The sequence below is a fragment of the Fundulus heteroclitus genome, chromosome 18 (assembly GCF_011125445.2).
Source record: "Fundulus heteroclitus isolate FHET01 chromosome 18, MU-UCD_Fhet_4.1, whole genome shotgun sequence".
NCBI lineage: Eukaryota > Metazoa > Chordata > Actinopteri > Cyprinodontiformes > Fundulidae > Fundulus > Fundulus heteroclitus.
The window spans coordinates 31,144,136-31,287,327 of NC_046378.1; the positions used below are offsets into that span (position 1 = coordinate 31,144,136).

General features: G+C 40.4%; 6 protein-coding genes across 9 annotated transcripts in view; 5 read left to right on the top strand and 1 right to left on the bottom strand.

Annotated features, from left to right (window-relative positions):
• Positions 1 to 4,680: 4,680 nt before the first annotated feature.
• LOC105917621 (protein furry homolog) lies at positions 4,681 to 66,251 on the top strand. 2 transcript variants are annotated; one of them, XM_012852476.3, is made up of 63 exons: positions 4,878 to 5,046; positions 18,745 to 18,944; positions 23,927 to 23,980; positions 24,758 to 24,897; positions 24,994 to 25,084; positions 25,200 to 25,279; positions 26,120 to 26,200; positions 27,062 to 27,230; positions 27,446 to 27,538; positions 30,080 to 30,178; positions 31,252 to 31,353; positions 31,556 to 31,659; positions 32,059 to 32,167; positions 32,266 to 32,352; positions 32,719 to 32,890; positions 35,372 to 35,504; positions 35,659 to 35,766; positions 36,123 to 36,378; positions 36,527 to 36,709; positions 36,817 to 36,903; positions 38,054 to 38,313; positions 38,402 to 38,591; positions 38,854 to 38,978; positions 40,061 to 40,118; positions 40,220 to 40,311; positions 40,446 to 40,618; positions 41,016 to 41,176; positions 41,315 to 41,425; positions 41,838 to 41,992; positions 42,225 to 42,327; positions 42,548 to 42,719; positions 43,881 to 44,137; positions 44,231 to 44,377; positions 44,470 to 44,638; positions 45,741 to 45,831; positions 45,929 to 46,011; positions 46,398 to 46,548; positions 46,659 to 46,762; positions 48,706 to 48,891; positions 49,552 to 49,750; positions 50,799 to 50,920; positions 51,013 to 51,200; positions 51,517 to 51,611; positions 51,709 to 52,289; positions 52,391 to 52,488; positions 54,104 to 54,274; positions 54,358 to 54,498; positions 56,051 to 56,230; positions 56,903 to 57,067; positions 57,742 to 57,816; positions 57,907 to 58,077; positions 58,265 to 58,273; positions 58,936 to 59,136; positions 60,156 to 60,299; positions 61,110 to 61,273; positions 61,354 to 61,561; positions 62,029 to 62,178; positions 62,269 to 62,367; positions 62,467 to 62,547; positions 63,871 to 63,888; positions 64,048 to 64,158; positions 64,274 to 64,479; positions 64,592 to 64,850. In XM_012852476.3, the coding sequence occupies exons 1-63, from the start codon at positions 4,878 to 4,880 to the stop codon at positions 64,848 to 64,850; spliced, it is 9,141 nt and encodes a 3,046-aa protein (XP_012707930.2). The 2 variants fall into 2 exon arrangements, with proteins under 2 accessions (XP_012707933.2, XP_012707930.2); XM_012852479.3 differs by lacking the exon at positions 58,265 to 58,273 and having other exon boundaries at positions 4,681 to 5,046; positions 64,592 to 66,251.
• A 1,809-nt stretch (positions 66,252 to 68,060) lies between these two features.
• Positions 68,061 to 89,635, top strand: brca2 (BRCA2 DNA repair associated). Its single transcript, XM_036149819.1, has 28 exons — positions 68,061 to 68,193; positions 68,475 to 68,581; positions 70,589 to 70,822; positions 70,922 to 70,985; positions 71,085 to 71,137; positions 71,233 to 71,261; positions 71,375 to 71,489; positions 71,571 to 71,626; positions 72,843 to 72,924; positions 73,042 to 73,632; positions 74,901 to 77,957; positions 80,478 to 82,457; positions 82,720 to 82,818; positions 82,905 to 82,971; positions 83,055 to 83,491; positions 83,579 to 83,760; positions 83,853 to 84,040; positions 84,124 to 84,294; positions 85,153 to 85,525; positions 85,602 to 85,757; positions 85,852 to 85,999; positions 86,072 to 86,184; positions 86,266 to 86,461; positions 86,546 to 86,712; positions 86,792 to 86,930; positions 87,015 to 87,271; positions 87,450 to 87,584; positions 88,976 to 89,635. The coding sequence occupies exons 2-28, from the start codon at positions 68,548 to 68,550 to the stop codon at positions 89,330 to 89,332; spliced, it is 9,480 nt and encodes a 3,159-aa protein (XP_036005712.1). The 5' UTR covers positions 68,061 to 68,193; positions 68,475 to 68,547; the 3' UTR covers positions 89,333 to 89,635.
• Positions 89,636 to 92,209: 2,574 nt separating this feature from the next.
• On the top strand, positions 92,210 to 98,164 carry n4bp2l2 (NEDD4 binding protein 2-like 2). Its single transcript, XM_012852481.3, has 6 exons — positions 92,210 to 92,350; positions 94,120 to 95,141; positions 95,266 to 95,390; positions 95,549 to 95,637; positions 97,459 to 97,535; positions 97,629 to 98,164. Exons 2-6 carry the CDS (start codon positions 94,120 to 94,122, stop codon positions 97,792 to 97,794), a joined length of 1,479 nt encoding a protein of 492 aa, XP_012707935.2. The 5' UTR covers positions 92,210 to 92,350; the 3' UTR covers positions 97,795 to 98,164.
• Positions 98,165 to 108,592: 10,428 nt separating this feature from the next.
• On the top strand, positions 108,593 to 121,395 carry trmt9b (tRNA methyltransferase 9B). The gene is made up of 4 exons (XM_012852483.3): positions 108,593 to 108,863; positions 115,989 to 116,185; positions 116,390 to 116,563; positions 117,540 to 121,395. Exons 2-4 carry the CDS (start codon positions 116,029 to 116,031, stop codon positions 118,499 to 118,501), a joined length of 1,293 nt encoding a protein of 430 aa, XP_012707937.2. The 5' UTR covers positions 108,593 to 108,863; positions 115,989 to 116,028; the 3' UTR covers positions 118,502 to 121,395.
• A 561-nt stretch (positions 121,396 to 121,956) lies between these two features.
• On the bottom strand, positions 121,957 to 127,286 carry hdac12 (histone deacetylase 12). Its single transcript, XM_036149663.1, has 8 exons — positions 126,991 to 127,286; positions 126,760 to 126,903; positions 124,978 to 125,137; positions 124,697 to 124,893; positions 124,458 to 124,608; positions 124,150 to 124,266; positions 122,222 to 122,364; positions 121,957 to 122,125 (listed from the first exon to the last, which is right to left on the bottom strand). The coding sequence occupies exons 1-8, from the start codon at positions 127,087 to 127,089 to the stop codon at positions 122,102 to 122,104; spliced, it is 1,035 nt and encodes a 344-aa protein (XP_036005556.1). The 5' UTR covers positions 127,090 to 127,286; the 3' UTR covers positions 121,957 to 122,101.
• stard13b (StAR-related lipid transfer (START) domain containing 13b) overlaps positions 125,047 to 143,192 on the top strand; it is a 111,358-nt gene continuing 93,212 nt past the window's right edge. The window contains exons 1-3 of one of the 3 annotated variants that reach the window (XM_036149660.1): positions 125,047 to 125,168; positions 139,058 to 139,139; positions 141,395 to 142,376. In XM_036149660.1, coding sequence (XP_036005553.1) covers positions 141,507 to 142,376 — 870 coding nt within the window. In that variant the 5' untranslated portion in view covers positions 125,047 to 125,168; positions 139,058 to 139,139; positions 141,395 to 141,506. Of the gene's footprint in view, positions 125,169 to 138,918; positions 139,140 to 139,891; positions 140,041 to 141,394; positions 142,377 to 143,192 lie in introns of those variants that run through there. The other 2 variants (XM_036149659.1, XM_036149658.1) reach the window with 2 other exon arrangements.

Consider the following 143,192-nt stretch of genomic DNA (forward strand, 5'->3'; position numbering starts at 1 on the left):
TATCCTTCAGGCATGGAGATGCTTCAGATAGATGGATGGATGAACTCTATGGTTTGCCAGTGTTTTCTTCCTTCATTATTATTTATTGAAGCAAATGTTACACCGATTTTGATCCCCCCCCCCCTCCTTTCTTAAGTCTCATGCAAGTTTGTGCTATACAGTTCTTTTTGTCAATAACTGGTGCTAAAAAGTGTGAACACATAATCGATCTGTTTAAAGTTTTAATAATTCCTTAATAATTAATAACCATATTTATTCACTGTGCTAATAATATTGGTTCTTCGGAGGGTTTACTTGTACTCCACCCTTGAGTCAAATGTGGACCTAGAAGGACTGGATTTACTAGCTTTTATTTTTAAGCACAAACTGGCTACTCTGTAGGGAGCTGCAAAGCTATGGCATCAGCTGCCACACCTGCCAAAACTCATTTCACACATTTCTATTAATGTAGCACTATTCGCACTGATGACAAGGATGAAAGACAAAATCAAGTAGGCGCATAAAAATTTAACACGACAAACATAGCTAAAAGATGAAAAAGGCTATGCCAAGATACGTTATCATTAAGAATGACAGTATAGATAGATAGATAGATAGATAGATAGAGATCCTACTAAATAAAAAAATACATGTTTTCTATTCATTTTAATATTTCCCACTCGCAGCTATCCTCTAATGAACAGATAGACCAGGGGTGTCAAACTCATTTTGGTTGAGGGGCCGCATACAGCTTAATCTGATCTCAAGAGGGCCACACGAGTAAACTCATTGCAAGATTAAATAGAACTAATAAATGTGGACTTGTTGTTGATTTTTATATTAAGTTAATTTCACTTTTACACAATATATTATGAATAACCTCAGCGTTTTTAAGAAAAGTATGTGCAATTTCAACAATACTTTTACTCAGTTAAACATTTACTTGTGCATTATGCATAAGAACTGATCACAGTGATTATACAATGTTGAAAAACATTTATTCACATTTTTTGGAACTTAAAAACACTGCCCTGCATGATAAAATACATCAAACGGATAAAAATTAAGAAATGATTTGAATTTTTCTACACCTGAAGCTTAATCTGCCAATTAAAACACAGCGCCCCTCATGGACAATATAGGAACTGCATATTTTCAATTAAACGAAGTACATGTTTTTTTCAATAATTGTTTTATCATTCTCTTCCTTTTATCTTGTCCACTTGTGTAAGTCAAATCTGATGAGCTCTTTGTGGCACCTTATTGCCACATTGCCAGACACTGGAAAAAAAAAAAAAAAAATGAAATTTTTATAATGATAATGCATTTAGCCACAGGGCCGGACTAAATTGTTCGGCGGGCCGGATCCGGCCCGCGGGCCGTATGTTTGACACCCCTGAGATAGACGAATGCTGTTCGAACTTGCTCTCTCTGCCTGTCCTAGCCTTTGTAAACAAGTAAAAAGATCCAGAAATGATTGACAGGCAGACAGAGTTCATTCAACCCAGTTAGGTCCACCTTGTCTCCACCCGGAGGACAGCCTACCCTAACAGTAAATGGTAACTGGCTTGTACTTGTATAGCGCTTTACAAAGTCTGAAGACCCCTAAGCGCTTCACACTACAGTCATTCACCCATTCATACTCTGACGGGGGTGAGCTATGTTAGTAGCCACAGCTGCCCTGGAACACACTGACAGAAGCGATGCTGCCATACATCGGCGCCTCCGGACCCTCTGACCACCGCCAGCTGGCAGTTCGGTCTAAGGACACAACAACTGAGACAGTCGGAGCGGTATCCTACGGCAGTCCTCAAGCCCCACTGTACTGCATGTTTTCGATCACTTTCTGGTTCCACACACCTGCATGAAATGATTGGTTCAAAACCGGGCCTTTGCAGAACATGATGACATGCTGAGGACATAATTCAACCATTGCTTTAAAGTTTGTCAGAGATAGGACACATCCAAAACATGCAGGTCCCTGGCTCTTGAATGGCTAGTACTTGTATAGAGCTTTATCAAGTCTGACGACCTCAAAGCGCTTCACAATTCAGTCAGTGATTCACCCATTCACAGCCTGACAGAGGTGAGCTAGGTTAGTGGCCACAACTGGGGCAGACTGACAGGAGAAGAACCAACAGGTCCTCTGACCAAAGACACAACAAATGAGACCAGTAACCTGTCAGTTACAGGACAAATTCCCTAACTCTTGAGCCACCATCGCTCAACAGGACTGGAAGTCCTGGAGACCGCTGGCCTATACCATTAGCTTTGATCCACCCTAGAACAGTGGGTGAGAGACAGAAGTTCAGGCATGGTCTCAGGTGTGTCATTATTAGACAAAGATGGCACAGCATTGTAGCAGCTGAATGAGGTAACATTTAGAATGCAGCACTCGATTCAGTAGGTGACAAAATGAAGTGCTTTGCTCTGTTTATATATGTTTGCACAATTTTAAATGTATATCACATTTCATTTGACTGCTGTACTTGCATATTACTTAGCTAGCTGAGGCGATGTTGACACAACATGGAGTTCAAAAATGGCCCGCACGCATGGAAATCAGTCAAAGGAAAGTCTTCCGTGAGGAATATAATCAGATTTGTACCATTTCAAGTTCTGAAGATAATCATTGTTCTGGTCGCTGCTTGCTTCAGCTTCAGTATTCATATTAGCATTCATCATAGCTTGCGGGAAGTCATATTCTGTTCAGAAATGTCCTATTCTGGCTGAAACACATGCAGCTGGAATGCTCCGTCTTCACCATCTGAGTCTGTAGACTAGCCTCCACCTTCTTGCAAACACTGTTTTGACTATGCAGTCATTTAAACCTCTGCTTAAGATTGAAAATACTTTTACTTTATACTTTTACTTTATTATGTTCTCTGCCTTGGTCAACACAAAAAAACACTGTGTGTAATACTCTTCAAGGCAGAGAACCACATATTATTATATTATAATATTATTATGTTTGCGTGTAAAAGGTTGATTAATAAAATAGACCAGAGGCTGCTCACAGCAGGAGATGACAGGCAAAAATGGCTGAGGCTGGAGACAGGTCTGTAAGGCAAGCTTGATACCTGACAGACAGGCAGACAGAATAAAAGGGCTTGGCAAGGTTTGTGGTCAAGAATTAGTCCAGGTCGACGTCCAGAGAACAGGAGGCTGCTGAGGTGTCCAACAGGGGCAGCGCGAGACAAGAAGTTCAAGGAAAAATAATGTGGTCAAAAAACTTGATGAGGCAGGCAAGGACTAGACATCTACTCACAAAATTACTTTCAATGATCTGGCAGGAAGAGGGGAGCTCAGTATACGAAGGCAGATGAACAGGTGCAGGTAATAAACTTAATGAGATGCTGCCAGAGAATCACAGGTGAAGCAGATGAAAATAATTAGGAGGTGCTGCAGGAGAGTGAAGACAGCCGACCAGAATCACAACACTTTGGTTGACATCAGTCGTTGCAAACGTGCTATGCAAATTAAATTGATTCTGACTTTAAATAGACACAATGGACAGGTTCATTAAAAAAGGAGAACATTATAAAAAAAAATATATATATATATATATATTTATACCAACTTGTTTCTTTTGCACACCCTCACATTGTACTATTAGAGCTCTACACCAAAATCTAGATCATGGCTCTAGAAGTTGGCTGAACACTGAATTGTCACTAGGGGGCACACTTTGACTGTACTGAAATAAAGTCAAACACAACCGTTCACAGCCACTTTGGACCGTTTTCGTTTTGAGTGTTAAGTGATTTTATTACTGTTTATTCATGAAATATTGAAAAGGCCCCTTTAAAAAAAAAGACAGATTACACCAGTTATGTTTAAATCAGATGGAAAGGCGTTTGTAACGCTCCTTTACTGGCTGCAGTTTGAAATGAACAAACTATGATTCTTTTGGGTAGTTTCTAACAGCTTTGCCTAATTAATTTAAAAGAGATAGTGTTTTAAGGTGACAGCTATTATATATTATTAAATAATCACTAATATTTGTGTTTGTGCATCTTCTATCATCTTGTGACTGATTCCCTCCTGAAACTATGCGTCAGTGGCATGAAGGAAAGCATGTGTGTGCTTTTTCTTTGACCGTACTTCAGTTTCTTCCTAATGCTGAAAACGCCTTCACGTTGCGGACATACACTGGGTGTTTGTCTTGCTGATGTCGCTCGGACTAGGAAAAACTGGTTCATGGTGTAGGTGTGTCCACTTGGTGGTTTAAAAGGAAGAAAAAAACAACAACTCAATGTTGAATGAGCTGTGGTCTTCACAAAGCTTTCTCTGGATTCATGGCTTCACTGCTGCTGAGAAAAGGAACATCACAAGCCTTAACAATGAGAACAAGATAATAAAGTTGTTTCTATTTGTTAGTAAGGCCTTTTTAGGTCAAGACAAGTTTTTTCCAGGAGTAGAACATGCCTGTTTGGATTTTTGATCTGTGGACCTAAGACAAATACAGGATATTTATTCAGGATGGCCTCCTGAGCGTACAGTAGACAGGGATGTTGGAGCCGTCAGAGCAGTTTCTCTTTATCCTTCTCCCACCCTCTTTAGTCATGACTTTGCCACTCTCTGCCTCTTGCCTTTTTTGCTGAAAAGAGGAGGGGCTGTCCAAGTAATCCAATACCTGCTGGGTGCATGAATGTTACTGTTGCTGGACTTCCCTGACAAGTGGAGAGGTTAAAACACATCAAGAGGGCTGAAACTGAGGAGACAGGCGGCATCTTTAACCGGCTGAAATTCAGCTTACATTATTGCAGTTGATTACAGTTGAAGAAGAAAGGGAAGAGGAACATCAGCTCCAAAGACTAGAGGAAAAAGCTGGAGCTGCTTCCAATGAGTCAATTAGAAGATCTAAAGAAGAACCTTTGGGCTTCCTGCCATTCCATATGTCTTTAGAAGGGAGTGCTTTGAGAAACATGGCTGAGCTGGAAACCAGTCTGGGTGAAGTCGTCCTAAGCCACATTGCGAGTTCACCGCTGGATCCATTTCCACCCAAAGATTTCAGAGGAAAGTTTAAGAAGATGCGCCAGAAGAAGAGGCCCACCATTCTTGAAAGTAGGCCACGTTCTAACTATTTAAATCTGTTGAAATAAGATTTAGACGAAAGATTTTTGATCACGAAAACTACAGTGAAGAACTGCCTTACTGGTACTTCCGTCATTATTTGCATCTCTTTGGGGAATTTCTCACCTCCCTGTTGTATTTGTCATCTTCACACAGGAATCTAGTGGCTTGTTAATAATGGACCTAGACACTTAGGCAATACAGTGAATATGTTATATATATTTGACATTACTATCACAAATTAGCTCCTCATCTGATCATACTTCCCCAAATTTACATATCTACATTTTTGTAGATGTAAGTGGCAAAGACCAGCAATAATTTGAATTAGAAAGACCAAGATTTAGGGAGGGAGATAAAGTAGTGGGGGCGCAGGGAGAAAAACGGGAGGGAGTGAAGAGTTTCAACTTGATAACCACATAAATGGCTCAACCGGACAGACATACTTCACATTCCTCAACTCCATCAGGGCTTGATAATACTTTTAATAAGTACTTAATGTGTCTGTGGCTTTTCCAACATGCATTAAACTAGAAAATAGAGTTTAACAGTGTTTTTTTTAGTTGGCAATGCATATCTAATGTACTCATTTGATGTTTTAAGTGCACATTGGATAGTGGAAAAGGTGGCAATTTATGCAACTTCAAATATGGTGAGAATGGGAGTGTTACTGAAGCGGTTCTGCTTCAGAATATTTGACACTGATCCGATCCGCTTTGCCAGCAAAGCGGCTCTGTTTTGTGTTTGGTAGCAGTTATCCTGGCAAGTCTAAATAAATCTGCTTGAGGTTTTTCCTTCCTCATAACTAAGTATTTTTCTATAAACACATGTATTTCTTTTATAAATAATTGCTTTCAAATCTGTGAGGGACGCCTTGCACAGAAGAGTTAATGCTGCTCTTCCGGAGAGAGCAAAATATTTAAGATACTGTCCCTGTTTAGAGTCAGTGTTATGGTTGTGATAAAAACGTAACTTTTTGCCCATCTAATAAAGTGTTTTACTGTTGCATCTGTGCCAGCAACTCTCAATCTTTGTGTTCAAAGGTCTGAACCTGATTTCCGGATCAGGTCAAAGGTATCTAACGACAAGAGATGAGATAATCCGTTTTATTTAATTTGGTTAGATCCTACAGCACAAGTAAGGGCACTTTATGCCTTCAATTGTTGCTTTGACTGAAAAGGGTATAGAGTGCTTTTTTATGCCTTTTTGATTTAAACGTGATTTATCTGAATTTCTTTTTATATCTCTCAGCATTTTTTTTCCACACACACAATAACAGAAACAAACTTAACTTAAACTGTGTTTAGGCACTGTAACATCAAAACAGTGAAAGCAAAGAGCATGTACAGCAACATAGTGGGAAAACTAGCCTTACATGAGCCTATGACATTTGCTCGTGTGGTGTAGTGTGGACTAGGTCCAGGTTGACTTGGTGTTTGGTGCTGGTCTGAATAGGAGTCCAGAATTTGGGAAACTCAGATCTATACAATGCACATCTGATGAATTAACAGCTAGACATAGAAAACAATGTTTATTCCCACAGTTAGCTGCCCAGTGCAAATATTATTTTAGGGACATACCTCAAAGGTCTGACTGTTGTTTTAGAGATTAATGGCGTTAATTATGAGTTAAAAACAGAGATTCTCTTTCATCTAACTAAATAGGTCTGGCACATAAGATTATTTAAAGAAAAAAAAAAACAGTGATAGATGTGACCTCTGTTCAGAGTTAAAATAATTCAACAGACTATTTCCTCCAGTAATGAGATGTTTGGTTTGCCATAGTAAGGAAAGGATTTGTCAATCATTAGCAAGGTCATCTTCAGAATCGAATCAAACCTTTTCCCTAACAAGCACAAACTCATCAAAATAGTGAACTGCAGCGGAATAAGCTGACTCAAGAATATTTTGATTGTGATATACAATAGGCTTCTTGTGTGCATTATGTAAATAGTTTGTGGTTTCTGTAGACTGGGGAAATGTCTGCTGAGACATCAAAGGTACCTACAAGTTAGCATGCTAACTAGTTACGCGGTCCCGTGCTAGTAATGGTTTGAAATGTTAGTGATGAAGCTTGTAAAGCACTTTTAATCAGCTTGTTACTGAAAAGTGCTATATGAATAAACCTGCGTTGCCTTGCCTTACAACGTCTGAAGACTTTACACAATAAGAACATCTTTTGAAGTAAACTGAGGTGTTTAATTGATAGTTACCCTATAACTATGCTAACTTAGGCTGTTTACTTTGTGAAGGCGTTGGCATGCCACAGTCGGCATTAATAATAACTGTACGGGCTGTACGGGCTCGTCCCCACGGCTCTTGAGGGCGTCGGCATTGCGGTGGCTGGGGGATTTCCTCGGGGTCGTCTCTCCTCTTTCCTCAGGGGGGGGTTGCAGATTTCCTGTGAAGGCCCCTCTCGGGCGCACTGCTTTGAGGGCCCCTTTGGGAGTCCGGGGTTATGGGTTCCCTGACCCCTGCCTCTGTGCTCGGGGAAGGTGGGTCTTCGGTTCTCCACAATCACTATCAAGCCATTTCCTTCTGGATAATTTTCACCTAAATTAGTGCACTCTCACAATCTCCCACAGGTGCTGGGTCCCAGGTATTAAATGTTCACTTATATATAGAAAGGCTATAATTTATTTACTTTCTTTTACTTTTTTTTTTAGGCATCACATTACACATGTCAGCTTAAATAATAATACATATGATTTAGCAATGGTATCAAGGTGTTACACGATTGTATCTGTTGCTTTATGTCTGTTGGTTGTGCTCTTCTTTTTGTGTCTCTTTCCAGGTGATGGAGCAGACAGAGGAAGTTTTATCATTCTCTTCCTTTTATCTCTTCTTTCTTTCACCTCTTCTTTCTCTTTTTTTTTCTCTTCTTGTTTTTCTTTTACTCTCCTACTTTCCCATTGTAGTGTCCATATAATTTGAAATTCTCCCTGCAGGAATCACAATAAAGCTATTTACACGCACAAATCAAGCGGAGCATTATGGCGAAAGCTGTTTGCTCCACTTGTGAAAGTAAAATCTGTCGAGCTCTATTTGGCATTAAGATATCAATTTTTATTGCCACATTGCTAGACAGGACACTGGGAAAAAAAAAAAAAAAAAAAAAAAAAATAATAATAACTGTACGGTACAGTAGAATTCAATGGCATTCAGTTAAATTTTTTTTATATAGCGCCAATTCACAACCCATGTCATCACAAGGCATTTTACAAAGTCAAATTAAATCAAATCATACAGACAGATTGGGCAAAAAGTTTCCTATCTAGGGAAATCTAGCAGATTGCATCGAGTCATTGACAAGCAGCATTCACTCCTCCACAAGAGTGGATGACTCCTGAAGAGTGGACGACTGTCTACAGTGGACAGTCGTCTGCATTGTCGATGGCTTTACAGCAATCCCTCATAGTGAACATGCACGTGGTGATGGTGGAGAGGAAAACTCTGCTTTAACAGGAAGAAACCACATGAACCGATGTAGGTGTCATCACTTGAATTTAGTAGTGACTTTCTTTTAGTTTTATTTACAAAGTGTGTTATAATGTCCCCAAAGATTATCCGAGTCATCTAATAATAATAATTCTTTGGATATCAAGTCCCAGCCCAGTCTGTCACGTCTTTAAGTTAATGAAATTAATGCTATTTATGAGACTGAAAACTGGGTAGCATTAAAGTGCAGCTAAAAAACACACTAAAGTACTTGGTATTACATTTCACTCACTCATCAATGGTATTCATAGCATTGCAGTAATGTTTTTATGGGGGAAAAAAACAATTATTTCATCCCAACGTGAGGCTGACCCAGTAAAGAAAGCTGTTATGTGAGTTTGATGCTGCAGATACATCTGGTTCAGTCTTCTATAAACTCCCATCCTGATCCAAGTTTTTTTTTTCTTGGTTTTTCTATTTGGAACAGTTAGCTGAAGAGCTAGTCTAATGCCATAACATGCTTTTATATGACTCATTGATCATTTGGCTTATAGCATATATTAATGAGATTCCTGTTAACTGGGGGAGAAAAAACATGATTATAAACTTTGACATCCATTTTATTTACAGTATTAGTAACACAAACCTGGTTCCATGGTTCAAATGTTTCATTATTTATACCTCTAATACTTTTAATTAGGTAACTAAAATAATTATTTCAAAGACATGTAACCAAAACAACTGGCCAAAACTGTCCTAATTTACATTGCATGACAAAACAAGTCTATAAAAGCAACTTTAAAGTATAACCATTCGAAATTATGGTAAAAATGACTCCACACACTTTCTTCATGGAAACATTTCTACAGATTTACTGGCTATGTACCATTTGCTTTAATGTATTAACAGTGATAATCTTGGCTTCTGCTGGACTCAAAGCTACAACCTCTATCAAGGTACCTGGAGCAGATTTATTTTTTTCTTTCATAGTCTGTGTTAAATTAATTTGTTCCTTAGAATCACAATGTACATAACCGAGTGTTCATGTCTATTTGTCCCATGGAAGGAACTTAAAATAGGAAAAAAAATAAAAAATAAAAAACAGAAATCAGCAGGTCAGGAAATAGGGATCATTCAGTCAAATTGTGATCGGTGCATCTCTTGAAAATAAATTTGAAGAACAATATTTTGCTGTATGGCAGTGTTGTGTTTGTTAAATCATGACAACAGAGTGCTGAAATTTGTGTTTACCAAACAGTACCAGCGCCGGTCTACATCACAGAGCGTTATGTAATCAAGGTCAAATGGCTGTCACTTGATGGACAGACAGAGCTCTGATAGGATTACACTAAGAGCGCTGGTAGGCAGTATAGAAGGGGGATTGAAGGATGTGTTTATCATCCATTTGGGTCAAGACATCTGCTTTCACATCTAAAATTATATTATTGTCGGAAACAACTCGCTCACCTTCAGAAAAATAATAATAATTATAAAGAAGAAGGAGCAGAAAGCTTATTTTCCATTTTATGACTATTCTAGAATAAAGTTAAAGCTTTCTTTGTTTTGGATGCACAAGTTTACTTGTCTTTAAATAATTTTATATGAAATTCAAACGTCTTTGTTTTGTAGTCGATAAAATTAATCTATTTATCTGTCTGTCTGTCCGTCTGTCTGTCTGTCTGTCTGTATCTATATACATATATGCATACGTAATGTTGATCCAATTTAATATCATATCAGACCAGACTGCTCTGAAACGACATTTAGAGTGTGGCCTCTGTACAGATGTCGCTCTCTGCCTAAGACCTCTGATCCGTCCAGCCATTCAGACATCATGTTTGTGTGTAGCTGGAGGTCACATTTCAATTTGCTTCACGATAGAAATTTAAACTCTCAGCCTCAAAAATTTTGCCTACTGAAATGTATGGGGATTACAGTACAATCTCTGAAATTATATATAAACAAACGTTCCCTACGGAGGTATTTTTTTTTTCATTTGCCTGTTACAGAAACATGCGTGGACAGTCTTATGACCATTATGGAGGGATTTTGTGTTGACAATGTTTTCATCCCAGTAAAGTGAAATTGTTGAAAGCAGACGCCTTCATTGTGCCTCCCTCACCCCTTCCCTTGTTCACAGCACTCTGTAGATAGATTTAGCAGCTCTGTGCAATAACGTTAATATAGGCATGAGCATGAATGGATTGCTCTGAGACTTGTGAAATCATCAGTCGCTTACATCAGGACTAAAAGCAAGACCAATTGTTTAATCAGAGATATTCTGGATTGGCGAATATTGGTATTGGTAGATATTTCGATTTAAATGTAGGGATCATATCGGAAAAAGGTTTTGCCTTGCTTGTGTGGTAAGAACTAGTTATTATTCAATATATGAAACATCTATATTTGTGCAAACAAAGCAATTGCGCTTAAATATGGAGTCATAAAGACGGATCCCACAGTTTTCTGAATTCTCAAAACTCTACCTGAATTCTGCAATATCTCATGCTTCCTATATTCCTTCCTTTCTTCAGCCAACGTTGATGACATTTGAGATGGTGCCAGTCATGTTATAATACCCCAAAACATTGCTGCCATCATCATGAGGTCCTGCGCCCAGAGAAAACAGTAGTTATTATTAACTGCGCTCCACTAAGAGGATTGCTTCCTGCACTCTCAGCCTCCGCGCAGTTATTTAAAGGCAGCTTGTGTTGCCGCCCACTGCCTGCCAAAGCTTTAGAGGGACAGAGAGATGTGGAGAGAGTGAGGAGGGGGAGAGTAGCAGGACTTACAGCCAAGGACATGGCCAGATAGGAGGGGAAAGTAAAGCAGCGCTACAGTGTTTTTCTCTGGGTCTCGTCAGCACAGCGCTTTGTGCGTCACGGAGAGGTGACAGCCCCACGCTGGTCCCAGCTCAACCGCCTCTGCTGTTGCGGCTGATTCTGCTGCAGGGAAACCACAGTAAAAGGGGGGTGGGGGGGAGGGCAGGAGGCTGCAACCATGACCAGCCAGCAGGACTCGGGCTTCTTTGAAATCAGCATCAAGTCCCTGTTGAAATCATTGAGTGGAAGTGAGTAGCAGCTTGTCTCATGTTGTGATCAGCAGACGGAGATGACTGACTGAGGCTGCAACTCTGCTGCGAATCTATTGGCTCAGTGTTGTCTGTGAAAGTGACGTGCTTTTGCTTCTTGAAGATTTGCTTAAACTGCGTTGGTTGTGCTGCAAACTTGGAAAATAATTTCCACCATACTTCTAGCAACAGAGTGCATCACTGTCATCACTGTTTTTTTTGTTTTTGGGAGCGACTCTACTTGGAGTTACTCACAATAAGAAAGTTGCTGAAAGTTATTTCCGTTTTTGCCTAGGCTCTATTGCATTTGCTGATGATGACTTTTCGCTTTTCTGCTGATTCTTCATAAACCTTAGCTGTGTTTCAGTTCAGCCCTTTGTCCGAGTCCAAATAGCTCTTATTTAATGCACTGTTGCAGTAATAGGATTACAAGAGGTTCAGCTCGGTTGCATGTTCTGTCCAGAGCAAACAGTTTCGCTGCCCTCCACACACCCCACAAGGCTGGGATGGAATGTCTTCCTGCTTCAGATCGGTGCAATATTCTGCTTAAAGCGAAACATGAGAGGCCAACACCGGCAGCAAAAACAATATACTCTGAGGGCATTTCAACTAATCACTTTCAGCAAAGAATCCGCATTCGACCGCAATCTAGTTTAAATAAATAGAAACAAAATGTTGAATAAGAAATGAAACAACTGCACTTTCTTATTTCAGTTAAATTGTAACAAGATACCATAAAACAAGGTGTCCTTCTCCACATGTGCGCCATTGAACTATCTCCTGATGATGTTGCACAATTCTCACGGTGGGTCACTTTGGGACAGTGAGAAAGACCCAAGCCTAGCAATGCATCAGCATTTTATATTTTCAATAAATAACAGCTTTAAAAAGGTGTTGTATAACAGATTACAAAATGGAACATGAGAAGTGACGAACGTCTGAAAAGATTAAAAATCTAATTAGCAGATTTTTACAGCACGTTGTACTGTTTGTATCCCATACAAAATGATCAGGCTGAATTTGTTTTCTTGCTCTCGGTCACATACTGCTAGGATTCTGACTGTGAGGTTCAGGGTTTCCAAACCCTTTGGACAGTGGTCTTTAATAAGTCAGGGTGTTCAGCTCTGATAAAACAGTGACAGACAGCAGCACAGAGCCGGTATTGTGCAGCTGCCGTGTCAGGTCTGGTGTCCACACTGCCTGAAGGTCAGTCCTCTTTCAGCCAATCAGAGCAGGAGCTGATAGGGATGAGCAACAGCAGCGCTCCAAAAAAAGTAAACACTTTGTTCAGATGTGGCTCATTCTCTGTAGTGAAATATGTGTATTCTGTAAGCTAGTAATTAAAGAGACAGGTATAATTTAGGGTTAGCACCAAAATTGCTTAAAAGCTGTATCTTTCTGTGTGTTTTTCAGGATTATTTAGCAGAACAAGCTTTTTCCCAATAGCTAGATATTTATACAGGAACCCATTCTTTTAAGCAGTGAAGTCAAATGTAGGCTTCAAAACTATTGCTCACTTATGTAATTGGACTGAAATGATCTCTCACAGCAGGCGGCCACTCTCAGCATGATGTCAGGTCACGGAAGCACAACTAATAGTCAATAGTACGAGACCATTAGTTTAATCTGCTTTTCACCGGACTCTCTTCTTTCCTCGTTTTCAAAACTTACACTAATACATGTTCAGGCTTTATTTGTTTTGTAATGTTGTCGTTCCATTAGCTCAAACTGCCTCCTGTCTTTTTGTTGATCCTTTATCGCAGACTGTTACCATAAAAATGCAACATGATTTATCCATAGAGTCAATTCTAACAAGTAGGTTTGCAGATGCATAGTGGGTTTGGATGATGTGAATGATATCTATGGATATTTATCACATGTGGGCCCACCTGGATGTTTGCCGGGTTCTTGTAATTTCCTGGAACGTTTCTTCCCCTGAAAAAAATGATGCAGTGCCTCGCAAAAGTATTCATGCCAGTCATACCTTGTGTTATGTGGCAAACACAAACTTCTATTTATATTTATAGACCAAATGAAGGTAGGGCAGAATAGTAGAATTGAAGGAATGCAATGCATGGCTTGCAAGATTTGTTCAGAAAGAAAATGTGTAAAAGTGTGACATGCGTTCATTTTCAACCCCTTTCTTTTGGTTCTCATGGATAAAATCCACTACAAGAAAATGCTTGATTGGTAGATAAAGTCCACCAGTCTGTGATTGAATCTCAGTATAAATACAGCTGTTCAGTGAACGCTTTAGACGTTTGTTAGAGAACATTAGTGAATAAACAGCGTCATAAAGAACAAGGGACACAACAGACAGATCAGATATAAACCTCTGGAGTTTAAAGCAGGGTTAGGTTTTAGAACAATATCCCAAGCTTTGAACACCTCGTAGCTTTTTTCAATGCGTCATCAAACTGTGCAAAGAATGTGGCAAACCATCCTAGACATGGTCATGCCCTTGAACTAATAGGCCATGCAAAGAGAGAAATGGTCAAAGAAGCATCAAAGGGGGCCAGAGTAATTGGAGGAGCAGCAGAGACTTGAAGCTCAGGTGGGAGAATCCGTCAGCTGGAAAACGACTTGTTGTGCACTCCACAAGTCTGGTCAGTATGGAAGAGCAGCAAGAAAAAAGTCATTGATTAAGGAAAGACATAAGAGGTCCATTGGCAGTTTGCAAAAAGTAATGTTACAAGGTAAAACACACACGTGCTAGTAAGACATCAATCCAACATTATCAAAAATTATGGTTGGCAGCATCATGATGTGGGAATTATTCTCTTCAGCAGGGGCTGTTAAGATGGTCAGAGTTGATGGGAAGATAGATGGCGAGACTGAAAAGAACCTTGTTAGATGCAGCAAAAGACTTGAGACAGGGAGAGAGGTTCACCTTCAAGTAGGACAGAAAACCTTACACATAGAGCCATTGCTACAATGAAATGGAATTTACATCAAGGCATATTCAAGTGTCAGAATGGTCCAGTCAAAGTCCAGACCTGAATCCACACTGGGAATTCTGGCAGAACTTTAACCGAGTTAATGTTGTTCAATGACTCTCTCCAGCCAAGCTGACTGAGGTGGAGCTGTTTTTAAAAAGAAGAAAAAATGTAAATCTCTAAATGTGGAAATGTGGCAGAGGTCCACCCTGAATCACTTGCGGCTGTGATTGCTCTCTGCGTGTTTAAAATAGAAATGCATGCCAAGCTTTTTCAAACACAACCTGTGTCTGTTTCATTTCACTTCACCATTAAAGTTTAGCCCGTAAATATTCTTTGGAGCACATAAATAAAAACAGATTTTGTTTAAACTTATCCTTCCTTTACAGCGTTTTATTACTTTCTGAGATGTGCCTGTGACAAATCCCATCATAAACAAACTCTAAAACTAAATTTGCCAAGGCAGGAGTATGGATTAATTATGAACCGAACTGTGTGTGCTGCTTTATGATGGTCTTTCACCTAAATTTGCAACAACAAAACAAAAAATGTCCATAAACATTTGTGGTTGTATTGCGGATAAAAGTGGAAAAAAAATGTAACAGGTATGAATATATTTGCAATGTATACAGGACTGTACTGCATTAATAAAGAAATACGGTGTGTCTTGCCTACTACGCTCAAAAAATAAAAAAAACAGAGTCTGCAGAGCCTGAACAAAGCCTTCTCAGAGGGTTATATTTTTAGTGGGATATATCATCGAGTTAAAGAAGTCAGGAGTATCTAAAGATCCACCCACATTGTTCCCAGACAGCTGCGAGTCCGGCTTTTATACTTAAAGAGGATGATTCTCACGACTACATTACTTCAGATGTGCGTGTGTGTTTGTGGGTGTGTATATAACTGAGTCCAAGCAAGACACTTGTTAGCTTGTCTGCGTTGTTGTTGTTTTTTTTTTTTTTTTTTAAGGATCACCACCATGCTCAGGGTGTTTCCAGCTTGGCCGATGATGTAATGTACGCTGTGGCCGAGCTCCTTGTTTGCAGAGTCACATGTCCCGTCGGAGGCTGTGTAAAGAGCTCAGAGCAGCAGAGAAGGGCTTGAAATTCACACTGGTAGCCCTCTTTATCCCTCATCTCAAATTAACGCCACCGGCTTGGGAAATATTGGATAAAATTACATGCTGATTTTATTCCAATGAAACATGCTGTGGTCTGTTATGAATCCCGAGTGTTGGGAGTGTCTCCGTTCCTGTTACCTAAAATCATTTCCTTTATGACTAACTAAAAAAAAAAAAAAAAAAAAAAAAAAAACAAGAACATCATCAGCGTAAATTCAGAGGGATCTGTGGTGAATCAGCGCCTGATGAAGAATGGTGTTTACACTGTGCCGTTCTGTGCCCTCTCGCTTTACAATCACAGATGTGGAGGGAATTGGAGGGCTGCTCTGTAAGTATAGTGTTTATGCCTGGATAAATTTAGCCACACAGCAATGCCACCATAGCATGTTGGGCCTGACCTCATCTCTGGGCAGCTAAAAATTCCCGCCTGACCTTCACTCTTGGAAGGCACCGGCTGGTCACAAGGCTCTAGAAAGCCATCTCAGAGGGGAGCTCAGAGAGAGAGAGAGAGAGAGAGAGGGAGCGAGACAGATCTATAGTGGAGACTGCGTGGTCTCCCATTCCAAACACTTCTCCCTCTTTTTTAAACACACCCGCTGTTGCAAGTTGCGCACCATGGAAACTATACCCAGGAGACCACAGCCAGCTGACACACACGACATGGATGTCGGTGGATTCTGCTAGCGTTTGTCACGACTCGGGACAATCCTAGTTACCATGTCCTCCTTCGCCACAATGGACAGCATGGCGGTTTGCTGGAGTAAGGCCAGCGTCATGAGCTTCATCAAAGGTCTGGGTAGGTGCTGGGTTTGTTGTGAATGAGCAAAGCATGTTCTGAGGGCCATAGAAGGTCGTCACACATGCCGGGCATGTCCTGAAAAGACCTGCAGGGAACACTTTGGGGAACCAAAGCAACTTTTCAGCTTCTTGTTTGCAGATTAGTTAGAAATCTAGAACCTGTAGAACGTGCAGCAAATTGGTTTGCTTGCCTCATGTCTTTTGTTGTTGTTGTTTGTTTACAAAACAAGTTACGTACGTAATTTAACCTCTCTTTTCACTTTGGAGCAAACTTTCTATCAGCTGAAAAAGATTTATGTGTTGAAACAACTTTGCACAGAAGGATCTGAAATCATTTGGAACCTATTGATTGGCCAGTTTCTGTTCTGTTGTTATTGCAAAGCATTTACCCGCTGACAGGTTTAACCTGATTACAATTTCTTAAAAACTTCAGTGTCAGAAGATATAAGAGCAGGATTTGATAAACATGTATGTTATTTCTTAATTATGAGTACAGCCGCTGAAAAGCAATGCTAATTGCAAACAACTAAGATATATGTCTAATTTCAAACGATTAAATATGATTGTTGTGTTTTATTATTGTAAATGAGCAATTAGTGCATTACTAACTTAAAGTTATCTTAAATCTGACATTCCCTAGAGCAGGGGTTCTCAGACTTTTCAGCCTGTGACCCCTAAAATAATAGTCCAGAGACTGGCGAACCCATTTTCACGAGTGGGATATTTATTTAGGAAATTATTGGAATAAAGTAATACTTTGATAAGAACTATTACCAACGTATTAAGTGCAGGCTTTCCCCTGCATCAAAATGAGGAACAAGGCACATCTTGTAGAGTTATACTTTGACATCAGGTTCACAAATAAGGAGAATGCTAAATCTTTTTAGCACATCGGCATCAAATCATCACAAGACCCCCAAGAGGTGTCTCACGACCCCCACTTTGGGAACCCCTCCCGTCATGTTGTCTGCCGAAAGTTTGACTCTCCCATTCGCACCCAGTAGCAGCCACTGATATTTCTCAAAAATGTGTGGAAAATAAATAAATAGCCTCTCAAATCTCTTTGTTAAATCTTTGTTGAGTCAGCTTTTCGGAAAGTCTAAATCTACAACACTCAGTAACAATGTCTCACCAAAGTGTCAGCGCAACATGATTGCACTTATCTATTGTTTATTCAATGTTTGGAAAACAGATTTCTCAGGTTCTGACCGGCAGCAGCAGTCACAGACAGCAAAGCCTGAAACCTGTAAATGGGGACATCTCTACTTTTTTCTCTCCATGACATCATAGTAATTTAGCAATTTGCTATCAAAAGTAAGTGTCTCAGATTCTATTGGAAAACATTATAAAATTGTCCAATAGATTCATATAGTATTCAGTGTCAGGTCTTATTCAGTGTTAATATGGGCTTTTGACAGCTTTAGTTTTACATGCTGTGTGACAGCTATACTTCATGGCCTCTTTTGTCCAATTATAGTTATTTCATCCACATGTAAACATGTAATTTGCTGTGTTAAATGTCACAATGTCAGATGCTTGTGCTGATTTCTGTGCTCTGGGCAGCAGAGTGAAACGCTGAGGTAAATTTTTAACTGGTGAGGTTAGTTTATAGCTCAGGTTTTCATTGTCGGAGGTTTGCCTCTGCTTCACAGTTTTTAGGGAGGCTCGGTGAATGAAAGTGAGAAAGACAGAAAATGAAATACCTTCAGAGGAAACACATGCATTTAGTGTGGTTAGGTAACACGTGTTTGACTTAGCTTACATGCCAAGTCCAAACTATTAAGGTATTCAGGAATTTTGTACAACTAAGAAGTAAATGAGTGTTTTGCCTTTTTTCTCCACTTTATCTGAAGAAACTTCTACTGACTCAGACATTGGGAAGCCCTGGCTCATGAGTTTTTTTGACCTGAAACAAGCCACCCCTGTTTAAACATTGCTCAAATCGCAGCACCGTCTGAAGATGGCTACATGTTCAAGGCTCCTGCTTCCTTCTAGGGCCGATGACTTCGCTGGTACAAAATGAAAACACCAGCTGCAGACCGTGGTGTTTTAATTTCCATATGCGCCCTGTACTGCGTAACTGCAGGAAAGGAAAAGCAGACTCAGGGCAAGCCGGTGCCCTTTGGACAGTCGTGCTGTGGAATGCTCAACATGTTGGGAACATTTTGTCCATGTTTGGAAAAATGTTCTGGAGTGCCCTTTTTTCGCTTATCTGCTCTTCTTTAATCGGACTAATCCTGTCCTCTTTATTCATGCTTAAATTAGCAAAGTTCTTCTAAAGTAGCTGGTTTCTCATCTCATATGTGTGTGCTTGTGTTCTTTTCTCAGCCTCACCCGTGGGGAACGGATACAGCAAACCTCCCATCCCTGCAGTCAGCTGTCCTCAGGGAGAGAAAGGCCTGCCAGTCATGATGCCCATCAGCATCGATCCGGAGAGCAGGCCGGGCGAGTACGTCCTCAAGAGCCTGTTTGCCAACTTCACCACCATGTCTGAGCGCAAGATCCGCATTATCATGGCTGAGCCTCTGGTGAGTTTGGGTATGGTTGCTGCTCCTGATTAGCAGAAACTATTTGTCATAGATGTACTTTAATACACCAAGGAGCAGTTTTTTTTTTTTTTTTTTACGATTGAGCATGTGGTTGTAATTCAGGATGAAAATGGTTATGCTGAGGCATAACCAACAATTTCAAATTGTATTCTTCATGTACCCAAGCACAGGCAAAAAAAAGCAGGAACTTGCTCTCCTGTCCAGGTGTTTAGGAGTGAATCCATATATAACTGTTTCCCTAAATTGTTCTTTAATCACATAGATGTTTATTTACATTCTGGCATGTATATAGAAAGCAGGATGAGAGGGCTGGTATAAGTGAGGAGCTCCTTTGAGCTTAACATGTAGCCAAATATCAATAACAGGATGTTCTTTGGCCAGTCAGCTTTCACCTTGACTGGCTGTTATTGCCTCCTCCAACCAGTGGCGGTTTTTGCACCAATGGTGCACTGAGCCAATCTTTCTGCTGTCCCAAACCAATCAAAATACTGGAAATCCTCAAAATTCTGGGGTGGGATCAAATGCAGTGCAGTCCTACACAATAGTATCCCTGTTCTTAGCGGCAAACAAGGGCCATAACTCACCACTGACTGCAGAGCTCTCTCTGTCTGACATCTTTGATGATCGAGTCCTGAATAAGGCCCAGGAATAGTCGGCCAGCCCTGATCATCCCATCTAAGAAGAGTTTGTGCTTCTCCCCTCTGGTCAACGATTCAGGTTCCCGACGGTCAAAAGTAATGGGTATAGATTTTACTTTATACCCACAGCGATTAGAATGAATCGGGACATAACTAATGATAATTTTTCTGTTTTTCATTTTTTACTTACATTCACAGTTACCATTGTTGTAGATTCCTGTCTTCTGTCGCCTTACACTGCAAGACGAATTACTCTAACGTGGGACAATACAAATGGTTTTGGCTTGGCATTTTCATCAAGGAGCAACTGACAGAGCAGCTACATTTTGTAACTGGTGTTTGTGCGCCCCTCTTTCTTATCCCTCCCTGGGCAACTCCTCATGGTCAGCCTCAAAAACTCGCAGGAAACCCCATATCTTTAATCTCAGGAGGTTTGTAGGGTCATGTTGTGTTTCATTCACTTAGAAAAAAAATCTATGTGGAAAACAATAAAATGCCAGTGATTGCGCCCCCCCCCCCCCCCCTCCACCCCTTAGTATCATGCTGAAACATGTGATCAGCACAAAACGACTGTGAATTCAGGCAGGGTGGTTCTGTGCAGTTCAATGAAATTGAAGAAATTAATCAAGTAAAAACAGCCAATTCCCTTCGTGATTTATTTGACATAAATATTATTTATGAGTTTAATGTATCTGTTTGGATAACACCATGGCCTCATACCACGAAGGTCCTGTGTTTAACCCAAGCTAGATTTTCGGTGCAGAATTTGGGTGTTTTTTTCTCCGACATCTGCATTGGTTTTCTCTGTGTTCTTTAGTTTTCCTTCCACAGTTCACATCCTGACCATGTTAGTTAACTGGCGACTCTAAACTACCCTTATAGGTGTGGTGGCATGTGTAAGGGATTTGCACTGATGCTATGAAGTTCCAATATAAATAGAGCGATAGTATAGTATAGTATAGTATAGTATAGTATAGTATAGTATAGTATAGTATAGTATAGTATAGTATACAGTAGGGCAAACAAGAATTTAGTCAGCCACTGATTGTGCAGGTTCTCCTACTTAGAAAGATGAGAGAGATCTGTAGTTTTCATCATAATTACACTGCAACTATGAGAGACAAAATGAGAAAGAATTCCAGGAAATCTCATTGTACGATTCTAAAATAATGTATTTGCAAATAATGGTGGAAAATAAATGTTTGGTCACCAACAAACAGGCAAGATGTGTGGCCCTCACAGACCTATAACTTCTTATTTAAGAGCCTCTTCTGTCCTCCACTGGTTACCTGTATTAACGGCACTTGTTTAAACTCGTTATCAAGAATCCAGAATATTTTATTTGTCAGCACGTGTTACCACAGCAAAATTTCTCTTTGGCCACTCTGGTTCACATTATATAATATAATCCTATAATGAGGCAAAAACTGACAAACAAACAGCCAATGAACAAGTGTGACTTCTTCTTTTTTTTGGCGTTCAGAAGAGTCATAGATAACAGGTAATGTGATAGTAATTTGTAACATATGACAGGCTGGTAACAGTAGGGGTGATTTGATTTAAAAACGTTGGACTACAGTCTCCCATCAGGGGGCGATTGCCCTCACAGCTTTTGGGAAGAAACTGTTTCTAAGCTTATTTGTTCTGGCTTTGAGGCTTCTGAAGTGTTTACCTGATAGGAGAAGGGCACACAGTGCATTGGTGGGTGGGATCAGTGAAGATGCGTCTAGCCCTTCTTTAGACTCGTTCTGCATAAATTGAGTCTAGATCCTGCAGACGGCATCCCACAATTCCCTGCACCGTTCTCACCACCCGTGTTAGGTCCTTCCTCTCCTGGACTGTGCAGCTCCCATACCATACAGTTATGCTGATACATAAAACGCTCTCTATGGTAGCTCTATAGAAGTTCTTTAGCAGTTTAGTGGGAAGTCTAGACCTTTTCAGTTTTCTGAGGAAGAAGAGCTGTTGTTGGGCCTTCTTCACCAGATGGGAGGTGTTAGCTGTCCAAGAGAGGTTGGAGGAGATGTGAATGCCCAGGAACTTAATGCTGTCCACACGCTCCATCACTTCCCCCTGTATGTAGAGAGGAGCGTGTTCAGTCCTCCTGTAATCTATTATTACCTCCTTACTGGTGTTCAGAATTAGGTTGTTCCTGGAGCACCTCTGTGTGAGACTACTGACCTCATCCCTGTATTAGGACTCATCATTGTTGAAGATGAGACCCACTACAGTGGTGTCGTCTGCAAACTTCACCACTGTGTTTGTGAGTTGGACAGCAGAACAGTCCTGGGTGAAAAGAATGAAGAGGGCTGAGCTTAGACAAAACTGATATTCACTCTGTTTTAATAATGGTGACTAATTTCTGAAACAGAGACAGATGAGGAAATAATGGCAATATGGTTGATATGATTGCAGTTTTGGCCATATGTCTTTCTTGCTAATTTTACTGATAAGTTAATTAGAGAAGTAAATTTAGCCCATATTTGTCATCATGTCAGATATTGAATTGATTTGTTTGCTAAAAAGGAGAAAGCTGTGAATAAAATATACTTTACTGCTCAGGTGAAAGTCTGTAGGACCACCAGCAACAATGTCTTTTGCTAAAATAGATGAACTGTTTTTTAGCCTGGAGGGGAGTGCACGTTATTGTTGGCTACATTGGAAATTTGAATAAAAAAAGACAGCAACTGTCTTATATTGCTGGAAAATACGTGTAGTTTAACTTCCATATTCGCAGCTCTGATGACATGTCTGTCAGAGATACTTCCTCCTGGATTTCAAACTAATCTCCCACAATGTTAAACTCATGGCCCTGAATTGTTCACTGGAAAAGCCATTCTCCATTTTAGGGAACATGATTTACAGGAGGCTATAAATCTGTGACCTCTGTCAGCTCTGAAGTGTTAAATATGCTGGGAAAATGTGTAGTTCCTGGTCTCTTTGTGATACTGCATAGAGGAATGTAGGAAGGAGGTTTTCTTTCTTGTTTTTCCTCTGACAAGGGTTCTGAGTAATGAATCTTGGCTCATACTTACTGGCACATGGTAATTTCCTGTTAATATTATTATTAAAATCAATGTTTTATCTAAAAAAGACGAATGCTCAGTGGTGTATAGATGTTATTAAAGCTGAACAAATAAAAAACTCATTTCAACTTGGACAATGTCCAGACTGTCCAAGTCCCCAACAATACGTCGATACGTCTTGATGGTGCAAGACAGTTCGACCTTCTGTCTTTCCAGTAGAGGATGTCTTCTTCAGCGCAAGCATTTGCTGAAAAACATTGGTTCATTGGAGGTTAAGGCTTAGCGGCTTGATCCAGCTGTGTGTGTGTGTGTGTGTGTGTGTGTGTGTCTGTGTGTCTGTGTTTCTGTGAGAGATTGCCATCAGCCCACGCAATGTCACTGTCGCACACATCAGGCTTTTAGGTATTTTGGATTAATCAGAAAGCAAAGTGCTATGAACTGCTGTTTGGCTGATGAGATGTCCGATGGTTGGGTCTGGAAAAGGCGAAAGTGCCAAAAACACAACAATTAAAATAGTTTACATTTGATTGTAGGGAATTTCCATCTTTACAGTTTTTAGTTTCCATTAATCAGTACATCATGGTGCCTTGCAAAAGTATTCCCTTTTAAATGTTTGACATTATTTCCTGTTCCAACCTTTTCATTTCCAATGACTGAAGAACGTGGCGTCCATTTCTTACTTTGGAGAACAAAATTTTGTTGCAATTATAGCTCCTATGTTTTATGGTGTATATCTCTGTAACCCTTGCACATCAAGAACAAATCTTTTATTTCATATTCTTCATTGCAAAGATGCTGGAGCTATGTTACATTGAACTGACAGCATCTGTGGACACATTTGTTTGTCTAGCTACAAATTTAGGTCTGGACTTTGACTAGGCCATTCTAAAACATGCACATGTTTTTAGTTACAGTTATGTGTTCCCTTGGGTTGGTCAGTCACCCAAAATCCAAATAAAACAAATTTATTCAGTTTGTGGATGCAATATAATAAGGTCATTGGGTATGAAAATATATGCAAAGCACTGGATGAACAACAAAATTATGAGTTTTTTTCCGCCTGTTATCTCATGTGATAGAAAAATGTAATAATGAATCATGTCATGAACCAGAAGTCTCTCCTACTGTATGTGACCAGTAATGCTCATTGAAGGAAAAAGACTGAATGGCTCTGCCACTATCACGACTGAATTTGAGTGCTTCGGGAAAAAAAAACTTTACAAATTCCTTTTGTGTTTGCTAATTTGATTATAACACTGATCAGTAAATTAGTTCCTTTTTTGTGTTTTATTTTTAGGAAAAGCCATTAACAAAGTCACTACAGCGGGGAGAGGATCCTCAGTTTGACCAAGTAAGTGAAGGGCTGGTTTTACTAATATATTATTTAATGTTGTTATACTATTTATTTTACGTGTGCACAAAAACATTCAAGAAAAGCTGGTTTGATGCACCTTCGTATGCTCTGAGGCACATATATTTTCATATCTCAAATATAACTTTACTGCAATGAACAGGTTGCTTGTTGAAAGCTCTGCTCACATCCCAAAAGGTCTTTCAGATTGACTCGGGGGGGCATGAGTGTTTACCTTGTGACTTGGCTGCAGTTCGGCACAAGGTGTGTCCTGCAGGTTTGTGGCTTTGCAGAGAAGGCCTTTTCACAGCCACAGAGGTGTGTTTGTGCTGCTGCGCGAGGCCGTCCAGCAGCCTTACAGAGCCTGGATTCTTCTGGACCCTGGTGCTGAATGAAGGGCTCGCTGTGTTCCGCCAGTCCAACCAGACTCCCCTCCCTTCCTGTGTGCCCGGCCCGTTCCTTCCTTTACTGGTGCCTCCCCCAACATTAAGGGAGGCGCACCCCGTGGGCACGGTCCCACGGAGGACCAGCTCACCCAATAATTTCATTTCACTCCTTTCATTTAGTCCCAAAATGCCCTAATTTAGTTTCACTCCATTTAGCTTTTAAATGCTCGACTCAAAATGAGACGCAAAGAAATCTGGGATTTGTGTTGGAGTTTTAGCCTAAATTGCTGTACAAATACACAAAGGAAGCCCTGATCGCTATCTCTCGCTTTGGTATGCTAACTGTCGAACGGTAATGTGTATTTGCACCATTTATGTCTTGTTCCTCTAGTTGATAAGCGCCATGAGCTCACTGGCTGAGTACAGTCTTCCCTCCATCCTGCGCACTTTGTTTGACTGGTACAAAAGGCAGAACGGGCTCGAGGAAGAGTTGCACGAGTACCGGCCAAGAGCCAACACAAAATCCAAAAAGTGAGAGCATTAAAAATTATCAATTTATGCATGAATGAATCCCTCTTTGTGAATTTTTTTTTTTATGATCATAACAAAACATTTATTTCCCAACAGTGATGAGCAGCAGAGAGATTATTTACTTGAAAGAAGAGACATGGCCATTGACTTCATCTTCTCTCTTGTACTTATAGAAGTTTTGAAACAGGTGACTTTTGTTCGACCCTACGCCTCACATCTACTACTTTTGTTGTTTCTGTTTTGTTTTATGTTGAGATCTAAAACCTTCACCCTCATTTTGTTGTTTCCCAATTCTGAAACAGATGCCGCTCTACCCTGCCCTTGATGGTTTGGTCAATGAAGTCATTAACCTAGCCTTTAAGCACTTTAAATACAAAGAGGGGTAAGAGCTAATCCTTCCTGTCTCATTGTTTCAGACCTGCAGTGTCTTACTGACATCTTGAACTTTTTCCACTGTAGAAAATTTTCTCACGCTAAAACCACAAACTTTCTTGTATTTCCTTGGGATTTTGTGTCAATGGAGCAGTAAGAAACACATGAATACTATGCAGTGGAGGTCACTGGACTTATATGTGCAAGGTTTACTGTCCTGTCCGCTAGCTCATTTAGTGAAACACCAGCGTGGTAATGGTAGGGCTGCAAGTTTGTGATTGACTACAGTTGCTCTTCTTTTTTTGCTGCTTCATTCATTCTCAGATAAAACATGTCCACAAGTGGATTTCTAATGAATGTTTAAACCAATTCTAGCATGGAAAGATCTTCCACTTTATACCAAATTTACTCTGGATGTATATGAATCATCCATACTCTCCAGCTCGTCCAAAGTTATCTTAGGTCTCTTGGCTTCTCCCATTAATGATCTCCATTCACGTTCTGGTAGTCAAGGTGTGTGACACTCATTAAACTCTATTCACTAATCAGATAATGTTCCAAGGCAGTTGTAGTACTGGGATTTATCGCCACACTGAAAGTGGTTAATACCCTACACATGCCACGCTTATTAGATTTTTTTTAACAAGTCTGGAAAAATATAACATTTCCTTTCACTGCATGGTTATGTGCTAGTTTTTGATCATGTATTTAAAAAAATCCCAGTAAAGTACATCAAATCTTGTGGCTGTAGCATGAAAAATTGTGAGAAATTTTAAAAGGTTTGAAAACTTTGACAAGATCCTGGATCTAAGTCATTGGTCTTCTTTATCGTGTATGTCTTTCCTGACAGATATCATGGTCCTAACACTGGAAACATGCACACTGTAGCAGACCTTTATGCTGAAGTCATAGGTGTACTGGCCCAGTCCAAGTAAGATTTCTTATTTTTATTTCTTATTTTAAGTCACTGCTTTTGCTGAAATGTCATGCCAACTGATGTTGTGGTGTGAGGGCCTTCTGGAAAATATTTATATTCATGGGTCTGGAAGATACTTTTAAAATGGTCTTCTTAAAGCCAAACCCGGACTGAAAATTAATGTATTTATTTGAACTTTGAGGATCACTGCAGCAGAAAGGACACCCTTATAAAAGAGTCTGCATCTTTAAGGAAATGCTTTTATTTATTTTTTTGTTAGTTTTTTTGTTGTTGTTTTCTCTGTAGTCAAGAGACATGGGATTAAATAATTATTTCATAATGATTATGATTAAAATATCTTCAATCAAACCATGTCTTTGCCTTTTGTAATTATATGTGTATACATACTTACAAAAAAATGTACATTTGTACTTCAAGAAATGACTAAATTTACTGTCATACTTAAAATGTCTTCATTAAGGCCAAAAGTGAAATTCCTTGTTTGTATGCAAAAACGTGCCAATTAATTATGATTATGATTTTAGCATACTGTGACATTTTCACTCTATTTAAATGTAGATTTCTGCCCTTATTCAACTTATTTGCTTTCTCTAACCATCAGTCAACTAGCAGTTAAGAATTATTGCAATTAATTCAGACCTAAAGGAAGAATCCGATCTTTGGTATAATTCAAGCAAATAATCAAGTGCTAGATGAGAAATTCATATAGGGGCACATACTCGTTTATGGATGGAAGGTGTGCTTCCTGAACCTTATTCTTTTGTTTCATTTTTGTCACAACTGTCAGCTTAACATGTATTTTAACTGGCAGTGCAAGCTTTTTATGTGCATGTTCATATGATTATAACTTTTCAGATTTCCTGCCGTAAAGAAGAAGTTCATGACTGAGTTGAAGGAGTTGCGGCAGAAAGAGCAAAGTCCATATGTCGTGCAGAGCACCATTAGCCTCATCATGGGGGTTAAGTTCTTCCGAGTGAAGATGTATCCAGTGGAAGACTTTGAAGCTTCTTTTCAGTTCATGCAGGTACAACAGAATTTACCGTGTGAATACCTCAAATAGTTAAAAGTTAATACACTCTTCTCTTTACTCACTATTTTCCATGTCTTGATATTGACTTAACTCCCCCCCCCCCCAAGAAAAACCTCTATAAGCCTAAAAAGCTTTGAAAATTTTTTGAATAATGCAGATTTCTTTTCCAAAATGTATAAATCTGCAAACTGTTGCTTTCTTGTTGGCAGGACTGCGCCCAGTATTTTTTAGAAGTGAAAGATAAGGACATTAAGCATGCCCTGGCTGGCGTCTTTGTTGAGATCCTGGTGCCTGTTGCTGCAGTAAGTTTCTTCATCATGTAGATAATACAGTTATTACGCAATCATTTTCCACCCACTTATCACGGTAATAACCCAACTTGTCATTTTCCACCAGTAAAATATATTCAAAGAAGAAGGAAGAAATTCAAGTTATCAACTACGCCCTCTTACTGATAAATCAGCTTATGTATCAGTAAATTAGTACATTTTATAGATTTTCTCATTATTTTAACCCAATGTGATGTTCATAAAATTAAATTTCCCCCACAAAAAAACTCATCATACATAAGTTATTTCTAAATTATTGGCTTGATTAAAAAAATCCTGACAACAAACTGACAGAAACAGTGAAAGTATACAGAATAAAAAAAAATATTCCTCTTCCTTTTTGATAACCTTCCTCTATTTACTTGTTACAAGATTGAGTTGTATCCAAATGTTAAGAAAGTAATTATAATACTGTGTAAATACGACTGTGTAAAATCATGCAAAAGAATGGTGCAATGTATCTTGGGTTTCAATGAGTAACCCATGACTTCCTGTTTTCCTGGTGCTTAAATAACTCTGGCACACAGAGGCCTTTTTCTCCAAACTAATGCTCACTATGCTGGATGAGGACCTATGTTTATTTTTGCAACTATGCATACTGAGGAGAATGGGAAGCAATGTAAAAAAAAAAATAAAAAAAAAAAAGTTTTACAAACTGCAAATATGCCAAGATAGTTTTCCTATAAACATAACTGTGTCACATTTGGATTAGACCACGAGAACTTTTGCTTCGGTCAGAGAGTAAATTTGAGCTTTTTGGTTACAAAACACACAAACACAGGTGGATCTAGATAGAAACAAGAGCCTCAGTTCCAATGTAATGTATGGTGGAGAGTCTGTCAGGATCCTTGCAAAGTCTCAGAGAACTTTGTTAGACTGAGTGCCATCATAAAATCTTTGTAAGGCCAGGTCATATTGATTAAATATCTGAAGACATGAGCCAGAAAATTAAAATTGTGTCCTTATGGGTCTTTTTCAACAGCATAATGATCCAAAACATGTGGTCAAACCAAAAGACATACAATCTCCCATCTTCCATGGCTCTCCCAGTCCTCAAATATAAATAAGAGAGGTCGCGGGACTCTGGATGACTCCAGAGATTTTGTGCAACGAAGACAGCTCAAAGATCTCTTTCTTTGTGTGCTCTGAACCTGTGAACTTTCATAGAAGAAAACTACAAGTCCTGTGTTGTTGGTAGAAGTAGGTTCTTCCAAAGAACACTGCCCATCTAAAGAAAACACACTGTAATATTTCATTGGGCTGTCTTTAGATTTTTTTTACTGCAAACATTCACAGTGGCATAGTGTCAATAGGTCCAGAATTTCAGCCCAAGTTTGTCTAGAGATGATGGTTAGAGTCTTGACCGCAAACTATTTTCCAGCACATTGCCAAATCTCACTCCTGGACAATTTGAGCCAAGGTGAATCCTGGCATTGGCATCTTGTAACATGCCCTTGCCATCAAGGAGGAGGACATTTATTTATGGGATAACCTAATCTTTCAGGCTGTTGGCTGAACTCATACTTTGGGTACACTATGATGAATTAAGACCTGACCAACTACAGGAATCCCAGATCAAAGTGTTGTCCCCATAGGCTGCATGGTAGGCGCTATACTTGATTGGTGCAGAGTAAATATGGAATCATTAGATCAGATGACCTTCTTCCACTGCTCTGGAAGCCTTTCTTCAGCTTCTCTGATCATTTTCTATTCAGCTTTTTAGTCACAATCCTTAATTTAAAGATATCCGCAGCAATGCCCTCACTTTTGCTAATAAACATAGTTCTAAGTTCTGCTGTTGATATTTTTGCAATTTGATTTACCCTAACTTTTAAGTGATAACCGATCAAAATCATTCAAGTTTTTTGTCTGACCACATTTCCTCCGTGAAGAAGATGGTTTCCTATTATCGTTTCGGTTTTCCATTTTTTTTGTTTGTTTGTTGGGCAGCCCTTGACCCAATTTCAGAACTTCAGCTATCGTCTTAGATGTTTTCTTTGCTTGTTAGAGGCCAGTAATTTGGCCTTTCTGAGACAGATCGACATCTTTTCTGCAACCACAGGATCAGTCGGCATGGATGTTTAATAGATGAGATGCTATTCATTGCATCAATGAGGGTTAAATAACTTGTTGCTTGGTGTCTGCCTCAAAAGAAATGTCTCCACTTGTTACCGTGGTGACATTTTATTTTAAAGATTCTTGCAAGCTAAAACATAATCTTCCATTCAGCAAATATCCAATGGGAGACTCTCACCTATTAGCCTTCTGAATTCAAGATGGTGACTGTTGTTTTGTTTTGTTTTTGTAACGAAAACCCATGCTAATTAAAGTGTCACCTGTGGTTTCGTAAAAATCTCGTTTCCCAACATGCCATTGTTTAACCAGTAAATAAATGTGTTTAGTGTAAGTTTATGCTAATACAATAACGGTTTGCTCTTATTTTCCTAAATTGTAATTTCTGTTGCTTTTACACAGGAGCCCTATTGTTTAACCTTGATCTTGATCTTGACCTAGGCTGTGAAGAACGAAGTGAACGTACCCTGCCTGAGGAACTTTGTGGACAGCCTGTATGACACAACGCTGGATCTGTCTTCAAGAAAGAAGCACTCACTGGTTAGTGACAGAGCAGGCCAACAGACACTCAATTATGGGTCTGTTTTCCTTTTTGTTCCTTTTGTTCTATGCCTCTGGTTTTACCATGGTTGCTTGTGCCGCACGGTAGCGCAGACGCATGCAGAGAACCTCAAGGTCACACTCGTTTAATCTTACTTCACAACGTGTCCCAACTAGAAATAATGTACAAGGGCAGTCAGAGCATCTAAAGAAGCATGAAAGCAGGCTTTATATGCAAGTGTAAAGCACTAACCCCCTCTAAAGGACCATAAATATAACGCACAACTTGACGGTGAAAGTTGCCCTGAAGAAACTTCCCCTCATCTACATTCCCCTCAGGCAGCGATTGTAGCAGATACAAATTAATGAGGTGCGCATCTTTAGTAAATAGCACAACAGAAGAAAACCCTACTGTGACATTACGAAAAATCTGATTTTAAATGCATTCATGCAGAAGCAGCCCAGAGATGCATATGTTATGAAAGTAATTATTGCCCAAATTTAATCCTGGATATTAGCAAATATTTTGTTTGTTTATTTGTTTGTTGTTGGGGGGGGGGGGGGTTTAGGACTGTCTGTAAGAGGGCAAAACATGAGCTAAACTCTGTTCTAAACTAGGGCTGGTTGATATAGAAAAAAAGCACATCGATAAAATAGAAATCAGATTGATTGATATCGATAATTATCAATAAATGTATTTCACGTGCAGCCCAGGCCATTTTATGCTGTTGCTTTATGACCTATTCTTAAAGAAAGAACACTGAAATCAAATACAACCCTTTCTTCAATCTAATTTTTTTTACCAAAACTGTAAGGTCCTAAATAAAAACAACACGTCTTCTCTGAACTCTGAAGCTTGGTGAAGGAGCTAATCTGGATCTGTGCTTGTGATTGTTTGGGAGGATGTAATGACTGTTATATTAACATACATAATAGGCTAGAATGCAAAAGGAAGGAAAGCTGTTCTATTGAACTTTTTATTGACCCCTTTTCTTTCTATTGAATTGATCAATATATATCATTATTGAATTATCACCCAGCCCTGCTATAAACTCTATCTTTCTTCTTCCCAGGCCTTTTATCCCCTGGTGACATGTCTGCTGTGTGTTAGTCAGAAGCAGTTCTTCCTTAACAGATGGCATGTCTTCCTCAACAACTGCCTTTCAAATCTCAAGGTAACATAGAATCCAGTTGTTAAGTGAGATCGAAGCGCCGTGTTAGAAGTTTTGTATTGCTTCTTCTGATTCTTCGCTTTAGTGGATACTTCAGATAACAGCATGATAGCAGGAGTGATTTGTGACTATATACAAATAAAGTAAAGTAGCTACAAATTGCTTGCTCAGGTTTTTGCATCAAATTTATTTTCCTACTTTACAGAGTAGGGATCCTAAAATGGCTCGTGTTGCTCTGGAGTCCTTGTACCGCCTGTTGTGGGTTTACATGATCAGAATAAAGTGCGAGAGCAACACTGCAACACAAGGGTAAGTCTATTAACCTTTCTTTATTGCAGATATTCTTCTAGTAAGCATCCCTATAACATTTCTAGAGTTGTTTACTGTAATGTTATGTCTTCAATTTCGCATCTCCTGATGGTGCAGTATCACAGTAACCAATAATTTATTGTGCTTTTTTTTTTTTTAAGTATCTGTACCCCAAAAAAGAAGCATATTCCAAAAGGCTTATAGCTTTAATCACAGCAACAGGGGGTTCAAAAGATGAATGTACTTTTGCAGAGCACTGTGGATATTTTTTTACCAGAGCGAAAGAAGTTCATGATGAGATAGGTTTACAGTAGATTATCAGGGGCTAACAGATTTTAAATACAACTTGCAAAATAAATTTTTATTACCTTCGTAAAACAACTTTTCTTGTGTTCGCAGTCGTCTGAACACCATCGTAACAACGCTTTTCCCCAAAGGGTCTCGCAGCGTGGTGCCGAGAGACATGCCTCTCAACATATTTGTCAAAATCATTCAGTTTATTGCGCAGGTAAATGCAACGAGCTGCAATCTGTCACTAGATGTTATTCTGATTGACACTTACATAAGGATCTGTGAAATGAGCACATATTTCATGTTTTCATGTAGGAACGATTGGATTTTGCCATGAAAGAAATCATCTTTGACCTTCTTGGTGTTGGAAAACCTGCAAAAGCCTTCAGTCTTATTCCTGAGGTATGTTCTCTACTTTATCAGACAGTTTTGACCAAACAATTAATATATAGTAATAACAATTATACTAATGATGCAAAATGTGTCCATTTGTCCCAAAAATATATGAAAGCTGTGCTTCCTTCTTCCTTTTGATGTCTTCTAAACTTCAATATCCACTTTTAGAAGGTGGATATATCATGAAAATAACACTGGAATTAAATAAATATAGATATGATGATTAATGCTTTGTTGTGTTTAAGTTAATTACGACTATATCCATTTGAGTTTGGTGACTTCTTATTACTTGCTTTTGTTTCCTTTCATTTCTTCCACTAAACTCCTCCAGTACTGATAAAACTGATTTAAAATTGTCTCTTTTCTGCTCAGAGAATGAATATCGGTCTGAGAGCATTCCTAGTCATAGCTGACAAACTGCAGCAGAAGGACGGGGAGCCTCCCATGCCGAATACCGGTAGCTCGTTGCCCTCTGGGAATACGCTCCGAGTGAAGAAGACATACCTGAGCAAAACGCTGACAGACGAGGAGGCCAAAGTCATCGGTGAGAGAGACAAACCATGATTAGGAATGTGAAAAATGTATATTCACCAGAAATGACTAAACCTTGAGACAGAATAAATGTTAAAACATTATGTTGAACGGTTTCAATACATTTTTATCTTTGCTTCTTTCCTTGTTTTTGCCACTTAGAAAAATAACATACAATTAGCAGACATATTAAGATATATTACCTTTTTAGGGAATTTTTTTCAGTAACTGGTCTCCTAAAAGAATTGTTTGGTTCCTATTAAACAAAAAGACAGCAATTATTTATGAAATAACACAAATAATAACAAAAAACCACAACAACAACCTGTAAATGCCTGTGGAATATCTCAGATATCCAGGTCACCTCAACAGCAAACAGGCTTAAATCAGAGGCAAACGGACTTCCGTTCAGTTCTTTCTGAAAACATTTTCGACACCTATCCAGGGAACGTTTTCAGAAATAACTGAACGAAAGTCCGGTTGCCTCCCATTTAAGCCTGTTTGCATTCATTTTTCTCTGAACTATCTACTCTTTGGTAGAGTCGAACCCCTATGCGAATTCTTGTAAAGCACGTCCCCCAAAGGATCTGAATAAGGTTAAGGTTTGGACTCTGTGTTGGCCAATCAATGTGTAAAAAATTACGTTGCATGCTTCTTGAACGACTCTTAAACAATTTGAGCGCAATGAATCTTGGCATTGTCATCTTGGAACATGCCTGTGCCATCAGGGAAGAATACACTTTAATTAATTTAAACCTGCCTATTCACTATATTCAGGTAGAGAGTTCACCTCATTTTCTGGGCACGTAATGTTGCTGAAATTAGACCTGTCCAACTGCAGCAACTCCAGATCAAATCATTTATCTGGGCCACCACAGGCTTGGACTGTAGGCACTGGACATGATAGGGGAATCAGTTCATGCACCTTTCTTCTTATCCTGCTGAGCCCATCACGCTGTAACAGGGTAAATCTGGTGTCATCACACCACAAGACCTCTTTCCCCTTGCTCCAGAGTCCAATTATGCTCCCTAGCAAATTGAAGGCAAATTTTTTATTTTTTTCAAAGATCATTAGTTTTCTTAAAGCGGCACAGCTGTTTAATCCCAATCCCTTGTTGTTCCTTTAATATTTTGCCTGTGAAAAAGCTGTTGTGTTCACATTAAAGCATTGCCTAAAGATTATTTTTTAAGAATTAGCTTTCACCATTTTTTAAGTCCTCACCTATCATGATCATCTAGAACCTTTTTTGACCACATTTTGTCCACAACAATATGTAATGCAACGAGAACTGGATCCAAGATTCAACACAACAGGTCAGTTAAACTTAAAGATTTATTCAGAGACTCGAACAGTCCGCTCCGGTTCTTGTGGCTCGCGCTCACTGGTCGGAAAACTCCTGAGGGCGAAGGCGCAGAGTTAGACTTGGTCAAAAAAAATAAATGATAAGACTCTTGTGACGCACTGACCTTGTCGCCGGGAGAGCTTGGCAGAAACAGGCGAGCTGCGGTGAGACTTGAATCCTTCTGTGAGGAGACCACAGCTGTTGAGCGGTTGATGAGTAAGTCGGTTTGACTTGGGGTTTTCTTGAGGCGTTAGTCACTAAGCAATCCAGGTCCAATATCGGGGAATCCGGCCAACCGAGCAGAGAACACGGGGAAAATCCAAAAGGGGGGTCCAGGTCCAAATCCGAAATCCGGTTCACTAGGAGGCAGTCCAGGGGTAAGGGTTCCTGGAGACGGGGACCAGGCAGAAAGACACAGGCTAGGAGAATGCAGGCTCAAAAAACACTGGTAACGAGTCAGGGTCAAATACTAGGACAGGCAGGTAGAAAAACGCTGGAAAGTTACTTGCACGGGGCTCGAAAACGATCTGGCACTGGAGGCTGACTTGGACGGAACTTTATGCAGGTGGAGACAGGTGAAGCCAGTAGATGCTGATTGCAGAGGGGTGGAGACTGGACAGGGGTGTGAATTGTGAGCAGAATCAGCTCCAGTGCCAGAATCATTACACAATAATGGTTTTCCACCATCCTTCCAGTCTCTAATTATACTTTAGAGAGTTTTTAACCAGTTTTTTTTCTATTTCAGCAATCTCCTCAGATGTTTTCTGTCTTTGATCCATGCCATTAGTGGAACCCTTCTGATATTTTTTTCACTGACTTGGTTGTTTAAGAAATGAAAACCTACTCACTGCATCATTTATGGTTAGATAACTTGCTGCCGACTAAAAAATAATCATCCATGCTGTAATTATTCAGTGGAAGACTGGTTGTTTGTTATAAATCCAGGCGAAGACTTCTTTTGGATGTGCAGTGTATAGATAAAAGATATTACCAAAAACTGATTATTTATTGTATTAAATATGAAAGGGAGGCAGTATTTTTGCCTTAACTTAATGTTTAGATATTCAAATTAAACTTAAAGTCATTATCTGATTGTTGATTTTCATATATCCTATACAAAATGCTATAGTGAATCTCTTTTTTTGTTCCAGGAATGTCTCATTATTATGTTCATGTGCGGAAAGCGGTTGACAGCATCCTAAGACATCTCGACAAGGAGGTGGGACGCTGCATGATGATGACAAACGCTCAGATGTTGAATAAGGAGCCCGAGGACATGATCACGTAAGAAAACACATTCGGTTTCTTGTCGGGCGTCAGAAACAATTGCTCCACAATCCCATACGTTGCTTTTTCAAATGTCGGAATGATTGATCAGTTTTGACAATAGGACAAAGTTAAAGCCAGAGTGGTTCTGTAAATGTGATTTTTATTTCAGAGGTGAAAGGAAGCCAAAGATAGATCTGTTTAGGACCTGCGTTGCTGCTATTCCTCGTATCCTGCCTGATGGGATGTCCAAACTGGAGCTCATTGACCTGCTCTCTCGGTGAGTCACACATCTTGGAGGAGCCTGTTATTTGGAAAAAGATAATATACATGTATTTACCTCATCCGGGGTTTTATAACAAAGTTTTGTCTAATGTTAAATTCACAACAAATATCTATATGTCCAAAGTCTTTTTTTTGGAGGAGTCTGAAGATAAGCCATTTTAATCACAATGCGATGTAGTCCTGTAGTAGCAGAACATTTCATTCAAGATTTGTAAGTCAGGGAGCTTTCCCCGTTGCATTTTCACATGCCAGATGTTAAACTAACGTTCCATTCAGCAAGGTTAAACTGAAATCAAATGTAGCGGCTAAAGTTTTTGTATGAGATCTTTAGGATTTTGCCTCGCTTGCCAGGTTGACGATCCACATGGACGACGAGCTTCGCCTCATAGCCCAGAACTCCTTGCAAAGTCTGCTGGTGGATTTCTCTGACTGGCGTGACGATGTTCTGTTTGGATTCACTAACTTCCTGTTGCGTGAGGTCCAAGACACCCACCAGGGGTTGTTAGATACGTCCCTGAAATTACTGCTGCAGCTGCTCACACAGTGGAGAATTACCCTGGCGTCTTCAGGAAAGAGCCACGACCTCTCTAAGCTGCACGCCGGGGAGGTGAGCGCCAGTTTCTATTATTCATTAAGCAAAATGGGTTATCGTTCCTGCCTGAAGCTGATACTCATGCATGCATCGGCTGTAGATATTCTAAATACAAAAATGACTTTTGAATTTCATTTAAATTTATTTTGGACAATTTTCTCAGCTGCTGAATTCTTGCTCGGGCCACAAGACGCCTGCAGACAGAGGTCCTCACTCCACTGTGCTGCACGCTGTGGAGGGACTGGCGCTCGTGCTGCTCTGCTCCTGCCAGCTGAGCACCCGCAGAGTCGCCGTCGCTATACTCAAAGAGATACGAAGTCTCTACATGACCATAGGACAGTCGGAGGTAAATGTAGGAAAAATCCAAACTACACCAAAGACGACAAAATATAGCTCTGGTACATATTTGTTCTTGAGATTGTGGTTTTATCTTGGGTTTTTTTTTAACTGCAGGATGATGAAAAACCAATGATAGAGATCATGGATCAGCTCAGCCCTGTTATCATGGAGAGTTTTATCAACGTAGTTGTCCCCGATGCGGTAAGTTCTGTTCCGTGGCTCAGCTCCAGCTTTATCGATCAAGATGTGTAGTTTTATTTGCTTAGATTCTGTTTCCTTTTCACCAACTTAATTTCATTGGAGCAGTTTTGCCGTCAAGCTTAAGTGGAAGCAGGATAGTAGCTGATGTAAGACTTCAATCACATATAATAAAAAAAGTCATCTCCTGTTTCTCCTTAAATCAACAGTTTCTGAGCAAACAAATTGCTCTTAAACACACCTTGGTGGCCAGTTAGAACAACCTTTTTTTTTATATTCCATGTGAGATTTATGAATAGAGTTGCTATTTTTTTAATCAACTCTGAATGCGTGTATCAAGTTCATGTATTTTTGAACTTCAGTAAACCTGTTTGATACAATGAAAAGTCGTTTAGAGTTGTTTCTATCACTTGCTAACTTAGGGCTAGTTCAATACACTGCTTCGGCTGAACATTTGTCTGGATGGTTTCAAATCATGGTGCAAATAATGTCTGCTAATGTTAACTTAAATTGTCTTATACATCCTTGCGCTCTCTTACACCCTCCTTCACGTCGCTCCTTCACAGCTTCCTTTTACAGAAGGTCTTACAGCTCTGTGCTTCCTCATAGTACCCTATAAGCATCTCCCTTATAACATAAAAATAGGTAACTTAGTCTTTACTTATTAGAAATTTGAACAGTGAAGAGTGCTGTAGTCAAAATGAACTGATATTAATCTTCATGGTGCTTTAAGTGGTAATTCAGTTGTTGTTTTTTTTATGGTCTCCAAGTAGTCACCGGTATAAGACAATCATGTTTGAAATCATTCGATTCTGGTCACTTGGCAATTTCTCAGCGCGTTTACAATAAATATGAATTTCGCATTGGGTCTGTTTTGAAGAAATCTGTTTAAATTGTGATATAATACATCCTGGAACTTGAGCGTGTAAAGCTGCTCCTCTGAACCCAACAATAGATTTAAATCATTAAAGCCTTTAAATCGTATATCTGTAATGACCAACAAGGTTTTGTAGGATGTGCAAACTGAACCCCAGAAATCGAGTTGCTATTGCCCATTTCAGTCTCTTTCATTTAACCAACATCCACTTATGTCATATCGGCTTCGTTCGCCACCCCTGACCTTTGCCCCTGCTGCGTCACTGCCTTGTTGCAGGCCTTCCTGGCAGCCGGCCACCACGTGGACCTCCAGTGCCTCGTGGAGTGGAACGCAGCGCTTGCCAACAGCCAGTATGACATCATGAGCCCCTCGCACGTGTGGCTCTTCGCCCAGTCTGTGAAGGACCCCTGGGTGCTGTGCGTGTACAGCCTCCTCCAACAGGACAACCTTCCAAAGCACTGCCCCACGGCGCTCAGCTACGCCTGGCCCTACGCCTTCACGCGACTGCAGATGCTCATGCCCCTGGTGGACCCCAAGTAAGTGTGCTCACCTTCAACTTTTATTCAACTGCCACCGGTTCATGTAAACCCACTTGCAATACTCTTGTAAAAATTATTTTACCAGCAGTCCAGTGAATGCAAAGAAGACCGGCACATCTGGTAGCGGGGAGACCTACGTAACATTATGGAGAAACTACCTGATCCTTTGCTTTGGGGTGGCCAAGCCCAGCATCATGAGCCCGGGCCACCTGAGAGCGTCGACACCTGAGATCACGACGTCCACGCCTGACAGCTCTGTCAGCCATGACAACAAGGTAGCTGTCTCTTCATTGTCGTGCCTTAATGATTCCCTCTGTGCCCTGGGTCCCAAGGATCAGGTGTTTACACTCAGCTTGCTTGACATTCACACTCAATGCATTGAATTACACCGCTGCTATTTCCACACGAGCCAAACGGGACACCGACGTATTCTTAACTGTGCGTTTATCTTGGTGTAGCTGCAACCAATTAGTGCCGCTCGGGCTGCCCGAGAGATTTCATTGGCGGGACCTAACGATGGCTGTCTTGATGTTTCAGGTTATTGGGAGCCCATCTGTGGCTTGGCTTCTAAAGCAGCTGGTCCCACTGATGAGAACAGAGAGCATCGACTTGACAGAGTCGTTAGTGCTGGGATTTGGTCGAACTAATTTACTGGTATTCAGGTAAATGAAAGATCTGTGATTGATTTTTTTTATTTTCTGAATAACTGCAACCAGAAGTTGAAAATGTTTGGGGGCAGAAACACGGCACTAGTACTTGGTGGATGATTTTAGACCACAGATAAAGTTTTTTGTTGGCTTTAATATGAACTGCTTTATTATATTTTCATTTGCAAGTTGCTTTGGATAAAAGCATCTGTTAAATACATAAGTGTAAACATCAGTCTTTGACCTCTTTTTGTCTTTAGGGGCCTTGATATAGGAAAATGTAAGAGGAGCATTCAAAATATTTAGTTCAAGCCTTTCTGTTGTAGGCGACCAGTATCTATATTATGAGCATCTTTATGCAACAGGGTTATAATATTATTTTAAAACAAAGACAAAATGATTATGAAGTTCCCCCTTTAAAGTAGTTTTGGCTTTTTATAGTGATTAGTGTGGTTAGTGCAGCGTGCATTAATACAACAGAAGGCACCGTTTAAATTCCCTACAAAATGTAGCTCCATACTTTAACACTAAGATTTCAAAAATATTCCAGAATTTCCAAATAGATAAAGTTTTATAGCAGTCTGTGACTTTGTTTTAAATACCTCTCAAACACTGGAAGCCGGTAACCTTGAGTCTTTACTCAATAACAGGATCCTAACTGAAGAGCATTGTTTTTAGTGCGGCATGGTAACACCTATCATTGCGTGGTCCCTAATCTAAAAAAATCCATGTTTTTGAGTTTCCTATCCCCTTCCTGTTCAGAACCAATCAAGGAAAAAAGATCTGGTTTCAATCACCAGATGTGTCTCATTTAAGGGTTTCAGTGCCTTTGTGCCATATTCAGTCTGAAACTAATTTTATTATGACTAAACTGATGAAATGGAAAGTAGGTCCACCTTTTAATTCATATCTGCAGTGACCTACATTTTTCTATGGATTTAAAGTAGAGACAAACAGAGGATTATACCTGAATGATGCCTTTCAGAAATTTAAATTTGCATTCACATTGTTTCCTAGCGCTCATATTTTCTTGCTAAAATCCCTTTCTGAGAAAGACACAAAAATAGCTTGTTAATAATTATACTTTCTGCACACAGGGAGCTTGTGGAGGAGTTACATCCGCTAATGAAAGAGGCATTAGAAAGAAGGCCTGAGGTTTGTTACTCATAAATCTTTTTGTTTCAGAGAATCTTCAGTTTTCATGCATTTTCACCATTGTAAGCTTCAAAGGTATATATACACATGATCTTTGGCAGAACAAGAAGCGCCGTGAGCGGCGAGACCTGCTGAGGTTGCAGTTGCTTCGCATCTTTGAGCTTTTGGCTGATGCCGGTGTTATCAGTGACAGGTTTGTGTGGCTGCAGCGGAAACCTGTTTTCAACGGAGAATCAAGTTTAAAGAACTAAACAGCAATAAACCGTAACGACCTGCTGGAGATTTGAGGTCATTGAGTGTGTATCTGTTTATTCTCTAATACAACAGTACAAATGGAGCTCTGGAACGTGACACGCTTGCCCTCGGCGCTCTGTTCCTGGAATATGTTGACCTAACCCGGATGCTTCTTGAAGCCGAAAATGACAAAGACGCAGAGATCCTCAGGGACATCCGAGCTCACTTTAGTGCAATGGTGGCCAACTTCATCCAACGTGTACCAGGTATTCCTACACTTTACTGCAACAAACAGGGCATTGTACCTTTGTCTAACGCTTTGTCATCAATCCCATCACTCACATTGCTTTGCAACCCAGGCCAAAAGCAGACACAGTACTCTACTTTTAGCTCAGTGTTTGATTTGGACTCTGTTGGGAGTAAGTCCAAAAATAGTTCCACTTAAAGACAGGGGAGGCAAAAGCAAGTGATGACTCATGGGTTGCCTGGTATTCAGGTCTCCACAGAGAGGCCCATAGCTTGTTACAGCATGTTATCATCTTTCTATAATGCAAACTCCTACTACAACAGTTTATTATGATGCATGGATTGGTTTGCTGACTCTGCACCTTCTTAATGCCCACACCAACAGCAGCTTGCTTTTGTTTGTTTTTTTCTCCATAGTGCACCAAAGGCGATTCCTGTTTGCACAGCAGAGTCTTCGGCATCACCTCTTTCTCCTCTTCAGCCAGTGGGCAGGCCCCTTTAGCATCATGTTCACCCCTCTGGACCGCTACAGTGACAGGAATCATCAGATAACAAGATATCAGTATTGTGCGCTGAAGGTAAGAAGTCTCAAAAATTACAGAGAATTCAATATTATGATATCAAAGTATGAAAAATTTGCTTGCAATATGAAACGTCAGGATGATAAAAAGTTAAACAGTGAGCTAAGTTTGTCATGATTGTGTTTATTTCTCCAGGCCATGTCGGCTGTGCTGTGCTGTGGTCCTGTCTTTGATAACGTTGGGCTTTCTCAGGACGGATACCTCTATAAATGGCTGGATAATATACTGGCCTGCCAGGATCAGCGGGTCTGTAGCCAATACTTTGCCACAGTGGTGCATTTAAACAAAGAGCTGACCGACCCGATGGCTGCCTCTAGCCTGCTCTCTAAAAGGCCGGCTCTGCGTGTTGCCAACTTTTTACGGGAATCTTGGCAAGACGTTAAGGATTTAATTGGCCTGTCTGATGTTGTCTCTATCCAGTTTTGAATTAATGCACAGTGAAATCTCCGTTTGTTTATTTTCCTCATACTTTCTTCGCAATATTTTTTTTTTATGCTCCTAGAACAAAATATCAGAAACCAGATACATTTCTAATAAATGTTATTGATTATTTTGTTACAAAAAAAAAGTCTTTAATCACTCACTAAACCATTAAGTCCCACACACTGAAAATAATCTCAGAAAATAATTTAACCATGTAAATCTGCTTTGGGCTTAGGTCCACCAGCTCGGCTGTGAAGTTGTCGTCTTGCTTTTGGAGCTGAACGTCGACCAGGTCAACCTGTTCAACTGGGCCGTGGATCGCTGCTACACCGGTTCCCACAAGCTTGCCTCAGGTTGCTTCAAAGCCATTGCTTCAGTCTTTGCCAGCAGGTACCAACAATTTCAAATTCTCTTATCTAATGTTGGATCATCAAAGATTTGTTTTGGGCAATCTGCGTTCACTCACAAGATAACTTGAGTGTCCAACCTCTGCCCGACCTAATCCTGATAAAATGCTCCTTTTAAATGTGACAGCTTTTTAACTCTAAGACATATTAAATCAAAGATTTTAAAATATTCTTAACCCTAATTATTTCTTGGCTCTTCTCTTTGTCTTTACCAGAAAAAACTACCCATGTGACATTGTTACTCTACTGAATCTTGTGCTTTTCAAAGCATCCAGCACCAACAGAGAACTCTATGAGATTTCAATGCAGCTGATGCAGGTAAGAAACACATAAAAAAAATACGTGTTAAGTTCTCATAGTTGTGATATCACAGATGTGATATTTTTCATTTGGAGACAAAGTCGTAGTTTTGAGGTTCTTTCTATAACTTAATATTTTTTGTTGAACCACAGACTACAAATGACTTCTAGAAATATAAAATAAAGAGAAATATGCATTCATACCGATTACCTTCTCTTTGACTTCATATTTTAAACAGATCCTTGAAGATAAACTATTGCTTTACTCTAAGAAGACTGCAGAGCTGAAGGCAAACAACATCCTGTATGGCACCCACGGTCCATTGCCTCCTCTCTACAGTGTCTCGCTCCCACAACTCTCCACTCAACTAGCTCGGATGTACCCAGAGCTCACGCTTCCCTTGTTTTCAGGTAGCCGGTGCTGGAATTTTTCTTTGCAACTTACTTCCTAAATTAGTCAGGCGGGCAGTTAGAAGGTGAGGCTGAAAGCGCTGGAGGGTGTGTTGGTGACTTTGTAACAACCAGGAGAACCTCCGTGTTTTATCCATGTTTAATTTGACCATGTTTGAGTAAACAACATTTAACTACATGCAAACAGTCAGAGAAGTAAGTAGGCAGGATGGAGAGGTTAGGTTTAAAGGAAATAATGCCTGGTTTCTTCTACATTGCATTGAAATCTTATATTAAATTAGAACAACTTATTGCCAAGAGGAAGGAAATGAATGTTGAAGATAACAGGAAGAGTACAGACCCTGGAGGAACACTGGTAGTGATTGGAAATAATTTTTAACTAAATATTTTGATCAGAATTTGGCCTGAGTCAAGAAAGGTAAGAATGAATGATGATCCTGCGATGGGTTGGTTGATGGAGAGCTGAAGTAGGACTGTATCTCCGTCATGATGGGAGTAGAAACTAGACTGAAACTGTCCGTAGACATGTGTGAATCTGAGATACAGATATTTCTTCAAAAATCTTTTAGAAAAAAAAAACACTTATTTACTGTTTACAAGGACGACTTCTCTGATGAGAGTGATGGTGAAGTAGGGCTGGACGATATAGAATAAAAGCATATCGATAAAATAGAAATCATAATGATCGATATCGATAATTATTAAAAGAAAATATATATATATACATTTTAAGTGCAGCCCTGGCCATTTTATGCTGTTGCTTAATGTCCTATTTTTAAATAAATGGATTCAAACATAACCCTTTATTTAAACAACTTTTTTTGAAAACTGTAAGTGTTAAAAAAGAAAAAAAGAACACGTACTCTCTGAAGGCTGATGGGGCTTTCCTGGGTTTGTGATTGGTTGGAAGGATGCAATGACTGTAGTAATAATCTACATGACAGGCTAGAATGCACTGTTCTTTTATTGAACTTTTTATTGACCCCTGGTTTTTTATATTGAATCATACGTCTATCGATTGACATGTATTGTTATTGAATTATCGTCCAGCCCTATGGTAAAGCTATACTAAATGCTTCATCTTGAATTGTCCAAGCACAAATCCTGCTGTTTCCATCGTTGTCTTGCTGATATTTATGCTGCCGTTCTTTTTCATCGTAGAGGTCAGCCAGAGGTTTCCAACCACTCACTCCAACGGCAGGCAGATCATGCTAACCTACCTCCTTCCCTGGCTCGGTAACATTGAGCTGGTGGACAGCGGGTTGCTGCTTCCAGTCTTGACACCCTCATCCCCAAGCTACGAGTCTTCCTGTCAGCTGACCAGCACAGATTCATTGCACTCACTGAAAGGCACCGGCTGGGGATCCTCGCAAGCCACATCTATGGTTCTCAATAACCTCATGTTCATGACAGCCAAGGTAAAATTCAAGTGTTCAATATCAAGGGATGATGGTAAATGATATCACTGAAATTAATATAGTGCTAAATTGTTTTTTTAATCGTTATGTTAGTATGGAGATGATCTACCTGGACCAGAGATGGAAAACGCCTGGAATGCTTTAGTCAGCAATGAAAAATGGAGCAACAATCTGAGAACCGCCCTGCAGTTCATTATCAGCTTGTGTGGTGTCAGCAGTGACACCACCCTTCTCCCTTACGTAAGATATTCAGGCCTCCTGGAAAACGTCCCAAACTTTGCTTTCTTTCACTTTACAACATCTCTGAACGCTCTCTTATTTATTTTGTCCAGATCAAGAAGGTCGTCATCTATCTTTGCCGAAATAACACAATGCAGACCATGGAGGAGTTGTTGTTCGAGCTACAACAAACGGATCCCGTCAACCCAGTGGTGCAACACTGTGATAGCCCCCCCTTCTATCGCTTCACTGCCACAAGCAAAGCCTCCACCGTGGCTTCAGGTCATTTTCTTTCTTTTTCCAGTTTGCGTCACGTTAAAAGGTTTTCATCCATACATTGAAATTGTTTGTTCATATTGTGAGCAGTCAGGGTAAAACAGGGTTTTATTCAACTTAAACAAAGATAAAATGTTTCCCTGTGTGTTTACCTTAGATAACTTTGATGCTTATCTGTTATCATGAGATTTCCCAAAGGCTGCCTGCATTTCAGACTGAGATATACCATAGTAGGCAGAGCCTTAATACTCAAATGGATCAAAAAGAGCAACTTTACATATGTTAGAAATATTTACTTTTTATCTGCCAAAAACCCCTCTGCGTCCTCCCACCTAAAAATGTTTTAAAATAGATCCAAAAAGATATGTACTTGCTGCTTCTTGTACCCATAAAGCATTCATTCAAAACAACCAAAACAGTAGAAAATGGTAAAGTATGTAAGGAAATCACCAGCATCCACTGAAATCCTGTGGAAAATATTCAGACACATTCAATAATTAGCAATATTTATTTCAGTAACTCACCTTACTTAGGTAAAACATTATATAGATTACACAGAGACTGATGTTTTTGCACAAGTACTTCTGTTGATAATGGTGATTTTCCACTTACAGGTCATAAAAAACAACATTAAAGATTAGAATATTATATTAAAAGTATGTTTAATACATGCTTAAAGCTTGCTGTTTTCAAAAGTTACTTTTAATCTGACAAAAAACTCATTAGAACACATATTCTGATTTACTAGAGATGACGATTAGTCCCTTTTAAAAAGGTTCTTACATTTTTTTGTGCTTCCTCTGACTCCCTTTTTATTTCAGAATGTTTTCCCAGAGTACATTTTTTTATATATGTAAAATACTTATTAAGGCTACAAATATGGTCAACAAAGTCACTTCACTGAATCTAAACTAGTTGGAATCGGTTGTACTTTCTGATGGGAAAATCCCATTACATTTCTTTTAATCGCTTCAGTTGAGCGATTTTGTGGCCATCCATTATAAACTGCTTGCTTTGGACAGATTCCCAGTGTTAAATGTGTGGTAGCTGTAATTCCTAGAGCATGCCATAAAACATGCCCATTGCCCACGTATGGTTCTCTCTTCAGGGACCACATCAAGCAGCAACACTATCGTGGCCGGCCAGGAGAACTTTCCCGACACAGATGATATCAAGACCATGAAGGAGAGCGAGGAGAGGTAAGGCGTCTGCTGACATATTGAATCGTGTGATAAGAGGTAAATACTGCATTGGCAGGATTCTTGTTGACATGCATACATGCTTTTCTGGTGTCAGGCTTGGTCATAAAATGAGAGCACACAGCCGGCTGGAGTCGCGTTACAGCAGCAGTTCAGGAGGATCTTACGACGAGGAGAGAAGTAGGTGTTACAATGTGTTTAAAAAAAAACTAGAATGAATGCCTTTGTCATGGTTTGGCTGGTGCAAAGCATTCAACCCTGCTTAGAGAGCGTCAGCATGGTGCCGCTGAGAATGGATGAGCAGTGTGTAGACGGCCTTGGGCTTAAAGGGCCTCTGAGACTCCTTGCAATGAAATTCAAGTAGCAAAGCCTTCAGGGCCTCTGCACCACAGCTACTGGACGAAAACAACCTTGTGTGGCTAAACTCAGTCTGACGTGTATAACTTATAGAAATGAAAATAAGAGGATTTCTTACAGGCAATTGTGAGATTGAGGTGATTAAGATTCTTGTTTGCCTGATGTTAAACATGCTGTGAATGCTAAAACAATATGTTGTGACTGCTCAGGTGAACCTCTGCCACCCTACGTGGATTGGCTGATGTTTGTTATTGAAACGAACAAGCCCCACCCTCTGCCCATGCCACTTAACGGAGGATGCTGGGCTCCACTGGTGGACTTTTTACCAGAGACCATCACCCCCAGGGGACCACTGCACAGGTTAGAGTGTTGCGAAATAAAAATCGAATTCAGTCTTCTACAGTTTGCTAAAACGCTGTAGAACTGTATAAGTAAATAAGACTTTTCTTTATATTTTGTGTGTGCTTTAGGTGTAATATTGCAGTCATCTTCATGACAGAGCTGGTGGTGGACCACGGCGTGAGAGAGGACTGGACCTTGCACCTGCCTTTGATCCTGCACGCTGTGTTTTTGGGTGAAGTCTCTCTACTGTTTTAATTTTTTTTTTTTATTATAACCTGTGTTCATTTGTTTTTGGTTTCCAAAAAAAGTAATTTGTCACATCACAAACACAAGTTTTATTTAGATTTATACATGATAGCGCCAGCAAAGAGAGGTGGCTAATTTTTGAAGTGGAAGAAATGGGCCGCGCGTTTTAAAAAATGTGTTTCGCTACAGTTTCAGCTGCAGGTTTTTTGGGGTATGCCCTTCCCAGCTTTTCATAGTGACTGAAATCTTTGCCAAAACAACTCTAGCACAGCATGTGAACATCCATTTTCGAGATCTGGCCCATATTGACAATTGGATTTAGGTGGGGACTTTGACTGTGCCATTATACCACAAATATGCTTAGATCTAAACCCTTCCATTGTAGTCCTGGCTGTTGTTGTCCTGCTGGAAGTTGAACCTTGGCCCTGTAGTCTCTCTCACAGGTTTTCTTCCAGGATTGTTCTTTGTTTAGCTCCATACATCTTCACATCAACTCTGACCAACGTCCCTGTCCCTGCAGAAAATAAGCATCCACACTGCATGTTGCTGCCACTCATGTTTCCCCATGGAGGTTTTTCGTTCAGGGTGACGTGCAGTATTGGTTTTCTGCCACACGTAGCATGTTGTTTGTAAAGCAAGAAATTGGTCTCATTGGCCAGAGCCCCCTTTTCCATGTTTGCTGCGCATCTACATGGCTTGTGCCAATCAGCAAACACAACTTTTTATTGGTTTTATGACGATGTTTTATAAATGCCAGTTTTGTGGAAAGCATGACAACTAGTTGTCATGTCAACACATTTGTCCACCTGAGTTATGGTCTTTGCAGCTCCTCTAGGCTGCTTCACTGAGTACCTCTCTCCATCCCTGGACAGTCAGGTTAAATGGATGCCCATATGTTCGTAGGTTTCCAGTTGTACCATATTTTTTTTCCATTTTCAGATGATAGGTTAAAGGAACAATCAGTAATACCGACACCTAGTGGTTAAAATCAGAACAACACATACACAATGCCTTTCAGGGAGACCCGCCATTTACCCAACGGTTCGCTGTTGCACTAATTTTTAATTCTACTGGACAAGCATATGATGTTGTATTCTGTTCTATTTCTGGTCCGCTTCTCTTACTGGCTTCCATGTTTGCAGGCTGCTGCTCTTTTGCCAATGTAAAATACCAAATGCTGCGCTCTGTTTTGGAACCCTGGCAATTCTCATATGATTGGCTCAGGAACCAGGAAGTAAACACGGGCTACACTCTGAACCGAAGTAGTTCCGCACCGTACCTCTACGTTTGACAGAGAAAAGCGTGACTAATACATTGTTGGTGGTGGGCAGATTGTTTATAAGGAATGTTACTTCCATCCCAGGTGACAAATGAGAATGATTTAGGTTGATTTTGCAGGAAATACCTTACTTAGTGCTCCTTTAAGCAGTGCTCCGTGAGATGTTCATATATTTATACAGTACATAGTTTAATAAACTACCATTGCTTTAAACTTCTCCACAACTGGATTCCTGACCTGCCAGTTGTGTTCCTTTTTTCCCCAGCATTGTTTATTCACTAATACCATCTAACAAACAGTTGAAGCCTCCATCAAACAGCTGGATTTGTCCTAAGATTAAAATACTTGCATACATAGGTAACTGCTGAATTAAAATTGTTGCGTTGGGTTTCCTTAAGGAGGATCAGGTTAAAGGGGGCCTAGATCAAATGGAAACCACACTTTTAAATACCACACACCTCTTCCTTCCACTTCACAATACGGCACCACTTTGTGTCGGGCTGTCGCACAATCCGAACAAAATACTTTGAAGTCTGTGGCTATGTTGCGATCAAATGTGGGGCAGTTCAACTGTCAAAATAGCAAAATGCTTTTGCTAGGCACTACAGGATCGTTCACCAACTCACCTGCTCTTTGTGTTCCTGTTCCAGGCATGGATCACTATCGTCCAGAGGTTTTTGAGCACAGCAAACGCCTCCTCCTTCACCTGTTCATCACGTTGTTCTCCAACAACAATTTTCAGTCCGTTGCATCAGTTTTACTGCAGACCCGGGAAGTCAATGTCATCAAGACCCTCACTTGCAAATCCAGCCTTCAGATGGAATATTCACCTGCAGGTATTGAACCTCTGCCTTTACCACCACTCAGTTTCCCAACTATAGATATGTTCACGCTCTACTAGAAGGCCGAAGCAGAACTCTTGAACCACGTGGCAGGCTTGAATTTTGTCACGTGGCTTTTCCCTCTGGCTATTATAAACGTGAACGTCGGGAGGGGATGGCTTGCATTCCTTGAAGACAATAGATACGTTTCTTATCTCGGGGAGAAACTATTTGGACACTGTGCCAAAAGCAATACTGAGTGCAGAGGACATGAAAGGTCTTGATTAAAGCATTCCATTTTGCTATTTTTAACCCTCTGGCTGAAATTGGGCCCATCTGCTCGGACTTTGGATTGTTTTGAAAACGTCTAGACATTGTGTACTCACACGTTGTGCATTGCAAAGTGGCCTTATGTTTTTGTTTCTCCAGATTTTTTATTTATTTATTTATTTTTTAAAGCTTAAGATCTGCACTGTTATGCGCTCTTAGATATTTAAATTAAGTCAGTGAACATTGCTTATTGGATATATGTTCCAGACGAGGCTGAATGCACGCCCTGCTGATCAGTGCTATCCGTGCAGTAATGTCCATCTTCAGCTTATCCTCTGGGAAATTAAAATAAAAACTGTTCAAATGGAACAAATTATTAATCGAATGAGCCTCTGTTGTGTTTAGGTGGCTTTGACTTCCTGAGGGAGTGCCAGGCGTCTCCGGTACCAGACTCCGGTCTGAGCTCTTCGTCCACATCGTCCAGTTTGAGTCTGGGGAGCCGCAGCAGCAACCTGCCGGAGATCACACAGGAGATGGAGGAGTTTGTGAGCTCCTGCAAGCTGAATGAGAAGAGCAATAAGCTCATTGAGTTCTTGATAACAAGGTGACTCCCATGATGTATTGGTTTTGTTTATTTTAGTCGCTAAACGTGTATTACAGCAAACGTAGTGTCCAAATAATGGCTAGAATTAACCTCAACATACGCGGATGTCCGGCATCATATTTCTAGATGTAGGGCTCCATCTAGTGGCCATATTCTTGTAGTGCATTTTGATACACGCATAAATAAAGTCAATTCAGGCTTGAAGATCAAGGCACAGCTGGAACAGCTGTCGATTAAACCCTTGCAAAAAAAAATGTGCTGTAAAGAAACATTTTATGCTCAAGTTTTGTGTTTAAGTGTTTTTTTTTCTGTTCTTGTTGACATAAGATGCAACGATATTCATGCAGCAATGATACGTTTTGTTGAACTTGTCTTAGAAGACAACATGGCACACTGGCCATTTTAACAATTAGCACAGATTTGGCCCACCAGGACAGCATAGTTATTCGAACTCTTAAAAAAACACTTAAAAAAAAACACTTAGGCTGAGAGTTTGACTGACATTATAATGATTATAATAATCTTACTCAACACAAAAGTATTCCTCTATCAATCACAATTTTTTGTTTTATTTTATTTATTTATTTGTAATTTAATTTCATATTAAAACAGACCAAAAAACATCCAGTAACAGTCAATCAAAACAGAACTGAGCGCAACAACCCATTAAAAAGCAAGCTCCTTCAAAGAAAGAGTGACCCATGCCTTGCTCTCATTGCTGGAAAAATTGTAGGAAACACAAATAGAAAACAGTTGATCCCCAAAATTTTGAAAATAGTATCCTTTTCTTACAAGAAAGCAAATATGCAAGATCCTGTTTTATGGGTTTCATTTGCATGACTTAAAGAACCCTTTTATGCAGAAATCCGACCACTTGTTTATTTCAGAAAAATACCGTCTATTGCTGAACATGTAAAAGTAATTGAATCTGTTTTTGTCTTGTTAATTAAAAGAATTTGGACAGAATTTCAGCAGACCCCCTTCTCAAAAAGGATTCATGTGGGTTATTTGTAATATAGAATGTCTTTATTTGTTGTTGTTTTTTAAGACCATATGGACCATTGTGGTGTCATGAGGACATTTCCCCAAAGAACCACATTTCTAAAAGTACAGGACAGCTGACAAACTTCCTGCGGCATGTAGTATCTGTTTTCAAGGAGTCCAAGTCGGGTAAATGCAGTCTTTACACTGCGCAATAACCATTTCCAGCGTACGCGTAGAAGTTTGACTTCAACTGATTTACTCCTCTCTTTTCTGACTAGATTACTTTTTGGAGCAGCAGCTCAGTGAAGTGGCGCTGCAGACGGCTTTGTGTAGCTCGTCTCGCCACTATGCCAGCCGCTCCTTTCAGGTGTTCAGAGCGCTTCGCCAGCCCATTTCGGCCCACGCCGTGTCCGACCTGCTGTCGCGGCTGGTGGAGGTCATCGGCGAACATGGAGAAGAAGTACAAGTGAGTATGTGCAACAACTGTATGAAGTAAAACATTATACACTGCAAAAAGGGAACTAAAAAATCCCCTATTTGTCCCTGTCCCTAGCTGTCCCTATTTTAAGTGGAAAAATCTTATTCCATTGGCAAATAGTCTTATTTACCTGCTCTAATCAAGGAAAAATACACTCATTTCAAGAAATGTTTACTTATTTTTAGTTCTGTTTTTGCAGTGTATTTAAACTTTAAAATGGGCTAACAAGGACTGAAGTTTGTGGAAGTTGGAGTGTGAGAAAGTCTGGAACTTTGTCATCAGGACTTAATTGTGTCTCTCTCAGGGCTATGTGATGGAGGTATTACTCACTCTGGAATCTGTTGTGGATAACTTGGCGGAGTGTCTGAAAAACAACGATCTCATGGCTTTATTCACGAGGTGTGTACCTCCTCTGTACAGATTCGTGTTTCCAATGCATGTTTTGGCAAATGCCAACTCAATTTAAATAACCGATTCAACTCAATTTGAATTCCAGAGCGTCCTCCCCAGATTTCCTAACTAGTTTCAAACAGCTGTCAAGCAGGAAGAGCACAGGGCAGCTCGGCCTCAGGAGAGAAGAACGGAGCAGGCACCAGAGGAGCTCCTCTGTCCCTAAAAAGTTTGGAGAAGCCGACAGGAATTCAGATCCTCCTCGCAGCGCCACGCTGGACCGCATCCAGGCCTGTGAGCAGCAGGTTCTGTTAGCCAGGATGCGCAGCTCATCTTCATCCAAAGACGCCGCCGCCGACCCGATGAGCGTAAACCACCCCAGCAACCTGCTGGCCACCATCTTCTGGGTGGCCGTGTCGTTGATGGAGTCAGACTTTGAGTTTGAGTATCAGATGTCTCTGAGGCTGCTGAACAAGCTGCTGACCAACATGTCGCTGGACAAGCAGGAGAACCGGGAGAAGCTGGAGAAGCTCCAGAGCCAGCTGAAGTGGAGCAGCTTCACTGGGCTCCAGCAGCTGCTGCTGAAGGGCTTCACGTCCACATCCACCACTGACCTCACGCTGCAGCTCTTCTGTCAACTCACGCCTGTGTCCAGAGTGCCGGTGGTGGATACATCGCAGGCCATAGGTGAAACGGGGGGTCCAGTGGATCATGTTGATGTTTTTGAAAGTACTTTTAAATCATATTTGTCATTTTAACAAGTTATTTTTTTCATCCCCTGCTGGTAGGTTTTCCCTTGAACGTTCTCTGCTTGCTCCCACATCTTGTGCAGAACTTCGATGCACCATCACCTTTTTGTCAAGATGCTGCTGAGAAGATAGCTCAGGTTTGGCTTCGTTAATGCTTCTCTTGTCATTCACAGAGGAAGTTTACATCCACTCAAGTATCAGCGTGAATACTGTATTTTATTTGAGTACTTATTGATGCATTTGAGCCATTCTTTTTTTGGGGGATGAACACTTATACAACAAACAACTTCAACTAGGGGAAAGTTGTAAAAGCAGGCTCAAATATGAGATTTCCCCAAATGCTACTATTTTCCCCTATTTCCTGTAAGCAAGTTGCACTTCTAAGAATTTTTCTCTTTCTTTGTGTCAACAAGCCTCTTTTCTTATCAGAATTGCTGGAGTTCTTTCAATCATTGGATTTCCTGGCACAGACGTAGCTGTAAAAACATAGTCCTAAGATTTTCAATTGAGTTAAAACGAGGTCCAATCCAGATGCTCACTCTTAGTTTGCTTTGTCCTGTCCAAAATTAGTTTGGATGTGTGTTTTGGATCATCGTCTTTTAGAAACACCAAGACGGGACCACGTTTCAACCATTCACAACGTTAGTGTAAAATGAAGTTGAAGAGTTAGTAAGTCTTCTTCCTCAATTAATTCATCAACTCTGCGATACACCTGTAGCACTGGAACAGACCAACGGCGTGATGCTACCACCACCATGCTCGCCAAGAACTGATGTTTAGGTCTGAATTCCTAATTGTGAGCTTTCCTGGCATACTTCGTGTTACTGTGGCCAAATAGCTCAATCTCTGTCTCATCTGACCATAAAACGTGTCTCTTGAAGGCGCTCGGTTGTATATGTGGGCAGCTGGAAACTTCAGTCAAGCTTAAAGGTGTGGAGTTTATGTTCTTGACTAGGAATCTCAAGTCTGTGTAACACAATTTAATAGATTTTTCTGAAGTGCCTTGGGACAACATGTGCTGTAAATTGGCACTATATAAATAAACTGAATTGAGCTGTGTTGATTAGGTCTTCTTTCTTAGTTGGCACAGTCTCAGTCCACGTTCATATTAAACTTTTTAAAAAGTTTTATAGAAGTTTCCAACTAGAAGTTTCCCGCTTATAATTGGCTTGAGCAAAGGGATTGTTTCTTAACATCTTACGTGATTTTGTTTCATTGGACGAAACAGTTTGGTCAGGAAAAGCCAACCTAAGACTCATTTTGGTGTTCCAACAAGACAATGAACTCAAACAGCCAAAACTGATTGTGGAATGGACAAAAGAGGATAACATGAATATTGAACTTTATTAACTGTGCTGAAAAGCTGGGTACATACCAAAAATGAACTTTTTAAAATGAGCACTACAGTTTCTGATAAGAACAGTGATCCAATATCCAGTGGTCAAATATATCTACGTATCGTTGATGGCTACAAGAAGCATGTTTTTTCTCTGCAACTTACTAAGGGATATGTGTGGGAAAACCCACAGTAAATTAATATCTGTCCTCCTATATAAGTGCTTTTTTTTTTTTTTTTTACATTTTAGATAGCATTGTATCATCGCTTTCCCGCTATAATGAATAGCATTTTGTAGAGAGGGTCTACAGCACAATTTAAATCTCAAGATACATCAAAGTATGTATGTAAACTTCTGACCGCCACCCTACATTAACCAAACTGTTTATTTCCACGCCCCACACTGTTTTCTGAAGGTGTGCCTCGAGGAGAAGAATGCCAAACTGTCCAACCTGGCACACGTCATGACTCTGTATAAAACTCACTCCTACACACGAGACTGCTTCTCTTGGGTCAACGTGGTGTGTCGGTATCTCCATGAGGCTTTCTCTGACATCGCCCTCAACCTGGTCACTTACATGGCGGAGGTCTGTGCAGATGTGTTCCCTCAGCCGCTGTCGCTTGGCGCCACCGCCACATGAGCTCAGTCTTGTTTTCACTGTTGTTGCAGCTGTTGGAGAAGGGTCTCCCCTGTATGCAGCAGACACTTTTGCAAATCATCTACAGCCTCCTGAGCCACATGGACCTGAGCGGAATTCAAGCCAAGCCCTTCAACATAGAGGTCCTCAAGACAATTGAAAAGTTTGTGCAGGTAAATAGCAGAACTACAGGACTGTCTCAGAAAATTAGAATATTGTGATAAAGTTCTTTATTTTCTGTAATGCAATTAAAAAACATGAAATGTCATACATTCTAGATTCATTACAAATCGACTGAAATATATTGTTTTAATATTGCTGATTATGGCATACAGCTGAAGAAAACTCAAAAATCCTATCTCAAAATATTAGAATATTTCCTCAGACCAAGTAAAAAAAAAATATAACAGCAAAACAAAATCAAACATTTGAAAATGTCCATTAATGCACTCAGTACTTGGTTGGGAATCCTTTTGCACAGATTACTGCATCAATGCGGCGTGGCAGGGAGGCAATCAGCGTGTGGCATTGCTGAGGTGTTATGGATGCCCAGGATGCTTCAATAGCGGCCTTTAGCTCATTTGCATTGTTGGGTCTGGTGTCTTTCAGCTTCTTCTTAACAATACCCCACAAATTCTCTATGGGGTTCAGGTCAGGGGAATTGGCAGGCCAATCAAGGACAGTAATGCCATGGTCAGTACATCAGTTACTGTGAGAATCTGATGTCGTCTCTTAACCACTACCATACTTGTGATTTAGTTTACTGAACCAAGCTGAGTGTTTTTCAAGGCTCAGGAAACCCTGCAGTGTTTCGAGTTAATTAGACGATTCAAGTGATTAGTTGAATAGCCTACTAGTATACTTTTTCACGATATTCTAATATTTTGAGATAGGATTTTTGAGTTTTCTTCAGCTGTACGCCATAATCAGCGATATTAAAACAATAAAAGGCTTGCGATATTTCAGTTGATTTGTAATGAATCCAGAATGTATGACATTTCATGTTTTTTAATTGCATTACAGAAAATAAAGAACTTTATCACAATATTCTAATTTTCTGAGACAGTCCTGTAAAGAGCTCTGTAATCTTTTCTGACCTAACGGTGTTTACTCTGTGAGATACAGTGCATTGGCAGAGGTATTCAGACCTCTTGAACTGTTTCACAAAATGCTATGTCCCTGCTAAAGAAAGGCATCCCAACAGCACCATATTTCACATTTTACATTTTATTTGGTTAAAAAAAAATTTAACCATTCGTCATTTTCCTTCCACTTCACAGTTGAGAGCTACTGGGTTTTGTGCATCACATAAAACCCCCAATAAAACACATATAAGTTTAGGGTTGTAAAGTAACTAAATGTGAAAACGTTTAAGCAGAATAATAAATGTTGCAGGGAGCTGTATAAAGTGGAAAGACTGAGAGGTTCTGTGTTCCCTGTTCCTCTTGTGTTCCTCCTGTAAGTGCTCATAAAAAAGGAGGAGGGAAAAAAAGCTCCCTGTGTTGTCAGCCCAGTAACTTTGTGGACACACCCAGACTAAAAACAGGCTGTCTCTGGCCAGGCCGCTGTTTATTCTCAAGCTGCATCTTATTTTCTCTGGCACCTCTGGTATTAAAATAGAATTGCATAAAAAAAAAAACACACACACACACAAAATGGGACCTTTGATATTTTTATGTAGGTTTTGCTTGTGAATGATTGCATGCACATCTGTGTTTTCTGCAGACGGCCCATTGGAGGGAAGCGCTGAGTATCTTGAAGCTGGTAGTTTCTCGATCGGCCAGTTTGGTGCAGCCTTCGCTCCCACAAAGTGACTTCTCCTTTGAAGACATCAGTCGCATCTGGGACCGCTCTTCCAAAGCCTTACCCGGAAAAACCCTGGATTTTCATTTTGATATCTCTGAGGTGGAGAACGGTTTCTTTTCTTTCCCTTTTTACCATATTGTAAGCTTTCCCGCTAAAACGATAACATCCTTCTGCTTTTGGCCCTTCATCTCCCACCCGCCCCCATTTTCCTGGGTGTGCTAGTTGTTTAAGTTGACCCTTTTTGGAAAGGAAATATTTCTTCCCCTCCTTTACGGGTCATATTTATTGTCGACAAATTCCCCGGGGTGTACTTGAAATGGTAAACGCAATTAGCCGAGAAGAACAGAGCTGGAAAGTGATGTGAGTGGCGTGTGTGTGTGGGAACAGAACAGGGAGCTATTTATGTAGTTCATGAATGGCAGGAAATGATGTCACATCTTTGCTGCTGCTTTTTTTTTTCTTTCTTTCTCTGTTTTGTGAAGCACTGAGGTGCACTGGCTGCACACGCTGGAGACGTACTAGACTTATTATCCTGAATTCTCAGAGTAGCCGAGTTTTAGACAATAAGGTCTTAAATGGAATAAAAGCCACCAGACATAAGATCCAAAGATTACTTTATAGTTTCCCGGAATCCCTTAGGAGAGAAAAAAAAAAGTAGGCGTTTCCATGGAGTCCAAGTAATGCGCTGTCCAAGCTGAGGAGGTCTCCTTCTCCTTCCTGCGTTCCAAGGCTGGATATCGATTGTGTCCGCTGCTCTTTGTTTGCTTTCAGACACCAGTGATCGGTCGGCGTTATGACGATCTGAAGCGCTCCCCGGGTCACGATGTGAAGAGCATGGTGACAGCTGTGACCCGGAGCACTTCCTCCACGTCGTCCGGATCCAACGCCAACAACGTCCTGGTTCCAGTCAGCTGGAAGAGACCTCAGTCTTCACAGGTCAGAAAGCTAGCTTATTCCGCTGCAGGGTTACACGTTAAATGTGGTGCAGTATTTTGGTTTTATTGATGCATCTTCTGGCTCCAGCCTACTCTGCATACCTAGAACCAGAACTAAACAAGGAGAAGCAGCATTTAGTTCCTATGCTCCACTTATCTGGAACAAACTTCCAGAAAATTGTAAAGGTGCGGAAAGCCTGAGTTGCTTTAAATCAAGATTAAAAACACATTTGTTTAGGATTGCCTTCAACTGTTCTAGTTAACTGAATCACCACTTTTTTGTTCTATTTTCTATCTACATTTTATTCCTACTTGCTTTTATTCTGTTTTAATTTGCTATATTTTAATCATGTAAAGCACTTTGCATTGTCCCTGTACTGAATTGTGCTATATAAATAAATTTGCCTTGCCTTGCCTTGCCTTGCATCGATTAACAGATTTTTATTTTTTGCATTCTGCCTGTTTAATACATTTGTAGAACATGTGAAAATGAATATAATTTGAATGCCAATACGTTAATTAAATTTAGTCGATGTACTGTACGGTGAGCAGTCTGGATGCATTTAAAGGTGCTCAGAGATTTATACTTGATCAAAGCCCATCTCAGTACCTACTTGTACGATTTGAGTTAAGCTAGGACAAACTGACTGAAATGTTTGTATTCTCCCTCTGCAGAAAAGAACACGAGAAAAGCTGGTGCACGTGTTGTCCCTTTGTGGACAAGAAGTGGGCCTCACTAAAAATCCGTCGGTAATTTATGTTGATAAAATGTCAGCTCTCTTGAATGCATTTTTGTTCCTAATGTATTAAAAAAAATAACATGAAAACAATTCTTTGCAGGTTATCTTCTCTAGTTGTGGAGAGCTGGACCTGATTGAGCACCAGCCCAGCCTGGTATCCTCTGATGAGGGGACCCGTGAGCTCGAAAACATGGACGACACCACCTCCGAGCAGCAATTCAGGGTCTTCAGAGACTTTGACTTTCTGGATGTGGAGCTTGAAGACGGAGAGGTGAGTCACTGGGAATACGACTGTGCTTAAAAACTTTTGGGAGCTGCAAAACGATGCCAAACATAACTCCCCGGAAATTGCACTTATGGTGTTGTGTTAGGTGAGTCCCATCAGCTGTATGTAATGTGGATTCTGTTTTTTTTCTGTTTTTTTGTTTTTTTTTTTTGTTCTTGTTTATGCTATCTAGGAGCTGCAGGTAAGTTTACTCAAGTTGAAATGTTGCTTGTTGTGCTCTCAAATAAATATGTGTTTTCTAGTGTGGGTAGTTTAGCTGCCACGCTGATGGCAGAGACGCAGAATGTCCCATGCATGCTTTTCAATTTACAAACTTAATGCTGATCACTTTAAGCACTGGAGCACAGTGTATCTCAAGCTCATGAAAGGAGTATTTTATCTCTATCTCTTATTGTATTATTTTGTTTCAAAATAATTAATAACCAGAAATATTTTCAGAAAATTACAGCAAAGAATAATTTGGTTTCAAAGCAAATGAATTGACTGTAAAGTGTGATAAAAGAGCTGTATACACATGATTAGGTGGAATGGTTTTATATTTAAAAGAAGCTAAAATCCTCCATCCATTTGGACAATTGTTGGAATTTGGACGGTTTTATATTTAAAAACGATTTAGGCCTCAAGGACGGTATCTGTTAATAGTTACACACAGTCCCTTTCTCAACTGTTTAGTTGCAGCTTAAGTTCATTTTCAACTGTGATGGACTCATAAGTGTGAAGCCCCACTGGTGGTTTTGCACTATACCTGCACGTACATGGCTGCGTTAACTCAAGTTAAAACACACCAAGTGCTTCCCACCGCCATCTTAATGCCTTTTAATGCAAGACATTTTACTGCCGCAGGGCGAGACTGTGGACAACTTCAACTGGGGTGTGCGTCGACACTCCATGGACAGTTTGGACCAAAGTGACCTGCAGCCTCTGGAGGAGAGTCAGCTGTCCAGCAGCATGCCGAGCCTCAGCAAGATTGCCCGTGAAGACTCAGACGAATCATCAGAGGAGGATTCCCTCACAGCCAGTCAGATACTCTCCCACTCCCAGATTGTAAGTTAATTTAACAGTGTACCACTAATTTCATGTCTTCGTGAAGTTAGGGCCAGTGTTCAGGTGGATTTTCCTGCCGCTGCTCTGGAGAACAAGCTCTCCTCCGCAGTCACCGCGGTGGAGATCTGGATGCCAGCTGCATGTTCCTGTGTGGCGGCAGTGCTGCCACAGCGAGCTCCCCACCACGCTATGGTCTATGGGGCTAATTATTTCAGTCCCACTGTGTTGAATCATGCCGCCAGGTTAAAGCCTTTGGTCAGCTTGACCATCCTGCAAAAACAAACACTTTCACTAGCCATGAAACCATAACAATGGATTCCTAAAAAAGTGTTCGTCATGAAGGGAGGTGTGAATGGAGGAGGAAAGATGTGTTTGTGTGTGTGTGTGTATGGGGGGGGGGGTCAGAGTGAAGTCAACTAGGTAGAACCACATATCATTACCGAACCCAACCCTTTTACTGAGGAGGGACAACAATAAGCCAACATTGTTCTTTAAATTACATTCTTTGGAGAATTTACTGCAGCAATATCAACTACATGAAATGGTTTATACAGTGAAGTTTTTTTCAAACTTACAACTTCAAACTGAGATGCTCTGTCCTGGCCTTAAGCAGGACTAGATTGCTTTGGACAGCGTTGTTCAGCTTAATAAGCAAAATCCTTATTTAAACATTTTATTTTTAGTTACTTAGCTCATCTTTGTCTGATATTTCAATTTGTTCAATAATTGCCCTCAAGGTGGGCACAGATTTGTATCCTCTGGTAAATGGCTTCCTTTTTGTACTAGCATCAATGTATATCAAGGATTTTAAAAGTTGTGTTTTCAAAATGGTAAAATGTAAAGTTCCACTGGTTCTACAATATCAAACATTTTTTTATTATGAAGCCAGCAAATGCTCTGGAATCATTGGAATTTCAGGCTTTGCGGAGGCTGTGCCATTCAAATACTGGCACTGCACTGAAGGGGGGCGGGATTTCCAGTTGCTTTTAATTCACTACGTTATCTTTGTCTCTTTTCAGACTGTCAGCCTTTCTCCGACGCCAGAGATCAGTAGCGCAGACACCTCCTCTGCCGCTTTTGATACACCCTCAGCAGTTTCAACCCCTGCGGGCACCAAAACTCCCAGTTTCGAGGTCCAGCTGTCAGACGACTCGAAGCAGCGGGTGAATAAGGACTTCAGAGTGTCTGAGATCTTCAGAACCACTAACTCCCATCGCAATTCCATTCTGGAGTTTTTCACTAATTTTGCTAAATAAGAGCTTTCCTGTTCAGTTGTTTTGCCGTTTTATCTTCTGCTTTACATGTGCTTTGGGCTCAGTCTCTGTTAAATAATATTGCATGTCTTTGGGGGAAAATTTCTCTACATTTCCTGTCTTCAAAGAGGAGCATGAGCGTATCTAAATGAATCAAAGACTGCATGGGAAATAACATTGAACTAAAACCTACAGTTGGAAAATCTGTATTTCTCTGGGCTCTGAGCTGGTTTGCGCTTTTATTTATACCTGGCAGAAATCGTTTGAGAGTCTAAAGGGTTAGCTAAAATAATCTTTCTTTTCCTTTTGTACGTTTGAGGCAATGTGTATACCTGCTGCTTCTGTGTGGGTGGCTCTGAGCAACAACTAAAAACTCGTGGCATGCGGATGGTCAGGAAAGGTTTACACATTGCCTGTCTGAAACCACGAGTGCAGGGCCACAAAGATGGCTGACTTATGAATTATTTAATACTTTATTCATCAATTGGCTCAATATATGCACACTAAATTTACAAGATTAAAGAAAACATCAAAAGGACAGACCATAGGGCTCCGATGCAAGGTTAGTGAATTCATTTTAAACAGGAAATGATCTGTTTATTAATGAAGTATAACGCAGGGATTAACTGATAAATGAATGCATTAATATTTATTTACAGTATGATTTTAGTTACTGTCAGAGTGAGCTAACAACATGCCCCTCTTTTTTTTTTCTACCAGAATGAGGTGTCACAAGATGATGACGACAGCAATGTGCACGAGGACGACCTGTCGCTTTCTCTCAACGAACTGCCTCCCGAATATTCATGTGTGGACAGTTTAAATGTGGATGTAGCGTATCATGGTTACAAAGAAGAGCTGGACTCGAGCGGCTGCTTACCCAGGTACCCAATCAGAACAGCAGTCAACCCTAAACATTCGGTTTATCCGCAAAATCAATTTTACTGTCCCTATTTCCGTCCAGTCTTCCTGAAGAGGAGACAGATGGAATGCTGGAGTCCCGCTCCTCACCGCCACCGTCACCCTTCTTCTCTGCCATTCTCGCTGCTTTCCAGCCAGCGGTGTGCGACAACGCAGAGGAGGCCTGGCGAGGTCACATCAACCAGCTTGTCTCAGACTCAGACGGCTCCTGTGCAGTTTACACATTTCAAGTGTTTTCGTCGCTGTTCCAGGTATGACTGCCTCGCCACATCTGGATGGCTTTCGTCTCTATTTTGTATTCAAACGGTTCGGAATTGATCAGTGTACCTGAGGGCTAAACTGTACCACTGTGGGCCCGTGATTACGGTGCCGATCAGGAGTTATAACAGGTCGCAGTTAGAATAATAATAAAATAAGACATGAGCTGTAAGTACAAATAGATGTGTGAAGGCATGGTGAGAGATACAGTATCAAGTGATTTGTAAATAAGTTGATAAGTGATAAGTTGTGATAAGTTGTCGGGTCATCAGAGAAAAGTGTGCATGTTTAGAATAGAGGAAAGTCAAGAGAGAGTTTGCATGAATATCTGCTGAGATTTGTTTACCGGTTGTTCATTTCGCTGACGAACCATGACAATTTAATTTAAAAAATTAAAACATAAGACCTGCACTATGTTTCATGGCATCAGATTGAATTTGGGATGTATTTTGGTTTGCAGAGTATCCAAGTTAAATTTTGTTCCTTGACGTGCGATGCTGTGAGTTACTTTGGTGATGGCTTGAGAGGATTGGGTTCAAAGTTTCTCAGGTCTTCTGAGATCCTGGCGTCCTGCTCAGAGTGCCCAACTGTATTTATTGATGCTGACACGGTGGGTAGCTCAAAACTTAAGCTTTGTATTTGACCAGTCTACATCTTTTAGATGATCGAAATAAAACGACTGCAAAACATTTTCTTGCAGATTATGTCCTATGGACTTCTGGAAAAAATGAAATTCAGCGTGTTGGAACTTCAAGAATATCTTGACACTTACAACAACAGGAAAGAGGCAGCTCTCACTGTAATGAATTTTTTTTATTATTATTATCCACTGATATGTTACCGGTTTGTTGTTGTTATAATTTCTGGGTCTCAATTAAGTTGGCTTTGTTGCACGCAGTGGTTGAGCAGCTGTAAAGCTACCTTTGCCAAGACTGCTGGGGATGCAGTGACATGCCAACCAGTGGAGCACGAGGAAAAGGTAAAACACTTTTAGCTTGAGACACTGTCACAGTTATTAAGCTATAACATTTGCACAGATTTCCAATGTTCTTTGGCTTAGCGTAATCCTTTAGCTTGTGTTAAAGGGGAAAAAGTTAATTTTGCACAAAAATGAAAAGTTGGCTTCTGTTCATCTGCTCTTTCATACTGTACTCTCTGCATTACGGTTACTATGTGCTACTGTAGCTCTGTGAGTGTTACCTCTTTATGTAACTCAGTTTGTTTCAGCCTCGAGTTGGCGCATGTCACATTGATTACCTTTTCTGTTGTGTGCATTGTGATCACTGTCAGCTCTGCTCTGCATGCGTCTGCAAATGATCCATTTATCTGCCATAAATCCATCTAAATAAGTAATATCCGAACGTTTCACTTTTCAAGTGTTTCACTTTCCAAAAGCATTTCTTGAAATGTGAAAAAGTTATCTGTGATTTGTTTGGCTTGCTTTACTGTCTATTCATTTATGATAACCAGCTCCCCCTTTCTTTCATTCTTATTCACAAATACAGTACCAAATAATCACACCCCTTGAACTGTTTCATATTCTGTCCTGCCACAAGCACAAACTTCAACGTATTTCATCTGCATTTTTGATTTGATAAACTAACACAAGGTTACCATGACCGGGAACTGTTGGAGAAACAAAAGGTTTTTCAAACCTTTTTAAAACTTAAAATCTTAAACCAGTAGCAAGCACTTCTAAACACCCTAATGAGTCAATACTTTGTGGAGCAACCTGCAGCTGGAATTAGTATGCGTCTACCAGTCTTACATAGCTAGAGCATAAAATCTTTGCCCATTCTTCTTTGCAAACTAGCTCCAGCGCTGTCATTTTGCAAGGAGAGCATCTCTAAACATCATACATCCACTCCTGAAGGAGATTCTCAATTGGATTTAGGTCTGGACTTTAATTGAGCAATTCTAACCATTGGGTTTGCCACCACAATGTTTCACCATAAGGATGGTGTGCTCTGGGTGACGTGCAGTGTTGTGTTTCCTCCACATATAGCGTTTTGCAGGTGAAAAAGTTTAATTTTAATGTGTTGGTTTTGCACAATTAATCCCAATAATATGCATGGAAGTTTGTGCTTTTAACGTGACAAAATGCAAAAAAAAAAAAAGTTCAATGGGTATGGATGCTTTTGCAAGGCACTATTGGATCTCCTTTATTCTTTTTTTTTTTCTCGGGGCATGTTAAACTGCTTAGATACGTTTTGCTGGGTTCTCAATACATATCTTAATCGCATGGCCTTGGTTTTCTCTTTTCTTATCTTCTGTACTGCCTTGTAACATGCTTGCTTGGTAGCAAATGGAATCTCTGGCTGTAAGTTCAAAGTGGCTTTCTTTGTTTCTCTGTTTACTCAAAGCGAACTTCACATTTATTTTATTTTCATGTCATCCTCAGTAACACAATTATGTTCTATATTCTTGGGGCAAAATCTGTTACAAGTTATTGTCTGATCCAAAATCTTTTCCCTTCCAGCAACTGGAGCTCTGTCAAAGACTGTACAAACTCCACTTTCAGTTGCTGCTGCTCTTTCAGTCTTATTGTAAGCTGATTGAACAGCTCCATGCAATAAGTTTGATTCCAGAGGTATGTCTATTCCCATTTAATTGCCTTTTTATGTTCAAATGCAAATCGATATCAAATTATTGATAAAACCAAACCAATATCCACTATATTCTTTTTATTCCCTCCTAATCTTTAGCTCACAAATATGTCCAGCGAGCTAAATGAATTGAAGAGGAGCCTGAGGGCAGCAGCAGCCTCAGTGACAAATGATAATATTTCAGTGTTTGACACTTCCTGCTCTGAGACCATCATGAGCTCCTCTGAAGCTGCAGTTCAGGCCATCCTGGAAAGCCTGAAGAACAAAGAGTTCCCAAAAGCAATCCTCTATATTCGTGACTGCAGGTAGGAGAACTACTGCAGTTTAATGAATGCTCATTTTCCCTAATCTTTTGGAGAGCATATTGTGTATTCTCATCCTAAATCCAATGATATCTGGATGTGTTTCTTTTTGCAGAGCACTGTGGCCTAACGACATCTTCGGTAGCCCCTCTGAGGATGCGATCCAGACTTTGCTGAACATCTACTTCAGGCACCAAACTTTGGGTCAGACGGGAACATTTGCTCTGGTGGGCTCAAAGCAGGACCTGACAGAAATCTCTCTCAGGCTGATGGAACTCAACTGCGAGACTCGGGACATGATCCGACGAGCCCAGGGCTACAAAGCCATCACAGCTTTTCTCCCTGACTCCAGGGTTTCAGGCTCAACGCTCTGATGGCGGTTTGGCTGTGTGCTACGTTTGCAGAGCCCTGCATCGCTCCAAACCTTACTACCTTGTCTGAGGCAGCTGCTATTATTTCAGATGTTAACAAGAACTCTGTTCTTTCCCAGGAACAACCAAAACCTTAGCTCTTCCTACTTCTTTGAGAATCTAAATGGCTTGGAGTCAGATCATTAGACATGCAGCAATAATGTTTTACAGTTTACTGAGCTGTTGTATTAAAGTTATCCCTTTCTTCGCACAAATAACATAATCTGTCACAAACCAAACCTTTGCTACTGAGGTCAACAACTGCTCCGTTTAACCAACACACATACCAAAGTGAATTGATGCTCTATCAGTTGTGTGGTTTTAATTGTCAAGGGAAAATGTGCAATCCTTTACTAAAGAGGAAGACCTTTTCTGTCTGCTGAAAGAATGTATTGGAAAACACTGTCAGAAGAGGGTAAAGGGAGGCGTCCTAACTTTATTTTATTATGTCGAGTCCTCTGTTTGTGTTTGAGTGTGTTCCGATGTATTGATTGTGCGTGAGTGTGTGAATTAAATTATGACGACCATCGCGGATGGAATTATTGATTCCGATTTGTATGAGTGGTTCACATTAAAGTACTCCGACATGGTGCAGCTCTACTGTAAGGTCAAACCTGCAGCTACCATGTGGGCTATCTGTTACTAAAAACATCTTACTGTACCTTTTAACTGAGTTGCTTTTTGCAAGTATAATCATTATTTATATTTCATGCAAGTGAAAAAAAAATGCTACTATCGTCTAGATTTATAGAAAAAAAATATATATATTTTGTTTAATTTGATATTCCTGCCAAGCTTGCATATTGGGTGCACTATAAAACAAATACTATGAACATACACTACCAGTCAAAAGTTTGGACACAATCAGGGGCCGCTCTGGCCCCCGTCACATGTCGATATGCCCCTGGGCGAGGCACTTAACCCCAAGTTGCCTACCAATCGGCATATCGGTGTATGAATGTGTGCGCGTTAGTGAGCGTGATTGGGTGAATGTGGCTGTGACGTAAAGCGCTTTGAGTGGCCAGTATGACTAGAAAAGCGTTGTGTAAATTCAGTCCATTTGCAACTCATTTAATGAGAACGTGTGAGATCGGTGTCCATTTTTGACTGGTAGTGTATATATGTAGAAATTATTTTTGACTGGTGATGTATTGTAAATAGAGAAATGAGGGCTTTACTGGTTAGATTGTATTTTTATGAAGGTAACCTTTAAGTTGCACACAAAATGGGTATTTACGTGTTCATAAAGCTTCCACAATTGCTGTTGTAGCCTCTGGCCTTGTAAATAATACATGCCTTGGCAGCATGTCATTCGATGGTGTTCTGTACACTTATGTAACAATAAAACATATTTGTTGACTAAGGGTTCATCTTGTCATTTTTTAAAAGGAAAATTATCATATGTTTTGGACTCCACGGATTCCTTGTATCTGACCATGACAGCATACCATGAAGTCACTCAAAAAGAAACAGAAAGCGGTATAAGAGGTGGACATAGTAAGAAGAATCAAGTCTAAATAGAGTTGTTACAGCAAAATAATCGTATTTTTAGGGTGCACGGTGACCTAGTGGTTAGAGCAGAGCACTTGCATTCTGAGAAGGCTGCAAGAACTCTGCTCATTCCCAAGCAGAGGCTGCCATCATGGGTCCCTAAGCAGGACCCTTAGCCCTAGATTGCTCCCAGGACGCCACTCATTGTAGGCAGCCCACTGCTCCCTAAGGGATGGGTTAATGGCAGAGACAAAGTTCCCTCTGTGTAACCATAAAGGTACATATTTATTTACTTTAAGTCATGTCATTTTAGAAAAGAAAAAGATCTGACATAACCTGAGAGAAGCATCACCCATCAACTGATCCATTTAACGTATGCTAAGCCTTCAGGAAATAAACTTGGCTGTAATTAATAAATATTTTATATTTGACAAAATCTTTAGCTTTTTTTTATGCACCGATCGGAATTCTGTGGCCGTTTCCAGTCTGCAGATTCTGTAAAGCTTTATCTTTGAAGTGTAAGCAGAAATAAAAACATTCTAAATATTGCTTGCACTTGTGAACATTTATCAAGCGTTTACTACCATAGCAGAGCAATCCCTGTAAAACAGGGTTTTGTTAATATTACAAAAAAATACTCTTTGAAATTGTCATTTGCATATTATATTAGAAGTGAGTGCAATTACCATTATTAATCATAAACTCCACTCTCCATGAGTATTCACAAGAGAATGTAGACCTTTTAACTATGAGATTTCAAAACAGCTCCCAATATTTCTAAATCCAGAATTTTCCACAATGGAGAGAGGCCTGTTCAACTGTCCTATTATCTACTGAAAGCCATGCTCTCCCTTACAGCCTCAATGAAACCACAGCCACACATCAAGATACTGGAGAAAATACGGTTTTCTTTTACAAAGCTTCTACATATGTGCTTCATCCATTTTTGCTTTTAAACAGCTCACTAATAGTTATTTTTCCTTGCACAGTAACAGCATCCACAGTGAAGAGTGGTCAGTGCAACCTGGTAGCAGTTAGCGTTCTGGGTTTAATGATCTTAAAAATATTACATTCTTGAATTTTTGTCTACCTAGTCACTGAACAGGGTCCATAAAAAAAAACCTAAAGATCACATTCTTTTATTTTAGGGCCATTTGTGTAGATAGGTTACACTTCAGTATTGGCGTAAAAAAGTAAATACCTTTTGAAAGTGGTCAGGTACAAAGATATAGGGGAATGATAAAGAGTCTTTAAAGTACCTTAACAAAACTGGAAGAAAACTGCTCATGAACACTTTATTATTAAAATTCACCTTGCATGTGAAATGACATCTGTTAAGTGCATTACCTCCTTTAAAAGGACCACGACCCCTTTTTTCAAGTAGCCTACGTTACATGTAGAAAATTGTTGATTTCTCCATGGGTGATGTTGTAGTATTTGCATTTCAAAGACAGCTGTGAACTGTACACTTAAAACTTTAAAGGACTTATTTAAAGCACCTCACAAAAAGGAGATAAAAAATGTGAACACAACTAAGCCTAGAAAATGATTATATTTAACGAATATTATTAGTGTTTTTATTTCGTTCCACTAAAACCTAAACGCACATTCGTCTCTTATTGTGAAGTCGACGTCACTTCCGGAATGCGGCGCGCGAGTTTTGTGTTGTTTTTTTTTGCCGAGTGAACGTAACAGCTAGCAAAGAAGCTGACTGCTAGTTTTTACCCACTGTTTACATTGTTTATCCCTGAGTTCAGCGGGCTGTTGTTAATGTGTGCTTTGGCGTTTTACCGCAACTTTCTAATGATTCGTCACGGTAAGTTTGGAGTTTTTAATACCAACTCTATTTATCGTTTGGTTTCTTTTTATTGGTTAGCAGCAGCTGCAGCAGCCAACATCATGGTAACCATGTTTAGGTTTTGCAGTAAGTTATATTTTACTGCTAAGAGACAGCCATTTTCTAACTTGGCTGTTTTGGCTTAAATATATTATAACTATGGACTTTCAATATATTTTGGTTGAATTGTAATCGGAAACTACTCTTTCTGGAAGTCTTTTGCAGTCTTGTCCTAATGTGTTTTCTGCTTATAACTTTAGGCTACAGTTTTCTTCTTCCCGTTATTCGACTGACGTGGACGTGGATTTATCTATAAAAAAAAACAACAACAACATGTACGACGCATTTAAAGATGTAATTTGGAAAGGTGAGTTATGTCAACATTTAAGGCTAAATAGATATTGATTCAGATTGAAGAATATCATCATATATATATATATATGTTCCACCTCTGCTTATGGATCAACTTTGCGTCTTAATAAAGTAAATGGCATTGGATAGCTCCTTTATTTCAGTAATTGAAGTTAACAGTAAAACTAATAGATGACATAAAATTGTTATACTCATGCTTCACTCAAATGAATGAGTGTTTTTGTATGGGGCTGCAATTGGCTGAACATACATTCCTTGCATGAACAGTAAACGTGGAACAACTGCAAGCATTCACTGGAAATATGAATAATGCAACTTTGGAAAAACTAGATTAGGCCTCCCTTAGAAAGAATAACCTCATAGCTGATTCTGATTATAAAGACATAGCATTACGCAATATTTACATACCTAATGATGCACATTTGTGTCGGGATGTTGAGTGAATGAAGTAGGGCACCAATCAGCTCTACATATGGTGATACAATGAATCCATTAAATGCAGCTGGTAAGCTTTTTTGCAAGGATAACGAGAAGAGATGTCTTTTTAGGCCTGGCTGGAATTAAATGTGTTGCAGACTATCATATTCATCATCGCCTGCGAGGCATGTAGAACTAGGCAGGGTCCCTGGTTTGAGTAAAAGAAGGTCACTAATGCACAATATAAACATGCTATTTGCTTTATTATTAAGTATAAGAAAATGCTGAGGGCTGATTTCCGTGGCTCGTCCTAAGTAATAATATTAATGATTTTGGGAAATAAATAAATAAAAAAAATAATAAAAAAGATGGTCTGACAATTTTGCTGAGCTGTGGTGGTGGCATCGGAGTAGTTTAACTGTGTCACAAGTGATGTGTATAATATGAACAATGTTGAATATGACAACTAAATTATAATTCTGTTGCACCGCATGAGGTATATCATGCTATACGCGTGTCAGCTGGGATCCTGCTGTGATGCAGGAGCTGTAAAGGGAGGGCTGCAGCGCTGCAGAGAGCATGGGGGAGGGACCTGTAAGGTGTGCTCATTTAAATTTTCAGACATAAGTCCACGGTTTTCTCATTGTACTACAAAACTTACCTACTGCAGCTTTAAATTTGCTTGTACAAAGCCTGCTCATCTTGTTGCTGTGTGCTTTAAAGACTGTATTTGCCATGGTTTGTTACCCCATTCTATGTTTTCTGTGCTGCTGGTTCCAGTTATTAAGGGTAAAGTGGGTAGTTTGGGGAAAAAAATACAGTTCCATAGCCCTTGCTATCATTATGTTAAAAGTGATAGAAATAACGTTTCAACTTAGGATACATAATTTGATTAACACTAAGGAAAACCAGTTTGGTTTTAAGGCTAAACATGGCACATACTTTTGCATACAGGGTTTAAAATACACATTTCGGGCTGTAGTGTTTCTTTGCCATTTGGTGCCAGCAATGTTAGGCTTTCGCCTGTGATTTTTAATTCATAGATGAATGATCTCTCTGAGACTGAAAACATGTAACACTGGATATTTTATTGGGAATCTTGAATCATATGGTGGATGATCCTGTGGTTTTTAGTCCATAAAGTGCTGGTCTCCAGGAGCTGTTAAAATGTATATGTACTGTGTATGGTGTAGAGCAGGGGTGTTATGAGAATAAAGTTGTAAAAATATGAGAACAAAGTCTGGCTGGACGATAATTCAGTAACAATATATATGGATCGATAGAAGTTTATCGATGATAGAAAAAAAGGGTGAATAAAAAGTTCAATAGAATAACAATTTCCTCCCTTTTGCATTCTAGCCATGCCACCATTACGGTTGCCACATGGCGTTATTACATTTTTGTTTTTAAGAATCCTTTTTATTGATGTAATTTAATATTGTTGAAAATTGTGGTGGGGATTATTAGCTGAAAGTGATGATAACAAAAATCACTGCAGTAAGCTTTTCGAGACATCCCAAAAGTTTCTGAAATATCCAAACAGTACTAATTCACTTTTATTTTTGGTTGCTTTTCCTTATTTTAGAGCTGGGACTATTGGACCCAAACTGGTTTGAGGTCCAGGCAACCCAAGCTTCTCTCGATGAAGGCAATGGCGTGGATAGCTTTGACCTGCGTGCTAATCAAGAGGGAATTTTCAAAACGCCTCTGGAGAAAACTGCAACAGAGAGCCAACTGTTTTCCACCCCTAAAGTTTTCAGACACAGTCGAATTGTGTCGCCTGACACTGAGGATGAGCCGCCGTTCATTGTTGCACACGGTACTGATCATTCCCCAAAATGAAAATAATTCTTCCGTTTTATTTTAAACTGCAGTTACTTACATTTTCATGAAGTTAAACCCCGATCATTCATCCTAGAAAAAGAGACACTACCATGGATGGCTACGCAAAGTCCTTGTTTGTTTCAGCCATCGAAACAAAGGTGAGTAAAACAGAAGATTATTTTCCCTCATGCTGTAGTTGTCAGTGTTTTAAGGAGCTCTTTTCTGCCCTGTTATGCTTTATACTTTGTTTATTTTAGTGTCTCAGATGTGAAATGTGAAGGTGTCCAAGCTCAGAGTGAGGAGAGTTTTGGTAGGCTGAGAATCTATTAGATTTTCATCTTTATAATATAATATGTTTAAATAAAGGGACTAACCACATTTGATCGTCTTGTTTGATTTTTGCAGATTTCCTTGCTACCCCAAAGAAATCCCCCGTAAGTATATTCAGTCTTAAACCGATTTTTTTAAACAGTATTATTATTTTAAGCTGATATAATGGATAACAAAAACCTTTTCCTATTTTGATTTTACTGTCTGAATGAAACAGGACACCTATGTGAAGCATATCTCGGAAAGCCTTGGTGCACATATCAATCCTGATATTTCTTGGACCAGTTCTTTGAATACGCCACCGGGATTGCCAGGATCTACCCTGATTTTATGTGAGTTGCTAAACCGTTTGGCAAGTATCGTTTTAAATTTATGAATAATTAAACATTTTGTTAATTTTTTTGATGTTGCAGCTAAAAAGGACGAGAGTCCCTGTCCAGTGAATGTAACTGCAGAGAGAAATGGCTTTGTGAGTACTCTGCATTATTTAACAGTACAATAAATATACTGTAAATCGTAATATCTTAACATTCAAAAAGGTATGGATTCATGGATCCTTCATAAGCTGCTGTAGATTTGGGAACAGAAATAATTGAGAGACAAGTTACACTTTTGATTAATGAAACCCTTTCCCAACTTGTTAATGTTGGTATAATAATAAAACTTAAACATTGATAAATCTGGCATAAACAATAATTTATTTACAATGCCTTTTAATTAGGTATAGTTTTGGTTGCCTTACTCACAGATTTTGTCACATAGTTTAATGAGGGAAGGTAAAAAAGACATTTCTTTTAGACTTTAAATAAAAAACGGTATTATGAAGAGACTAAACGACAAAATTAAAAAGTGAGTTGCCTGTGCAAATTATCCGAGTCATCGCAACAGCCAACAGGCTTAAAATCGGAGGCAACCGGACTTTCATTCAGTTCTTTCTCAAAACGTTTCAACACCTATCCAGGACTCTTTATCAAACACTCCTGGATTGGTGTCAAAATGTGCAAATAAATTCTAAGGTACATTTGCACATAAGACATCTGCAGCACTGACTCTTTAACTCTTCTTACATGCTGGTAATTCTCTGCTTGTGTTTATTGTAGCGTGCAAATGGTCTCCAAATATTTACAAATAACACTCAAACAAGATTCATACAGCAATATAGTATTGAGCCATCCTAATAAAAGTGCTCAGCCCAGAGGCACAGCTGAAAAAAAATCCCATTTCAGAAGCTAAAATTCTGTTATTTCTTTTACCCTCTATTCCCTTTTTGTCCCTGTGAGCTCACGGTTTTCTGCCCAAGTCTCCCCTAATGTTTTAGGCTACTGCAGGCACACACTTTGTACAGTGGATGGCAAGTTAATATTTAATCTTGACAGGAAATTGATAAAGAACTATCAGTCAAATAGATTCCTCGATAAACCTATGACCGGAAATCTCATTTTGCACTAGTTTAAACTAATAATTCTTCAGAGCAGTTTGGCTTTGCTCAGCAGGTCCATCCTGACAGAAATGTGTGTATATTCTGAGACATGGTGGGGGTGTTTTGAGGGCCTAAATAACCAGATTTTCTGAAATATTCATTCTATTATTATTATTAATAAGAGTGTACCCTCCTACTAGTTATACCATGTGTGTTTGATATGTTGTATTACTTTTGAATATATATTTTTCTCTTTCATTTCAAGCTTGTACGGAAGCTTTTCCCTTCACTTTCAAATTCATCACCTAAGACCTGGAAAAAGAGCGCCGTGTCTTCTAGTTCCCAAAGTAATGACTTGTTTTTTTTCCTTCATTGTGCCCAAAAATAATACTTTTTTTTGTCTCTTTAGTTTTGCTCTCAGGAGACTGAACATGCAACCCCGTTTGTTGTTCTGTAATCAATAGGTGCTGTTCTTCTGGTTGCTGATGGCTGCCCTGAGTCTCCATTGAACCAGAGTGAAAGTCACTGGCAACAGAAAGTTCCAGATGCTGTTGCCGGAGAAGAAGAAGTTTGTAGCGCAGATGGAGCTGAAACTGTGCCATCTAATTTTTTTGCTAACAGTAGCTCAGCTCTGAGAAAAGTGAAGCTTAACAGAGTTAAACGTAAGCAAATAATTCAGACAAATGTAGACGTTTGCGTCCATGGAGATGTCTCAAAAGCGGACAACGGTGCATCCAGCGAAGAGGCAGCCGCCGAGATGGAATCTGGTGCATTACCTTCAACCCCACAGGTTAAAACTGGATATACAGCAATCAGCCAATGGTCTCCTTTAAATTTATCTCAAATCTCATCTTGTGCTGTGGGTAGCAGTATGACATCGCCAGCTGTCACAGATTCTGATCAAGTCACCAAGCCATCAGTGAAAACCACAGACTCTGGATTTATTAGAAAAAAGAGAACATTTGTTTACGCTGTTGCAGCTACAAAATCGCAAGCTCAGTGCCAAGACTCTGAGTTCCAGAAGATGGATCCCTCACCAAAGATTTCAGATTCTGGTAACGCATTTAATATCCAGTTCATGTGTAGAAATATGATGAATTCTACATGTGTGCTGGTCATTTTGCCTCTTTGCCATTTTCTACCTTTTACAGTTTGGACTGTTTTGTACTTAAAGAGTCCAGGTAGGAAATAAGAGTTGTCTGCCACGTGGATGTTTTATACTGATAATGCATCATTTTGGACACGTGTCTGCTTTGAAAATTGACAACTTTAAGTACATTGCTGTATTCTTCTCAGTCTCCTGCAAGGAAATATGATTGTATGACAAAAGTAGTGTGTGTAGTAGGGTTGTCACAATGCTAAAATTTCAAACTCGATATCGATACCCAGGAACATATTCGATAATGTATACCATAGGGATAAAAAAAAAAATTACAAATATAGGCATAAAAGTGTTTTATTAACATGAAAATCTCACCTTTTTCAAACTCAACATGGAACATGCTTTCTAAACAGAATCAAAGATGCTAGTTAAATAAGTGTGCAAATAAATGCTGAATAAATTACACAAATATAACATGTGCCTAGTAGATGAGCCACAGCTAATAACACAACATTAATGCAGAGCACCGGGTGCGCTAACATCAATGATACATTTAATGTATTAAATAAATTATGAAAGGGAACTTTAATTTAATACCTGGGAGAATTCATGGTGTCAGTTTTTAGGATGTTCGGCCAATTTTATTGAGCTGCTTGACCTTGATGCCACCACTTTAAAGCACTCTTTGCACACAGGCTTGTCAAAATCTTTGGGTTTCCCTTTGCGGTTTGCCTCCTATCTAAAATATTTAGTATCGATACCCTGCCAAATTACCATTGTATCTGGATGCAGCGTTTGTGTATCGATTATTTTCAGAGTATCGTTTAACAACCCTAGTGTCTAGTGAAGTTGAACCAAAACAGTAATCAGTTTAGGTAATTATATAAACATATATAGCCCTCAGTTGAATAACTTTTCCTTTTAAAGTCAACTTTTGAAGACTACATTTCACATTTATTCAGGTTATCTTCTTCTGATATGAAAATGTGTCTTGTGTGAAAAAAATAAGAAAAACGCAAAACAGATTAAATCTATATGAGGTCAAGGATTTGTCTGTGTACAAAACGGACGTAGAGAGACCCAATGGTTGTGTGTGGATGTGACATGGAGGTACAAATTGGTGAAGAGGCAAATGTACAGTACAGAAAGCTATTTTAGAAACTGAAAAACTTTTATTTTATACTTTAACTCTTTCTTTCTTTTTTGTAGGCTTTCACTTAGAACAAGAAATGAACACTAAATCACTGGAGAACACCCCTGGTAAAGCAGAATCTCAGAGGACTAAAAATCAAAATGAATTTGCAGGGGAACCCAAAACTCAATTTTTGGGCTCAAAACTTCAGGATGTTGACATGTCTCAACTTTGCAGAGATTTTGCACAGGACTTTAGCCAAATGACTGACGTAAAACTTGCAGAAGGGACTCAAAGTAACTTCTCTCCTGCAGCGTGTCTATCTGCTATGAAGCAAGCCAAACAGAAAGCAAAGCAAGCAAACCTTCCTAATGACCACAGTAACAACAGGCACATCCCTACTAGCTCCGTCACTGAAGAAACCATGACTGACAGTGGACTCCAGTCTGGTATAGCAGATGTCACTCATGAGACTTCCTTGTCATTTGCTCTTACTTGCTTGGAGAAAGTTGGCCAAAACGGACACTTGTTTGATGTCAAAACCAAAATGCATAATTTTCAATCCACAACTGGAAGTGGAAACGAAAAAGTTGATGCTGAACTGCCTCTGCCGGGATCTAGGAAAGGACAGACTCTCGACCACGGAAAAGAAACCAATTTGCACATGGAGAGCACATCAACAAGGCAGTCAAGGAGTAGAGACAAAACTGTTGATGAAAGTAACTGCGCTGAGCCGGCAGGAACTCCTGTTTCTCTTCTGTTCTCCAATGAATCGGGATTCAAAACAGCTTCTAATAAAGGCATACACATTTCCCCTGCCAACCTGGAGAGAGCCAAGCGTCTTTTAGAAGAGACTGAAGATGCGAAGACTTTTCGTGATCATAGCTGCAAAACCTACCATGCCGTTAAATATAAAGGTAACTCGAGTCCTGAAACAATGAAAAATATACCAACTAATTCAACACAGCCACTCCGTGTTGAAAAGTCATTTGGAAACATCAGTTCCCAGCTAACAGCTTCAGAAAAGGCCGATGTGAAAGAACTTTGCGTTCTCCTAGAAGAGGCAGACAGCCAGTTTGAATTTACACAGTTCAAACCTGCTAAGATAATGCAAAATGGTCAAGATGATCACAATCATCCAGAAAAACAAGACAAAGATCTGGACCCTGCTTTTCTTGCCGACATAGACTTTGATGATAGCTTTAGTTCAGATGGTGGAAAACAGCCGGCAGTCGCTGTGGTGAGTGACAAAACGACCTCGGTTTCAGAAAGCATAACAAATGAAGAAACAGCAAAAGCCACAAATCATTGCACCGAAATGTCAGTTTCCAATTTGCTGAAAAAGGAAAATTCTTCTTTAGATTATTTGTCAGAGAGCATTACTAAAGACAGGATATGCCTCAAATCAGTTGAACCAGACATTCTTCCCAGAACTGAGGGTACTGAAGCTAGCATGCTGGAGAACAACAGTACTTTGACGCATGGTGAGACATTCAGGACAGCAGGGGGGAGTGTTTTGAAAGTCTCTAAAACGTGTCTGAGCAAAGCAAGAGCTTTGTTTGCAGATCTAGAGAATAACTTGACAGATCAGAAACCATCTGATAAGCAGAACAGGGGAAATGCTTCCAAAACGGAACAGAAATGTGACATCGATTCTGACGTATGCGGGAAGGATTTAGGTTTCACCCTCAAAGAAACCTGTGATGTCGGGAAGGAAATTGACAATTGTTTTTCCAAATTAGACGGGGTTGCCTGTTCAAATAAAAACGTTCCAAGTGTTGGCGATAAGAGTGATGGCAAAGGTTTGAAAAACAATCAAATTGACACAACAGCGTGTGAAAGCGGATTTAGAAGAGCAAGTGGAAAAGGAATCTCTATCTCAGCTAAATACATGCAAGAGGCAGAAGCATTTTTTAAAGACTGTCATGCAATGGGCCACGGAGAGGATAAGAAAATAAAGGCTCTGCCGGAAAGTGCTGCAAGTAAGAAAAGCTTTACAAACTTTAAAAGCCCCCAGGTCAGCATTTCTAAGGAGAGTGTCGCTGGATGCGCTAAATTTGAAAATGTAAATGCAGCACTGATCGCACATCACACAAAAGGGCTACGTCTGGCTGAAGTGGAAACGAAAAGCCGGTTCACAGCAGCTTTGAAACATGAAGATGGAAAACCATTTTCGACTTCAAAGCCTTTTGCCGTGATTCGCACATCAAACAGCATGGCGTCGTCTGCTTTAGAAAACGTGTGCAGTGGTGATGGGTTCTGCACAGCTGCTGGGAAGAACATTTGTGTGTCTGCTGCTGCTATGAGGAAGGCTGAATCTCTTTTGAATCACATCCAGACACCTGAGGAGATAAACACGCAAGCTAATCAGAGAGAACTGACTTCAAAAACAAAAGGCCTTCATGACGAGATGTCAAAACTAGATAATGGTTGTTTTGAAACTGTTGGAGGGAAAGAAAATAAGATTTCATCTACAGCTCAAAAGAAAGCAGCCCTGTTAAGAGAATATGAAAAACCAGAGGATGAAATTAGCGTCTCCCCTCAACATACCGACCCCGAGATCCCAGTTACTAATCTCTGGAGTGGCGGCTTTTTGGCAGCCAGTGGCAAACCTGTTGTGTTGTCATCCGAGGCCTTGGAGAAGGCCAAGGCATTATTCAGTGACATCAGTTTGAACATGGACAACCTGTCAGAAACTGCCCCAGGGAAGAGGGATAGGAAACCCGAAGAGGATCAAAGTAATGCCGAGATGTTACACTCTGGGTTCGCAACTGCAGGGGCAGCAAAGGACCATGTGTCACAGAAAAATATTTTAAACGCAAGAGATCATCTGAAAGAATGTGATGATTTGGTTTTAGTCAAAGCAATGGAGGAAGAAGATGCTCTCTTCACTGACTGTGATCTGGGAAGCAATGCAATGCTGGCGAGTGCGGGGAGCAAAAAGGGAGATCTTGAGAACCCTTTTCCAGATCAAAGGATTGGAATAAACATTTCTGAAGACGCTGGAAAAAGATGCTTCAGGGAGACAAATGAACAGAAACAAAAAGAAAACCTTTTACCACAAGCAAGCTGTGGCTTTAAGACGGCCAGCGGGGGAAGAGTTGATGTTTCATTTGAAGCTCTGAAGAGAGCGCAAACCTTGTTAGGTGACTGTGTTGGGGTGGATAAAGTAAATGCAGCACCGCCAGAATCCAAGGCCGTTGCTTTTCCAATTAGAAATGGTGGGTTTCAATCTGCTAGTGGTAAGCCTGTAGTTCTTTCATCAGAGGCCCTTCGAAAGGCGAAATCTCTCTTCAGTGACATCGGTCTCAGTGCAGAGGACCCAATCGCTTCACAGACAAGGAAAATTTGCAAGAATCAAGACGGTGGTGACAATACAGAGACGATATGGTGTGGTTTCACAAGTGCAAGAGGAGAAAGGGTTGATGTGTCAAAGAAAAATCTTCAGAAGGCACAAGTCCTTTTTAAAGAACTCGATGACCTGGCCTCAACCAAAGCCATGCAGGAGGAAGATGCTTTCTTCGCAGACTGTGATGCAGGCATTAGTGATGAAATGTTGGAAAAGGACACGAAAGGTAAAGCAAATCCCAGAAAACATTATCAAGAAGAGATGAGGGTAGACATTTCTGCAGAGGCTGGATGCTCCTGGGATGTAGACAGAGTGGAACAAAATGAAAAGATTTTACCACAAGCAAGCCGCGGATTTCAGACAGCCAGTGGGAAACGAGTTGATGTTTCGTCTGAAGCTCTGAAGAGAGCGCAAACCTTGTTAGGTGACTGTGTTGGAGTCGAGGATAAAGTAAATGCAGGACCGCCAGAATCCAAGGCCGTTGCTTTTCCAATTAGAAAAGGTAGGTTTCAATCTGCTAGTGGTAAGCCTGTAGTTCTTTCATCAGAGGCCCTTCGAAAGGCGAAATCTCTCTTCAGTGACATCGGTCTCAGCGCAGAGGACCCAATCGCTTCACAGACAAGGAAAATTTGCAAGAATCAAGACGGTGGTGACAATACAGAGACGATATGGTGTGGTTTCACAAGTGCAAGAGGAGAAAGGGTTGATGTGTCAAAGAAAAATCTTCAGAAGGCACAAGTCCTTTTTAAAGAACTCGATGACCTGGCCTCAACCAAAGCCATGCAGGAGGAAGATGCTTTCTTCGCAGACTGTGATGCAGGCATTAGTGATGAAATGTTGGAAAAGGACACGAAAGGTAAAGCAAATCCCAGAAAACATTATCAAGAAGAGATGAGGGTAGACATTTCTGCAGAGGCTGGATGCTCCTGGGATGTAGACAGAGTGGAACAAAATGAAAAGATTTTACCACAAGCAAGCCGCGGATTTCAGACAGCCAGTGGGAAACGAGTTGATGTTTCGTCTGAAGCTCTGAAGAGAGCGCAAACCTTGTTAGGCGACTGTGTTGGAGTCGAGGATAAAGTAAATGCAGCACCGCCAGAATCCAAGGCCGTTGCTTTTCCAATTAGAAAAGGTGGGTTTCAATCTGCTAGTGGTAAGCCTGTAGTTCTTTCATCAGAGGCCCTTCGAAAGGCGAAATCTCTCTTCAGTGACATCGGTCTCAGCGCAGAGGACCCAATCGCTTCACAGACAAGGAAAATTTGCAAGAATCAAGACGGTGGTGACAATACAGAGACGATATGGTGTGGTTTCACAAGTGCAAGAGGAGAAAGGGTTGATGTGTCAAAGAAAAATCTTCAGAAGGCACAAGTCCTTTTTAAAGAACTCGATGACCTGGCCTCAACCAAAGCCATGCAGGAGGAAGATGCTTTCTTCGCAGACTGTGATGCAGGCATTAGTGATGAAATGTTGGAAAAGGACACGAAAGGTAAAGCAAATCCCAGAAAACATTATCAAGAAGAGATGAGGGTAGACATTTCTTCAGAGGCTGGATGTTCCTGGGATGTAGACAGAGTGGAACAAAATGAAAAGATTTTACCACAAGCAAGCCGCGGATTTCAGACAGCCAGTGGGAAACGAGTTGATGTTTCGTCTGAAGCTCTGAAGAGAGCGCAAACCTTGTTAGGTGACTGTGTTGGAGTCGAGGATAAAGTAAATGCAGCACCGCCAGAATCCAAGGCCATTGCTTTTCCAATTAGAAAAGGTGGGTTTCAATCTGCTAGTGGTAAGCCTGTAGTTCTTTCATCAGAGGCCCTTCGAAAGGCGAAATCTCTCTTCAGTGACATCGGTCTCAGCGCAGAGGACCCAAACGCTTCACAGACGAGGAAAAGTTGCAAGAATCAAGACGGTGGTGACAATACAGAGACGATATGGTGTGGTTTCACAAGTGCAAGAGGAGAAAGGGTTGATGTGTCAAAGAAAAATCTTCAGAAGGCACAAGTCCTTTTTAAAGAACTCGATGACCTGGCCTCAACCAAAGCCATGCAGGAGGAAGATGCTTTCTTTGCAGACTGTGATGCGGGCATTAGTGATGAAATGTTGGAAAAGGACACGAAAGGTAAAGCAAATCCCAGAAAACATTATCAAGAAGAGATGAGGGTAGACATTTCTGCAGAGGCTGGATGCTCCCGGGATGCAGACAAACGAGTGGAACAAAATGAGAAGATTTTACCACAAGCAAGCCGCGGATTTCAGACAGCCAGCGGGAAACGAGTTGATGTTTCGTCTGAAGCTCTGAAGAGAGCGCAAACCTTGTTAGGTGACTGTGTTGGAGTCGAGGATAAAGTAAATGCAGCACCGCCAGAATCCAAGGCCGTTGCTTTTCCAATTAGAAAAGGTGGGTTTCAATCTGCTAGTGGTAAGCCTGTAGTTCTTTCATCAGAGGCCCTTCGAAAGGCGAAATCTCTCTTCAGTGACATCGGTCTCAGCGCAGAGGACCCAAACGCTTCACAGACAAGGAAAAGTTGCAAGAATCAAGATGGTGGTGACAATACAGAGACTATATGGTGTGGTTTCACAAGTGCAAGAGGAGAAAGGGTTGATGTGTCAAAGAAAAATCTTCAAAAGGCACAAGTCCTTTTTAAAGAACTCGATGACCTGGCCTCAACCAAAGCCATGCAGGAGGAAGATGCTTTCTTCGCAGACTGTGATGCGGGCATTAGTGATGAAATGTTGGAAAAGGACACGAAAGGTAAAGCAAATCCCATAAAACATTATCAAGAAGAGATGAGGGTAGACATTTCTATGGAGGCTGGATGCTCCCGGGATGCAGACAAACGAGTGGAACAAAATGAAAAGACTTTACCACAAGCAAGCCGCGGATTTCAGACAGCCAGCGGGAAACGAGTTGATGTTTCATCTGAAGCTCTAAAGAGAGCAAAAACTTTGTTAAGTGAGTTTGAAGGACTTGAGGATAAAACAAATACAACGGCGCTGCAATCCAAGGCTACTGCTCGTCCACTCAGAAATGTCGGCTTTCATTCTGCCAGTGGAAAACCAGTAGCCCTCTCAACTGAGGCTCTTGAAAAGGCAAAATCCCTCTTTGGCGACATCACTTTCAGTGCAGAAGACCTGGATTCCTCACAGACAATGAAAACCGACGAGAAACAAGACAGTCGGAATGATACAGAGAAAATATGCTGTGGTTTTACAACCGCAAGGGGAGAAAAAGTCAGCGTGTCGCAGAAAAATATTCAAACGGCAAAATTCCTCTTTAAAGAACTTGACGATTTATCTTTAACAAGAGCAATGCAAGAAACAGATAATTTTTTCACAGAGGAAGGCTGGACTACAGACGGTAAAAGTGAAATAAATCAAACTAACAAAGCACCTGTTAATGAAAGTGGCAGCGCAGAGCGAAACGTGTCCCAACTCACGCCGGATGAAAGGGAAACCGGCAGGATCTGTGAAGACCCTGAGAACGGTTTCATCAAAGCAAAAGAAAAAGAAGGCAGCTCTTTGCCAGCGCCGAACGGGGGATTTCACACAGCCAGTGGAAAAACAGTTGCCGTTTCATGTGAAGCCCTGTCAAGAGCAAAACTTCTGCTGAGCGAAAGCAAGACAGACGAGGAGAGGACTTCATTGCCGCTTTCTCAGACTCCCATTAATGATCTGGTTCTTACTAATGGGGGCTTCTCTGCAGCAAGCGGTAAACCTCTGATGTTTTCCTCTGAGTCCTTACAGAAAGCAAAGACTTTATTTAGCAACATCAATCTAACTACCGCTCTTCCTCACAAAGGTGAAGAAAAATGGGAAGGTGCTCAAAATGAAGAGAAAGTTAAGTGTGCTCTCACAAATGTAGAGGCAACAAATCCTGTAAATTCAGAAATACCAAATCTAAGAGATCTGGAAGGAACTTCAACCCCAAAGTCGTCTTTATCAAGTGCAAACAGAAAGAAGCACTCTGGAGTAGAGTCGCGTCCTAGAGCATCTTCAGAGGGCCAGAGGGGCGGCTTTGTGGTTCGCGATTTAAATACTGAAAGCAGCATCAATACATTCAAAGTTAAAGGAACGGATGAGTCTGCAGACCCCAAACTTCAGTCGCTAAACCTCGCTGGCTGCACAGAAACCCAGGAAGCTCTGGACTGCATGGAAGCCTTGCTAGAAGATGAATTCCTGGTTGGCCAACACCTGTTGACAACGTCAGACCTTCTGCAACAGACAGAAGAGCAAAAATCAAACTGCACATCTACTGAAGAGAGCAGAACGAGGAAGAGGAGATGTGCTGAAGATCTAACTGGTAAGTATTACACCATAAACCTTTAATGACATGTTTTAAACATTATAACTGATTTTCTTGCTATTTGTATCATTTAATAGATTATTCGTATGATTCAGGAAAGATCTTTTTTGTTTCTTACTATTTTATCACATAATTGGTTTAATTAATTAATATTGCTGTCGTTAAACATCAAATAAAATTTTTAGTTAACATACAAGATGTTTGGTAATGTCTTTGCTAAGCTGTGGCGTTATTGTGGGATTTTTATTTTTTAATGTAGCTCATCCCCCTTCTAAAAGAAGATTGCTGGAAGACTTTGGCAGAACCACTGATGGTCCAAGTGGTTCAGGACTCCACTCAGTAAAGATTTGTCCATATGGTAAATCTCTTGTACTTTTGTTGGCTGCCTAAAACTGGATACTTTTTAATATATTTTTAAAATAACATTTTTCCTGTTTCATCAAGGTTTAATGGACAGAGGAGTTTTCAAGTACAGTGCCTCTCTTCATCCAAACGTCACCAAGCCACCCTGGTGCGTTGTTTGACTCGTAGAGGGTTGTTTTCAAATGGCCGATTTTAACAGCTCGTTGTGATGTACTGTTTTTTTTTATACAGGGATGCAAAAACCTTTGTGGACACCAGATTCCAGGCGACAACACAAACCCGGCGTTCAGACCCAGGAGGCGACATTTCCGGACCTTCCAAGATGCCGGCATTTGTTCCACCGTTCATCAGAAACACAAAGAGAGATATTCCTAATAAACCAGAGGCAGCCGACCGCAAAAAAGCTCCCGCGTTTGTTCCACCGTTTAAAAAACACAGAAGTGTCCCGCCAGAAAGCTCCGCTAAACAACAGGACGACGGGCTACGTCATCCTTTATCGTCGGAGTGTGACAGCAGAACGGATGCACCCGGAAGCACTGCAGATGTTGTCCCTTCAGCCGACTCTGCAAACACTAGTATGACGATTAATCAAAGTGTTCCTGGAAGCATGGGACCAGTTAGCGCTACGGAAACGTTACACACGGATGGCGTGCTTTCCAGAAGCCAAGGTACCGCAACCGTTTTGACAGAAGTCCATTTAAAAAGCTGCAGATTTCCTGCATAACACTGGTATTATAATGCAAATCCATTAACAGATGGGACCCAGAACATTGAGCTGGCCCGGGATATGCAGGACATGAGAATCAGGAAAAAGAAGCGCCAGACTATTCGGCCGCTGCCTGGGAGCTTATTCCTGACAAAAACCTCAGGAGTGATGAGAATCCCGTTAAGAGCCGCAGTGAATGGAAAAAGCCCGGCAAGATACTCTGCGCAGGAGGTAAGGCCGACGCTCGTCTTCTGAGCTTTCCCCTTACATGTTACGCATGTCGTGTGCCGCCGACATCTCATATACACGTCCTTCTGTTTCAGCTGTATGAGTGTGGAGTCCACACGCAGGTCCATGAGGTCACCGGTGCGAACGCGGAGTCGTTTCGCTTCAATTTGCTGCAGTTCATCAAACAGGAAACGCTAAGTGATGGAGGTGGCGTTCAACTCGCTGACGGAGGCTGGCTGATCCCCAGCAACGACTGGACTGCAGGAAAAGAGGAGTTCTATAGGTATCGATTACACTGGCGTTTGAGTAACTACCAGCTTCCTATCTGGTCACTGCTTGCTCAGGGTGCTGAACTTTTTTCCACAGAGCATTATGCGATACGACCGGTGTGGATCCTAAACTGATCAGCGAGCAGTGGGTCTACAATCACTACAGGTGGATTGTGTGGAAGCAGGCCTCCATGGAAAGGTCTTTCCCAGCAGCGATGGGCAGCCTCTGCCTCACGCCGGAGCAGGTTCTCCTTCAGCTTAAGTACAGGTAGATAAAGTCACTACAGTTACCTACATTTACAGTAACTGGGTTAGAATTACTTAAATAAATAAAAACTACTTTTCTCCACATTAGTGTGGCAAATGATAATAATAAATATTCTTTGTTACAAGATAAACAATAAATAGTCATCAGTACTAATCAGGCAAATTTAAATTGTTAATCTTACATAGTTTATTTTTGTAATTTTTGTCTGTCAATAAAAATGAAAGTTATCTTATTTACAGAATGATTTATTTGGTAATAAAATTTGATAAAACAAGAGTTGATGCTGATGGTTTAAGGTCTTGTTTGGATCTTTTAAAGTTTAGTAAAACATTTCAACAGAAAATAAAATAATTATGGAAACACATTTACAAATATAAAAAGGATCATTTCTGAAATGTAAAGGGTTTTGTACAGTTTTTTTATTTTTTATTTTTCATATATATATATATATATATATATATATTTGATTTGCCACAATACACTGTTTTAGAGCTCTGTTTTAGTTTTTGAATTGCTGACTGAGATAAATGCACACAAAACAGCCATTTCACAGCCGTTTTTGGTCTGAACAGTGTGTAATATCAAACCGGGTCTGCATTAAATGGGTAGTAAATGGTTTAACAACAAAAAAAAAATATACCTCCTTATATTTCTAAATGTTATTCAATTTGAAATATGAATGATCCAAGTTGGTCCAGATGTAAAATAAAATCTGTGAAATTGTCCCAACTTGGAAGCCAGCTTCAGGTTTCTGTCGTTTAAACAGTCGTGGACTTTGGTCAGAAAAATCTTGCTGTGTCATAGACTAAAAAATACACACACAAAACTTTAGAAGTACAATTTTCTTTTCTGTAATAGATATGATGTAGAGGTGGACCACAGCCGCAGGCCAGCTCTGAGGAAGATCATGGAAAGGGACGACACGCCGGCCAAAACCCTCGTTCTCTGCGTCTGCGATGTGGTCTGCAGAGGTCACTCCCTCAGTGCACAGAGCCGCAGCAACACCAAGACGACACAGAGCGCTGAAACCAAGGCGGAAACTCCATTTGCAGTCATCTGGCTTACAGATGGATGGTATGCCATCAAAGCACAGCTGGATGAGCCTCTGACTGCGATGCTGCACAAAGGCCTGCTTGCTGTCGGTGGCAAACTGATGATCCATGGAGCTCAGCTGGTGGGATCCCAAGACGCTTGCTCCCCTTTGGAGGCCCCAGACTCCCTAATGTTGAAGGTACCTGACGAAAGAGGGCACAGGTTCATCATTCTGTCCACAATGAAACCACCTAACATGCAGTCTGGCTGTTTAGATTTGTGGCAATAGCACTAGGCGTGCACGGTGGGACGCCAAGCTGGGATTCCACAGAGATCCTCGACCGTTCCTGCTTCCAATTTCCTGCTTGTTTAGTAACGGAGGGCCAGTAGGATGTGTCGATATTATCGTACTGAGAAGCTACCCCATGCAGGTGGGTAGAGAACTTCTGTTGTACATTTTTCTCCCCTATTTCTGGAGGCTCCATAGCCATGTGTCCTCCTGGCTGTTTGTTTTTATTGTTTCAGTGGATGGAGAGGAAGTCAGACGGAGGTGTTGTGTTTCGGTCGGCTCGGGCAGAAGAGAAGGAGGCGAGACGTTTCGACATCCACAAACAGAAAGCAATAGAGCGGCTGTTTGCCAAGGTTCAAGCTGAATTTGAAAAAGAGGAGGAAGGTAGAGGCTCTAAATTCCTCTTCTCACAGCAGATTTAAACATGGAGAGGCTTTAACAGGTTGTCGCCTCTAGGGAGCATGAAACCTCAGCGCAGAAGGCAAACCATCAGCAAGCAGGATCTTGCGAACTTGCAGGACGGAGTAGAATTATACGAAGCGGTCGGAGATGACCCCGCTTACCTGGAGGTAACGTGAACTCCGGTTTACGTGTTTTGGTTTGCTTCTCTAATGAATATTTCTAAGAAGCTGTCTATATTTGGGTAATAGGCTCATTTGAGTGAGCAGCAGATGGAGAGCCTTCAGGCCTACCGGCGTTCGCTGATGGAGAAGAAGCAGGCGGCGCTGCAGGAGAGGTATCGCCGCGCGCTGGACGCAGAGGACAGTGAAATGAGCTGTCCCAAAAGAGACGTGACACCCGTATGGAGACTCTGCGTCGCTGATTCAACTGTCCAGTCCAGCTGTGGTCTGTCCTGTTAGTGGTTTTTCCTCATCGGTCTCTTTAACTTGCTCAGCGTTCTGTGTAACTTTCAGTATTTCTCTCTTGTAGTTTATCAGTTAAACCTTTGGCGACCCTCTTCAGATCTTCAGTCCTTGCTGAAGGAAGGTTGTCGATTCAAAGTCTATAACCTCGTTGCCTCTGATGGCAAAAAGCGGAGCAGCGTTGACACTGTTCAGCTGACCGGGACGAAGAACACAAAGTTCCAGGAACTTCAGGTAATGTAAGCATCATAAGACCGCCGATGATGTCTAGTGATAACGGAAACATTGACTGTTGACTAAATTTTGCTCTCAGGCGCCTCAAGAATGGCTGTCGTCACGTTTCCAGCAAAGAGTCTCCACGGACTTTGTAGATCTTCAAAATGAGGAATTTAAGCCCCTGTGTGGAGATGTTGATCTGGCGGGATATGTCATCAGCGTCATAGATCAACAGGGTTAGTGTTTGTTCCTTTTTCTTCTTCTTCCCTTTGCTCTTTATGTATTATTTACTGAGTGACGATCTGCATATTTCCACATAGGTTCCTCTCCTGCATTTTATTTGGTTGATGGGAAGCTGGATTTCGTGAAAGTGCGCTGTTTCAGCAGCTTGTCTCAGGCCGGCCTTGAAGACGTAGTAAAACCACGTGTCCTGTTGGCACTGAGCAACCTGCAGCTCAGAGGCCAGTCCATGTACCCCACTCCTGTTGTGTATGCTGGAGATCTGACTGCCTTCTCTACAAACCCCAAGGAGATTCATCTCCAGGAAGCCATCTACCAACTCAAGAACATGGTCCAGGTCCGGTGCTAGACACTGAAATTCCCCGCTGAAGTTGACGTTCTTCACAAACTCCTTTTTCTATAGATGTTTTTGTATCCAAATCATTTTATCTGTCAAGCTTTCCAAACTTTTATCTTTATCACCTTGATCTAAGCACCGTTTTGCTATAATGTCACAATATTGTCTGCGTTTTTAGTGTCAAGACAACTTCTTTCGAACTGCTGAGGACAAGCTTGCCCATCTAGTCAAGTCTGATGACGTGCGCTCTCCATCTTTGCGGCAGCAAACACCAGCTTCTGCAACAGACAGAAGGCAAGACTCAAAGACAAGCGTGAGTTCATTTTCAAGCTATTTTCTAATGCTTTATACGAGGCCTTGCAAAAGTATCCATCCAGGTTGCCAGTCCATCACAGGGGAGCTTAGAAACACACGGGACCAGCATGAACATGCAAACTCCATACAGGAAGATCCCATACTGGGATTTGAACTTTAGACCTGCTTGCTGCAAGGCAGCGGTACTTCCAACTGCGCTACTACAGCATTAGTAGCGCAGTTAACCCTAACCCTAATCCCAGGTTTCTTGGTATTTTGAGGGCGTTCAATGTGATCCCCTAACACAAAGCAGGAGTACATAGCTGTGAAGTGGAAAACTAGGTTTTCCTTGTGTGAATCAGTCACAAGTCTTTTGCAGTCTATAGAACGGTTCTGGCCGTTTTGAACTTCATTTAGTTCTATCCCTCTTCCCATCGACTTTGACCACCTCCCCCATCTTTGCTGAAGCAACACATCGATCCTCGCAGCATGGTTCGTGGTTGGGAAGGGGTGTTCATGGTGCTGCGCTGTGTCGGTTTTCCTCCAGACACGGTGTTGCATGTAAGCCAGAAGATCTGACGAGAGCCCCTTTTTTCACTGTAGCTCTGTTTGATAACGTGGCTTGAGGCAGGGACTGAACAGAGCTTTGTGTATTGTTCTGTAACCTAACCCTGCTTTAGACTTCATCATATTATCCCTGAGCTGTCTAATGTGTTACTGGGTCTCCAGTGATGTGGTTAATTTCCCAACTATATCTGTAAATACATAGAATTTTTAGTTTTGTAATTTTAGAAGTTGTAACCAGATCAAGGGGTAGGACTACTTGTCTTAACTAGTGTTACGCCGATGCCATTTTTTGGCCCCGATACCGATACCCGATACTTGGCTGTGCAGTATTGGCCGATACCATACCAATACCATCTGTTTGAAATTGATGTGTGTGTATATATAAGAAGAACTGCATACTACTTAGGGTAATAGAACTTTTTATTGCCTACCTGGAAGGGATGACAATAGCTGAATAAACTTTCGGCTCTCAAAGGCCAAAATAGTGCAACATTTGTGAAATTATAACATGTATAATAGTAGTGCAACAGTAAGACAGTAAAATTACATTAATAATTGAATAATCTCTTTTAAACCCTGAGTTTTGGCTCTCAAATGCCAAAATAGTGCAACATTCATGAACTTATATAATGTTTAATACTAGTAGGCAGAGAGAAGGCTGCATTCAAGTGATAGACAAACATCAAAATGGTATCAGTGCCCTATTTGTTGGTACTTGCCGATACCGATACCACCATTTTAGTGCTGGATCTGGGCCCCGTCCGTTACTGGTATCGGTGCAACACTAGTCCTAACCAACTTTTTACTCTACTTATTAAGAGCTGAATACATCTTTTCATGCAGGTGAGCTTCCAGAGACCAGTTAAAAGCCTTGGATCCTTTACACCTGTCAGCAGTAACGTTCCTGCAGGACCATCTTCAGCAGAAAAGGACCCTAAAATCCTGAAAAGAAGAAGGGCTTTGGATTATCTTTCTCGCATCCCGTCTCCGCCGCCTGTTTCTCCCCTGGCTTCAGCAGTCTCGCCTTGCGTAAAAAAAACATTCAACCCTCCTCGGAGGTCAGGCCCACCGAGCACTTTAAATCCTGTCCAAACTGCAGCACCAAAACCTTCTGATGCTGCAGTGGAGGGCGACTGGGTGAACGACGAGGAGCTGGCTATGATTGACACTCAGGCGTTGCATGTTGGCAGTTTATTTTAGATTTTACCTGTCAGTTAACAGCAGGGCATCTTTTAAAGACTGTACAAATGTATGAATGTGAATACTGAAGGTTGTTTTGAACATGTATCCTGTGGTTTTAGTTGTCTTGTCCTTGAACGCATTAAAATATGGAAATTGCTTTTCACTGTAAAATCCTGTCATCACTTCTGCGCTCGTCTCTTTAGTTGAGATGAACTGTGAGTTAAATCGTTAAATGAGTTTTAGAAATATCTGTAATTTAGACCAGGCTTCTCCTGTTTGGGTGTTTTGGTACATTTGTGGTTGTAGGAATGTGATACAAGTACCGATGCTGGTACTTGTGCAGCTTTTAACGGTACTATTAATTATTTCTACGGTATATATGAACAGATAAACTACCATGACCTACTAAACATTAACACCCAAGAGGATGAGTTATTTAAAAACTGTATTTTTCTGCTTTAGGAAGCTTCTTAAACTGCATTTTATTTTTTCCCTGAAGTGGGATTTGAAATGAATATATATATATAAAAAAAACAACGGAAATTCCATCCTTCAACTAATCACGTAGTACCAATTTATTGCTCAGCAGTGTGCACAGCACTGGTCTCGTACCACCATGACTAATTCCACATTTTCCGAACGATTATTTTAAAACTGTTCGACAACAGGAGCTGGACCCTTTCAGTCTTTTCTGTTCTATCATTAAAAACAAAAATCTAAAGGGGGAAAAAAATGTGTCCATTGGATTGGTGGTGCATGACTGATCAAAGGAGCCTGTTTAATCAGGCGTTCCATGTTTACATTAACATTAAGTTCCCTAAAAGGCAGAGCTGTTGAGAATGTGTCGTCTAATTGCCACAACTTTAGAGTCTAATATGGCCTTGGTTATAAAAATTTAGCAACAACCACATTTTAAACTCTTGTTTGCACTTTTTAAAATTTGTATCTCATTAAATCATTCACACGCTATACTCTATAACCTCGGTTTGTGTACAAATTGCTACTAACAGCTAGCCTTGACCATATTAATCAAGTCCTGTTGATTTTGTTATGTAGGGTGTGATGCCCTTACCTTGCAGATTTCTTCAGATTAGCACTGAAAGCGACCCATGCACCCTTGTAAAGGTAATTGTTTACAAACAGGCAAAGACCAGGTATGTTAAGACACTAGAATTTATGAAGACTTTCCTTTTTTTACCAATGGTGCCACCAGTGTGTGGCCATGGCCACTGTGCCATGTCCTGGCCAGTGTAAATTGCAGTAGCATCAGTTTAGCATTTCATCCCATTACGCACAGCCAGCTTTTATTTGTATCTGCCAGTATCTACTTTCCCCGACTAATTGTTTTGTTTTTCAATAAATGAATAAATGTACACCTTATGCCTAATAATTACACATCCATCCATCCATTATCTGACACGCCTATCCCTTGTGGGGTTGCGAGGGGTGCTGGTGCCTATAGACATAGATATCCATAATAATTATTATGGATATCTATGCCTATAGACATTATATACGTAGACGCCTCATTGGGCGGGTTCTGCCTATGCTGCGGATGAGTCAGCGCGTCCGCCATGTTGAATGTGGCAAATGTGCTGTTAGGCTCAGACACTTCAACAGTATCAGAGGAACTTTAATCTCAGAATATACTTTATAAATGTAATATTTTTATTTTTCTAATATTACGAGTTTATTTTCGCATCCCTTTGGCTTCATTCTCCTGACTTTAATATTGTAAAGAATAAAAATAATAAAAATAATCTAACCTGGCCCTATTACTCCAGGACTAAAATAGTTCTGCAAACGGTGACTATTCTGGAAATGTTCCCCCTTAATTCTCATAATATGATGTTTTTCTCATAATAATACCACTTTTTTTTTTACTTTATTCTCCTCTGACTTTTTTCTAATATTAGTAATTTTGTCTCTTTAATACTCCCCCAAAAAGTCTGTTGCTAATCTGTCTGTACCAGATCTTAAAAGGTTCACACGGTTTAATGAAATCATTGATTTTTATATTCATAACACATACCCATATATCTCTATCTATCTATATTCATAATACATACCCATATATCTCTATCTATCTATCTATCTATCTGTCTATCTATCTATCTATCTCTCTCTCTCTCTCTCTCTCTCTCTCTCTATATATATATATATATATATATATATATATATATATAGATATATATATATATAGATATAGATATATATATATATATAGATATATATATATATATATACTTATATATAAACACACACCTATTTATTTATAATACTTCAAAACCTATATATGCACATCTATATCTAAAAACATTGATCTAAAGCTCTCTGTTCTGCTAATCTCTATCAACTAATCTAGATATATTTTTACAGTATATGTAAGCTCCATCTATATCTTTCTATCGAGATACACAGGGAACATAGACGTTCACTACTTTCTGCAACATACAATATGGCGGTGACGTCAAACCTGTGCCCAATGAGGCTTCTACGTATATACTGTATATGTCTGTGCTGGTGCCTATCTGACAGGTCGCCAGTCTATTGCATATAATTACGCAATGAAAAGGAATTGTTGTTCAACTCAAAATGTTAACTGTACTGTTATTGGTCTATGCACATTAGATCATTAGTATCTAGTAACATTTAAAATTAAACAATAACCCAAAAATATCAGTAGGCGACTTACTTATCTTAAGTCTATAAGATAAGTTATATACAGGCAGCTTTACTACAACAGTGGAAAAAAATCCTGAAATTATGGCTTTTAGTTTCACCCTGTGAAACATTTCTGAAGGCGCCACTGTTTCTAACCAGTATTTAAAATAATTCGCCGCCTTTTCACAGTCGCACAAACGCCACACTTCCAGGCCTGCTGGGGGCGCTCTCGCAAACACCGCCCCAGGTTGACTACGAGCGAACGAAATTGCGTCACTTCCCTAAACAGTACAGGTTGCCGGATGTCGGAAAGAGGTGCAGAATTTGTTGTTTAAACCGTTTGGCAACATTTGAGCGTGCTGGATATGTAAGGTAGGTGACCCGAAAAGCGAAATTGATCCAAGTATTCACGTAGAAGTGACGATTTGAGTGTTATTTACCTTTAGCCCACTGGGTTAGTCGTGTTTTACAGCTTTAGCTAATGAGTAGCATGGTTGCTTAGTTTCGATATTACCACACTTCTTCGCATGTGGAGATTTGAGTAAATGTGTATGAGCGTATATATATATATATATATATATATATATATATATATATATATATATATATATATATATATATATTTGTTGTTGTTGTCTCTGTCGCAAATAGTCAAGCAAGCAAGCAGAGTGATTTATTTCCGGTGTTTATTTCTGATGGGTTTTCTTGATTTTGGCTTACAGTTAACGAAAACCCAAACTACAGTTGTTGTTGGGTTTTTTTTAAAATAAAATAAAAAATAGAATGACGTAATATACAACATTCAACGATTTTGACAACTCGAATTTTATGTCATGGGCTAAGAAAGCATAGTGAATGATGTCCATTGAAATCCTCCCAACAGGAGGCTGAGTCCCAACAGGTGATTACTAGATGGGCCTGGCTGTTCAGAGTGTTGTTTCCGAGCATCGTTAATGGGAAGTTGAATGAAGGAAGAAGTGTGACTGGGAAAAAGGTGCACAAGTAGCAGGGATCGCTGCAGAAAACGAGTGGTCACTCTTTCAAGAGCCTCCACACACTGGTATCGAGGACAAGAGGTGCAACCCATGCATTCTGTGAGGGATGTTGCTCCTCAAACAGAGACTGAGTCAGAAGCGCCTGACCTAAGCTAAGGAGAAATGGGACTGGACTGTTGGTCAGTCCAGTCCCATACTAATTTTAATGACATAGAGTCACTGGGCTTGGTTGACCAGAGAACACGTGTAACGTAAACCCCAGAGAGAGTCTATGAAATGTCGTCAACAGGAAGGTGGACCACGCTTAACAGTGTGGATGGGCTAAAAGTGACGATTAAAGGCAAAGCAAGGCACATTTATTTGTATAGCACATTTTAGTACAGAGACAATGCAATGTGCTTTACACGATTAAAATATAGGAGAATAAAACAGAATAAAAGCAAGTTGGGATAAAATGTAGAAACAAAATAAAACATGGAAAAATAGAAACTAAAAGCAAATAGGGAGCCAGTGTAAAGACTTCAGAACTGGGGTGATGTCCTCTACTTTGTTAGTCTTAGTGAGGACGCTGGCAGCAGCGTTCTGGATCAGCTGCAGCTGTCTGATCGATTTTTATTTTTATTTTTTTAAGCAGACATGTGAAAACAGCGTTGCAGTAATCAATTCAACTAAAAATAAACGCATGGATTAGTTTTTCCAGATCCTGCTGAGACATCAGTCCTTTAATCCTGGAAATATACTTCAGGCGATAGAAGGTCGACCTTGTAATTGTCTTTAAATGACAATTTAAAGCAACCTGGGATTCCTTAAAACATCAGCAGAGCCACTGACTGATCCCCTCGATGAGCCCAAGAAGTAAATCACATGTTGTACAGCAGATTCATTTGCTTTTCATTAAGGCAGTGTTTATGTGTTGAAAATTCCTTTTTTCAGTTGTTCCTGTGTCGTTACGTTGTTGTTATGGTTTTTACATGAACTGAATTCTCTGTTTTTACAAGTTTTAACAGGATGGAGCGCTTGGAATATATAACTCTGTGTAATTCATCTCTTTGGTATATAAATGTTACTTTTGAATTAAAATGAAACGGATCAACTTTAGGATGCTGTTCTAACTTGGTAAAACGCTGTGTTTAAAATATGTTGTAGATGTCTCAACCTGATCCGTCCTCCAAGAGCGCCAAAGTGTCCGAAGATCCTTACAAGGGTGAAAATGTTCAACAGGATGGAAAGGACTCAGCTGATAGAACGTCAGGGTCTGCGAGCAATGATGCGGACAGGTGTTTAAGAGAGAAAGTGTTAAAGGAGGTAGGACTCACCAGCACAGCCTTCATCGGTCCTGCGTTTCCCCCACAGGCGCCCTCAGCCAAGTTGGACATTGAAGACTCACTTAGTATATTTTACAAAGAGCTTGAGAAGATTGACACACCAGACGGGCTTAGTGATAATCCACAGAATGAAGTTGCTCCGCCTAACCACCACCTGCCTCATCCCCCTACCAGCAAAGACTCTCAGGATGGACCCGATGGGAAAAGCATCTCCACGAGAAGTTCTACAGAACACAACAATTACCAGAGCAACAGCAAACAGACGAGGCCCGGCTGGGATCACTGGTACCAAAATGAACCATACCACCTCAAAAGGCAGAGGCCAGTGGATAACCAGTGGGATTATAGTGGACCTCCAAACGGGCCGCCGTACCCTAGATTTGACAGACCGCCGTTTCCTCCCCAATCGCACCAGCCCGCATACCCAAATCCACAGAGCGCCCCAAGACACGTCGAGGTGAACCCGAACAGCTCTGGACTGCCAAACCAGTATCACAAGGATTTTCATCCGCCACCATTTTCCAGCTTTCCACCTCCAAACGTGTTCGTGCCGCCCTCTCGGGGCTTTCAGGAGAACCCTCCGCAGCAGTTTGGGTGGAATGAACTGAGTTTCTATGACACAGATTCCCACAACGCACCTTTTAGGGGGCCTCAAGACCAAAGGGAAAACTGGCCGCGGTGTGATGGAGACTATGAAAGGCCTCAGAGGTTTCCGTCAGAAAACGAACAATGGCAGGAACCGCATCGCGGCCAACCCTACGAAGAGAGGCGTGAGTATCAGTACAGCTTGGTGCTGATCTTGATGAGGGGGTTGCCAGGGTCTGGGAAAACCACACGAGCCAGGTACACCTATGAGTAATTATAACTACAAATGAGCTTTTCTGTGTTTTAATGAATTTCTTATGCATGCGTATGTGTATATATTTCTCTTTATTTATTTTTTCATTTAAATAAACATCTCTCACAGGGAGCTACTCTCCTCTGGCCCAAGTGGAATAATCCTGAGCACAGATGATTACTTTGCTGAAAAAGAAGGCTACCGCTATGATCCAGGCCTTCTAGGGGCGGCACATGAATGGAACCAGAGCAGAGGTGAGGTCTCAGTAAACGCGCGTTCAGACTTCTGAACATGTCATTAAAACCAAAAGGTTACTGTAATCACCGGAGTATTTCATGTCACCTTGGATCAATGCAGTCTTTTCTGGATCGTTTAAATGAATATGTTTTGTTTGGCTTCATTTCCATATCAGCTAAAGATGCCCTGCATGATGGCCGGTCTCCTATTATTATTGACAACACAAACCTCCAAGCCTGGGAAATGAAGCCATATGTCAAAATGGTAAGGCACATCTTATTTATTTATTGAAAATGCAAACATTTTCCACAAAATTTTTTTTTTTGCAAAAGGAAAAAATCTGCCATTTTTGGAGGACCTTAAGATATCTTACATTTACTGCGCTTAGTTTTATGCCTCTGGGCATTCAGTATGCTGAGATAATATGTCCCATATTAAGCTTTGAAGTACATTTAGTTATACTCACCTGACTTAAATTTGTATGTTAATTTGTTCATTGATTGTTTTTTTTGTTTTTTTAAGATGTTCTGATGTGTTTTTTTTTTTCATTGAAAGTGTTCTGGTTCTTTCTAAAAAGAAAAAAAAACAAGGTTGTTGGTACACTGTGACAAAATTAGGCCCCATGATGCAGAGCAGCTAAAAGCTCCAGCAGGAAGAGGTTTACTGCAGGACATTCAACCATCTCCATGACAACTGAAAGCATTCTCCTCCCCAAACTGGCTCATTGTTTCATTAGGGAATCAAAATCAAAACAAGCTTTTAAGTCATCTACAACCAGCTCCTCTGTCATTCTGGAGGAGAAAAAAAAACGGATTTCGGCTTTTGGCTAAAACCTAACGTTGTGAAACGTGCTGTACACAGTAAGAAGACTTTGAAGCGTGGTAACCTTGGTGGAAAAACACGGGTAACAATGCTGTGGAATGCAGCTACAGATTTCTTCTGCTTTTGCTTTTTTTGTTTTAGTAAAATATTTCGGATTATCAAACACATTTCATTATCAGATGATGAAATGTGTTTGATAACCAGCGTAGACACAGACTGGAGTTTTCTAACAGCACATTTGTTTAAATGGTAAATGGACTTAACTTATATAGCTCCTTTCCAGTCGTACTGACCTCTCAAAGCGGTAAAATAAATTTATCCAACGCGTATTTGACCACATTGCGAATCAATCAGGAATCTTTGTTGTCGCTACATGTTACCGTGGTGATTTTTTTGTGACATTTTCACCCTTTTTTTTTTTTAAATATAGATAGATAGATAACACCCTAATAGGGTCGCGAGTGGTGCTTATCTCCAGCAGTCAATGGGCGAGAGGCGGCGTACACCCTGGACAGGTCGCCAGTCTATCGCAGAGCAACACAGAGAGACAAACAGGACAAACAACCATTCGTGCACACTCTCGCACCTAAGGAGAATTTAGAGAGGCCAATTAACCCAACAGTAATGTTTTTGGACTGTGGGAGGAAGCCGGTTATCTGGACTGGCCAAACACACTTCTTGAGAAGCTAGTCTTTAGGGTGGGTCTTTGAGCAACAACACGCTGTTAAGGGTCCAGGCACAGCCTCTCTGTCGGATATAAATCAAAACTGTGTGTACACCACGGCAAAGTACATAAAATCTGCAAACAAATAAAGCCAAGGGTAATAAAACTGATATTAGTAGAATCTGAAGATCTAAAAGTAGTGTTGAGTATTCCAAAATATAATGTGCAGAAGTCAAACCTGGGAGCAGATTTCAGATTAGTATTGGCTGTAAAGGGATAGCAAATGGGTTTATGTAACGACATCTAGCCTTGATTTGATTTAGCCTTGTTCTAAATTTCTTATAGAAACTAAAATAATTTTGCTATTTAACAAAACCCTCCCACAATAAATGTTATTTTAACTTCTCGTCTTGTTTCATTTGAATGGCGTCGGTTTGTTTAGACTTTCAGGATTGTCTGAATTAGATGCTAACTAACACAAGAAGGGTCTACCTGAATAATTGTTGTAAATGATTGTTTAGCTTATCCAGTTGGGTTTTATAATCTTTTGCCTGACCCGATACATTATGGTCATTAAATATTTAAAATGTATTTTACAGGCCTTGGAGAGAGGATATAAAGTGGACTTTTGTGAACCTGACACCAGGTGGAAGTTTGATCCTTATGAACTGGAAAAGTAACTAAAACGCTTTCTTTATTAGTCTGTTAGAATTTTTAGATTTAAAAATGACGCTCTCTGATCCGTAACACTGCACTATTTTACCTTCAGGAGGAACAAACACGGTGTTCCTCAGGAGAAGATCGCTCAGATGATGGATCGCTATTCATTTCCCATCTCCATAGACATCGTCATGAGTTCACAAGAGCCAGCTCACGTCAACCAGAGACGGCGACCGGACCAGCCACAGATTAGGGAAAAGATGCATTTTTGTTAGTTTTCACACGAAACAGCCCCCTAATTAATAGTACCTGAAGATCAACACTTTTATATGATTGTAAATATTACTTTTGGTAAATTACAGTTTTTAATTTATTACTTCCGATTTATATGAAAGTGAAATGAAAATATATTTTTAAAGCCATTTTTATTTTATTAGCACAAGGGGAAATCAGATTTTTCCTTCCTGCCATTTTGTATATGCCTGATATTTCAGACTTTATCTTGATGGTGTGGTGTGTACTTGGTGCAATACACAACTGTGTTGGAGATAAAATGGTTGCTATTTGTCTTTTCTCAATTCCTTCCTGATTGCATTACCTGTGCTGTTTTTTTTGTCTTTTAATACATTCTCAGATAAAACCGCTCTTTTGTTTCAGGATTTATTTGTCTTTGGTTCAACCAACACGAGGCGAGTTGTTTTGCTGAAGGAGGTCTCAGGTATTGCCTTCGTGTTACATTTAAGTGATTTAGTTTGTCACTATAACTGCTGCTGTATATCACTGCTATTCAGTCAGATTAGGAGATAACTGACATTTCCTATTGATTTTTTTTGTAAGCTAAGAAGAGACTCCATTCTATTTTAATGCTGCTTGTAGGGCCGGATGATAACTCAATAACAATAAATATCGATCGATGGAGGTGTGGTGCGATAGACAAAAAAAAAAGGTCCGTAAAATGTTCAATGGAAGAACTGTTTTCCTTTTGCATTCTAGCCTATAATATAGAATAATATTACAGTCATTACATCCTCCCAACCAATCACAAACGCTCCGTCACCAAACTCCGCCCCCTTGAAAGAGTTCAGAGAGAACATAATCTTTTTTCTTTTTTTTTTTTTGTGTGAATTCAATATTCTTTATCTAAAAATAGGCCATTAAACAACAGCATAAAATGTTCATGGCTGCACTTAAAATATATGTTTTGAATTTTTCAAATATTATCAATATCGATCAACCGGATTTCTATTTTACTGTTGTGCTTTTTTTCTATATTGTCCAGCCCTATTTGCAAGTCATTTTTACAGACATCTTTACGTTTCTATGAGTTGTAATATCTTAAAAAGAAAGCTTAGTCGCAGCAGATTGCCGCTGATACTGACACTGGTTCTGCCTGAGGTTTCTTTGTTCCTCTCTGCTGTTGCCAGTTTGCTTGCTCAAAGGGAGGGGCAATCCATCATCAATGACTTCATTCAACTGGCTTGACTTCCTTTAGCTGAGGACACAACGCTATTGCAGACTGTTTAAGATTTTGAAAGGACTCGTAGTTCAAATTAGCAGCATGGTTTCAGCTCCTTTTTTTTTTTTTTTTTTTTTTTTTTTTTTTTAACTTCACGATTAAAAGACTGAAGCTTTAGGGGATGTTAAACAGCAAATGCTCCTGCTGAGGGCTCACAGACTACAGGTTTTGTCAAACCGATTCAAAGCAGCTGAAAGCCTCAGATTTATGAGGGTGACATGCCAGAAGGGGGCAGTAATAGAAGACAGTCTCTGTATTCTGGTAGATTATAATTATTCTCAACTCAGTTTATCCCACAAGGGAACATGATATGGATAGCGTTGACTGCATGTTTAGTTACATGTACTCATTTCGAGAGTTTGAAACTTCTTTTTCTTTAAAGTCCCATCACTTCAGCAACACCAGCGAATGTGTGCACTATTTTAGTGGACACTTTTCAACGACACTTTTTTCTTCCACTCAACTTTCCATTAATATGCTTGGATACAGCACTGCCAACACCCAACTTCTTTAATAATTACCTGTTCTGGTTTACCCTTCTTGTGGACAATCTACTGGACAGATGTCAAATAAGCTGTCTTCCCGATGATTGTTTGGAATCATGCAATATTCCAATTTTCTTGAAAACAAATTTTGGGTGGTATATAGATTCCTGAACGTTTTTTCCTGTGTGTCTCTATGTTGCCTTTTGATGCATGGAATTTGTGTTTAATATTTCATCATAAGAGCTGAGCTTCACATTTCAAATTGAATCACTTAAGTAAAATAACTCTTTGTTGGTATTCTTCATTGAAAGAGCAGTTTAGTCACTTTGATAATGGTAACTATTTTCAAGTGTAAATAGTGTAAGGATTCAAACCACAGTTGTTAGAAGGAGCTGGAACCTTTTAACCAACCAACAAAATCTTTCTTTTGGATCTTCTCTCTCATGTTGCACTTTAAAGCTATTGAGCTGCAGACTGAAACAACAGCAATTGAACGGTCAACATCAGACTGCTCAACATTGCCCACGTTGCTTTTAAGGGACATCTGTAGGAGAGTAAGTAAGCATGTGATCAGTATTTATGGCTTGCGGTGACAGATTCAGTCATGGAAACACAATTTGTTGCCTTTTCTGCTAACAAATGCTGTATAACCTGCATAAAACTAATACGTTAAATTGATAATTGGGTGATTCTTTTTTTGCGGCAACAGTTTGGCCTCCTTACTGTGAATAAAAACTGTATGCTTTATTTTCTAACATGTCGTGTTACAACACTGACATGTTTAGCGATAGGAATTAATAATAGTCAAGCTCAGGGATGGATAAAATAATAATTACCAGTGTTTTTTTGTTTTGTTTGTTTTTTTAAACATAATGAATGTGTTCCACCCTTTTGGGGACATTTAAATATAGACCACAAACAAACATGTAAATATTGATTTATTTATTTATTTTTTTATTACTTTTCCCTTTTGTTATCATAATACATTATTTTATGAAAACTGTAACAAATCATTTACTTACGAATACTATGTATCCCTAATATGAAATGAACAATTAAATTCTTACCCATTTTTACTGACAGCATGGAATATATTGATAGTTTTAAAAACCTTTACCGTTCTGTACATTTAATGTTCATCACTTCCTGATATTGCACAAAGATATTCACAATAGTTTATACTTTTTAAAATGTATTTAAGTAAAAACCTTTACTAACAGTGGACGGGAGCATAGCAGTGGAAAGTCTGACTTCCCTTTTATTTGCCCCCCAAGTGAACACCACCTCCAGTTCTTCTAGGGTGGTATTAGTGTTGGACCTATTCCTATTTCTCCTGAAATCTACACCAATCTTCGTTTTAGCCACATTCAGAATGAGGTGGTTGTTTTCACACCATATCACGAAGCGGTCCACCAGTTCCATATAATTAGCTTCTTGTCCATCTCTAGTGGTGTGTGTTCAGCTCATTGGCTCTGTTCATACTCCCATTAGTCTGATCCTCCTGCTTGAAACCTGCAATCTTTTCATCTCTGACCACACATCTCTTATATTGCTCTGCTGGAGCTTGCTCTCCAGCTTCCTCCTGTACACCACCTTGCTTTCTCTTATCTTTACTTCCTTCTGTATGTTCCTCATTACTTCCTTGTCTTCCTCCCTGAAGGCTCTTTTTCCCTCACTCAGCAGTTCCTTCACGTCACTGGTGATCCAGGATTTGTTGTTGGGGAAGCATCTCCCTGTTATGATGGGGATGATGCTATCCCCACTAGAAATACATGCTTATATTCTGAGCTGAGAAAAACAAGATGGGGATCTGATTTGCCAAAAAGGAGGTCTAGCTTTAGAGATGGATGAGTCCTTGACATTAGCATAAAACAAATCCAGAGTTTTGTTTTCTCTAGTAGAGCAAGTGACAGACTGTTGAAAAGTTGGAAGTATAGCAGAAAGTGAGGCCATTGTGAATTTCTCCATTGACGAGTGAATTTCTCCATTGTGAGATCAATAAAGACTATCTTATCTTATCTTATCTTATCTTATCTTATCTTAAAATCCCCAGATATTGCAAGAAAAGCATTCGGATGTGTCTGTAGCTTATCCACCAAAAGGAGGAATTGAACTGGCCTTTCCCATGTCCTTTTCCCTGGTTTTGCCTCTTTCTTTCCGTCCACTTTTTCCTCTGGGCATGCTTTTCTCGCTTAATTATTTTATTTTTTTCCTGTCTCTCTGTCCTGCTGCCATTTTTCTCTTTTTACAGGCACCTGGCTCTCCTGTCTTTGTCTGCATCCTGCTTTGCCCTGTACCGACGCTGTACCTCCGCTACACTAAGCGCTGCTGCCATTTCCTAACAAATGTGTATAATTTCACAATTTTTTTCCAACAAAGATTTTTCAATAATGTATTCTATTGTATTACCCTATTAAAATACACAGATACCCATGTATACATAAAAAACAATGTACTAATAATAATTCTAATTATTATTGTTTCCCCATATCTCCCCCGTTAGGTCCACCCTGTTTGGTTCAGAGACCTAATAGGGTGGAACCCAAATGAAAATTTTCCAAACATTTAAAATGGCAAATAAGAAATAATGTTCTACCAGATTAAATTGCATAATGAGATAAAGTTGAGTCTTGTTTATATAGTTGTTTAAGAAAAAACAAATGTTTTGGAATCTTATGGCCTAAACTTACTGAGGAAGTTCATTACATTGCACTGCAGACATGGTAGAATTGAGCATATGTGTCACCAAAAAGGTGTGTAAAATACATATAAATATTATAAATGCATTTTGTTTATGTTCAAGTTATGCAAAACGCTTAAGTGCATGACCAAAGTAAATTATTGTGAATAGTTGGCACATCCAGTAAAAAATCTTGGTAAGAGAAATATGCGGACACGACATGTTGCTCCAAAAAAATAATCACCCTATTACAACATTAAAACCATTTCAACGCAGCCTTTTTTCAAACAGTATAGGGTTACTGTGTCTCTCAGGAAATAAGTCACAGTTTCCTTGTTCCCGCTGGTGCTCATTAGAGCTGCACACAGGTACATTAAGGTTGACATTTTTTTCTTCTAATCACTTCTGTGGGAAGAGCCGGGAAATACTGTTCTCTCAGTCTAACACTGATTTTGTTTTATGTATGACGAAATGGGTGAATATTCTTTCCCTTGAATCGGTTATTTGAAGGAAAACGCCCATGTTAGTTTTTTTACGATCTCTATGGAGTTTTTGGGGACGAGTTCCCAATATTCTGCCTCATCAACATGGTGTTACAGATCTGGGTCATACATGTAGATTTCACACAGTGAGGTTTGAAGCATGCTTACAGTTGGGTAAGCTTGTTTTTTTCCCCCTGTTTTCAAAAGAGAGCTGAGTTCAAGAAAGGTTAAAACACTAAAAGCAAAGTGAAATTGTGTCATTGCAGCATTATACTTCAGAAAAAAAATATGTTGAATGAAACTTATTGCAGCGTTCTTTTTAACCAAAAATAATGAAGGCATCACTCGTTTTAGCTATAATTTCGTATTTGTGCTTTTGTAGCCTTTCTCCCTCTACTACGAGCATTTTTATTGCTTTGACCTGACAGCATTGTTCCCACTGCTGTTAAACTAATTTGAAGGCAACCTTAAGTTTGGCTATTGACTCTGCAAAAACTTTGCCACCGCCCTGCTCCTCAGCAACCGTTAACTATGCTCGGTGACCTTGCACGCCACACAATTCATAGGTGAGTTGTTGTGGTTCCCAATCGCTTCCACTTTGTAATAACACCACTAACAGTTGACTGTGGAATAGTTATTGGTGAGGAGACATGATTGCTGGATCTATCGCACATGTTGCCTCCAAGCATGCTGGAGTTCATGGAGCTCCTGAGAACAACCCAACCTTTCAGAGAGGTTTGTAGAAGCAGTCTATTTGCCTACTTGCTCGTTTTTTTGGAAGTGCTTGGAACACCTGAACTCAATAATTTGAATGGGTAAGCTAATACTTTTGGCAATTTAATGTAGATTTCAAAGAAGATTGGGCAATGTGTTTACTACGCCTCGAGATCGACTGCAAGATCCCAAACCGGAAGGAGGTAGTAACAAACTTGTAACCCCTGTGAACAGTAAAGGGAAATGTAAGATTTCGGAATAGTTCTGATGTGAAGAAAAAACAGCAGCAACCGCTCAGTCCACGAGTGCACACTGAGAGAAGATACTGTGCATGATCCTGTGTACTGTCGGATCTCGGAATTGAAGATATCCACATGCTTCATAAGGGTTAGGGTCTTAAATACAACTGTCCTTGTATTTAAATACTGAATGCACTAAGACAGCCCGCCCAAGGGGATGATGGAAATCCCCTTGAGGAAGTCCTACAGGTGAAGGCTGCCAGGTATATCCCAGCTGCATCACCTGTAAGATCACATGGTTCAAGATGTCAGTAGTTCACCTTGTAATGATGTGGAAGCACAACGTAATCTGGTGGGGGGTTTGGGGGGGAATCTTGCTTGAGTTTTTGTTGTGGAAGTATGGTCTGAAATGGAGAATCGATGCTGGAGGGCTTGTTCCAAATACATGCCATATATTTCAGATTTTCTATTAATATTATTCTTTCTTCAGCTGTATTATCCCCTATTTTGCTTTTCAGTCACAATCTATTTAAGTCCATAAATATATTACCTTGGCATTATTGTTTCTTACTAACTTTTATGTAGTAGGAAAACATAAGTTACGCATAACCAGAATTTTAAAGGCTTCTTTAAAGCAGCAGTTGCTGCAGTACCCTGTGAAATGTTTCATGAATTATAGCCTGAAACGTTGTTATAATGAATCCTAATGACGGACGATGACCTTAATGATCTGGTCTTGATCCTGATACTTTGGAAATAGGCCTGTAATTCTCAAAACTGCCCTTTATCTAGAAAATTCTTGTAAAGTTGGTTTATAATCAACCAATGGCATTTTTAGAAGAACGTGGAATTTTAACGGTCTTTCCACATGGTTTAAAGCTTTGCCCAGTACTGAAACTGCCCTTTTAAGATTTTTTTCAACTATGTGCTTTTAACAGCTGACTCGAGGGAATTTGTTATTATTGTTCTTCTGGATTTAACTGCTGCATTTGACACAGTTGACCATATAATTTAAATTTTTAATTTGGAGCAGTGTGCAGGTGTCAGGGCTACTGCATTGTAGTGGTTTAGGTCCTACTTGGCAGAAAAACAATGTCTTAGTAAAACTGGGTGAGTTTGTGTCCTCTGCTGCTCCTCTTCAGTGTGGCGTTCCACAGGAGTGTTAGGCCCTTTGCTTTTTTTCCTTATACCTGCTTCCCCTTGGTTCTATATTCAGGAAACATGAGGGTTCCTTCCATTGTTATGCAGATAATTCCCAAGTTTATCTTTCTCTTAAAAAAAGCCAAGGGCTTCTCCTTAGATTCATTATTCAGTTGTTTAAACTATATAACGTCCTGGATGGCTTCAAACCTTTTAAACTCGAATGAGCAAAAAACAGAAGTGATGGTTTTTTGTAGCACACCTGACACCTCAAACATTGATCTTGGTCCTTTGGCACAATGTGTTACTGTGATAATCTGGCCAATTATCACAAATCTGGGAGTTAAGATAGATGCAGATCGTAAACTTGAGAGCCAGGTAAGGGCCATTGTAAAATTTAGCTTTTTTCATCTAAGGCAGCTAGTCAAAGTAAAGCCTTTCATATCAAGGCATCTTTTTGAAACACTAATCCATGCATTTGTTATACATCTAGGCTGGATTACTGTTTCTCGCTCTATCTTGGGGTTTGTGAGGCATCCATCAGGCGCCTGCAGGTTGTGCAAAATGCTGCAGCACAACTTTTAACTGGAACAAAATGGTCTGAGCACATTACCCACATCCTAAACTCCCTTCATTGTTTGCCTGTATGTTTTAGGATCCACTTTAAAGTTCTTTTACTTGCTTTTAAGTCTCTTAATGGCTTGGCCCCTCCCTACCCTTCTGAGCTGCTGTGCTTCCATTCACCTGCCCAGTACCCTATAGGTCTGCCAACCAGCAGCTCCTTACTGTCCCTAAATCAAAGCCGAAACTAAGAGGAGACGTTGCCTTCGCTGCAGCGGCTCCAAAATTGTGCAACAATCTGCCAGTGGATGTCAGGCAGGCCTCCTCTCTTTCAGAGGTCCAGACTCTTCTTAAAACTTGTTTGCTGAAGCCTTTTGCACATCCTGAGAGGCTGACTTCATTTTGAATATTTTTTAATTTCCAATTATTTTAGTTATTTAGATTTTTAACTGTTTTTACTATCTTGTTTGTCTATTTTAACTCTTTCTGTGTTTTGTCTATTTTAATTTTACAGTTATTTTCAGCTGTATGTGTACAGAACTTTTGTTGACCTTTGTCCTTGTAAAGTGCTTTATAAATAAATATGGTTACGGTATGGTATAATTCTAAACATGTCCGAATTTGTGTCTGTGAATTTTGTGAATTTGTTTTGAGGAAATGACTATTTCTGGGAGCGGTAATCCCATGCGTTGAGCCTATTCAATGCTCCTGTCCATGCAGAAAACCAAAGCTGACCTTTACACATAGACTGTCATATGTGGGGCCTTCAGGGAATAAGCATTTTGTCTTTGACTTTAATGAAAAGAAGAGCATCTGCTAAGCCTTGTCCATAATCCTTTTCAAAGCAAGCTTTCCACCAGTGACTTTATAAGAACGCTTTCCAATGAGCTCTCCTTTATTGTGGTTATCGGATGCTTTTTAGCAGTCGTGCATTGTTTTTCTTGAATACAATTTGCACCTGTGTTGATCTAAATATTTCAACAATGACTCAGCGTTGTTGTTTTTTTTTTGCCAACCTGATTCCTCTCACATGCCAGACTTTTTCACAGTGAGTTGACTCATGTAGAAAAGTACAACCGAGACTTGCCAAGCGTTTGTGCAACGGTCACACAATATGGAGCTCAAAAAACAGGAAATCAGAAACAGGAAAAGGTCACCTGCGGAGGGGCCCGACGACTTTGAGCTTCTTCCTGACAAGAAGGCCAGACGAATGAGCAAATCAAACAAACGTAAAAGAGGTGTGTATTTTATTTTTCTGCACACATTTGCATGCCAGGTGAAGTCAGGTTTGTTATGTGAGGAAGCCAGCAGCAGAAAAGAGCAGGCGTGCTTGGAATGATGATCATGTAAGCCATGCTGTGATTGGTGATTTGTGCTCCCAGAATGGCAGTGATGAACCACTTACTGCTGCTAATGATCATAAGGACAAGAAAGCCAGACAAAATAATCAGAGCTAGCTCACTAGGGGACAGCAAAAAAAAAAAAAAAAAACCAAGGTAGGAGGGACGTCTGCTCTTATATCCCCTCTGAAAAACACCACCCCTCTTACACAACCCCTGTTTCCTGAGTTTCCAAGTGGAGAATCTGAACCTGATTTAACGCACAAATAATTTAGATGATCAGCTCCAAGTTGTTCAATGATCTCAGCACTCCGGTGGTTTTATTCTCGCTACAATCATTTGATTGATTTTAAAAAAGGGAGACGAAGCATGAAATTAAAGCTCTCGTGAGCTGTCAGCTGCCGTTCACGTTGTTTGTTGTGTTTGTCACGTGAGGACGGCAGCCAATAACAACGGTGTGCCGCGACCGCACGGCTTGTCGTCTGTGTACACACCAACGGTTGATCAGCCGAGTCAAGTTCGCATCAGTAAGACCGGAAACGAAATGTGTGGCCTTTAAAATAAAACGACCGTCGGCTAAGGGGCATAGAAGAGGTTTGGTTGTCCGGCCCACTGTTCTGTGGGTCTGGAGAAGGCTTACTGTTGTTGTTGCATTTCATTTGCAGTCGGAACTCGGAAAGCCTGGCTCCCCATTGGGAAAAGTCAACTGTAAAAAGTCACTATAATTGGACTTTCCCCTTGGAAAGTCGGAAACATTTTTGAAGGCAGGTTGTCTGATCCAATATGGCAGTTCCTCGCATCGACAACAGTGAGCTGTGATGAAAACAGGTTTATTTTACAAGACACCGTTGTAAGAGTGCGTCTCAAATCGATGTTACATGTAGCCGCTGCGCAGAAATTAAGCGTTGTTTGCATGTTGTGAGTAGCTACAGCTTTAAACAACGTTTGTATGAGGTACTAAGAACAAAAAATAACCTATAGCTTTCCTGCCAGTCACCATATTGGAATACTAACCTGTTGTTTTAATTTTGGAACCCTGACTCCTCCGACTGAATGCTAGAGATAGGCACCAGCAACCCCACGACCCCATGAGGGATTAAGCGGTTTGGAAAATGGATTGATGGATGGATGGATGGATGGATGGATGGATGGATGGACTGCTCCGACTGTGTTTACTGGAATGTTGTTTACTTGGATTTACCACATTATCCGCTCCTACTTTTGATTTCCGAGACAACTGGAACCCAACATGTGTCCCCTGAAGGACACGGTGTCCCTAATGGAACATCCTCAGCCTGGACTTAAATGTCTTTTTGCTGCTGGGAGTGTGTTTTCTGAGAGGATGAATTTATGAGAGTTGAAATCAGTCCAAATCAGAGCCAAAGCACCCTGACATGGCCACTGGTGCTCACCTATCATTTCTTGCTTTTAACACACTATTGGACCAGCAAGGTAAGGCAAGAGTATTTCTATAGTACATTTTAGTGGTGGGAGAATGCAAAGTGCTTTACATGATTAAAACATAGGGGGGAAAGGCATAATTAAAGAAAGTTTAAAAAAAAAGCATGCTCAAATTTGACATGCACCAAGACAAAACATATCTCTGTACTTCAGCCAACCGTAAGTTATTTAGGTGACACTTGAAAGCAGATTAGTGACATTCCACTTTTGTCAGTGGAGGATCCACCCATTCTAGACTGCAAACAGCCTAGAGTTACTGAAAGAACGGAGGTATCTCTTGATTTCTTAAGGTAAATGCATGGATGTAACAGAAATATTTAACTCAAAGATGGTTAAACGTAAGGGGGAATCAATGCTTCCCTTTTTAAATCTGCTGCCTTTTGCAGTAAGTGACATTTATTTTGAAATGCACCACAGGAAGTCTCGCGCTGCGCTCTCATCACATTGACGCGCGAGGAGCCCAACATGCTATGGATATGATGCCGTGCTGCGGTTGCGCTCCAGGCGGTCACACTCGCAGGCGGGAGGTGTTCCCTTAGATTTTTGGTCCGCTCCAGCCGTCCGACCCCCCTCGCCGTTCACAATGTTCCCGGCGCTTCTGTGACCGGCACCTGCCTCCCATCCTCATGACGGGTCGTCCATTTACATCCATCGCCCGGTGCTCTGATGGAAGTTTAACTCCGGCGACCTGAGCATATAGGGGCGGATAATTACCCCACAACAACAGTAAGCGAATTTAAGACCGAGTTATTCATTTTTTTTTTAACTAAATCTAAACAATCCAGCATACGAATTTATTTTTTATTTAAGGTAAAATACCTTTATATTGAGAAACATGTGTGCCATTTGGTGTTTATGTTGCCTTTTATTCAAGCTTATAAATCAAATTCAGAAACTTTAATGCATCAACCTAATAATAATGTCCAACTATTTATTTTCAAATGATTCGCATACATTTGTGTGAATAAATGACTGGACTCATAAAACGTCAACTGATTGATTACCTTTATTCCCAGGACGGGCTCTCCCGTCTGGTGCCCTTGAATAAACTCATTATTTATTGCACATTTTAAAAACAGCACCGGCTTTGATGCGTTTTTTTTTCTTTGGAAAAGACCTCTCGTCACATTTTGATCCAATTTAACTGTTCCTGCAAATCAGTTCCTGTTCATTTTCTCAGATGTCCCCCCCCCCCCCCCCCCCCCCTCCCCAGCACATCACAGTGCTGCTTATAGCTGGGCTACCGCTCGGTCTTGCAACCTACACCTAGAATGATTTCAGTTTGAGTGCAAACAGTGTTTAGCTTCCAGTTGTGCCTAAATATCTACATGATGCTTTGAAATCTTATTTTTAATATTCAAAATGACTGATTAGCAATAACCCACCAATTGGCCCCTTCTTCCAACAACTCTGTCTGTCAGGCATTGCATCTGTCCCCTGATTTAATTTTAGCTCCAATTGTCAGTCAGAGCCAGTGCTGTAGCCATCCCAGCTGCTGGTTACATAATGTCAGCTGAGGACTACCACAGTCTCCTGAACAGAAGGAAGAACTTGCATTTTAACACAGATAATATAGTAAACGAGGCCGCATTAAAGCCTCATGTGGTGGATGTTTTACTTCCACTCTGCTGGGATGATGTAAGTAGTCCAGAAATAGGTCTGAGAGAGGGATGCTGGCTAACCTACATTCATACGCAGAGCACAAAGGCAAGCCCCCTGATGCCCACTGAGGAGATGGATCTGACAGTTTTATATAGACAAAAATAGACATTTAATATGTCTCAGCTCAGCCCTCCCTGTGCATATCCTATTTCCATAATGCGTATTGTCGGCACTGTAGCACAGCATAATATAAAATAGCTCAGGCTGTCTTCTTCAAGAGATAAGGAGGAAGATGCTTCTTAGATGGTTTGTTAGATTCCACTGCTGTGATTGGGTTAAATTTATGTGAATTTCTTCACACTGACCGACTTAAAGGAGCTAGACAGGTTCTTGAAATTGTTCAGCTGGAAGGTTTTATTTGCTGTGAATAAAAAGACCGTATAAATATAAACACGAGCCTTTCCTCTTGTAGCCGAATAAGAGGTTATAGAGTGTATAACTGTGTTTTTGCCATTGCCGGGCCCGGATTTCTCCATTGTGGCACCGTAAAGGTATTTCTCATCTTATTTTGTCTTGTCTTGTGAAGGCTGTGTCAGCAGTGAGGGCTTTCCTTTACAGGGTGTTAATAATTGGAGATGCACTGAGCAAATTGGCTATTGGCTGCTGACCAGAATGAGATGAGTCTTCCCTTATTTAGCCCTGATAAGTGGTGATTGTCTGTTAAGAAACTTAAAAAATATATATTTTTCCCCAGTCACTGAATGGACTATGCATAAGAGCTGTCAGTCATTGGATGTTAACACTCATCAGTGTGGATGCTAGTATTAACTGAAGAAGACTCAAGGAGCTTTACGGAGGATGCACAGAGATGTGAGAAGGAAACTGTATTGTTTATGATACGTTGAGGTCTGTTTGCCTTTCATTCAGGCTGCAAGAAAATATGAGAGAGAGCGAGACTCAAAGCAGGTAGCAGGAAGGCCGAATGGATTACAGCTCTCTTCAGTCCTTTTGAGCTTTTGGCCTCTGTTTGTTTTGGAAGGTCCTGAATTTGGAAATGTCTTTTGGAAATATAAGAATTAAGATGAAGGTCTACATTCTCCAAGGAAAACTCAAGGAGCCTGCAGCTTTAGGAATGCTAACCATGCTGACAGTGCTAAAACGCTTAAATGTTGTAAGTCAATTTTGGCATTTTATTTTAAAATAATAGTAAAACATTATTTTACAGTCATTGCTCTTTCACATACACAATGTCACTCAACTCAGCTCATAATATAGCATGAATGGCTGTTTATGACTCTTAAAAAATATATAAGTTAGTTTAATGCTGTACTGGTATCTTTTTATGTGATTGTTCTTAAAGAGAAATTGAAATTGGCCGGAATCAGCATCAGTTGGAAACTTTACAGAAAATATAACCAGAGATCAGAAGTCGGCCACAAAATTCAGATCACTGCATCTTTATCAAAGGAGCATTGCACAAGTTCCAGAGTTTCAGCAGAGGCTTGCCCCCCCCCCCTCTGGTGACAACATGAAATGACACCAGTGTTGTGCACGCACATGGGAGAAGAGGAAAAGCATCTGCCGTTGCAACTGCACTGGTGTTTCGTTTAGAATCGTAACGTCTTCTGATGTAAGACAGTTATAAATATTAAGGCTAGCCCATGTTCTCTCGCTAAAACGTCAATCGTAGCAGAGGCTCAACAAGGTAACTAGGTGAATGAGAGTGCGCTGCAAGTCAAGCCCACGGCCAGAGAATACGACTCTAATCACCCTCTCATGAACTGACTAATGTGACCTATAGAGGAAACTGCGATAAATAGAGCAAGGGCGTGTCAGGGTTTTGTGGATTGAACCCGAATTCAGCCACACACAGAGCCACAATTAAAGAGTCTTTATTGAAGGGATTGAGTAGTGGGATGAAGAACCAGGAGACTGTACTAGACTGGAGCAGGCATGTGATGATGGCTGGAGCTAGAAGGCGGAGCTAAGGCTTGGCAGATGTGAGAAGCAGGCGTGAGGCAAGGACGAGGAACAAACGCAGTGAGGATGCTGTCAGTGGAGTACAGCAGACGATCCGGCAGGGAATGGTAGACTGAGGTAAGTATTTATAGGAGAGCTGGCAGGTGTATTGTGTCCAGGATAATTAGAGCAGCAGGTGAAATAGATCAGGCTTGGAGTGGGACTGAGTAGAGTGAACGGTGGAATGATCCGGAACTGCCCATGGTGAAGCAGGAGGAACTGCTTCACCATGGCTGCTTCACCATGGGAACCCCCCCCCCCCCCCCCCCCCCAAGGTCAGATCCTAGACGACCAAAGAAAAACCAAAACAACACACCCAGGGTGGGCGGAGGGAGGCTAAGGACGGAGAGAGAGAGAGTCCAACAAAAAACTACCCAACCAGGGCGAACGGCGGGAGGCTCGGGTCGGCAGGCCAAAGGGGAAACAAAAGGAATTTCAGGTGGCCGACCAGGGGGTTGATGGCCATAGAAAAGCTCTGGAAGCCACTGCGGAGAGCTGGAGACCACGAGCTGCGGCTTAGGGGCACTGAGAGCGCTGGGGTACTTGAGAGGCAGCTTTGAGCGCCGTCCGACATGTTCCTAGGCCAGCTGAGAGACTGTCCAGTGTGTCCAGGGCTTCCCCCTGGGCCTCCTCTCAGTGGAACACCTCAGCTGACTCCTCTCAGTGTGGAGGGGCAGCAGCTCTAGTCCGAGCTCCTCGCCCTAACTCTAACACCGCTTTTCCATTGACAATTTCCCTTGGCTTGACCCAAATTTCATGACCAGGGTAGGGTGAAGGTAGGAACATAGACGGCCGCTAAATCAAGAGCTTTCCCTCCTGCTATGTTGTCTCTTCGCCAAAATGGACCGGTGCAATCCACTTGAGGCAGGAACAATCCCCCACCCCCAAACTTAAACCCCTCAACTTAACGTGGCAGAGGGATTTGAGTGCTTGGTTGATCCGAGGGCTGTTTACTGGGGCTAAATGCCCCTGTTAGGGTCATACATGATGAGGATGAATCACAAAACATCAGCCATTAATGCCGAGCCAGGGCCCCACCCTGGAGCCAGGCCTGGGGTCGGGGTTGTCGGCGAGCACTTGGTAGCCAGAATGCTCCTTGCTAGGGCTGGACGATAATTACAACAACGGTATATATCGATCAATAGACGTATATCGATGATAGAAATAAAGGGCAAGTAAAAAGTTCAATAGAATAACAGTTTTCCTTCCTTTGGCATTTTGCTACAGTCATTACATCCTACCAACCAATCACAAACGCAGACCCAGGAACGCACCGCCCCCTATGCTCCGCCCCCTTCATAGAGTTGAGAGAGAGCACGTTCTTTTTCATTTTTAAAAAGAAAAAACTAGTAGTTTTGGTAAAAAGTTAGTTGTATAAAGGGTTGAGTTTGAATTCAGTGTCTGTGTGTTCTGAATATAAAAATAGGTCGCTAAGCAACAGCATAAAATGGCCACGGCTGCACTTAAAACACATGTTTTGAATTTGTTGATAATTATCGATATCGATCAATATGATTTATATTTTATCAATATGCTTTTTTTTTTTTTTCTCTATATCGTCCAGCCCTACTCCTTGCGGTACCCGGACATGGAATGTCACCTTGCTGCAGGGGAAGGATCCCCAACTTGTTTGAGAGGTTGAACTTTGCTGGCTAGAAATAGTCGGGCTCTTAAGATATTTGTCCCATCAAAATATTAACGGCTTGATGCTACATGAGTAATATGAAATCTGCCAAGTATTTTTGGAAACGACCACGTTTAAGATCTCTTGGAAGTCGCCATGTGATTGAGGCTACAATTCCGTCACAAGATCAGAACCTCATCAGTTGAATAAGGACGCTGCATCTTGAGACATTTGTTGCCTAAAATATCAATGTAATCCTTTGTGTAATACTTCAAATTATTTGTAGTGTTCTGCTTGAGGGCGCTAAAGCAGAAGCACTGCAGGAACTAAGGGCTGCATTCTAATAAAATCTGTGGACTGCAGAGAGAACTGTGAATAACACAGAGGTCAAAAACACATAATCTGAAAGCGTATGGGTTTGCAGCAGAGGGTCTATCGCATAATAAGGATTTCAATGAAAGCATTACAAGACGAGATATTCATGACAACGCTAATATTTAAGTCCCGGTTAAAATGAAAATCCCAGAATTAAATTCCCTACCAAGTGTGACACCAAGGTTTTTCTGCAGTTGAATCCAGTCGCAGTGAAATACACACAAAAACGACTCATGATGTTCATTATTCTCCTTTTAAAACATCTATTTTGCGTACCTGCGGAAAACTGGAGCTGCTCAGAGCTTCGTTAAACGACTTCTGTGTTTTTCCTAACAAGTGTTCATCTGGAGGAGTGCATCACAGACATGAGAGGGCTGCCTGATGCTGCTGGTACTTAAGGCACACAGCAGAACATTTGGCATTAAATTACCACTGCTGCCTGCACACATGTTTGAGTGTGTCTGCTGATTAAGGCTGCCAGCTGGACCTTAACAAGCATGTGGTGAAAAACACCACCACACTCTTCCCATGGGTTCTTATTTAGGTGTTTTTCTCTCCCAAGCATGCTGAGTAACTGCAGTGTCTTACAAACGTTACACGTTTTTTTTTTTTTTTTTTTTTTTTTTAACGCCACAGCCAAACATTTCAGTGTACTTTAGGGAAATTTGAATTGACAGACTGACACCAAATACTGAAGTGCATATAAGTTATATAAGTTTAATGAAAAACAAAACTGGATTTTTTTTTTTATGTGCAAAATGCTGAGCCGGTTGATGACAAAATACATGGAGGTTACTACAAGGAAATTCTGGAAGAGAGCCTTTTAAAGTGGGAGAGACCTAAGACTTGGACAAAGGTTCACTTTCCTCAAAACCTAAAACCGGAACTCCAGAGAAATGCTTTAGATCAAAGCATATGATGTGTTGCACAGCCTAGTCAAAGTCAAAACCTAAATCTAAATGGGAGTTTTTGGCACGTTTAGAAAATGTATGTTCCATTCAATCTGACTGAGCTTGGGCTATTTTACAAAAGAAAAAAAAAGGGGATGGGGGGAGGGGAAGTATTGTTTTTACCATTACCATTTCTATGCTGATGATTGTCAACTTTATTTGCCAATTGCTAAAAAAAAGCCACTGCCCCCTGACACCCCTTCTTGACTGTCTGGGTGATGTCAAGGCTTGGCTGTCCAAAAACTTTCTGAAGTTTAATGAGAGCAAGACAGAGGTGATGGTGTTTGGAAGTGCCATCACTGACTTGGGACCTTTCAAACATTTTGTGCGTTCCAAAGTAACCTGCCTTGGTGTAACCATAGACGGAGATTTTAAACTGAACGAACAGATGAATAGCATTTTAAAATCGTGTTTTTATCATCTTCGTCTTTTATCTAAGGTAAACCCGTTTTTATCTCCTAACCTCTTTGAGCAGGTTTTACACTGTTTTATTTCTAGCCGTCTGGACTACTGCAATGCACTTTATTCAGGCATTAGCCAACGAGCCCATCTGCAGTTAGTCCAAAATGCAGCGGCTCGTCTTTTAACGGGGACCAGAAAATATTAACATATTACACCAATTCTTGCGTCTTTGCACTGGCTCCCTGTTCGTTTTAGAATTGATTTTAAGATTTTATTGTTTGTGTTTAGAGCCTTGAATGGGATGGCTCCTAAATATATCACTGACCTCCTCCAGATTTATTCTCCGGCACGTGGTCTGAGCTCTGAGGGCCATCTTCAGTTAATAGTGCCTAAGACAAGGCTAAAAACCAGAGGGGACAGAGCCTTTTCTGTAGTTGGTCTTAAACTTTGGAATGCTTTGCCCCTCCATGTACGGACTGCCTCTACGGTGGAGTGTTATAAGTCTCGTCTTAAGACCCACTTTTACTCTTTGGCTTTTAACACCGCTTAGTTGTGTGGTCCTCTGTGTCCTTTTAGTCTTTTTTTTTTTTAAATGTACAGCACATTGGAAACATTGTCTGTTGTTAAATGTGCTATATAAATAAAGTGGATTGGATTGGATTTTAGATAAGCAAGGCTAGTATTAGTAGTTGGGTGGATTGCCATTCTTTGTGTTACATGGCACCAACTACTGTGCAGGAATTGTCCTGGTGCTGTGACATTTCAATCATTGTAGGTGACCTATCAGTTTCAGGGAGTTCCAGTGCCCCCTCCCCTCACCCCCTCTAGCTCTGCCCCTGACTATATTTGATGGTTTAATGAGTTATTTTGATCTTTCAGCCATGAAGCTGTGAAGCTGCAGGAGGCAGCCCGGACAGACATGATGGAGGAGGCTGCCAGTCAACTGGAGAGGGACCATGTGCACAGCGTCTATGACAAGATCGCTCCGTATTTCAACGACAGCCGCTACAAAGCCTGGCCAAAAGTGCGACAGTTCCTGCTGGACCTGCCTCTGGGGAGCATCGTAGCCGACATCGGTGGGTGTCACCTCCAGCCATTAAATCTTGCAAACGTGGGGACACGTGATCATTAAGACACTGTCCTTTCTTTGGGTGTATTCACACCCTTTAAAATGTAGAAACACAACAGCCATTTTATACCTCGTGTAACACGATTTTATACTCGTGTGATATGACTCCCGGTGTTTTCAAGACCATTTCGTCCTAACTGAATGTTGGCAGGCTGTGGCAATGGCAAATATCTCCACATCAACAAGGACGTGTTCAAGCTGGGCTGCGATGTGTGTCGCCCCCTGGTGGACTTTGCTTGGAGCCAAGGACACGAGGTCCAGATGTGCGATGGGCTGCGCTTGCCTTACAGAGACGGCTGCTTCGACGCCGTGCTCTCCATAGCAGGTAACGGACACACCCCGTACAACGAGGGCCGGCCCCGTTGATTGCTCCCTCTGTATGCATGAGCTCAACATCTGCTGCTGCCATTTGGTGTAAATTTCATTACCTCATCTAATGATAAACATCAGTTTACAACACCGTGTTGCCATGCCAGCAGTGTGAAATAATTCATGTGTCTAACAACGGTGTAATATTATGCTCAGATAGGGGAGCAGCCAACCATGCAGTGGCAGTTTATCCTCTCTGCACATGGCACGCTTGGTTTCCTACTAGAGCTGACTCATAATGGATCCACTAGGGCACCTTGCAAAAGTATTTACCCCTTGACCCACTGAACTTTTTATATTTTGTAAAGTCACAGCCTGTTTGAAAAACGTCATTGTTTTTTCATTGGGATTTATTGTGCAAGACCAAAAGATATGAGTGTATGAATGTGAAACGGAAGGAAAAATCACTAGTTTTCAAAATAAAATAAAAACTGAAAGTGTGGCATGTATTTGTATGTGTTGCCCTTTAATCTGATGCTCCAAAATAAAAGCCATCATTCATGCTTCCATCATCCAAAAATGGAAAGACTATGTCACAAGAGGCATATTTATATTTTTTTTTAGTTTTTTCATGATTTTCAAAAAATATATCTTGGCTTTTGCAAAGAAAAACGCGGGCAAAAATATCAACATCATGATGTGCAAAACTGATAGAGACATGGTGTAAAAGGTGGTTCTTCAGAGATTGTAGTATCAGGGATGATGACAAAGACACAAAACACTTTATTAATAATAAATGTTGAAAACCAAGTGTGATTTTCCTTTCTCTTCATATTATTATTATTAGACTTTGTGTTTGTCTATCACATATGCCAGTACATATATTGAAGTTTGTGGTTGTGGGTGTGAAATCTTTTCCAGGGCGCTGTAAATACTCACCTTCTATCCTTCACAATTCTAAAAAAAAAAAACTATGTCTGTGTTTTGTTCAGTCATTCATCATTTTTCCACCAAAGAGCGTCGCATACGGGCAATAAAGGAGATGGCTCGCACCCTGCGGGTTGGCGGACGCATCATGATCTACGTGTGGGCCATGGAGCAGAAACGGCGGAAGTTCGAGAAACAGGACATCTTCGTTCCCTGGAACCCCAACCCTCACTCGGCATCCGGCTTCAACGGAGACGACGGCAGACCCAGGAGACGAGCCACGACGCAGAGCGTGAGCGAAGCCATGGACGGCACTGAAAACCCCAGGAAGATCAGAAGCACGTCCTCGGTGGCGGACGAAGAAGACGTGGCCCAGACGGTGCCGCAGCAGAGGACGCAGAGACCGTGGTTCTTCTCCAGGTCGCTGGATTCCGTGTTTGACTTTGGAAGCTTAGCCATCTCCTGGCCGTCCTCCAGAGACCTGAGACCGTTATCATCGGCTACAGCTGCGAATGAGGGGAACAAGCCCAACCAGCGAGCGAGAGGGCGGGGCCTCATCAAGCAGGTCTCCAGCTTCTTTTCCCCTCCGTCGGTGATCGGATCAGAGGAGGACGTTTTTGACCCGGACACAGACAAGCAAAAAGGTCAGAATGATTCAGAAGCCCCTAGTAACCCGACTAACGGTAGTAGCAAAGAACATAAAGGCGTCTCGGTATCTTTAGTGCAGGAGTGTGGCTCACTTGCTCTGCCAGATCTTATTTCCTTGCAGCAGGAGCACCTGAAGCAGTCCGAAGATCAACGGGTCAGGGGGCCCTTAGGAAGAGAGCATCAGGAAGGCACCCAGAGCCCCGAGGGGAGCGAGGAGCATGCTGAAGCTTCCTGTCTGAGGTACTATCACGTCTTCAGAGAGGGAGAGCTGGCAGAGCTGATAGAGCACCACGTTGAAGAGCTCCATGTCCTACACGGGTACTTTGACCACGCCAACTGGTGTGTGGTGGCAGAGAAGGTCCAGTTATGGAAAATCTAAATTTTTAACTTATCGTCTTTCGGCCTACATTTTAGCACAACACCCACACACGTTAACGTTGGACATTCTAGGGAGGGAAATGTCTGTAAATGTGCAGCTTTAGCTAGTGTCGGGGTTCTGACGCCCAGTTCAATCCCTCTGCTGAGAAAGGTATGTTTTTACACTTTTATTAGAGCTGATAAAGATGCGTTCAGTAAACTGTCTCAGCTCAGAGGATATCAATGCGTTACGATGGCCTACTGCGTGATTTAAAAATCACATTTTAAGTATTTATTCTGCAGAAAGCAAGACAATGAAAGCAGTAGCCTTGTGTCTCATCTGGCGATTTGCTTCTATTATTTTTTTAATCTTTTAAAAAGAACTTGTCTTCAAAGGGAGATGTTGATGATTGCACTGTTTTCCTGTTTGGGCTTAAAAGCCACACTGACAGTATGAACTTCCATTGGTTTTGGGATTTTAATCATTTTATTTCTGTGGTGATCTCTTAATGTCCGCCTGGTTTATGAAAACATGTTTGTTTTTGGTTTTTTTTACCTCTGAGTATGTAGAGCTAAATGAACAGCAGGAATCGGTTAGTTTTCTCTATTAGACGTTTAATAAATGGCTAATTCAGTGCCTAACAAAAGTATTAATATTCCTTTAACTTTCTCTAACTTTGTCATGTTAGCAGCACAGACTCTGATGCATTTCATTTTGATTTTTATGTGATAGTGCATTTTGTTTAAATGAAAAATACCATTAAAATTTGGACACTGTGGCATCCCCATAGCATGATTGAGCCACCACCTTGTTTCACCAAGGTGGATATATAGTGTATTTAGTGCGCCGTGACGTGAGAGGTTCAAAGTTTGGGATACTGTTTTATTATCTAACCTTGCTTCCAACCTGCCCAGAACTTGATCTCTTCATGATACTGTTTATTACCTAATGTTTTCTAACCAATCTAACCTATAATGCTTTCACAAAGCTGTATTTATACTGTGATTACATTATGTAACTATGAAAGGTGTTTATTACATATGTAAATTCTTAAGGTAATCAATTCCCTGGATCTATATTATTAATATATTATTAAATGTGGCTTAATACAAATGCAAGCCACAAAATCTGCCACTTTGTAGTGATCTATCACATGAAATCCCAAATAAAATATATTCAGAGATGTGCTTTTAATGTAGAAAAAAGTGGATAAAGTTCATGGGGTGTGAATACTTTTTGTAAAGCATTGTAAGTCATTTCTTTTAAAAATAGTGCTCTGAACGGTTTAGAACATGTTCTAAAATACTGGTGTTTCCTGTGAGTGTTTCATGTTAAAATCAGGAAGAGCTGCATAATGTCTCGTAACAAGCTGAAAGTACCGGCCGTGTGTTTCAGCAAATAAACTGCCTCATTTACTGTGAATGAAACATTGCACTGTACCACTAATATGTTGCTGCTTCATGTCAGTACATGGCATACAAATGTGACACTAAAGTCCAACTTTGTGCTTATCTGTGTTCATTGTGCCAAGAAGAATGCGTTTCCTTTTTTAATAAAGTGTGTGTGGACCAATTTTTCTTACGTTTTACAGGTACCTCAGTGTCTCATGATTTTAAATGGTTTTTTTGCTTATTCATTTTTTTTCTCCATAATTTTTGTGTTGCAATTATTGACGAAGCAATTTACCTTAACACAAGAAAAGAGACGATCACAACATTCATTCACAAATATCTAATATCTAATGGAGTTCAGCAGGACTTTATATAAGGACCCTTGCCTTTTTATAGTATGTGTATTTTATCAAATGCTGAATTCCAATTTTCTGTTAGGTCTTCATCTCCACCAGCGATTTAAACACCAATACAAAAAACTGCCTTTGATAATAAATTAGTTTAGCACGAGTTAAGACTAGATCAAATGAAGGAAAGACTAACTTTGTGATATTCTCAGATGGCAGAGTTGTTCCAAAACATCTTAAGCGGTCAAGAAGTTTGTACCACGGGGCGGTCGTATATTAAAACCTGCATATTTAAACTATAAAAATAAATAAATTTACATTCATGTTGAAAAAACATGTCTTTCTCTGTTTATGAGTAAACATAACAGCTATTTTGCAAATATCTGTCCTCAGAACAGAATAAGAACAAAAAAGACTTTTAAACAAGCAGCTTCTTTCCTAGTATAATGTACAAAAAGACCTGAAACTGTCTGAACTGGTTACCACACAAAAAAAAAATCACATCCGTTTTAATGAAGAAAGACGATTTCACACCCTTAACGTGACGGTTTTTGATGTTTCTTTCTTTTGATGTTTCTTTTGTATTGTTTGGCTGCTCATTTGCTAATGCTATAAATTAATTGTAGGTTGTATTTCATTTGTTAAATGTTTACTGCCATTGTGGCCAGGTCTGTCTTGAAAAAGAAAATATCCTTAATAAGATCGTTTTACTTAAAGTCTGAGAGAGAGTTGACGAGAACATTTGATATGTTAATAGTTATAGCTGAATAAAAAATTGCTGTATTTCTGGAGTTTGTTTGCTTTACACATTATGATTTTCTCTTTTTTTAGACCCAATTGTGCAGTGTCTATGGTCTAAAAAGTGCAAAATGGAAATTAACATTTCCCTTCGTGCTGCACGGCTAAGGAATTTAAACGAAGCAATAAAATTGCACTTGAAGAGCAGACTTTAAGTATTCTGAGTTAATGACTTAAGCCTCGGGCTTAGGGACATCCCATTTCTGAGTTTCCTTTTTGATGCTTAGCCAGGCTTCATTTAACTTCTGGGGCATTTAATTAGAGTAAGAATGCCTTTCAAGCTATGGTTTGGGCCATGATCCCTCTGTAATGTGATGCTGTAAATATATCTATATTCTCACCAATTAAAGTTTGATAAGCATCTTTGTCATTAATGCCATATTAACGCTATCTTTCATTCTCCATGGTTATCTTCCTCCATTAAGCTGGTATAGGCTTTGGTCTGTCTTTTTAAAAGGTTTACACAGAAGTGTAATCTGGAATCTTGGGGGGGGGATGTGAACGTGAGGAGAAATGTAAATCCTCTGGAAAAATGACTATTTAGACTAAAGTGTTAGCTGTTCATTGTACTTCCGCTGCTCACACGTATAACTTTGAACATGGCTGAGAGTCACAAGAAGCAAACCACGTTCAAGTTTATAAGGAGAAGAGGGCAGTCAGAGTAAGAAGAAATAAGACGAGAGTAGATTTGGGAGATTTTTTTTTACACAATACCCCAGAGGAGCGGAAGAGCAAGTAAGATGGTCTTGCACATGCACAGTTATTCAAACAGGGAAAAAATTGCATGAAAAGCATATGGAGATTTTCACAGAGGCAAAAAACCTTCAGTGGAAATAGTGGCGTTACTATATTGAATTGTACCAAAATCCCAATATCCTATTCTTTCCAAGACTTTAAAAAATATTTTTTGCTGTCATTTTAAGAATGTGCCATTGAAAAGTAAAGAGCATATTTTTTTATTAAAAAGAGCACATTTTAATCACAGGAAGGTTGCCACAGAAGTGAACAGACACATTTGTTTCTTTCCTAATTATCGGTTCACAAAGGTCACAGTTCTGAGGATCCACTTAGTTCAGGACCTGGTTTTACATCCCACACTCCCTCCAAACCTGAATAAAGGACAAGACAAATGCAATAATCAGTCACTTTTTCAGCTAAATGATCCGGAATGAAGGGATGTGTTTAACAAGCTGTAATTATTTTACCTGAGTGGCTGCCCTGTGGACGATGGAGTGTCTGAGGGCCAGTTTGTCGATGTCTCTGGAGTATCCCCCACCAATAACAGTAGCGATAGGAACGCCTCTGCTCACCACAGTCTTTATCACATAAAGATCTCTCTGGTAGAGCCCTAGAAGAAATATTCCAGCCTCTGAAACTCTTCAATAGAGATGCGGTGAGAAATCAGCTGATTTTTACCATAGCCGTCCGTGATGATTGATCGGCAAAAACTCAAACATCTGATTTTTTTTTTTTTCAAGATTCAAGTAGCTTAATTGTGATTATGTGTTACCAAAATGAAAATTTTGGTGGGGCAGACGGCGGCTCAGAATGCAATTAGAATTTCAATTAGTGAACAAACCATTTGCGGGTGCTAACAGGTTGCACCAACAGCGACACTATTTTCAATATAGCGTAGTTATCAGACTATAAGATGCACTTAAAATCCTTAAATTTTCTCAAAAATTGATGATGCGCCTTATAATCTGGTGCATATGATTTCCATTGGGCTTACTGACTGATTTTTTTTATGTGGTAAAATGCGCTCAAGCATCTGTTAAAATGTGTAAGTACGACTTTGGTTAGCATTATGGTACACTGTGTCACTACCTGATCGGACCTCTAGTTGTCTACAAGACTGCCTGACTGTAATGTTTGAACTAGAAATGCATTCACGTAAGGCAGCCCGTGCCCAGAGTACGCCCTAGCAACAATAAACCAAGTTAATTAAAAATAAAAGTTAGGTTTATTTTGGCCTTATGTTAGAAGCAGGGCAGTGTAGTCCAGCTACTCTGTTCCAAGCTGTGTAAGTGGCGGAGCGGAGTGATATTACACAATGCACCTTATAATCCGGTGCACCTTATGGTCCGAAAAATACGGTAATTTAGATGCTTTAAAATGAAAACACGCAAAGCACAGAAGTTGTAAGAACATATTTAGCATTAAATGGCATTTTCTGCAAAAAACATGGTGGCTATTTTGTTTGCATCAGCTTTGGTTCCTTCGTGCCACATTTTTCCTTTTAGATACAAAATGTTGCAAACGTTATTAGAAAGCTGACCCTTTGGAATGTCTCAGGCAAAGGAGCTAACTGACCGGCAGCCGACTTCAGCCAATGGCAGGAAGGCCGTACATACTGTATTACAGCAAAGTTGTTTCATTCTACATATTAAACTAGAATGCTAACAGTGCTAATTGTTAAGCAACCTAAGATGCTAAACACAGTTTAAAAAGTTAACCCTGAAATCATTCTGTCATATTAAATAAGTAAAATCCTGTTTTACAGTGAAGTCACCTCTGCTCCTAGGGTAAATAATGAATGACCCCTCATGGCAAGAAGGCTTGAAAAAAATAATCTGAATGCTGTTTTAATATCTTCTTATGCTAAAAGTCTGGACGAGAAATAATTGGAATCCGGTACGAGTGGTAGCGGCAGGTCAAAACTCTACAAAAACAACCAGAACGAAAAATGATCAGTGCACCTCTACTGTTTCAAACGTGAACAATACACAGTGTGCAGATAAAATTGGTTCAGCCTTTTTCAGCATTTGCTCTCCCATTTTTTTGTACTTCAGAGCAGAGGATTTTTCCACTGGAGTAAATGGGCTGTCACAGCTGAATATATGCAGAAATAAATGCTAGCGCAGCATCAGCCCTCAGCTCTCACTGGGGCTATTTTTGCTATAAAATGTGTTTTATTATCCATAGCAGCAACAATCATGAAAAGCCTCAACTGGATCGCGACAATTGGTTTACAAGTTTTCTAGCTACCTTTATCTGACCCTCTGACGCTTTAAAGCTTTTTCTGCGGCGAAGCATAAAATGAACTTGAACTGCAGCCTGCTTTTTGTGTTCTCGCTTCCTTCTGAACCATGTCAGCACTGCTGTGTAAATGTGAAAATAGCGTCAAGCTCACCTTGGTCCGTCAGACGGAGTCTTCCGAGCTCGTCTTCCCAATGCGGATCAACACCAGCATCATACAGAACCAGGTCTGGGCGGAAAGTCTCCAGCAGCCAGGGCAGGTGCTCAGCCACTGTGGAAGACAGAATCAATAAGCTGGAAGGTAGTTTATTCAAAATATGACCACATATACGCAACGATATGAACTCAAAATCTGCGTTTTTGTCGTAATTTCAGGAACATTCCAGATTTTCCGCATCCCGACAGAAACACGTAGGACCATTGCAGAATTCATGATGTGTTATGGTGGTCGTTGCATCATGCCTGTGGAGAGGTACTCCTTATCTTCCAGCCCATCCTCCACGCTGACATCCAGGTCACTCTCTTGTTTGCGGAGGGGGAAATTTTTCCCACAATGCACTGAAAACGTAAACACGGACGGCTCCTCTTTAAATATGAAAGCAGTGCCGTCGCCCTGCAGGACACAAGACACGGGTTAGTTGAGTAAAAGTCGATCGCAGAGGTAAAAAACGACTGCTGGGGTTCACGCGGAACGGCTCCACCTGATGCACGTCTAAATCCACGATTAGGACCTTTCTCTTCCTTGACGAGCTGTCCATCAGGTATTTCCCTGCAACTGCTAAGTCGTTGAGGAGACAAAACCCCGAGCCGTAGCTGGGAAAAGCGTGATGGGTTCCACCCGCCGTGCTGCATGCCAGACCCCTCTGTAGCGCGACTTCAGCAGCAAGAACGGTCCCACCTACGAGGAGAAGCAACGTGAGCTTAGAGAGTAGAGGGTCTGGTTAGGTAGTCAGGTCTCCCGCGCAAAGCCCGTTCCTCTTACCGGTTTCATATCGACACCTTCGCACGATGCCCTCGCTCCACGGAAAGCCCGTCCTCCTCTGTTCTTGCTCGTTTATTCGCCCACCTATGAAGTCGTCCAGGTAGTCCTCAGTGTGCACGCCGCTGAGCAAGTCCTTCGAGGCAATCTCAGGCACCCACACCTACTGTGAGGAAGGAGATCAACATTAACAGGTAATTGCATTTTATTCACTCTTTTTAGGTTGGGGACTATTTTCCATGCAACTAATTTACATCGCCTTGCAAAGCGGTGTTGCAAAAGATGTTGCTTGAATTTGCATTCAGCTCCTTAATTTGGTGCTTTGTAGAACCACCTTTAACTGCAATTACAGAAGAAAGTCTTATAGGGGTCATCTCCACCAGCTTTGTGCGTCTAAAGAACAAAATGTCGGTCCATTCCTCTTGAAGAGGAAAAAAAAAGTCAAGCTCAGATTGTCTGGAAAGCACCTGTGGACTTTTTTTAACATCCTGCCACACATTCTAAATTGTTATTATATGTGGAGTTTGACTGGGCCATGTTAACCCTGCCATTCGATTGTAGCTCAGGCTGTGTGTTTTGGGCTCTTGTCCTGCAGTCTTAAGCAGGGTTGCCCTGAATTTATCTCCATTCATCCTTCCATTAACTCCTGACCATATTTCCAGTCCCTGCTGAAGAAAAGCATCCCCATAGCACGACGCCCCCACCACCATGTTTCACCATGGGGATGGCATGCTCAAGATGAGATGCTGTGTCAGTTTTCTGCCTCACAGTGTTTTTTTTTTTAATTAAAGTTTGTTTTTTTGGGCTCATTTGACCAGGGCACCTTCTTTCATATTTTTCCGACTGTAAGGAAATGTGGTTTCCTGACTTTAACTAGTAGTAGCCAGAATTTTGGTTTCGACTTGAGTCAGCTGGCTCAAACAGGGTAGAGTGTAATTCAATATTTTAAGATAATAATATAATATATATATGTTTGAATGCAACAAATTTGAAAATGTTTGATAGCCGTTTACAGGAGGCTGCGATTTAGCAGAGAGGTAAAGCCTTCCATTTTTTTCCACTTCCACTTTTTTTGTTTTGGTCCACCACAATCGATCCCAGGAAAATACAAAGAGGTTTCGAGAAAGGCAGAATGTAAAAGAGCTCCGGGCATTGTGTTCGTCTACCACATTAAAACCCCAGTAAAATGGTGGGTGTAATGTGACGTAAATGTGGATCTCAAGAGTTATAAGAACTTTTGCAAAGCGTTGCAGCTGTTAACTCTGTCAACTATGTTCTCTGTGGTATTTAGGCACTTTGTTACAAGCTCTCCGTGGTAAATATTTTTTTTTATTACAAATTGTAATACAAAAAGATTAAAAAGCTAAAAAAAAATGCATACAAAATATATGGTGGCTGCAAATGAGCAACCAAGAACAAATAACTGTAGTAGATTTTAACAGTGGTTCTTTACCAGGTGATCTGAAATGTGTTCACGTCAAACTTATAGGTTTGTGTAACCTTTTGTGTCTAAACCTTAACAGCAGCACAGAATAATAATAATAATAATAATAATAATAATAATAATAATAATAATAATAATAATAATAATAATAATAGGTACATTACACATCCCTGGGAAATTAGTGGGAAAAGCTGCTAATTCCTAAAGAAAATTATAAAAAAGTACGCTACAAAAAAAAAAGAAAAAAAAAAAGCCTGGTTACCTAATAAGTCACTTTGTTTTGAGGGAAAAATAAAACATATGCATACAATAACGTATCTAGAGTTTTATGTACTTGTCACCTGCTTGTCAGTGATGACCTGGTCCTGAAGTAAACAGTGCAGGACCCGGGGGAACTTGGCCATTGGGAACCTGTGGTTGGCTGGAAGCTCGCACACATACTTGCTGTGATGAACTATTGGCAGTCCGCTGGATTCGGCTCGGACCTGCGGGGCGAACAGGGGCGAACAGGTTAGGAAGCAGACAGACAGGCTCAGGTCGTTTGGACGCAATGTTTGCGGCAGTCTTCTTACTAGTTCCGCATGGAAACATCTGCCCGTGGTGAGAGCGACCCCAAGCAGCCCGACTTTGCTGCGGCGGATTTGGGAAAATATTCTCTTCATGCAGGTCATTTTCTTTTACTAATGTTGAATAACAACCACTTACCTAATGCTGGGAGTTTTTTTTTTTTTTTTTACTCTTTTTGCTGCTGCCATCTTCAGGCACGGAGTACAAATCACGCTAAGGGCGAGTGTCTCGATGCCCTGTCGCCCTCTACTGTCTGTTGTTGATCACTACAGAAGCGCTTCACCGAAACGTTTTTATTTTTACGAGTTAAATTGGTCAGTTTCTTTCAGTAATTATGTCATACAGAAGAAAAACATGGCCGATGTTGATTAGTTTTATTGAGGAAATTTTACTTTAATATATATACACTGTATATGTATGTATGTATGTATGTATGTATGTATGTATGTATGTATGTATGTATGTATGTATGTATGTATGTATGTATGTATGTATGTATGTATATATATATATAATCTATTGGTCAAGTGTAGGACCCACGAATCTAACTCTGGAGTCTTGGAATTTCTCAAGTACAACAATAAGAAGTGAAGAATAGAAATGTAGAGCTAAAGCTTATTTATATGATTTTTACAGACTTTTAACACAAGCGTTACACAAAATTTTACCCTGTAAATAAGTGAAGTCCCACTGAAATAGCAAAAATATATCCCAAATAAAATATTCTGATTCTGATATTTAACACATCTGTTTATTCTTTAATATAGCACAGTGGTGTAAGTGGAGAAAAATATACAACGTTGGACAAGTAGCTATAACCCTTCAACTTTTTTCTTTGTTTTCATCTTAGAGCCAGAGATTTTGGGCCCATGACAAAAAATCTAAATCCTCCCAAACGCTCTTAAATATAAATTTCATATTTGGGGCCCCCCTGTCGTTAAGGGGCCCTTGGAATTGTCCTAACTTAATTATATTGTTTAGATAAAATGTACATTTTATTGTAAATGTATATATACACATACTACATATACTTATTTACCAGACCAGTAAATAGCTATATTTTAGACCTGTTTAGCATAGTTTCGTCTTTTGAAAACCTTTGAAGCAAAAAACAATGTCTGAGATTGATTTTGACCATCTCTGATGCATCAATAAATTAGGATATGCATTTCTAAGTGACTTGTTTGTTTTATTAAAAGTCCTTTAAAAAAAAAAAAGAAAGATATTAAACACACTTTTCCCCCATTTCCCCACTGTCCCCATATCTGGAATGAAAAATGATCTGTGTTGATCAATATCATTTGTCATCCATAGTGAATTTAGTCACTGAAATAAGTGGACTTTTCGAACATATTCCAGTTTATTGACTATGACTGTATGAAATATTTTCGTTTAAATGCTTTGACATTTTCCCCGAGTGACTCAGAGCTGCGAGATGGTTGTTTTATCTTTGTGAAGGAGGTCATAAAAGGATTCTCTATCTTCTTCCTGAGGTATTTGTTTCTTCTATATCGTCCAATGAGTTGTGTACTGAAACAGGCAGCTTCTGTTCCCGTTTCCTATCAGATCAGAACGCATGCAGTTTAGATTAGATGAAATGTACAACCTTCCTTGCTCTCACATCGAGGCCATTTTAAATTCCTCATTCCTATGATGATCTGAATGCATAATGGTTTCTTTCAAATAAAGCCAGGCGGAGTTAGAGGACTTCTATGCAAATTAGATAAATTGATTATTCACAAGACTTCTTTTCCTTCTGAGCCACCCCCCCCCCTTTCTTCCCCGATTCATGAAATGATAAAAGCTTCTTTTACACCTAGATTTCTCCGCTTTCGAGCCATGACAAATTGCTCATCCTTCCTGCTGTATTGACATGTATGAGGATAGCTGTGCTTTAAATTCGCTTCACTTCCTTTATTTTTCTGTCTGCACCCTGAATATCTCCCTGCTTTGAACTCGGCGCTCTTTAGCAGCCACCTTAATGATGATGAATAATGTTGTCAAGTAAGCATTACAGATATTTAAATTTAACGTAACTATACCAAAATACTCTTTTGATTCTCGCTTTTGTGTCTGGGTTCAGTCCATCCGTCTGCTTTCCATTGCTGGCAGGTAGCTCTAGGCACCGTCTGGCGTACAGTCGTCTCTGGGGAGCTCCCATAAAGTGTGTGTTGGCCTGATGAGTTTGGTGGAGGGGGGATTAGCTTAACCCCCACGGCGGGGACGCGCGAGTGTACTCACGGTCAGATGAGGGTTGAAAAGCAAAAGAAAAGCCAAGTGTGTTGGCCCCAGGTGCAGAGAAGGAATCTGTGCATAATAGAGAAAGGAGATTAGAAAGCTAAATTCAATTACTGACTTCTGCTCTCTTAAAAGGCGTTTCAAACACAGAGAGCGGAAGGAGGAGACAGGACTCGCTTCACAAATGGAGGTTTCCAATTTATTTTGACAGAGCGATTGTGCAGCTTTGTACATGTGTTAAAGGTTATATGAATTCATTATCATGTAGGTTCTTCACACTGCTCCTTTTTTTGCCTAATTCCCTCTTTTCAAATAAATCCTTTGAACTTTACGTCTCCTCTAACAATTTTTCTTAGCATACATTCTGCTCTTTTTTTATTAAGATTCTATCAGGCACATAGGTCTATAAATGGAGTTGCTCACAAAGGTAATCAACTTGTCAGTAGTTTAGCTACAGTATTTAGAAACCTGCTGTATAATTCTACTTAGAGATTCCAATTGTGACAAATAAAATCCTTGTGTTAATATTCATAATGTCTGAAATTTAGCAAATCATTTTCTAAATGTAAATCTTGTCCAAAAAAACGTGCCAATATATCCACATGCCATTCAGAAGTTTGCATTCACTCACCTTGGGGGTGAATGTTAAATTTTAAACTGGCTGTTACCCAGAACAGATCGGTCTTTTAGGCACAGTTCAAATACTGTAGATAGTGGCAGAGATTTCCCTAAACGTATTAATAGCTCGGTTCCTCTATAGCAAATCCTGGGTTACCACATCTGACTGACAGTTTCCATCCTAAACACAACAAACAAACAAAAAAAAAAAAACAGCCCAAATCTCAACCCCTCCTGAACTCACAGCGAAAGCATAGAACTATTACCCACATAATAAAGAACATGCCATTAGCTCACAACTGCTCCCCACAAAATGCCCAACCAGGCAATCCAACACCCTACACACAAAGATACCTTTCCCAATCACATTGTCATAGCTAAGCAAAAATAGCCTGCCTGTTTTAACTTAATAAAACATTTTTTTCTCTCTCTCTTTACCCCCTTCTCACACAGATCTATCTAACATTTCTCTTTCTCACACCGTGGATCAGAAACAAATTGATTAGTGGAAGTTTTAACCCTGTTTGGGGCATTTCCAACTGACATTGACCCATGCAATGTCACAGTGAAATTTGATGACTGCTAATCATGGAGGAGGTAAAGTTAGACCGATTCTAGACATTTCAAAATAAATGACTGAATAAAATGAGTGCAAGGAAACAATGTTTTATTAAAATTATCCTTTTTTTTTTTTTTTACTATTCTGCCACACGACGCCAACTATTTTGATAGAATTTCCCAATGAATGCTTCCTAAAAGGAGCCCAAATTTTAGTTATCCGCCCAAAGCCATATTTTCCCCACAACGTATTAAAAAGAAGCCTAATTGGGTGGAAACCTGCCCGATTTGGCAACACTGATCAAGTCTGACACAATTTGGTGTTCCAACAGGACAATGACCCCCAACATCGACACAGAATACATAAATGAGACTAATGCTACAGTTCTGGCTGTTTCCTTTCTCCAGCACTCACTACAGGAGAGGCGATGTACACCTTGGACAGGTCGCCGGTTCATCCCAGTGAGGAAAGAAAAGCCACGTAAATTCAAAACTCACACACTGTATTCCTGATTTGTCCTGTAAACTGTACATCTGAATCTAATATACAAAACAGTCAATTTAAAATAGTCAAAAAAAAAAAATGAAGTAAGAAGGGAAGTTCACAAAGTTGATTTCTGTATATTTTTACAATCCTGGATCAGGAAGCAGAGCAGACAGTCAGCTGTGTGCTGCAGTGTGCTTCAGGGCAGCTGTTTCTAAAGCAGCGCTGCAGATCATTCCCAGCCGAGTGTTGATCTCATTTTCTTTCTTCTCTCATTATGCAAAATAAATCCGCTTGAATTCCTGTTGGTTCTTCAAATAGGTTTATTCTTCCTCTCGATAAGGTCATTTCATACTTCATGAAAACGGTTGCCAAAGTTAATACTGTAACTGTCTTGTATCATGTATTATATACACAGATGGGATTGATTTTACCCTGCAAACTTCTTCTGTATTTAACCACGCGAGTAGCTCCGTGCCGTCCTGCTGGCGGGTATTTTCATGAACCAGGAGGCATGATGTGTTTGTTTTCCCCGTGCAGCAGGGTAATGTTTGCATCAGACACTGGATTTGATCAAACCTGTCAATTACACAACATCCACAATAGCAACGTCAGGCCCACAAACCCCTCAGTCGTCCTCCTCCGCCTCGTGGATCTGAGCGGAAGGAATTTGCTGGTGGATTGCGAGGCCTGGCAGAGCGTGTTGCAGCAGGTGAGGGCAGGGGCTGTTGTTGGAGGGAATTAATCTGTAGCTGCTGTTGGTGTGTGACCGTGATGGCCTCATTCCTCAGAGGCAATCCCCCAGTCACATTGATTTTTTTTTTCTTCTTCCCTCCCATGGCAAAAGACAAACAGGGGAGTGCTACACTGTAATTTCCACTCGCTTTGTTTACATCCCTTCATTCATGAGTGCTGGGAATGATATCCTTTTTTTAGCCTCTGTCAGCCCTCATTGTTTGGGAACATCCTACCAGACTGCTGAGCCTCACTGCGTGTCTGTCACGCGTCGTCAAAGCAGTGACGGACGAGATGCTTGTTTGTTGAAAAAGGCTGTTACCAGTTGCTCATTTGGAGGCATTTGTGTTGAATTTTTAACAACAATTTAGATCGATATCTGCCTGCAAAAGAAACAAAGCAGCGCAGTTCCACTTTGAAGTTTTACAGCAGCTTGTCTGATTATGCAACGATTACTTTTGCCCAATAATATCTGTAACATTTTGCTCTGTGGTATTTATAACCATGGACATTTTTCTAGTGCGATTTTATTTTTATGTTTTTAGCAGCAAAAAAAAAAAAAAAGAAAAAAAAGAAAAGAGCTGGTCCTTTACAACTAATTACCAAACCAGACGACCATCTGCTGCCTGCTAAATGAGACAGCTCTCATGGGTTTTTAAGAAACACTTGATCTGATTATTACATGGTAGTCACATGGTTCAGAGTCTGCTCATATATAGGAATCATGGATAACATAAACAAATATATATTGCATATTGCTTTAGATTTTTCATTTATGCACAATTCCCACAAATGTGTGTAGCTATAGGTTGTTATTACGTATAGACATTATTAGATTATACTTTATATTTCATATTCTTGGGTTCTCTCTGTCTGTTCTCTGTTTGCTATATGTATGTATATATATATATATATATATATATATATATATATATATATATATATATATATATATATATATATATTTATGTGAATGTCTGATTGTCTGATCAGACTTGATCAAGGAGTAATTAAATGAGTCCGATCTCTTTCTGGCTAATTAATCCATCTCTGCCTAAAATAATTTTGGAAATCAATTTGTTTGACCTCATGAGGTCAGTTTTATTGTTTTTGCTTTGTCACTGTGCATAATTTTATATTGGTCAAAAAAGGCAAATTACAGAAGCTTTCTGTATGCACAGTACAGTGATGTTAAAAAGATTTTTATACATAATGATGGTCAGCTTTATCTTAATTTTGAGGAAATTAATAAAATGATATACACAAACAATACAATTTTTCAACTGTCACCCAGTATGTAGCCTAATTGGGAGCTGTTGTTTCATTTAACAAGAACCTTTTGTAATAACATTCACGTGATATGTAATATTTATATATAATTGACCGCCTGGTTTTATTTGTACTGAATTGGGAAGAAAATATTCATTACCACATTGAAGAGCCAAATTATTATCTTATGTTCATTCTTTAAATGGCTGGTCTTACCATAATATATGTTTAAACCTAAAACCAGCAGTTTTTTTTACTGCTCAATCTGAAAGCTTGATCATAAAATGTGTTTTCTTTGTACACGCAGAGATAAGAAAAGCAACGTTATGTTTGATCAGCTCCTCTGATGGATAAAGATTGAAGCTACAGACAGAAGTGATAATACCGAACATATGGCCATGATCTGTGGTATGATGGGAATCTGAAGGCAAGTCGAACGGCAACAGAGATATTGAGTCAGACTGTGGTATTGCTGGAATGTTTTCTGACGATGCTGGAGTTTTGGATCGTGCTTGTCTGTTGCCACAGCTCTGAGCAGTTCACCTTGCACAAGAGAGACGGCACAACACAGCATAAACAACTCTGTTAAAGCGTGGCATGACGGTATTATCAGGCTGTAAAAACAGATACAGTTCTATAATTGTTCCTGATGCACTTCTTTTAGATTAGTGTTATTAGTCTTTGCTGTTTTCACAAACCCCCACTTGCTCTGGGAAAAATAACACACTGCAATGCTGGCAGGCGAACCTTCCACATGTTTCAGCAACACAGCTGGCTTCGTTCACTTTAATCTCACTATGCCATAGAAAGACTACAGGTACTTCCAAACGCATGTCTGTCTTTGGCAGCTGTGGCGACGTAGATCATAACGCCAGAAGGGCGGGAAAAGAGAGCGCAGGATTCATACAAAACTTGTTCACAACTCCAAAGTGTTTTTCTTCATCCGTTTCAGAAATACCGGGTTGTACAGTAACTGTCAAAGAACACAGTTACAGTTATTAGGTATCTAGAATTGGTGAGACCAAATTAATCAGTTTGTATAAAGTGGGCAAAATAGGTATTGAACACAAAAGCAGCCTAAGCAATCCACACGTGAATAGAAATTAGAGCAATTTGGTCCACAAATTAGGTTCTAGATAAAAAACTGGAGTGACGGAATTCGCACAAAACACACTTAGGGAACTGTAATGGAGAAACTAGTCACACTCATTGCTCAGATGTAATTTTCACCTTTATTTTTAAAGGTCTAATGAAATCAAATTTCAAAATGTTGATGAAGCAGGAATCATTACAGCTGATCACTTGGCTTTCATTACCTTTGTGTTCAAAAGTTAGATCTTGCGTCGTTCAGATTTCTTACCCATATCTTCAATTGTGGACTAATATACGGTGATGATTGTCAACAGCTAGTGTGACTTTAATGTCAATGGTCCTGTTAAAGAAACGAGTTCAACGCTTATTTTACCTGCTGCACAATCGTTGATTGTTACGCTCTCAGTAGATCCTTTTAGAGTTTATGAGTCCAGATAGTGTGAAACCCTACCGCGTATTTGAATTATTTCACCTGTAAGGTTACATAAATATATACCAATCATGAATCACTTACGACCACCTGCATGGTAGTGTGTTCGTTTTCTTACCTACAAAGCCCTGATCCACTGAGACATGAACTCCGTTAGACTCCGGAAGGTTTGCTGCGCCATCTGGTACAAGATTTTATTAGCAGATCATTTAAGCCCTGTGAATAGCGAGGTGGGGACCTCCAGGTATTCGGACTTGTTTGTACAGGATTGGATCGATTCTTTGCATATAGGGAGCAAAGGTTGGCAAAAATAATATGCGGACCCCTGCTGTCCCTTTTGTAACACTTTTGTTAGACCAGCCTACAAGGGCCACAGTTCTGGAGATGCTCCGACACGGTCATTCGATCATGGCATTTACCAAACAATTTTTCATTGCGTTTCAGATTGCTGGTCTTGGATATTGAAATATCTTGAGCAAGTGTGAGTTAGTATGTGTCAAACTTTCACCTTTCTGAAACAAGAACAGACCCAGCTAACATGATCTGTGAAGGAACTGCGAAATTGTAATTTTTCTCACTTTGTAAAGCTGGTAATGTGAACAATAATGTCCTCTACCTGTTATACTTGTGTTTTTCTTGAGAGGGTGTAACGGACACTAACCACCCACTAATTTTGGGTTTTGATAAATCACTTTTGCTAGTTTGCTTTGTCAGTCAGTCTCCCTATGAAAGTCTTTGCTTTAAGATTCAGTAAGCTGCACCAAGAAACCTCATTATATTCCGTTGGATTTATGAAACCGCTGCTTAGAACAGTCTCCAAAGGTAGAAGTACCAAAAAAGGTGAAGCATGAAAATTCTGGATACATAAATATTGACTCTGCCACTGTCGTACAGGATATTCGGATATTTTAAACTTAAGACATCCTCTTAGGTTTAAAAGCTTCACATCAGACTTCTCTTAACAAACCTTCTTTTTGGAGCAGTTGAACGTGGGGAGTGGTGGCCTGGTGGCTAGAGTAGCGCATTTGCATTCTCAGAAGGCTACATGTACCTGGTCCAAACACCGCAGACTGCCACAATGGGTTGCTGAGCAAGACCCTTAGCCCCAGAATGCTTCCCAGGCGCTGTAAGCTGCCTACTGCTCCGTAAGGGATGGTTAAATGCAGAGGATATATATATATACATATATATATATATATATATGTCGCAATGACAATAGAGAAAATTATTGTTATTATTGTAATTTTTGCCCCACAGCATGATGCTGCCACCACCATGCTAAACAGTCGGTACAGCGTTAACAAGTTATAAAGCATGACAAACGTTCTTCTTGTCTCTGTGCACAAATGGATCAAACATTTTCTTGTATGTGGCTTAAAATTCATTTCTTTCCATGTGAGGTTCTCCATGATAGAAGCAGCAAATTCAGTCGTGATTGACTTTGTCCGTTTTGGAGCAGGGGTGTCTGAAATAAACCCGGCTTCAGTATGGACAGTGACACTTTTAACTGTCAGCTTCAGGTTTTGAACGCATCTCTGTGCTGAAATTAGTTTCCTTTCATCTTACAGTGACAGTTAGGGTCAGGTGGTTGGCACTTGGAAACAATGGTATCCTCCGCGAGTACAATGGTTCTAAACAAATTTTAAAACACTATTTTATTTTATTTTTAAGTTTACATCAAGCTTCCTGAATTGCCTTCCCAAAGTCCCAACTTTGACCCTGTTGAAAACTTCATACAAAGTCAGCTTGGTGCCATGAAGATAACCAATTTAAATGAACTCTGTAATTTACACCAAGGTCAAATATCCATTCAGACTTAAGCCAAAAATGTGTTGATGGACAAAAAAAATAAATAAATCCGAGGAACATTTAGCCGAATATTAGCTGGGGTGTTTGTTATTTAAGTCTGATATGACCCTATTGAGATTAGATAAAGTTAGTATCGCTAGAGTTCATTTTTCACTCCTAGCACTGCTTCACTCCCTGACTGTAGCCTACAGGCTCTTTTTAAACTAGGCGGAGCAATACTTTTTACACACAGTTAGATAAGGAGCGATGTTAATGAATGATTTACAGAGGTAATATATTACAAATGTTGTGCTAAAAGGACAACGAAACAGCTAAACTTACTGAAAGTGCTGGGATTCAGAGGCAGCAATTTGATGGTTATTCAGTGTTCTGTGATATTTCTCGAACAACATCCAATGATTTTGCCCTCCATTATTTTTGTTGCCCCTGCTGCTGCTGATTCCCACTTGTATCCCTTTAAAAGCAAAGCCAGTGTTTTTCTTGCTTGTGAGAACGTCCAGCTGTGGTTAAGCCGAGCCGTTCTCACTCCCACTGGCCTTGGACTGTTCACCTCTACAGCCCTGATAGATTCCTCTTTGTCACGCTTGTTCCCTCATTGTTCTCTCATTCAAAGGCAGCTGCAAGCTTTTTCCCTCGATTTGATAGAATAAGCCGAACACAACCATACATTTTACTCAACATCCCTTATTGTCACACTTGCTTTTGCACAACCAAAGGGGAGGGAAAGTCTAACTTTTAAGAAACCACTCAGCTTGTGTGTCTCCCACAACGATTCCATACAAAAGAGGAAATGTAAGCTGATATATCCAACAAAGGCATCAGGAATGTCTTTCACTTTGCTCAAACATTATGACCTTGCACCAATACTTTAAGTTGTTAAATAGTTTGCCATTGTGTTCAAGCTGAGCTGTGCATGTATGGTCGTCTTTTAAAGGTTTGGTGTCAGAGTTTTTAGAACTCTTAATTGAAGGAGTTGCCAGCATATTTATGTCATTAAAATATCACTTTAATTTAATGTCAACTATTTTCATAATCATTTTACATTTTAAATGAAAATAGGAGCGTTGAGTTTGGGACTTCCTCGTGAGTTCTCAATCCTCATCTGAAACAAGTGGTAACGAGCTATACTGTGGCTCTTTTTATGTTTTTTCTTCACACGGTGACTCTGTGAAAATGTGTGCCCTAAATATCCCAATTATTAACACTTCTACTATCCTAACAAGCCTGCCCTGTGAAATTAAACTAAGCACTGAATATGGATGCCATGGCTTCTGGCTGTTCTGAAGTTTGAGTTTTCAGCATTCTAAAACTGTTTTCTTTCTTATTTAATTAAATTTTTTTTAGTTTGATTTTTTTCTTCTTCAAATTTTAACACAGTATAACCATAAACCTCAATCTATTTTACTCAAATGTATGTGACCAACACAATTGTGAAGTTGAAAGAAAATCTTGCATAGTTTATTAAAAAAAAAAAAAAAAAAAAAAATCTGAAAAGTGTGGCATGCATTTGCATTCCACCCCCCGCTGAAATTCAATACTTTGTAGAACCACCTTTTGATTGAAATCTTTGGTAGTATTTTTCAACCAGTATTTCTCAAGTCTTTTCACTTAGCTCTGTTCTTTGACTGGTCCATTTAAACACATTAGTATGCTTTCTTCCACATTGTTTATTATTCCACATTATTTATCTTTGCGGGAGCAAAGCCGGTCATTGCGGTCTTCAGATCAGCTGGTTTTAGAAGTCCCAAGGTCAAGGTATAAACGGTGGGGTTTTGCAGTTTTTGCCCCGAGACTCGGGAACAAGTTACCCCCAGATATTTGCACTGTTACAGATATCGCTCTTTTTAGGTCCAAAGTCAAGACATATATGTTCAGGCTGGCTTTTAATACGTACCAGTGGTGTGACAATTTCATTATTTTGTTTCTTTGTAACCTTTTTGATTTTATTGTTTTCTATGTTCTCTCTTTCTATTGTATGTTGTGATTTTACTCATTTTTCATTTACTCATTCCCTGTGTTGGTTGCAGCAAAATGTCAACGAGACTTCTTATGGCTTTCTTTAAAAAAATTACTTTCTTCTTGCACTTATTCCAAAAAGGCCAGATTTGTGGACTGCATAATTAACCATTATCCCATGGTATGTTTCACCCACCTGGCCTGTACAACTATGCAGTTTATTATGTGGTGTCTCAGTAAATTGTGTCTTAAAGATAAAAAAGTTACAAATATATTTGCAAGGCGTTGAATCTAACCGTAATAATTACGGAGCCACTTAATGATTCCTGATGCCATGCATCCATCTAAGCGACAGCTTGTTTGGTAAAACATGCTTCTGACTTCGGCTCCCCATCGAGGCGTTCTCTTACGAAGACGGTATCTTCCATGTTTCGTTATGTCACTCTGCTTCGCGTTTATCTCCTCTGACTTGAAAGCATTCCTCGCCCCTCTGTTTTGAAGCAACAGATCACGACTGCGCTTCATCTTGATCCTGCAAAGTTCAGCCATTCCTCACAGGCTGTCTGAGCGTCCTGGAAACTTATTTCACCTTGTTCCTCCACAGTGCCAGCCACTGTTGTTCCCTTCCCTTCCCTCCCTTCCCCTCCCCTCCCCTCCTCACGTCCGCCTCCGTCTTCTTTCTCCTCCCCTTTTCCATCTATCAACAAGTACACATTCTCTCTGCTCTTACACATATTCTGAATGGTGTAGTCACTGCTTGCTGATCAGCCTTCCAAAAGGAAAGAACATGAGGAGGTGGGGGTGATGGCAAGCTCGTCAGAGTGGGCCTACGGGAACATAAGAGTGGCTCCTCAAGGGTCTGCCCAACTCTCTGTCCTTGCAGGAACCAGCCCTGCTGTCACTGTTTTGCCATGATATCAGTGACACCGTCTAAGCAACGCCGTCATCTGTTTTCCACTCATCAGGTAAGTCATTTTGCTTTCCTTTACCCCTGCCACTGATGCATTTTATGGAAAAAATACCACTAAAACCTCCCAGTGTTCTTCTTTACTGATCATACCTGGCTGAGGTTTAGCGTTATATGCTATATGGTGTTTCTGCATGAGGAGACTTGTTCAGGACCTTTCTGTTGAAAACTGAACTGGAAGCTTTCCTAAGTAAGTTGTGGTCTGGCCTTGGCAGTCAGCACACCCACTTTATTTTCACCCTCTGACTTCTTGTTTTTATTTAAATCTGCTTCGCATTCATCTGGAAATAATGAGAGCCTCTTTGCATATGTTTTTTTTTTCAACCATGGGGTTTTCTTAGAGGGAACTCTCGTTACCTACACACTTCAAATTCACCATGTAGGGGCAAGTTTCTTGGAGGATGGCGAGCAACTGTTTACTTCTTTTGCAATGCTGCAACCAATGCAATCAGAATGCACACATGTTTGATGGCAGCAGAGTCAAAGACACTTTGTGGTGCGCTTTTATTGTAAAAGAGACATTTAGTTTGAATTCTAAGGCAGTGCCATACGTCAGTTTTCTCATGGGAAAAACGCAGCAAAAATCACTGATTTCTATTGCTATTAACAAACTTCATCATTGGTGGTTGTATTATAGGAATAAAATGTGTTTCTCATAGGTTTTGTGGTTAATATCTGAGGGGCTAAACTTGATTTTGGAAAAAAGAAAAAAGGTCTTTCTTACGTTCTGTTTACTCTGGAAGTTTCTAGTTTCAGGTCCCCTCTTATCACATCTCAAAATGTTCTCTGAGAGAAATGTTTGTGGCTGAACAAGATGATAAACCCCTGCACAGGCGAGATAAAGCAACTCAGGGTTTGATTTTCCACATGCACTTTGGATGTCTCGGAAACTGTCGAAGGTGAGTTTTAAAGAAACGGCCTAATGAAGGGGTGAGGTGGATGTTAATCGCAGTCGACCGGGGACAACTTCTGCTCTAATGAATGGTGTAAAGTGTTGTAAATCACCCGCTGTGGAAGAGCAGGAAGATTCCTCTGTGCAGTGATGTCACCGCTCATATGTGAAAGCAGATCCAGACTTGAACAGTTCAGCCTTAGCCAGATGTTGAGTATAATTTCCCTACACACTCTTGGCTGGATTGGCATGTAATCAGAAATGTCCAGGGGTGCATTTAGACTCCTTACACTGTACACGACCACTGAGACTTTGGTCACTATGGAAGGAAAACGAACCGCAGGAGACATCCAGGATTAACATTACTTTACAAAAGTATTCATTACGCTTAAGCATTTTCATATTTTGACACAGTACAACCACAAAATCCAACGCATTTTTTGGGGATTTTAGAGGACAAACTAACAAGCACTGTTTTTAACACTACAAATAAAAATCTGAAAGCGATGGTATGCATTTAAATCCACTACCTCATCACTTTGATACCCCTAAACAAAATCTAGAGCATCCATTTCCCTGAAAGTACCATAAATCCTAAATTGGGTCCATGTGTATGTCATTTAAATTCAGTAAACACAGCTGTTCTGTGAATAAGTTCGTTAAATAACATTAGAGAATAACAAGAAGACCCCAAGGAACACATTGAACACGTCAAGGTTAAAATGGTGGAGATGTTTAAAGCAGAGTGTGTTTATAAGACAACATCTCAGAGCATTGACCAGGGCTTTGTTCAGTTCACCCTCTGAAAATAGAACGAGGATGGCCCTTAAAGCCTAACAAGCCAAAGCCGTCCACAAAAACTGACAGGCTCAGCCAGGAGAGCATTATTCGAAGAATAATGGGGATAGGTGTATGGTAACTCTGGGGGAGATGCAGAGATCCTCAAAGTTTACTTAATGAGTCCACCCAAAGTCTCCTTTTGAGCACAAGTGTGTTCAAAAGGAGATTTTGGGTGTATGGTCGGTCCAAGTTTTCACCACTCTTGAATTGTGAAAGCAAGATGTACAAAATTTTAGCAAGGGCCGAAAACATTCTGGGGGTCTCACTTTGGACACTGCTGGTTTAGATCAGAGCATTGCCATGTGTTAGAATTGGAAGTCTTGACCTGAATCCTAATTGCCAATTTGGTGCAAAAAAAGTTGCTGTCCACAAACGTTGTCTATCCAGCCAGAATGGGCTTGAGTTACTTTGCAAAAAATAAAAACTCACCATATCACCCTGTTGTACCTGTTCTGTTTGCAGGATTTTTAGCTTTCACGTTTTAGAAAATGTCTCACCTGTTTCATTTCTGTTTCTTTCAGGCTGTCAGAGTGATTGTATTTTTGATCAAAAAACATGGACATGTTCCATACAAAGCACAGATACCTGAGGATTTACGTTTTGAACCATGAGTAGTTAGAAAGCCAAATCACAATGGAGACTCCACATGGGGCCAATTTGGAAGAACGTGAGGCGGCTTTGGAGAGCAAGACCTTTTCAACACAAGAATCATCTGTAGAAGATGAGGGCACTTCAGAAAAACCAGATCAGAGAGGGGGCGATCTTGTCCCTTCAGACCAAAGGCTGCGGTTGGAGCCAGATGGGGATCTACGTAACCTAAAGAAAAGTTTTACCTGTGTCCCTTACAACACTGGGGGGCTGAGAGAGACCGTGTCTTTTCAAGAGACTAGAAAGGTCCTTCTGGATGCAGCTCCTGACACATCTCAGCTTCTTGTAGAGAATTATTTCTCCATGTCACACGGGTCAAACAAAGACCGCTTCTGTGAACTTCCACCTTCTAATCATGCGGCAGAAGTTCACTTCAACCAGGCAGCTCAGGATGAGCCTGACCGTTCACTAAACTTTTATTCTGGATGTGTTCAGAGAGACTTTAAGACTCTGGAGCCGATCTCAAACGGATCCATCATCGATCAGGCCTGCTCGTCCACTCCCGAGATCCCCGCCGGCCTGCTTCCGAGAACCTCGCCGGCGCCGCACGTCGTGAAGCAGAGACCAAGCACTATCACCTTCTCCGACAGCACCGGCTCCTCCTGCATCAACAGCCAGGCTTCCGGCAATGACAGCTACGACGGCGAAGGGTCGTCAGCGGAGGAGAAGGACAACGTCGAAAGTAACGCCGATGATTACGGCGACGGAAATGATGAAGTGTTCCTGGAGTGGGCTCACAGTGAAGATCTGCCCATGGCCAAGAAGAAACAGAAGAGAAGAGGTTGCGTGGGTCCGCAAGCAAAACCCGTGCACACCTGTGGTTACGAGGCAGAGGAGGAAGTAAGCGGCAAGGAGGTATGTTTCTGGCCACTCGGCACGTTTCTTTACACTTACAGCGCATTGCAAAAGGGCTCACAGCTTTCCCCTTCAAGCATGCACATTATGTTGTCCCTGAACACATTTTATATAAGGGATTTTTATGCAATAAAATAATAAAATAAACACGAAATAAAAAAGTTAGATCGGATTAATTAAGTTCTTAGAAGACATCAGGACAGTCAGGTTATCTTTGCCCAGAGAGCTTAAACATACAAATGCGTAGGGGTGTCCTGACTTCCCATTTGCAAGTGAGACACAGATGCAGGAGGAATTCAAACAGCTTCTGCTTTATTTCCCCTCCCTTGGCTGGGGTTTGAGTTTGATAGAGTCCATCGGACCACATTAGCGCTGAACTTCACCTTCCATTTCTGAACTGTCTCCCACTCCCCCTCCCTTTTTTCTTTGAGATGCGTCTCTGTGTCCTTTTCACATGACCTCCATCGGTGGGTTTTTTATTACCTATTTGAAAGCTTACATGAGCTTTCACAAGCCTGCTGTAATCCATTATATATGTGCCTTGTTACGCTCTGAAGGAACACAGCCAGCCACGCATACCTGCCATGCTTTTCACGGCAGTCAAGACGTAATGCACTGGTACATATTAACCGCTCTGCCTGGCCGTAGGACATTGAGATTATGCTAACTTTACGTGCAGAATGACACTCGCCTCTGAATCGGTTGTTTTGGAGAGGCCGGCAAAGAATGCAAGGAATCCGGGGAGTGTGTTGTAAATATTATCAAAACGAGCGCAGTAAAGGTTCTCCGTGCCATCACATCGCCAACTGTGTTACT

Coding starts and splice junctions, on each gene's coding strand:
- LOC105917621 (XM_012852476.3), top strand. CDS start 4,878: ATGTCTTTAGAAGGGAGTGCTTTGAGAAACATGGCTGAGCTGGAAACC. Junction 41,993..42,224: donor GCTTCAGTCTTTGCCAGCAG/GTACCAACAATT, acceptor TGTCTTTACCAG/AAAAAACTACCCATGTGACA. Junction 42,720..43,880: donor CACGCTTCCCTTGTTTTCAG/GTAGCCGGTGCT, acceptor TTTTCATCGTAG/AGGTCAGCCAGAGGTTTCCA.
- brca2 (XM_036149819.1), top strand. CDS start 68,548: ATGTACGACGCATTTAAAGATGTAATTTGGAAAG. Junction 73,633..74,900: donor ACCAAAGATTTCAGATTCTG/GTAACGCATTTA, acceptor GCTTTCACTTAG/AACAAGAAATGAACACTAAA. Junction 84,041..84,123: donor GGAAAAGAGGAGTTCTATAG/GTATCGATTACA, acceptor TTTTTTCCACAG/AGCATTATGCGATACGACCG.
- n4bp2l2 (XM_012852481.3), top strand. CDS start 94,120: ATGTCTCAACCTGATCCGTCCTCCAAGAGCGCCAAAGTGTCCGAAGAT. Junction 95,142..95,265: donor GGGAAAACCACACGAGCCAG/GTACACCTATGA, acceptor CATCTCTCACAG/GGAGCTACTCTCCTCTGGCC. Junction 95,638..97,458: donor TGAAGCCATATGTCAAAATG/GTAAGGCACATC, acceptor TGTATTTTACAG/GCCTTGGAGAGAGGATATAA.
- trmt9b (XM_012852483.3), top strand. CDS start 116,029: ATGATGGAGGAGGCTGCCAGTCAACTGGAGAGGGACCATGTGCACAGC. Junction 116,186..116,389: donor GAGCATCGTAGCCGACATCG/GTGGGTGTCACC, acceptor GAATGTTGGCAG/GCTGTGGCAATGGCAAATAT. Junction 116,564..117,539: donor CGCCGTGCTCTCCATAGCAG/GTAACGGACACA, acceptor TGTTTTGTTCAG/TCATTCATCATTTTTCCACC.
- hdac12 (XM_036149663.1), bottom strand. CDS start 127,089: ATGACCTGCATGAAGAGAATATTTTCCCAAATCCGCCGCAGCAAAGTC. Junction 124,894..124,977: donor AAGGTGTCGATATGAAACCG/GTAAGAGGAACG, acceptor TTCTCCTCGTAG/GTGGGACCGTTCTTGCTGCT. Junction 122,126..122,221: donor TCCACAGGGCAGCCACTCAG/GTAAAATAATTA, acceptor TCCTTTATTCAG/GTTTGGAGGGAGTGTGGGAT.